The sequence below is a fragment of the Fundulus heteroclitus genome, chromosome 5 (assembly GCF_011125445.2).
Source record: "Fundulus heteroclitus isolate FHET01 chromosome 5, MU-UCD_Fhet_4.1, whole genome shotgun sequence".
Classification (NCBI taxonomy): Eukaryota; Metazoa; Chordata; class Actinopteri; order Cyprinodontiformes; family Fundulidae; genus Fundulus; species Fundulus heteroclitus.
Window position 1 is genome coordinate 27,385,491 of NC_046365.1, and position 144,179 is coordinate 27,529,669.

Here is a 144,179-nt window from a genome sequence, read left to right on the forward strand (position 1 = left end):
AACCACAAACATCTTGCAGCTCTTACTCAGAAGGTCTCTTTGGTCACCATCCATTGATTCATACAGGAAGCCCTGTAGAAGAAAGAGGGACCCACCATGTACCATTGTTCCTGATTTTCTAATCTTAAATGTAGCCCACAAAATATATCAATCGACACTTCTAATTAGGAAAATGTATGACTGCCTTTTAATAACAGTCATGACTGACAAATATTTACTGATCCCTCTTCTAAAAAAGTCTGAACTGTTTTTTTTTTTTTTTTTTTCAATAAAAACTTGATCTTAATGGTTAGAAAGTTAGTTTTCAACTTGAAAAAATATACACCACTGTTGTATATGACAATAATCCAAGGGTGTCCAAAGTGCGCCCCCCCCCCCCCCCCCCCCCCCCCCCCCCCCCCAACTGCAGTTAAACAATGATTTTATCCCTCAGCAGAGGTGGTTGATGCAGATGGAGACTTTATTCAGGCCAACATGTTATTGGCTACAACAACCACAAAAGAGTGGAGAAGTATTTACAGCAAAGCAGGGAGCAGATTGGTATTATTTTGGGTTTCAAAAATAAATCATGTCCTTTTATGATGGCTAATTGTGCATGACATCCTGGTCTTTGCAGCCCTGACTGCGTTCGCAACGGGAAATTAATACTTAATAACAGTCAAATACGCAACTAATGTGCTTTCAGTGAGTTAAAAGCCAGGAAAACGATACATAAATGCTGAATTAAATGATTTTTATTTTTTTTAACCTTCAGGGGAGTTGACTAGGCAGATTAAAATGCTGGTATATGTTGTCAGAATCCTTTTCTTCAGGTTCATCCCCTCAGTTTTTGCTAGGTGAAAAGAAGTGATATGGTGAAAAAGCTGATGTTTCCACATGTTATTGTCACTCTAGTTAGTCAGGCCCAACACGGTTTATTTTGCACTTTTCAAAAGAGTAGGTCGTTGGTACAGATAGCGACCTAGGAACTTCATTGCCAAGCATTTTATGCATTGTCTAGACAGAAAATGTTGAACACAAACTGGCCTTCTCAAACTCTGTGTTTTAAAGTTTCCACTAATATCTAAGGTCCAGAACATGTTCTTCTTTCAGCTTTTCTTTCTCAGGGGTCGTCTCCATTCAACCCTATTCTCTGCATCATCTTCTCTCGCACCAACTACCTTTATGTCTTCTTTAACAACATCTATTAACCACCACTTTGGTTTTCATCAGTCAACTTTTATTAATATTGCCCTTTACAACACACAAGGTGACCAAAGTACCTTACACAAAATCAACATTATAGAAACAGAATTAAAAGCATAAAACTAAAATAAAATGCAAAATATGACACCATGCTACTTTTTAAAAGCAAATCAGAATAAATAAGTTTTAACCCAGACCATAAAAAGGGCCAAAGTCAGTAGTGGTACAAATGTCCTGAGGCAATTTGTTCCAGAGCCCGACTCTAACCCTGTAACTTCGCTGGTCTCACCACCGTCTTTTACACCTTTCCTTTCATTCCCTGTGATAATCTTTTTATCCCACTTTTTATCCTATTTGCTCTGAACTATTGACCCTAACCCTCCACCTTCTTTCAGTCCAGAATGACTAGAGATTAGAAATCTTCCCAAGCTCTAAAATTGTTTGTGACTCTAAGCTGCTCTGTTTAACAGTAAAGTGTAACAAATACTCTAATTTCATAAAACAAAGAGTAAATGGAAAAAAAAACAACTAAATTTCTAGGAATTTAACCTAAACACTTCATATGTATCATTTTTGTTAGCCTATTTCTGAAATCTATACATCATAAATAAAACGTAGCATTCTCTTCAAATCCCTGCAGTATTGAATCCTATCTCTGTCTTCTACCCTCTACTGGAGAATCAAAGAATTACATGTGTACAGGATTAGTTAGGATCAGATAAGAAATTCCTTTATTCATCATGATTTTTTAATTTTAACGTTATAACAGTGAGCCGTGCTGCGTTCAGGTCCCCGTCTGTTTGTCTGAAGCAGAGATGAGCCCCATCTGATTGGCTCACATCACACACACCGGTAGTAGCAGCCACTCTGCTCGTTTACCGTAAACAACGTAAAGAGAACGCCAGCACTTTTGATCACTTTGAATTTTACAAGTTACCGAATCCTCAAGTATTCTGGCATTTAGGTTCAAAATGATTCACACTCCTGGCATGAAAATGGCAGCCTAGTGTGGATGATAAAGATTTATTGAAAAAGAAAATTGAAACAGAAGAGGGTGAATAACTTACTGGAAACACTGAAGCGACTGGCGCACAGAGCAACCAGCGAGCTGGGAAATGGGAAAGAGAAAACAGAGGAATCTGGCAAAGAGGCGAGCAAACTGACAGGCTTTTAAACTTCTGGGAGGGTGGATGAGTGACATACCAACCAGGTGTGATTATTCAGGAGAACGCAGTGCATAGGACATATGCACTGCAGAGCTTATTAGCTTGGCTAAAACACACATAAGATCAGAAATGTTCACTGAGTGAAATGAAAATGAGAGAATTGAGGAAGCTCAAACAAATTTAGGTTGATTTAAAGGGGACACAGCATGCAAAAATCCACTTTTATAGCCCTTAAATTAATTTGGTCGTGTTCTTGGAATCTGTAGGAGTGCAGAAAATGTGTATCTAGTTTGTTCAGGAGCTACATAGATTTTTAAAATATTTTTGGGTAATACTTTTCAAGCTGTTTAGTTTTTTTCTGTTTTCTATGACATTTAAATTACATCAAAGTATTTGCTACGGAGCTGCTAAAGTCATGGTTTGCATCTGAAAGGATCTGATTGGTTAGGACTCTTGCGTCAGCGTTCGCCACGATAAGTGTGAAAAGTGCAGTCAGTAGAGAAGGAGGCAGGTAAAGGAGCCTGTATGCTTCCTATCATAGTGCCTTTACCATTGGGAGCTTGCGATGTCCCTTACCGACGCTAAGGAGGTATAAGGAATCCCACAATCCTGTGTGTGACATGATGCATAAGAACAGCCCACCTCGCGGTAATTAAAATAAATGTCCACAAAGAAGAGAGCGCGCACTTTGTAGTTCTTTCTTGGAAGGCTGTAGGCCTGGATTTGACTAGGACGTTTCTGTCGTGTAATGACTTCGGGGTTAAAGGCTGTCCAAAACTATGACGCTCCATTCGGTTGTCATCGGCTGTTCATTACACCGTCCCCCAGCATACTGCAAAAATGGCCGAACGAGGTGGAATGGAACCCTCTGCGACCTGGAGGGGCCGGAGTGTGAAATGGCTCCTTTAGATCTGAAGAGACGGCACCAAAACAAGATGCTTTCAGACGCCCCTCGTAACAGCGGTGAAAGGGGAATGTGGGGGTAAATTAACGAGGAACCAAAGCATTGCAGTTCCACTTTACAAAAACCACAACTGAATCATTTCAATATGAACAGTAAGAACAGAAAAGTGTGACATGTCCTCTTTAATTGCAGGAATTCATTTTAAAAAAAACATCTGGAGCATCAGTGACAGCTGTGCAGGTTAGTAACAAATCCAGAACCAGTTTCCATGTATGCAGTGAGGGCGAGGGCATTTACAAGGTGAAGAACATTTCCAGGATTAAAGGACTGATGTCTCAGCAAGATTTGGAAAAACTAATCCATGCGTTTATATTTAGTAGAATTGATTACTGCAAAGGTGTTTTCACAGGTCTGCCTAAAAAGCTAAAAAGTAGATCAGACAACTGCAGCTAATCCAGAACGCTGCTGCCCGCGTCCTCACTAAGACTAAGAAAGTAGAGAACATGAACCCAGTTCTAAAGTCCTTACACTGGCTCCCTGTATCTCAGAGAATAGACTTTAAAATACTTCTGTTAGTCTATAAATCCCTGAATGGCTTAGCACCTAAATACATAACAGACTTGTTATCAGTGTATCAACCCTCCAGACCACTAAGGTATTCTGGCTCCAGCCTGCTCTGCATACCTAGAACCAGAACCAGACATAGAGAAGCAGCATTTAGTTTATATGCTCCACTTATCTGGATATAAATTCCAGAAAACTGTAAAAGTGCGGAAAGCCTGAGTTCCTTTAAATCAAGATTAAACACACATTTGTTTAGGATTGCCTTCGACTGTTCTAGTTAAACTTTAACTGAAACATCATTATTTCAACTTCGCAGTCAAACTGTTTTTAATGTTTGCTTTTAGTTTCTATTCTCCCATGTTCTATTTTGTTTCTACATTTTATTCCTACTTGCTCTTATTCTGTTTTTTCCCCTATATTTTAATCATGTAAAGCACTTTGCATTGTCTCTGTACTGAAATGTGCTATACAAATGAATTTGCCTTGCCTTGAGGGAGGTTGGAGGAACTAAAGGCTGTAATGTCAACATCGCTCACACGCTCTACATCTTGTGTCATTAATAACGGGAACGTTTTTATTTTGATATCAGCACGTTGGGCTGAGTAATGAACAGATAATGCCAAACCATAATCAAGCTGCTTGTCTGGAACAAGTCATAAAACTGTCCTGATTTATGGAGCAACACATTAATTTGTTGTCTAACAGGTGCTGATTAACGGCTGTGGGAGGAGGGGGGAGGAGGAGGAGGAGGAGGAGGAGGAGGAGGGGGAGGCTTGTGAAAAGCTCTTTTCATGCTCTTCATAGTGCTCCATCTGCCTCGCAGGCCGGAAACACTCACTGCTTATACCGTATTTTTTTTTATTCCCCGTCAGAATCCCCCCAAAACCTTCCATCTGTCTCTGTCAGCCGATCAGTCAGCCTGTCTGTTTCTCCTCAACGCCGACATGGGACCGTTGGACCCACACAGAAATGCAGCCGATCCAAAAGCTGAGAGTAGCGTCACAATTTTCTATTGTAGTCGGTATATGTGAACAATCTTAGCAACAAGAAACTCAGACTTCTGTCATTTAAAATGTCTTCATTAAGCGAGCTTATAAAATCGCCCACCACCCAGAGAGTAGTTTAAATTCCTTAATTGGATTTGAAGTACACGTTGTTGTATTGCAATGCTCCCTTTTGAGTAAGTGATCATATTCTGAATTTTTTTATTTCTCTTTCTTTGTTGAGAATTTTAAAACCACGTTGCCCTATTAAATGGGGCAGTATTCAAATGACGTCACATTTCCCCCCGAGACAGCGGGTTTCCTGGCTGGTCGGACAGGAAGAGTGCAAATTACGTTTCCAACAACTGCAATATTCATTATTTTGGAAGATAGCGACATCCAAGAGCTTCATTTCAATCTGCTTCAATGGAGAAACCCAGCATAGAACAGCTGAAACGTTGGTTAAAATGTAAAGGACTGAAAGCGAGCAGGAAAGAAAGCAGTATAAGTAGAACGGTAGGAGAAGATGTCCTCTCCTCTCTCACAGCGGACAAACTTGAGGAAGAAACCCGCTGAATACGTGCATACTAATACTAAGAAAATATGTTATGGCAGGCCTATGTTTTACTTCATTACAGAGTTCATTGCAGAAAATAGACTTAAAAACAGTCAATCATCCCGCTGTAATCAGACACTCAGATCCCGTCTCCTCTTCACACACAAACACACATACAAGATCGCTGTGAGAGAAACATCGTCTTGATCCATGAAAATAAGCAGAAGACCAGTGAGAAAACCACCAAAAACTGCTTCTGAGCATCACAAATACACATATTTAGCTGGTATTTATACACACCAGGACCGTTACTGCTCATAAAGTAGTTGTCGCTGTGGGGGGGGGGGGGGGGGGGGTTAGCCCTGCTCTGTTGCTGCGTGGCGCATTGACCAGAAAAATAAGTTATGTCTGAAAAAAACGAAGCCCAAAAAAGTGAGTGCACGTTCAGAGACACCCCCAAGAAACCACAACCTCTGATTCACCAAGTTACAAGTGACTGTAGAGAGAAACAAGCACAAAGTTGCTGATAATAAGCGGACTAAATGCAACACTGAAGCTCACATGAACAGCCCCCATGGATCGTATGAAGTTTTAAAGTCACTGAGAAAAAGCCAAAAAAACGTCGCCTACCTGCACAGATGCTGCAGTCTCTGGTTTCAGGTCGGGGCGTTCAAGTGTTGACTCCAGGAACTACATTTAGGTGTCTTTTGGTCAGATTGCACAGTAAAGTCCTCCTCTCGGTCACAAGCTCCTATCCAACATTGACATTTCTCTGCAATCCTTCGGGGTTGTGGAAAATCAATGGGGAAAAAAAACTCCCTTCATATGATCGTGATCACATACATACTGCATAACACAGCAGCGGTGTTTTGTTGTTGCCATATTATAGCCTCAGCCTATTCCTTTTATGGTAAATTGTGGGTTTGTTTACTGTTGTTCTTTTGTTGTTTCCTGTGGTTAATGTGGACAATTTACCAAGATAAAGTGATTGATTGATTGATTGATTGATTGATTGATTGTCTGTTGAGGAGATATTCAGGATAGATCTGTTCACTCTTTGCCTCAAACAAGTAAACCATTCAAGAGTTACTGCGCTGCTTGTACTATCACAAGATGGCCGAGACATACGCGTCTAAATTTAGTAATTTGACTTCATTTGAGGAATTCTCTATTCATGATGTGGGTAAGATGTAATTATCCTGCATGGCACATGTTGAAGCATTGTAAACAATAACAAGCCTGCACCCCCTTACATGTAACATGTCTGTTTTTTTTTTTTTAACAGGGCTGCATGATTTTAGAAAAGCATGCAACGAGAACATTGTTGGTAAATATCATGAGAGATAATAAATAATAGATAATAAATAAATAATAATAATAATAATAAATCCTCATTTCCCAGCTTCCAGCACCCTCTGTGACCTCTAGCATCTTATATTCACAGCGAGACTCCATCCAGCAGACCAAATATTTCAGTAGCAGGCAAAGTTTACGATTAGAAAACTTGGAGTGCGACAGCTGCATCACAAGCAGCCCTTTGGGATTTTAATTTTGTGCACACTGATGCTGCGACGCCGATACGTTCCCAATAGATTGTGCAGCCCTAAAGTTAACAGGCTTATAAAGCCACATTTAGGTGGCTCAGATTAGATGATTAAATCAAAAAGAGCACCAGAAGATGCAGCGAATGTATTGCGTTTATTCCAACACAGGTTGGAAGACGGCTTTTATTATTCAGGACATGAAACACGTTGATGTTGGTCATTAAAGATTTCAGACCTATAGCTGTGAAAAATGTATGTGACGTCCTGCAAATGGTTGAAAGAAGCTTCAACACTAAAGCTTTAGTGGTTCGTAGAGCTGCCAAGGGCTCTGAAAGCCAATAAAAGGAACAAATTGGAACAACTTTCTGTTTGCATCATTTGTCGTTGATGTGAACAGACATGCAAAAAAAATGGAATTTCTATAAAATATTTGGAAACATGGATATTTAAAACATATTTTAACAAGATTGGAAAATTGAATTCCCTCTTGAAATGGTTAAAATTATTCACAAGTACACGGATATTGCATCAAATCCACAAGATCATTACGCAGCATTTAGGTTTGTCCAGTTTAAGTCGTTTAGTTTTATGTGCTCCTGACCGTTGGAGTGACCATCATAGTGTGATGCAAAGATCTGTCTGAGGAGATCAGGCAGAAGTTTGTAGCGTCTGATGATCAAGAAGAACAGTCTAAAAGCTAAGGATATTCGAATGAGCTGACAACATGACCAGATCTGGCTCACCAGGCAGGTTTACCCTGAAAGCAGACTGCAAGATGCTAAAAGAAGACTTTAAATGTCACAACAGGACCTACAGCAGGCTCTTGCAGCTGTTGATGTGAAGGTGCATGCCTCTACAAATACAAAGGGACTGCAAAAATTTCATGGAAGGCACATAAGCTGCAAACCTTCATTCTCTTAGATGATGCATGGAGGCCTGGCTAAAGATCATCAGAGAGAACGTAGAGAAAAAAAACAGCCCTACTGGAATAATGGCCTTTGTAAAGATGCATCTAAAACTTAATTATTTGGACACCAGAACAGAAGAGAATGCAAAAATCTCCAAACCGCTGTGATCCAGAGAGCTGAGTTGTCACAGCAGGACCCGGCCAGAGAACCATCACAGAAAGCATCATAAATTTGTGTATTATCAGAAGAATGAATGATGAATGTTCAGGAAAACTGAGCAAACGTCCGGTTGCCTCTGGTTTAAACCTGTTTGCTGTTACATTGACCCGGACAACTGATAATTTGCAGAGGTATCATCAGAAGGTGCTTCAGGAAAACGCGAGACCGTCAGCATAAAAGCTAAAGCTGAAGCACAGCTGGAATCCACCGAGTTGCTGCTGAGATTTGGTGAGGGAAGAGGAAATCTTTCCTGCACTGCAAAAAGGGAACTAAAAGTAAGCAAAATCTTCTTGAAACGAGTGTATTTGTCCTTGATTTGAGCGGACAAGTTTAAATTATCTGCCAATGGAATACGATTTTTGCTCTTAAAATAGGAACAACTCATCTCAGTCATCTTATTTGAAGCACCGTATATACAATTATTTTTTTGTAAGGGTCAAAATACTCATTTTGTTGAGAGATAATCTTATTTATCTGCTCAAATCAAAAGAGAAATGCACTAACTTACTTTTAGTTCCCTTTTTGTAACGTGGGACCAGCGTCTGACTCAAGGAGATTGCCATCTACCGGTACCTCTTTCTTTTTCAGAGATGAATTAGAAAAAGATTAAATCATCATTATATGGAAATTTAATGTAATGTTTTGTGTGTGTGTGTGTTTTTTTATGAAGTGTTTAATCCACTTATCTGGGATATTTTATCAATAAGTGATTATTTAAATTCAGTCCATGTGCCTCTGTTAAAATTTTTTTTTTTTCCATCCATTCACCCTTCCATCTATCCAGATATAAACATGCAGTACACTAAATTATAAGTCATAAAGAGCATTTTTTTCTCCAGAAAAGCATAAAAATACTAACTAGACCAACGTCACAGACATTATCTCAGCTCCTCTGCTCTGCTTCACATGCTTCAGTAAAGGTTTTTAGATCTCAGGTTTACTCTGGGATTATTTCCAGGCTCCTCCATCAGCTGAGCGGCTTTCAAACCTAAACCATTGTCAGGTATGGTGGTGGCAGCATAATGCTGTGGGCTGTTTTGCTGGTGGGTGCCAGTCGCACTGATCCCAAACACTAAAATATTAAGAAGGAAATTTGAGGAGTAAGCTGTTTAATTTAGTTCACTTTAATTGAATGTTTTTCAAAGCTCGTGGATTAATAGGAATATAAACAAACATTTCCTGCCAAAAGGAAATGTTTATTTCATTTTATTAAGCTACTTTAAACAGTTTAATTCTGTTTGGCAACCATAACTTTCAGAAATGTTCTACCCCTCCCAGCCGGTAGAGCAGTTTTTTTTTTGTGTGTGTTTTTACAGTAAAGTATTTATTATTGCAAGTAAAAGACAACTGTGCGATTTTATATACGTTCCTTCGCTTGCATTTACCTTTTAGACAATTTAACAACAACAAGCTGTTTTGATTTTACGAGATCCCCCCCTGCGGAGTTATTGCTTTCTGATGTTTGGACTGTTTGCGTGTGTAAAATGTGAGCGCGTTAACAAACTCCCCTAATCTCAGCTGTTTAGAGCTTCTCAGGATTCACAGAGGATCTGTTGCTGGTGTCGGTGTCGTTCAGCTCTATAAAACGTCTCGGTGATCATAAACTCCCTTCTACTTTGGGCTGCTGGAAATGGACCCTCTGGTCTGCATAAGGGCAGCTATATGATTGGACGGAGGCGACCCGGTGCGGCGTTAATTTTAGTCCATCATCAAAACAATAACGCAACACCAGTCCAGCTGTGAAGGGTGAAATTTACAGGCTGTGGTTGTCTATGTCTTTTTTTTTTTTTTTATCAGTCCATGGTTGGTGAGGTCAGATCTTCATTTAAAGCCAAAGGGAGACTTGTGCATGTAAACTGTGAGGTTTCAAAGTCCGCTCCTGGATGCACACAGACGTGTTTGGGTCTGGGGGTCTTTTGCTTACAGTTGTGTTGAGAACTTGAAGTTTAGATGCAAAACGTTATTGGGATGAGTTTCCCTAATGTTGAACTTTTAATACTTCCATCACACTGCGAAAAACGGAACTAGAAATGGGTAAAATATTCTTTAAAATGAGTGTATTTGTCCTTGATTTTAGCAGGTAAATAAGATGATTTGCCAATGGAATAAGATGTTTGCACTTAAACAATTCATCTCCATCATCTTATTTTAAGTGCAGGATGTCTAATTATCCTATTTTAGGGCTCAAAATACTCATTCCGTTGGCAGATAATCTTATTTACCTGCTCAAATCAAGGATTAAAACACTAACTTTAAGAACATTTCACTTATTTTTAGATCCGTTTTTGCAGCGCAGGGTTAAAATGCCCACATGGGCAGCTTGGATATGTGCTCCACTATTATTTTTTGGCTGATTATTCTGTAGCAAAACTCCCGTTTTCTAGCCATCGACAAACTTCCTGCACATTTCTGGCAGGATGTTTGATCACTGTGTTGTTGTTTTTTTTTTCAGAAATGGTTGAGTTTAACCAGTTTTGTGGTTTGCTTGAGATTATTCTCCTGCTAGAACGGTGTTAGCAGGTTAACACTGCGATGCAGTTTATGTGCTCTAGTGTTAAGAGGAAGTTCTAAAATGCTACTAATGAATGAAAGTATTTTTTCAAAACAACGCAGGTAGTGTTTCCACACATTTGAGTGGGTTGTGCGTCATTTAGCGTTTGGTGTTGTTGTTCTGTGTGCACCAAGAAGCCGCCGCAGTATTTATTTATTTTCTTTATACTTGTTCACAGTGTGCCACTGTTTCTGTGCAAGTCCGTATTCCTGCTGTTTGAACAAAAGCGAAAGGAAAAGTCATTTTTTTTTTGTTAATTATACCCTCATGGACTGAGATCCTCAGTAATCGTGTCCTGCAGAGCGAACACTGCTAAAATGGATCTAAAAATAAGAACAATTTTCTTAAAATTAGTGTTTTTGTCCTAGATTTGAGCAGGTAAATAAGATTATCTGCCAATGGAATGAGTGTTTTCACCCCTAAAATAAGATAATTAGATATACTGCACTTGAAATAAGATGATGGAGATAAATTGTTCTTATTTCAAGTGTAAAAATCCAATCCTTATTCCATTGGCAGATCATCTTATTTACCTGCTCAAATCAAGGACAGATACACTTATTTCAAGACAATATTACTTATTTTTAGTTCCGTTTTTGCAGTGAACCAGGATGTGTTGTGAACCAGGCTGCATATGTTAGCGGAGTAATGGGAGAGTTGCTTTCCTGTCGCCGACCCAGTTTCACTGCAAGAGTTAGACAAACAGACTGGCTTTAACAATCGGCCTGCTGACCGGTTTTTACATTTCGACTTTAATCCTTTTTGCAAATCAAGCATCCCCCCCCTCATGAGAAGGCTCAGCTCCACGCAGGGAGGCATTCTCAGCTGCAGCGGGAGAATTAGCTGCAAGCTGATCGCTTGGAAAGAGAGCTGCTTCTCACTGAGCACGGCTTAACTTCAGCACTTTCACAAACAGCGTGCAGTTTCTGTGTAATATTTGTTCTCTATTTGGGACCAAACAGGAAAATAGTCATATTCAGTTAATTAGAAAATAATTTTCTAAGGCTTGTTTCTCAGATTAAAAGTTTTTGAATAAGAAAAACCTTGAAGATGATATTAAACATAATTTTTTTTGTTAAGCCCAAGTTTCTGCCTGAAAACTTTTGCCTTTTCTCATCTTGAATGCTGTGTTTTTTATTAGCTGGAGGTGGAAATATAGCACTGTCAAAAGAAATAAAGGCTTTAAAACATCATCAGTCTGACTCAATATATAATGTGCTAACCTTAAAGTGGAGTTACAGAAATAAATGACCTTTTCAATAATAATCTCATTAAGTGAATGTGACTTTGTGCTAGCGATTTTCATAGAAGAAGCCAAGAGCCTTTTTAAAGTTAATGCTCCTCTCACAGACGGCAGCGTGTTGTAATGAACTTTAGAGATATTATTCTGCCTCTCACCGTTCTCTTCTTTTTCTGCAGTGGAAAATGAAACTTGGCTTCCTTTTTTAGCCTCATTCCTCGCGTTTCCAGTTCTTTCCCCATTGCTGCGTTTACTGCTGATATGGGCAAGTTTACCTAAGTTTACCTAAGCTGTTTTCTTGTGTCCATTTCCTGAGATATGAAGATCCACACACAAGTCTTACCTGAATGACATGCTCTCTTCTGTTTTCCATTTTGAAGAACGGCAAAATAGGCCTCTTTCTAATCTCATTTATACCAACATCAACCTTTTGGAAAATACTGTGGACTTGATAAAAAGACAATTAAAGTTCCAAGTGACTGAAATTATTTCTTGAAATTAGATAATTTTTCCTTAATTTGTGCAAGTAAATAAGATTATTTGCCAGTGGAACAAGATTTTTGCACTTAAAATAGGCACAATTCATCTCCATCATCTTATTTTAAGTGAAGTATATCTAATTATCTTATTTTAGGGGTAAACATACTAATTCCATTGGCAAATAATCTTATTTACCTGCTCAAATCAAGGACAAATACGTTCGTTCTTTTTGCAGTGTCCACCATTTCTGCCCAGAAGAGTAATCAGATATCCACAGAAAACTACGATGGCTACAGAGTCTTTAGACTAAATATTAGTTTGGGTGATTCTATATATTTAAGACCATATGCGTATTTCTGATCCATTATTATATGAAGCTGACCGAGGACTCGGTCGCAGCAACATCGTTAATTTCTAAGGGTTTGGGACTCAGCCTCGCACACTTTATCACCGCTCGGCTCTTTACGAGGCCTCTTGTTGCCACTCTCAGTCCTCAGATTTGACTTCTCATCGCTCTGCTTTTTAACCGCAGCTGTCCGCACTAAATTTGACAAACTACGCCGCAGTCCGCTCTCAGTTCACACAACCGTGCCAATCGCGGACGCCTCCGTGACTCATGGGAAATGTGGTTTTATTTTGACACTTTTAGAGCGGCGAGAATACATTTACTCCGCTAATCACGATAAGAACTACAGGGAAGAAGACCAAGCAGACAGACTCTGATGTTTGGGTATATATATATATATATATATATATATATATATATATATATATATATATATATATGTGCATATATATATATATATACATATATATATATATATATATATATATATATATATATATATATATATATATAGATAGATATAGATATATATATATATGCAGAGAAGCAGCAGAGGAGGCGCTTTCAGTAGGGTTTACTGTTCAGGCTGTACTTAAACTGAAGCAAAGATGCAATTTGTGATTCTGTAATTAGATTTTTTTTTAATTACATTTTTTATTTCTCTAAATTAGATTGTAAATTCATGACTTAAACATCCACCTGAGGCTTATCTTGTGATATCCATTGCTTAACTGGTGTCGTTTGAGGAGATTCGCTACACAAACACTTTAAATGCAACTTGTGCGCTTAGCGTTGAGTTATCCAGACGGGCACCATTATAGAAACCACTTCATGCTACAGTGGTATCTGCTTTCTCGCGCTGCCAAAAATAAGCGGATGTGTGTGTGTGTGTGTGTGCGTGTGTGTGTGTGTGGGGGGGATTGTTATGTAGAGTTGTCACATGAATGTAGACACGTGCTCACGGACAGGCAGTGCGCAGCGATGGCAGGTTGTCAGCAGGGATTGTTAGAGGTTGAGTTGCTCCAACGTTGTCGTTCATTGTTTAAGGCGTCGGGGGGCGGGGGGTGGCTGAGGGCTTCCTTTAGATATCTGCTCCACATTCACCTCATCTGCAATGTCCAAGTATAGAGGAGGTCTGTGTAGTTTTTTTGCTCTGCTACTTCTTGCCTCAATGTGACGAACTACAAACTAATCAGTGCCTAAGCCCATTTAAAGTTACCAAACTTAATGTGACGGATCACTCTCTGGTGCTGTGGTTTGGCTTTTTTTCTGCTCACAGGAGCACATATATATGAAGTAGACTCCCAGAGCGGCTCCACGGTGCTGAGCAGTGAGCACAGGGTCTATCGGAGCACGCCACGTCCTCAGACCACCCTCATGACGTCTGTTTCTAATTGTCCGATCAGAGACATTCACACCAGCGGCCCGCTGACGGTCACGTTGTAGGGCCCTGGCAGCAATCCTGTTCCTCCTCGCACCGAGGAGCAGATGGCGGTCCTGCTGATGGGCTGAGGACCTCCGATGGGCCTGTCCAGCTCTCCCAGAGTGACTGCCTACCTCCTGTAATCTCCTCTGTGCTCTTGAGGCTCCGCTGGGAGACAAAATTGATTCTCTGTCGTCCTGAAAAGCCAAACTCAGATATATGAAATTAAGTAGCAGGAAGATATTCTCCAGCCAATATGTGTATCTGGCATAAATCATTTTACTCAGAGCTGACCAGTACTAAGATGATCTGAGCTCTGAGTGGTCTTTTTAACTGGTACCTACACTTAGGTTGACTGAACACAACCTATATCAAGATCAGTTGGGCATCATGTGTCATATTATATCCTATTAGAGAAATCTAGACCCATTGGGTCTCCATGGGTGTCCCTGCATTAAACCTATATATCCTGTTAACACGAGGCAGTTATGTAACCCATGAATAAACCATTTCGTGGCCCGTTCTCAGCTAATCTCGCTCCCCTGTGGGCCCTGCATAGATGTTGGCTGGGTCAAGATCTTTTTGATTTGGTTGCTCATGGATCCTAATCTCTAATAATCGGTGGAAGTAACGTGTAAAATTAAATCTTCGGCACGAACAAAACAAATCCTACATTAGCTTAGCGCCTCTAATGATTGCTTATCTCCATAGTTTGTTTAGGTTATTGACTACCAGAGCATCAAACCGATACCGTCTATGGTGGGTAGGAAATAGAAGTAAGTGGAGTTCAAAAGGCAGCCGGCAGTCGCAGCGCTGGTGCCAAATTGAATTTCCTGTCCAGTACAAATAAACATTTACCCCCTCCCTGTGTTGTGTATTAGGAGGTGCTTATGCGTTCCTGCTCTCTGTGTATTCCTTCAGTAATACTGATCTATTATCGGTCCTGCCCCACAATGCTGTGTGGGTCATGGCTGTGATCCCTCAGACTGTCAGACCATTACAAAATGTGAATAATCTGACACCGGGTTCCAGGGCGGGGAAACTGGAAACCTCCAATGATTCAGCAACCAAATTGATCCCGACACGGCTGAGTGACTGATGGCATTCCCAGAAGCCCGGCGCATCCCTCCGCTGGGCCGCTCTCTCTCTGCCAGGCTGCGTGTGGGGCGGGAGAGGTGATAATCAGAGGTGCCTGCGGGGGCTTTCTTGTCCCTGTTGTTGTGCCGCTTGGAGCAGGGACTCCCATTTGGTCTCTGATAACTCAACCCCCTTCTGCCATCCCCCCCCCCCCATGAGTCCACCTCCCTGCTATTCCCTCTTCCCTCAGTCAACCATTAGTTTCCCTCCTGACGAGGAACTGCTCTCGTTTCCCCAACTTCTTCAGAGTTATGAAAGTGTGGCGTGTTCTTCGCGGGGGCAGGAAGCTACTGAGGCAAGTCTGAAGGTGACTCTGCTGCCTTTCAGGAGCGGCCGAGGTCTCCGTGTCCGTCTCACCCCGGCTTCTGGTCTCGGTGTCATCTGTCCGTCATCAGAGGGAAAAGCTAAACAGAGCGGGCCAGAGAAAGTGGCCTTTAAAAGGATTTGCTGTGTTCGGGGTTGTGGCAGGTCTTCTGCAGGTGGTGCTACCGAGTCCACTGTGTCATGCAGCAGGCTTGGGATCGGACAAGGAGCATCGACGGCGTTAAAAGAAGCCAGACAAAAATGCTGGGGAAAGGACAGGGCGGCGGATACGTCCCCGAGATGAGCGAAGCGCTGCAGAGGTAAGAGGAAAGTCTAGGAACCAGAACAACCTGAAAACGTCTGAATGTCTGCATGAAAAAAAAGCCGAGTGACCTTGATTTACTTGAATCTGTGTCACGGCAGTCAAGGCGTTCCCTGTTATAACACAAAAAGCTGACAAGGATTTTTACAGCCGGATTAAATATATAATGTTTGGTCTTAAACTGAATATTTCATAACAAACTGACATTAAAACCTGCCTTTAAGCGTGCACCACGTCAAACATTTAAATATTTACACGTTTCAGTCATCCCACACCAGACTTTCTCTTTAAGTAAAATTCAACATTTTAGCAAAAATTAACACATAAATACATTTTAAAAGTTCCCTAATATTTATCTATTTGCAAAATGAAAACCAAACTAGCAGTTGCAAAATAAGAAGGTGTTACACCACACTATAATACAGTCTCCTTCAAAGAAAAGTAGTTTTACTGTAAAGTGCACAAAAATCATTTAGTTAGGATTAAGCATCACTGCTGGAATCCACCAGATTTTTGTGTAAATCATCTCAAACCTGCTTTGCATTTTTTCGTACTTAGTTTTATTTATTCGGAGATGTGCTGCACTTTAATCAAACATCAGAACAAGAGCAAACATACGAACCACAAAAATCTATTTCACAGCATTTTACAGAATTCGGTCTCATTTGGCCTCATTGTTCACGAAACACGAGGCGTTCAGGCGACGTCCGCTCCAGCTCCAAGCAAGGCAAGGCAAATTTATTTATATAGCACAATTCAGTACAGAGACAATGCAAAGTGCTTTACATGATTAAAATATAGGAAAATAAAACAGAATAAAGCGTTACCACATAGGACAAATTTCCTGGTTTCATGTGTGAATTTTCCTCTTTTTGGTTTCATCCAGCAGCCCAAACAAAGCTTTGCTGCCTGCATCGTCATTTAGATCAAAAGAAAATTAAGAATGTGCAGTTATCCAATATTCAATATGATTAAAAAAAACAGATTTTAGTTAGTTCCATTAAACTAAGCAAAACATTTCATTTCCTTTTTTGTAGATTCATGCTGCTATTAGACCTTTAGTTCTCCCTTCCTCCTACCCAGTTTATTATTCTGTGCTGTATCATGCTGACAGTGCAGTAAAATCCTTTTAAATGTTTTTTTTTTTTAGATTTATTTTGTTTCTCTGTTTGATTTGACGGTTTATCCGTTGCTTAAATTTGCCTCAAGAGCTGTAAAAATACCTGACTAAATATAATTATTAAATCCTTTCAGAATGACACTATGTAACAAAATGAGTAACTTTCGAAAGCTGGGGGTGAATACAATTTTTAAACGCAGTCCATATGAAACAAAACAGCTAAAACAGCTTTATCAAAAATAATGGTGATTATGTGAATAAAATGACAAAAATAAAGAGATGATCGCAAATCAGTTTTAGACATTAAATGGCCACAGTGTATTAAAATTAAATACATAATACTAATATGCAATAAATAGTAGCTAATTTAGATGCTTTTTAAAATATAATTCAATGCTGCTCCTCTAAGAGACTTGTACGTACATTTTATTATAGACTTTTACACTTAACTAACAGATTTATTGATTTTCTGAGCAAAATACAAAAGGAAAACTAGAAAATGACTCTTTAACTCTGTAAAAGAAAGATTCTTTATAAAATATGTTACTTTTTTCCCCCTTGCTCAAGCGTTTATTTACTTTCTGTACAGCTGTGAGTCTATCCAGTTAATGTTAAATGATGCAACATTTGCTCCAAAGCTTCGGTTTTCTCATCAATTCTCCTAAAATCCCTGTCACTGACTTTTTGCACACAAATTCACATTTATGTTCATTCAAGTATGATCACAAAGCCAGCAAGGAGCCAATTTTCTCCACATCTGTGAATTTAAAAAGCAAATGTAACTGATGCACGAGTCTAAAGAGAGGCATTTGTTAATTCAGACTGGTGGCTGCAGCTTCAGCAGCTCTGTAAGACGGTTCAGTCACTTTCTCTGAGAGTCATTGTCTTGGATGTAAAAGCTGCGAGGCTTAAGCTGGGTCTAGTTAGTTTGTCTTTAATTTGGTGCTGATAGATCTCTGTGGTTTGTAGTTAAAGGATTAGTAAAGCATGATAAACATGTTTTGGCACATCTTTTTGCCACTAGCGTTCATACCTCCACTCGTTTTGCTCGTTCCCTTTGCTCATCTTACCGCTGCGTCCCAGCTGCTGACTGTATATCACTGAGGCATTGGGGGGGGGGGGGGGGGGGGGGGGGGGGGGGGGGGTTTGGCCAAATTATGCGTGCACTGACGCTGCAGGTCTTTATCGGCACACTGGCATGTGACAGTGCCACCGAAACGCTATGACAACGTGTGTGTGCCTCTGTCTGATTTACTTTCAAATGTTCTGTTTTTTTATTGGTTTTAAATATCTTTGGTGCTGTGTTGGGACGCGAAGCCAGGGTTATACTTCAAGACAAAGCTGTTCATATGTCAACGATGACGATGCTTCTTGAAGCTGTATTTTTGTTTTGGGGTTAATTCGTGTTAAATAATTGTGTTGCATTCTGGATGAATAACAGAGTTCTTGTTTCTAGATTAGGAGGATTTACTGTTGCACATTTTAGGATTCAAAACATGAGCTGTCAAACCTTGCACCAGATTCACATTCTCTGCTCAGGCCAAGTTCAACAGCACCAGGATCACTATGCAAATACTGATTTTACAACTTAATTATTTTCATACAGTAATTTAGACTTTTATTAAACTAGAAATATGTGACAATAGTTTGAATATTATGAACCGCCATTCGTTTGACCTAAAAGTAGTCTGTCAGCTAAAACGTCAGTATCATGTTCTGATATGGACTGAAAGGCCACTCAGTGAGGATGAAGCCATTGAACCAAAAGCAACATAAGAACCAGATTATAGTTTGCAAACACATTCATGGACAAATACCTTCATTTTGGGAGTCATGTCCTGTGGTCTGATGAAAGTAAAATTGGGCTCCTTTGCTCTGGGGGCCCTTTCGGGCATCTGGGGTTCCTCACAACCACTATTGAGAATTTTTGTTATGGATAAAACTTACATACACAAGTACACTCTCTCAAACATCTACAGATGCTTGGATCCAGGTGCTTGCAGATTAATCTATATACAGAAAACGCATATTATTAGCTTCAGTCGTCACTATATGCATCTTGTATTAAACAATACTGTGCGTTTTTGTGATGTTTTCAAAGCGTCGGTAGTTTGTACCTGTAATACTTTATCGGTTGGTTTTGCTGTTCTTTTTATATCTTTTCTATGCGGCAGGCGAGAAGCAGACTCTGAGGACGTTACCTTTCTGTGTCTTTTATCTTTCCTCCTTTGTGTCCACATAAACCACGTAAAAAAAAAATTAAAAAAAAGTAAAATTGTAATGTTTGGCCATTATGACCATCGTTACATCTTGAGGACAGAGTGGGAAGCTCGAAAAGCCTGAGAACATCATCACAACTATGAAATACGGTGGTGGCACGCACGTACACACACACACACACACACACACACACACACACACACACACACACACACACACACACATACGCACGCACACACTGTAAATAACTGTGCTATTTTCTTCCCTTTTTTCTTGTTATGATGTGATCTTTATATTGTCAGCTCCCATAGTTCAACAACTTCAAAACAACACAGAAACACCGGTATCCCCCTGCTGTGTGACTTCTTCTGTTTTAAGTGAATGCTTTGGGGTCTTGAACCGTTTTAGTCATGTGACCAAGCTTTCTGGGTTTGTTACCTGGACCACATGAGGTGGAAGGAGACTGGACTCAGAGCTGAGCTTTTGGGTCGGCGGGACTCTTTTACCGTTTACAAGCAGCCTCCGTATTAGTGTGGCGGGTTTCATCTTGGGCTTGTTTTGGGCTTGTCTGATTGCTGGTTTCTTGTTACTCTCACAAGAAGCGGCAGGACTGGCTTCCATCACACACTCACACCGTTTTGTTGTTGTTGTTTTTTTTAAGATGCCACTCTCTGGGCACAGTGGAATAGAATATTCTTCTCAAATGCTTCCACTTCCACGTAAAAGTTGATATTTAAAAGTCATTTATGCTGATCTAAAACAGCTATCCCCTGAAACATGGAGCGCTGCACATGGTCGTCATGTGCCATGTTTGTGCATGCAGCACATTTTGTCTGAAGACATGCGACAGACTGAGTGGCAGACTTTGGTTAGCAGTTAGCGGCTAGCGTTAGCTTCCTCTAATTTCCTTATTCATCATCGGTTTAATGGTAGTGAAGCTAATATTTTTGTTTGCGGAATAAAAAGTCACCACTGGTGCTGCAGGGGGGACTAATGTACTTTGGAAAATATATGGTCTTTTGAAGAAATGTGAAATATGAAGACATTTGCCAGGAAGTTAAAGGAGGGGCAGAAATTAGTCTTTCAAAGAGACAAAAAAACCAAACAAAAAAAAAACAGGCATGCAGTCAAATTAGTTGTTAAAAGTTCTTCAAAGACAAAAAGTCATAAACCATTGAGCTTACTACCACAAAAAATCTGTTGGACATGGAACGTTTAGTTTAATTTCCTTTCAGATTGGTAAAGGAAATTTATCTTTATTTTTTGCATAATTTTAATCAGGGGTCCACATCCAGCCACCACAACACCACTAACACCTCTTTAAATGCTTGTTTGTGCCTCATTTATCACAACTGCTTTTTAATTCCTGCTGCCTTGGCAAAGAGTTTCAGACAGAACATGTTTTGCTTTAGTTACACATGGAGTGTTTTAGAGGTTGACAGGTGTAAATGTGATGTGAAGATTTGGTAATTTCTAAGACTTATTTTATTAGACTGTGGCAGTGGGATCTGGTGTAATTACCGTGTTTCCGTAAACCCTCAGCAAAGTCAGGATGGAGGGGCCGAGCCTAATTGGTTGTGTTTATGTACAACCATGGAAAATTGTTCATTATTTTTATTAGGATGTATGTGCAAATATTTACAATGTGCCAAAAACAATTTAACACCCAAGACAGAATCATTTGGTATATCTGATAAAACCAGTGGCATCAAATCTGGAGTTTTAACGTGAACTTAGTAACGGTAAAGATTTTTTATTATTTCAGGCATGAAATTTAGAAACTGTCAGAGCAAGTTCTAAAACTGACTAAATTACTACAGGCAGCCAGATCCAGGTAAAACGCGGATTAAATCTGATTAAATTAACTAATAGTGGCTAACATGCATTCTCCATTATGGCATTTAATAAACAGATATTAAGAGGAAATGACAGAAAGGTAAGATCTGAATTAAAACGAAACACAACTTCAATGTAGTTGTAATCTGTTGCTGCAACCTTTGTTTTCTTTTTCTTTTTTTTTAATATACAAAACAGTTTTCTATGATTTATTTTAGAGTAAATTCTTTTCCCCAAAGCAGCAATGGCATAAAGATCATTCAAACACATTAAGTCCCTGCAGATAAAGGATGAATTTAAATGACTTATTATTAAAACCGCCCATTTTCCAGCAGCAACTTAGTTCAATTAATTCATAAACAACAGTGTTAGGCATTTATTTATTTATGTTGCTGCTGGAAAAGGGGTGGGTTTAATAATAATTTTATACTTGTACCCACGCCTTTGTGTGTGTATTCTTATACTTTACTATTATTCTTCTGTTTGTTTTTATTATTTTTATATTTTTTTCTTGTCTTTATTTATACATTTGTTTTCTTTTACTATGCGACATTCAATAAACCACACTCAATTATACAATAGAAATATCCTTTGTTTGAAATTTTTGTGTAGCAACTGCAAACTGAAATGCAAATAGGAGCAAAATAATAAAAAAAAATCTAAGTAAAAAATGTAAAAACAAAAAATGACAATAATAATTAATGACACAAAAGCCAATTATACTACATAAGACCAAAATGAATGTGCAGTTATTCAAAATGACCCACTTAGATTAAAAGAAATGTGGGGTAATTATAAAATAATTTAAAACACGTGCATGTGTATTTGTGTATAAAAGTCAACAAACAATACAAGAAATAAAAAATATGTGTAAAATAAGAGCGGGACAGTTTCAGTGAACAAGAAGGGATAATAGATTGGTCTAAACCTGTACATACCATCATTTATCCCTATGGTTGCTCAAATGAATCACAATTTTACCGCACAGTCATCTGTTATCTTAAAGTCATCCCTTTCCCCTTGCCACCACCTTAAGCATGTGTTCATTGCTGTGTTGACATATGGCAACAACTGTGGGTAATCCCAAAGTTAAACGGCTGACAGTTGCATGGCGCGGGCCGGGGCCCTCTGTGGCCTGGCACTAAGTGTGGCCCGGTCGGGGTCCACTTTCCGTCGGGTGGAGGTGAAATGCTGGAGGCCGGAAGGGAATCTGCAGCAGCAGCCAGAGACAACAGCTCGATGGGCTGATGAAATTCTTCAATCTGGACTGAAACAAAGAAAACACTGACCACAGCCTTATGGGGCGTCTGTGACCAAAGGCTTAAAATTTTAATACATATTACAAAACTTTGAAATATGTATTTTTTCCTCTTATTGGATGTAATAATCATCTCATAGATTCTTTGATTTGGGATTGGTTGCATGATTTGTTGTAAAATATCTTATTTTGTGTTTTTTACTTAAGGTTCAACACCATAAGCTCATTAATTAAACAATTATTAGCTTGTTTAATAATGGTGAACATATTATCCGTCACTGCACAGCTTTAAATTAAGTATGAATATTAGGACCACCAGGAGGAAAAACCACCGTGGACTTTTTTATTTTAGATGTGTTTTTTTTTGCCTTTCCACAATAGAATAAGGTAGAAAAATGAAAGTTAAAGTTGAAACTTCATTTTAAATATGAAGCTAAAATAGTGAAGAAGAAAAAGTATTACTTCGGTTTTGTGAATGATGTTAAACAGATTGTTAATAAATAACTGAATTTTTTCATAAGCTGCTTTGGTCTGCATTGGGACAGACTACATGCTGACTAAAAGTGTGCGCTAACAGGATGCTTTTACTCTAAAAGAGACAGAATTTACTCTGTTGTTAAAATCTACTCCAAAATATAAAACTGCCATTTCATTCACACAAGGCACACAAGGCATGGCTGTGTCAGCTCCATTAAACCAAAGCAACCCGTCTTGCTTTGGTTTAATTGCTGCAATTCAACCACAATATTGTAATATTTGTTTTAAATTGCTTTTATTGTTTCTTTTAAGTGTTCGTATGCATTATGTTTTTATTTTAATTTTGTAATGGATGTGTTTTAGTTTGTAACTATGTACAGCACTTTGTTTCTGCCACTGGCTGTTTTTAAACGCTTTATAAATAATGTTATGGTATAGTACGGTATGGTAAATCTGTTGATTTGCTTTTTAACAAAGTAGACGTATAGGTAGCAACTGATAGCTCTTTATTCTCATTTAGACTTTATTCCTAAAACGGAATAATAATAATAAAAATATACTTATCTCCCAGTTTTTTTTCTCCATCATCACATTGTACCAATAAAATAGTACAAGCACACATTTTATGATATTTATAAACACATTTAAACTCCTTGGCTGAGCTACCTTTTAATGTTTCATATTCTGGGAGCTGATCCAAGAGTTTGTCTGAGTGAAGCATCTCTTCCAGGGATTTACTGTCCTTGGTGGAAACTGGGCAGAGATTAGCAAGGTTAAACTCCTTTACGCTCCCACATCGACACAAAGACACAGTAATGACAGAAGGGGGGGCCTTCAGAAGTCTTCATCTGTGTATATTTACCAACGAGATTTTCGCCTAACTTTGACAGGCTCTACAGGGATACAGCGTTTAATCCTGAAATTGTCACAGTTTCAGGGATCGCTTACAGGGCCTCTATTAATGACGCTGTGATGTGACTCGGCTGGCATGAAGGTCCTCTCATATGAAGCTGGCTCGATGTACTTATGTAACGAGTGAACATGTTTGGTGTAAATTAATCAGAGTTTGCTGAAGTTGTCAGATCTGAAGCATCGACGAGTGTATTTTAGTTGCAATTCTAGTGTCTGCAGTTTCAGCACCACAGAACCAGACCGTTTGCAGTATTATTAAAAGCAATACTTACATTATTAACACTATCAGAGTAGAAGATAATCAGCTATTTTGTAGTGAGCTACAGTTAATTAGTAGAAACGGCATGTCCTGATCTCATACCACAATAAAGTTAAAGTCAATGCTATAAAAGCCCTAGAAAAATGCAGAACATTAAAAGGCTATATTTCAGCGTTTAGTTTGTTCATCATTCACATTCATGATGTTGCACCAACCACTACTTGCCTCAACAGAGGTTTAGCTACCATCACGTTCTGTTCATGTATTGCAATGGTTTCTGTCTTGAGACTTTTACTTGACACAAGCTGCTGGTCTTCAAATACTTTATATCTTACACCTGCTTACTTTTTATTTATAAAACAGGTTATTTGCCATGTTTTTTCATTGTCATTTTGTCTCATTAGGTCAGTTTTAAAGCTGTAGATGGTAATCCTGTTCAGAAACACCTTTTATTATACTGGGTAAAATCGTCCTTCCATCCTGAAAGTAGTAAATCCAGTATGTATCCAGAAAAAGGAGGTTAAAAAAATCAGTTTCTTTGAAAGCTGCAGCCCTGTAAAAACTTTAACCAATCCTTGCCTTTTGGTCCAAATGGCAGGGATTGGTCAGTTTTGTTTCTGCTCTCAACCCCCCCCCCCCCCCCCCCCTCTGTGCCTCAAATTCCAGGAGGATCACCCTATCTATTGGTTGTCCCACATGCCAATCATTCTGACATGCTCATGTAACGCCAGTGAGCCGCTCTTTCCTTGTTAGTTTCTGCTTGCTGGCTGCGCATGCGCACTTCTAGTGTTTATGTATGCGGTTAGCTTAGCAGTTAGCTTACTGGTTAGCTTTGGAGTTAGCCGTTGACTGTAGCTCCGCTGCTCTCACCGTGTACTTTGAACATGGCTGAGAGTCGCAAGAAGCAAACCACTTACAAGTTTAAGTAAAGAAGAGGAAGGTCTCAGTAGAATGAAGTAAGTCCAGAGTGGATTTGGCAGATTTTTTTCATGCGATCCCCCCCGAAGAGCGGAAGAGCAAGGTAAGACGGTCTTGCACATGCGCAGTTATTCAAAAAGGGTAAGGTGACCAGACTTCCCCGATTTCTGGGGACAGTCCTCGTCTTGGAGGCCCTGTCCCCAATTTCACGTGGAAAAAAATTGTACGCAGCAAGAGGTATTTACCCGGTCCTGCCGCTGTCCCGACGCAGTTGAAAAGCTGGGCCGAGCGCGCCTCCATCACCCCTTCAGCGTTGCGGATCGGCCAAAACTAAGAGCGCCCAAGACAACGACACTGCTCTGTCGTCATCGCAGTCGGCACCCTCTGCTCCCATATGCTCCTGACGCTCAAAACGCATTTGGTCTGAACGCAGCATTGCATGAAACAATAGCAAAATAATTGGGCTGCAGCATCCAGATGCACTTTGGGCTCCATGCATCCTCTCGCTCTCCTGCTTGCTTTGTCTACTGATGTTACGTCATTTCATAAAACCTTCAGGGCTGTCTGCGTGACCTTGAACATATTTTGTTCAAGGTTCGGGTAAGTCAACCTTGCCTACAAGAATTCCCGCAGTATTTATGCGCTCACAAACACACGAGAATCCATTTTGTAGCGATGCGGCTTCAGCAGTTTGTGTCCGAACCAAAAACGGTTCGGGCCAAACACGTTGCAGTATTGAGGTTTAAGGCGGGGCATACCGCTGCGACAAAAGCAAGAGCGGTTGAGCCGACAGCTGAACCAGCACAAACATGACATAAGGGCTCATGCATAGCTGCTGCTATCACACCTGTTTGGTCAGAATCCATGATTTCTTCTTTGTGCCTCGACTAGCTTACCTTCTTGTGGTTTCATATGACGGCGTTGCTTCCGTTTTAATTTGATACCGTGATTGGCTGAAACCAACCTTTGGTAGGCGGTCCTCCTTCCCCCAAATGCATTCAAAAGGAGCAGTCCCACATTGATAATGTGCAGAACTAGAACGCTACACATTATCAGTCTGGCTGGCCAGGTTACAGGTAAGTGATAAAAGGGAGAAAGGTTTTGAAACTGTCCATATACCTTTTTTTTGTCTCTTATATTACATGTGGGCTCTTTGCGTGAATGCAGCACAATTAATCTCCACGCTTGACGTCATGAGCCATAAGTGAGTCAGGTACTGTTTTGGGATGGTGTCAGCGTTGCTGCTGCTGCTGCTGAGCTCTGTTCCTTTATTAATGTAAGCATGAGTAGGAGGTCTCCACGTTGAGATCGGCCGTTTCACTGTCATGTGTTTGAGATAAAGACACTAAAGTGGGAGGATTGCAAGTTGACGCCACTCCACATGTAGCAAATAGATATTTTTCCCCCACGTCATGGACTCATAGCTAAAATAATGTTGCTTTCTTTCCAGATTATTGGAATAACCTTTTCATCAATCCCTGTTAATTCTTGCTTTATAAGCCTTGTTATAGCTCTTACAGTTAGCGTTTAAATGTCACTGTTGGTCTTTAATTTGAATAGAAAGGTTAAAGCTCCTTTGAAAACCGCGTGATGCGGAAACTGTATTACTGATTTATTAAGAGACACGTTCACCATTGTGTGTCAGCTTGCGTGTGCATTTTAACAAGGACATGCGTCACACATACAGATCGATATGTGACGTATGTGAGCGATGAATTTGCAGTATGTACTGAATGCATGTCGCCCCAAAGGTGTGACAGTAGGAGCGTATGGGTTTCCAGATAACACATTCCCCCCCCCCCCCCCCCCCCCCCCCCGTTTTAAGTCCCACTCGGCTTCCCTTGGTGAAGCAGGCTCCAACAGCTGAGCCTCGGGGGGGAGAATGGAGCACGTGTCCTAACACCAAAGGCATCTTCCTTTCACCCATATGTTGGAAAAATGAAAAGTGAATGGAGGACCACAGGAAGTCAAACTTGCAGTGCTTCCATCAGAAGAACGTTAAACTCACTGGTAAAAGAGCCGCACTTTCAGGCACCTCCCTTTGTAGAATAACAATGATGATGGTTCCTTTTTTTCTCTGCATGTATTTTTAGAAATAACTTATCATCTTTCTCCTGATAAAGGGATGCTCGGCTGTATGTGAAGCGGTCACAAGGCTTGTCATTAACTTAGATAATTTCTTGACCCACATAGAGAAGAACCAACCAGGACAAGGAAAACAGTTTTAAAAGGTTTATTGAGGAAACCACGATCGTTCTCTGTAGGGAGGATAGCGAATCAGCTCCAGAATGACTTACTGAATGCAACGTTTGGACAAAAGGATGATCTTTAACTTACTGTGTCAGAAGGATGGAGGTGTGGTTTGGAGGTGAGATTCTGCGAGCTATCCGGAGGGATTTGTGCTCTTGAGTGGCTGGTGAGTGGGAGGGCAGGCAGGCAGACGACTGTGGAACCGGGGAGTTTTCCAGAAGGTTTTTGTAGAAAAGGAATAGTTGCTGAAGGAACGACCAAGATCTTTGGTTCTGAAGAACAGTGAACATAAAAACATTAGAAAGCTCGAAAGGATTTAAAAAAGGTTAGTTCTTGGCTTGACCTCTAACCAGCATAGTTGATGATCAACTATGCTGAGTGACTGTCTGTCAGCATTTTGTTTCCTGAAATACTCTCAGAGATTAGATTAGATTAGATGAATCCAGGTGTGACGGCAACGCTCTGCCCAGACCACGACCCCTGTTGGAAGATCTGCACATCAGGCCCTGTCCACACGACGGCGTACACGGTACATTTTAATAAACAGTTAAGGAAAAATGTGCATCCACACAAAAGGACGCCGTCACTGAAGAGGCAGCAGTAGGCATGCCGCGACCACTGGTGGCACCGTGACGCTGCCACAGAAAACAGGCAAAAAACATTAAACATGTGCAGACGTCTCACGTAAGCAGTTTATATTTTCAAACATCCAAAACAGAAAAATAAAAAGCTGCGGTTGTTCAGCAATAGAACTATGACAGGTGATTCTGTCACAGCTATTAGGCATTATAACTTCAGTAAAGTCACTTCCTGCTTTATGGAGCTAGAAACTTTAGCAAATATGTTGCTGAATATTTGACATATGATGTAACTGTACCACAGTGAGATGAAGGCTATTAGTCCTTTTCAATTTGGCCCTTTCCCCTGAAAAAAACAAAACAAAACACCCGTTACAAACAAACAAAAAAAGCCAATAGAACTACTTTATATTAAAAAGAAGCATTTAACAGATTTTGCAGACAGAGACTCCGGTGTTTACTGGATTAATGGTAGAGTAGGGGAGAGAAAAGAAGAGAATCCCCTGGTAATAATTACAATCTGATGTTCTGCAGCCAAAAGTCTGGATTATTTCACAGCAGTTGATCTCCAAAGCAGAATTAAAGTCCTGTTTGCAAAAAATTCCTGTTCTATAGATTAAAAGTAACAGAAATATAAGGTGTCAAGGGGTTTAAACTTGGAGATGAAACAAAATTTTGGAAATTTCCCACCAGTTAGGAAGGTTTCACATCCCACTTTGATTTAGCCATGGTTCATGCTGTGGACTGCTAGGGGTAAAAGAAATGGCCCAGAAAACCGCTTTGGCTGCTGGGAAAAGTGTCTACATTCTCTTTGCTTTACAGAGCATGATCGTCCTTTTGAAAAACAGACCATTTGTTGTTTCTAACCTGTCAGCCACCTTTTTATGGTCCTCTCTTATTTCAATCTAAAAAACTCACAAAGAGAGGAAAGGCAATTAGAAGAATTTATTGATACAATAATTTAAACTTTGGCGCTCAGACCTCGGCAGGAAACATAAACGCTGATTTATACTTTAATGTAGACAAGCAGATGTTTGAGAATAGGAATGTTTCCCCCCAGGCCTGAAACTGGTGGTGGAGTTTAGTTAGATGAATTTGGTTAATCCATAGAGGCTGGTTTGCAAGGTAATTGCTTGAGTTAAATGTCAACCTTGGTTAAACAAAGTTTCCATAAACTGACCATGATGAGCAAGCATGAAGCGACTGTGGAGAGGAAAAACTCCCCTTTGGGAAGAAACCTCTGGCAGAACCAGGCTCAACATGGCGGTCTTCTGCCGGACCGTTTTAAGAGTGACAGGGAACTTCATGAGAGTCCAGGAGGAACTACACTCTGGAAAGGGCAAGGTTGAAGGAGCATCGAGGAAAAGTCAGATGGAGCTCGCTACGATGGTGGAGAAGGGGATGGAGGTGGGTTGAAATGGCCGTCTGAGTCGAAATCCGACACTGGTGCGACGGTTCTTGCGCTTGCTGAAAAGCAGGCAGAGAGATGATCTGAAGTTGCTTTTAAGGTGAATACTGGATGATGATTGGGCTAAGAGGAGGTGTGGCACGAAGCGGATTGGCTGCATCGGAGGCGGACCGGCCTCCGATTGGATGGAAGTAAGCAAGAGTTTCTTCAGTTGAATTTCCGCCTTTAGCTCCATTTTCTAAATGATTTCCACTGCAACACCTGTGGATATATTCAAAAGTGAATTAAAGAGTAACTCACCCCCAAATAAACTTTTTTTTTGCTAACAAACTGCTAACATAGTTGTCTTATAATGCTATGCTATAATACTATTTTTAACAAATTGCTGCATATTTGTTGAAATCCTGCTTTTGTGTCTAAAACCGTTAGCATGGCACCCCCCCTAAGGTTCAACTGGTGTCTTGGATTTAACTTTGAATCAGAATCATTCATAACTGAATGTACTTTTAAACTATTGGTTCAAAGGTTTTTGTGAGGTCACCAGGAAAAAGTGACGTCAGTAGCGCTGTTACGTAAAACTTTTCTGTTACGTAAAACAGCAAATATTAGAAAACGAAGTGAATATTACAACGTGTGAGATATTGTCAGCTCTTAACCGAACTGTAATTCTCTTGACCACTTTACTCCACATTTATTTTTTCTACCAAGATTTTCAAAGATCGTCCAAAATTTGCTCTGAAAATCAAGACGTTTTCAAGTGGGGCTCCACCTATTGTGCCATTTTAAACCTCCAATAAGTCATGAAAGTCTTATTTTAAACAAACTTAATTGTTCTTGAGGTGCTAAAGTGAAAAGTACTATTTTTAACTATTTTTACATGGATAAGCAGGGTTGTATGTGCTGCAGCATTCAGACACAGCTGGATGTAAAGTTTTCTTCAATCTCCATCTGAGAGGAGGGGAAACACAAGGTGGAGCGTCAGGTGGATGATGTATAAATTATCAGAGCTGCCACATCTCCAGCGCACCCCCCCCCCCCCCCCATCCCCCTGGGCGCCCCGTGCAGCCCACACCTAATATGGGTCTCCAAACCCGGGGGAGGGGTAGGGGGAGTGGAGGGAAGTTGGGAGCTAGAGCTGATATATAACTTAACAACTCAGCAATTGTAATAGAGTCTGCAGCGGCGGTAATGGATAGCAATGCGTGATATTCAGAGTGCTGCAGCGGGCCTCGATTGTGCGACCAGCCTCTGCCAGCAGCGCAAGCGGCAGCACAGCTGACAGTTTGAGGGCTTATTGACAGCTGAGAGCTGGCGGCTTCACGGCCCGTGTCAAGATAAATGAAGGCTGTGGCTACTGTGAGGAAAGGTGGGCGCATGGTGCCACATTTTCCACTGCTTAAAAGGTGTCCTTTTTTTTACAAACACACTTTATTTTTACTGTAAACATTTACAGTAACAAATATTTTCTATTGACAAATGACTTTATCATTTAGACTGGAAATAAATCAGTGGTATTTAGAGTTACTCAAAACATTTAGAGCTGTAGAAGTATTTTCTCCCTCACAGATTTACACCTTTGATTGTTCAGGTTGAACCCATTTCATTATCATACCAAGATAACCAGAGAAGGTTCAACATGCTGGTTTCACATAATTTGTTTATCTTATCTGGGGAAAAAGTTTTCCCAAAAAAATTTAAATAAAATAATAATACCGCCCCCTAAAGCTTTTTTTAATATATTTAACCATGCAGAGGTTAACTTGATGGTGTGCTTGACTCATGACGCTGCTCCAAAACTCAAAATCTCTTGAGCTGAAGCTCACGAACCGATGCTCATATACTTTCCTTCAGGATTTTTTGAAGGACAGAAGAAGTCACGTTCCCATCAGTGGCAGCGAGTGGTCCAGGACCTGAAGAAGAACCTTCACAATCTCACCACCATGTTTGACTGCAGGTTTTTATTTTCTGATCTACTGTGTTAGTTTTGCGCCAGACTTAACGGGACGCATGGGATCCAAAGACGTTTCACTTTGGTCTCTTCTGGGAAAATATTCTGTGGACAGAAGTATAGGGGTCATCAAAATGTTTTCTTTTTTTTCTTTTTGGCTAATATGAGATGGATCCTTGTGTTCTATATGGTCAACTATCTTTCCCTTGGATCTTATTGTTTCCCAGTCTCTCTTTCTCATTGATAAATTATGTACAGCAACCTTAACCGAGGCCAAGGAGGCCGGCAGTGCTTTAGATGCTGTTCTGGGGTCTGAGGTCCTGTTATGGATGAGTTGTTAAAGCACTCTTGGAGTAAATTTGTTAGGTCGGCCACTCCTTTAAAGGTTACCACTGTCCTGTCATTTCTTCAATGTGGATATTTACCCTCTCTGTGTTACAAATGGCTCTGAGACCTGTTTCTTTTTCAACCTGACATCTACACGCCTATTTTCTCTCTGCTCTTGACTTCCTTTCAGAGCGTCATTTTTATTTAATTTAATTTTTTTATTGATTTTAGTCTACTTTGTGTTGTCGGAGGTTCTACAGGTCTGACAGTGATCAAGTCTTTTGATACCTTCCTTGACTCTTAGGGAAGGGATTTGTAGGCTGCATATTCAATATCCTACAAACACTATGAAGTTGGTGAACATGAAATAAATCAAGAGTCTCTTATTGTCTTATTGAAATCTTTTTTAGCAAGACGCCGGCTCAGGATGCACACAAATAATATAAACAGCTAGACACAACAGACAAAGTGGTTTCACCTCCCCCCATTTTTTTAATATATATATATATAGAGAGAGAGAGATAAAGTCAGCCAGTTGGCACCACAGGCCAAACACATTTCATGAGAAGCTTAAGCGTGCAAAAATAGTTTTTAGGGTCTGCTAAGACTCGCACCGAGTTCCAAAAGTCTGATATCATTCCTTTTTGAACGGTATGAATTACTGTGTTGTAATAAATAATCCCTCAAAGCTTCTTTGATGTTCCATTCATGCCCGCGGTAAATTCTGTGCAGTAATATTAACCCTTCATATACAGAACTGTGCAATCAAGCATTCCTGAGAAATTAGAGCGTGCAAATAGGCATTAACAGCAGTGTTACTGTAACGTGTAACAGACTCAGTCTTCACAGCTTTTTGTGAAGATGCTGTTTTTGTGTCTGTTAGCTTTGGATTTAATGTTCCTGATGGAAGAGGGGCACACAGTGCATTGCCCGGGTGGGTGGGATCACCGGCAATGCGTCTGGCCCTTCTCTGCACTTGTGCTGCATAAACTGAGCCCAAATCCTGCGGACGGCATCCCACAATCCCCTGTGATGTCCTCACCACCCGTGCTAAGTCCTTCCTCTTCTTCACTGTGCAGCTCCCATACCACACAGAGGTGCTAAAATTTATAAGATACTTTCTATGGTAGTTCTGTAAAAACATTTCAGCAGCTTGGTGGAAAGTCCAGTTCGTTCCAGTTTCCTGAGGAAGAAGAGCCGTTGCTGGGCCTTCTGCACCAGTAGGAGGTGTTTACGGACCAGGAGAGGTCAGAGGAGATAACGAAGAAGGGTGAAACACCTGTAACATGGTTGAAACTACAACTGCGCATTAGCCTAAAACTATTTATGAAATTTTGCCTACTTACAGTGAGAGAAGGGAAACCAGGGAAACCATTTCATCCGTCTTTAAGGAAATTTGTGAAGTTAAGATAAGATAAGATAGGCTTTATTGATCTCACAATGGAGAAATTCACTTGCCACATCGGTTCATACAAGAAGGTGCAGAGTAGAAAGGGTGCATTCAGTTATATACAGTGAATCTTCATATATACAATGGATCAAAAAGTATACAAAAAAAATACAAAAAGAAATAGGAATGGGCATATGATGTCTTATTTACATACATAGTGATCTATATGTATATAAACATATATACATACTTATATATATATATATATATATACCTATACGCCTACATACACACGTACCTACACGTATATATGTGTATATACATTTGTGTATACATTTGTACATACATGTATATAGATTAAGTTTTATAGATGAATAAAAACTATGATTCTTTGCTCGACTGCACTGTTGTAACAAGTTGTTGCTGCTTGTAACAAGCGAAATTAAATTGTAATTTATATTATATTATATTATGCATCAAAAACAGTTGAGATTATAGATTTTATTATAGGCAACAGAAATTAAGGGATGTAAAATAACATGACATCATTGGAACGACTGGAGATGAGGGTTTTAACTCAAGTCTCTTGGCTGCAAACCACAACATCTTGGCCTTTCAAACTTGAACTTTGACTGTCAGTAAAGTCTCCCCCCCCCCCCCCCCGGCTGGCGCTAAGTGAGACAAACAGCGATACTCGGCGGCTCACATCTGACGGCTGGATGCACTTTAAGTGCAGCCAGTTTGAATCGATCCATTTGCAGTTTGATGAAATGATTTTTCCTTTTTTTTAATGGAGCATTCAGTATCTCAAAACAACGGACAAAGTCTTTATGGGCACCTGAAAATGTATTTTGAAATATTTATTTTGATCTTGAGTTTTAGTATTCACACAGCCACCTTTGTGGAAAAAGGCTGTTTTCTCTGAATAAAGGTTGTTGGTTTTTTTGTGACTTTTCTTATTTTGCCATCTTAGTAAATCAGCCTTAGTAACAAGTTCAGATCACTTTCAACGCACCACAACTATGACCGGCCCGCTGGCATCAAACTTGCATTCAGGAATAGCGGTCAGTGGGTCTTTTGACATCTAATCTTAACGTGAGAGGACTCCAGCAGATTACGTTGCGAATTGTTGATGTCGGCGCAGATTCTCCTTTCACCAAAATCAAGTAAAAGAAAATGTTGCATTAATTGTGATTAAACCAAAGGAAAAGCAATATTTTCTGCTGACCTCATCCATATTCAAATGCAGGTCTGAGAAAATACATGTACATATGATGAACTTTTAAAGTTTATTTATTCTTTACCTATAAAATAAGATAAAAATAAGTGTTTCATATCACATGATTCTGAAGTGTTTTATTGTGTTAAAGTAGGAATATTTCAGGTGAAAATTAAGCCACCTGGACGTGTTTGTACATGGATGTGTACAAACACTCTAAATGTATTTAATGCATTTAAATAAATGTAGGACGATACAAATTTCCTTGTAGGGAATGCTAATAATAATAATCATTTCTATTCTTTGAATCGTTAAAGTTTCATTCTTTTTCTGTTTGAAGTGCCCTGGGTGTAACTTGTATAGATGAAGCTGAGCTCAAACCTCAATGTTGCTTCGTAGCTGAAGTGCAGCACCAGTAAAATGTCAGCTGTCTGCTGAAAGAGTTTGCTCTGTAAAGATTTCCACTTCACTGTCCTGAAGTGTGGGATGTCCAGCATGAGACGCAGGGTTTCATGGATACTTTGGGTTCAGCAGTGAGTCATGGTGAAGGTGTGTGGGTCTGCGTGGAAACACTGTCTGTCTGCGTGAAGCTCATGCAACAGCCGCTTTATAAAACTGGGTCAGGTTATGCATCATAACTGCGCTGATGTAACAAGTCTACCTGTAATTTTATTCTTTTATAACAACGTGGTGGGCCTCTTGTCTAAACAGATTCACGGTTTGTTTGTTTGTAGGTGGATGTATGATTTTGGTTGCAACCAAATGAGTGACTAACAGCAAAAATCCTCTGTATTCATCACACTTTCTATGGTAGTGTGAATTTAATGCATTACATTTCTGCCAAAATACTCTGTAGTTTTTAAAAAATAAAGGCAACAGAAAAGGCTAGTTTTAGCAGTTTTTACACAATTGCTGCCTTTAATTTCCCCAACAGAAAGCATCGTCGCTGTGGACAGGATTTTCCTGTCCACATTTTCGTTTATTTTTATTTTGCAGAAATGGGAGTTTCTTTAAGTCTATTTTTTTTCCAATAAACTTTGAAAGTCCTTGATTGGTTAAATTCTTCAGAAGTATAGTGTGTGTTTTTTTTCTGTTTGTAAGTTGGATGCTTTCCGTTGCTCCAAAAGGATAAAAATGAAATTTAAACTCAATCTTTCATTTGAGCAATTATTATAATAAATATTCATGAAGCTAAGCACACAGAATGTTAACACTGGCACAGTTTGTGATGCTGCATAGATAACAGGCAGAAAACATCCCGTTAATACTTCTGATGTGACTTTCTCAGGATCACAGATCAATAAAGGTACTTCAATTAAGACAATACATTGATTTATTTGCAAGATTTCATGTTTTCATCTCTAGAAAGCTATCAAAGGTCACAAGATGACCATTTGGAGATAAAAATGTCTCTTGAATCACACCTAGTCATACACATAAGGACAGTAACATAATGATCAGTGGAGAACGATCTAATGATTTGAATGACTCTCTTTCCTAAATAGAAAAAAAAATCTAGATTTCTAGCTCTATAACTATATATTAGCTCATTATACTGAGAGACGAAACTTTAACATGAGATATTATCAATAAAATATAGAAGTCATCACACTGTTGTGCATGGCAATGGTACAGTGTAGATGACACTCCAGCATCCCCTTTCTATGAATCTGGTTCTGTAGCAATTACTTATAATCAGGCTACTGTGGATTTTTTTTAAATGATTTTTTTTGGATAGATTTTTTATTCCTAAAAAAAATCCTGCGCCATTAGCTTTACAGCTTGCATGCACCATGTATACGGCAAACGCGTGCCACTTCTGCAAGCATTTATTTAAAATGCAACTCAGTGGGAGCAACAAAAGGATCGCTATGCAGACACTCTGTCTAAACAGATGAAGGTAAACTCATCTCAGTTTGTAGTATGCTTTAAATGGATCAAGGTGGATGGGACTCAGACGTATGGTTCTTACTAAATTATTTTACTCATAATGATTTGGCCTTTAGGGGGCAACCACAGACTGTGTTTAGAGGGGCCAAATTGTCAGCACAAGACGGTCAGCCAATCGTTATGTAAAGAAAATGACAAAAAAATTAACAAAACGAGACGGTGGCATTGCAACAACGTAATCCGTGAAATGTACAGAGCGTAGATTTCACACCCTTCATCCCAATATACGGGCACTATACAGAACGCGCAGTGCATTGTAAGCTCAACATATACTTCATGGTCCTGACAGGACTTGCAAGACATTTCTTTATGTTTCTTCATGTTTAAATCAATGCAATAAACAATTGCAGATATTCCAGCAAGTCCGGAAACAGCGCGACAACAGCGTAAACCCGTCCCCAGTGAACTTCCACAGCACATAAGATAACTTTAAGTTGTAATTTCCTGTGCTACCTCATGGCAGAAATAATAATGCGGTGACCCGCTATTCCTGGCTTCTGCTATCAGACACTCTAGCAACGCTATCATCAGGCGTCAGGCATGGATGATGAAGAGATGTCCATGTGGGCGGAAGAGCAAAACAAGGCAATGGTTGGTGAATCATGCAAAGTGACAGTATTATGCAGCTACAGATGCACAAAGAGGAGCGATTTCCAGAGCCAGGCAGACATGTCTGATAGGTTAAGGAAGAGATTAGGAATCAGGCACGCTAATGGCACACCTAAAATATCCGGTGTGTTGACGGAGGAGGACCTGGAGGGTTTCTGTTAGTCATCACCAGGTTCAAATCCATTCCAAAGGGTTTCCTGTCAAATCAACTCCCAGCTAATTGATTGCGCCGCAGGGAGACGAGGCGAGACGTGACAAGTCACTTCCCTATTCTGGTAATGCACACCAAATTTTAATTGCGTGCTTTGGGTCTCTGGATTTCATAAACGGCTTCAGATCTGACTTCCGGCATGACAAACACAAAGTTTAACACGCTGCGAATAATAAAATTCCAGGCGTGTTTTAATATGCGGGTCTGTTAGGGCTCATGGACAGCTGTCAGTGACTCCCCGGTGTGAAGGAACCTTCCCGGCTCTCTGCAGAAAGGAGAAACCAGCTTCACCTCTGAGGGCAGCAAGCTGTGGAGAAAACTTTACTGTTTCTAACAGCCTCTGTTTTCCTGAGCATAAAAGTTGATATTCAATCAATAAGCCATCAATCGACATGTCCGAGTTTGAATTGTATCACATCGGCTTGAAGGAAACCCACTAAAAAGGATTTAAGGATATAACTTGTAAAATCCCACTTTTGTAAGTAAAAAAACACAAGAGAGTATGTTAATCCGTGTTTTATAGCGTACATTTTCGGCATGTGTATCATTTCAGCGGCTATGCGCCAAGAGATTCCCCTGACAGTCGTCACACAGGGCATATCCAACCCATTCTGTTCACTGGCTTTCAAGGAGATTTCTCCTTCTCCCTCTGCCGTTTCCTTTTTCATCCACTGAGCATTTGAGAGCAGCCACAGAGCAGCTGTTGGAAATGTTGTGAAGTTCCCTCGCCCTTGGTGTTTGGGCTCATTTAAAATAATTGTTATTTGAGCGGCCCCTTCGATGCCAGCCGCTCTCTGGGACGAGACATGTTGAGCCATATGGCCCCGCCGCACCTCTGCTTTTCACTTTTGTTCCCGGTCCAACGTGTGCGGATGAGCGCGCGGCTCACTGTGTCGTCCTTAATGTGTTTCCCAGGTGCGGCCTCATCCCCGAACAGGCCTGAAACCTGTAGCTCTGTGTGCCCAGCGGCGTGTCTGGTCACCAACATCTGAGACAATCATGCGAAGCAACTTTAATCATGGAGAAAATATAATTTTGGAGGAAATTCAATTTATCCGACATTTTGCCTTTACTGAATTTCTGTGCAAAAGGGAAAAGAATATTGCATGTGTGTATAGAACCATTGCAGAACGAAGCCCCATTGTCTCAAGCCCCAAGCTGCGAATGGTTATAAATGCTTTTGTTTCATAAGGATTGGATTATTACTGTGTTCCACACACATTTCTTAGCAAAACCTCCCTAAAACGGTTTAAAATTCTGCTGCCAAGTTTCTGAGAAAATCCTCCAAGTTTACATCTGACTCCGCTCTTGATGCACGTACACTGGCAACCGGTTTATTGTGGAGTGAAATTAAAGATTATTTTACTCACTTAAAGAGCTCTCCATGGACAGACAGCATATCAGAGGGCTTGTGCACCCACATGTCAGGTCCCTGAGGTCCTGTTAACAGGACCTGATGGTTCCCCACAGTAGGCTGAAAATAAAAAGGAAACAGAGCGTTCTGTTCAGTGGACCCAGGAGTCTAAAATGCTCAGTGGCCTCTGGTCTTATGTATATATATATATATATATATATATATATATATATATATATATATATATATATATATATATATATATATATATATATCCTTTTAAATCTGCTTTTTAAAGTCAATTTATCTGTTTTGTTTTGTGCATTATTGGCTTTAATAAAGCACTTTGTGATGTTTTATCTTGAAAGGTGCTATACATATATCTAAATATAAATTATTACTTACTTGCTCACTCACTTGTTGAAAAATAAATGAATCTTTTAATGCAGCAACATGATCTTACACTAGATAGAATATTGAAAATATCTGATTTCATTTGAGTATATTTATGTAGTGAGGGGGAATAGAAACATAAAAATGACAAAAGGCAATATTGTATTTATAAAAACAAAAACAAAAAAGAATTGTCACAACTGTATAAATTACACACTTTTTCTTTTATTTGAATTTAATTTCTTTGCTGCTTTTCAAAATGGGAAAGAGAGTTAATGTGTTTTCCTAAGCAAAGCAGAAAACAGTCTTTAAATGTATACGTTAGACAAAAGCTAACCATATTTTACTTTATAATAATAATAATAATAGTAATAATAATAATAATAATTGTAATAAATTATACCTTTCTGTATGTTTCCGCAGGCCTTTTGATGGTCCTAAGCCACTATGTTCACTATAATGATCCTCCAACAGTGAAACAAACTGTCTGTGATTCGGTGCTCTTGCTCTGATGAAATTAATCATTTTAGTTACGTCAACAACATAGCAATTTTTTTAGCACTTACTTGCACATCACCTGATAAATGATACGATGCAAAGATATCAATTACCATTCAGGGATTATTCCAGAGACTTTATCTTGCACAGTTCAGATCTGGACAGCCGTCGGTTGTAACTCCAACCATTTTGTGCCATTTTTGTCCCAGGCAGCGTCTCCATGGACGTAGTTACCTGTGTGAACACGTCCCTCCCCATTAGTGGTGCCTTTCATTGACCTCATAGCTGCCAGCTCCTCCATCATTTCAAAGTGTTTCTTTAAAGCCAGTAAATCTTCTGATGTCCGCTCCACATCCGTCAAATTATTTTACTTCTCTCTGTGTTTTATGATGCCGATTCAAATTGTAGTCCTTAAAGACCGCTTTTTGTTCTCCGTGCACTTAGCACGCAACTTTACGCCTGCTTTTAAAAGCTGTATCATTGCATTTCATGGACCCACCACAAAGTGATAAGATTCACACTTTGACTACAAGCCGCTCAAAGGTAATCAGCGGGCCGGATGTGTCCAGATGTGGCCAGATGTGGCCAGCGGGCCGTGAAATGCGCGGGTCCGAGCAACAGGTGAGTCTAATCCACATCTGTCCCAGACAGACGCACTGAGGTCATTTTAGTAACATCTGTCCACAACATCTGAAAGTCAGTTTTTACTGTGCCAACAAAGTCGCTCAAACTTCAAAGTTTCTGAAACCTCCGCAGAGACAGAAAGCAAACTGAACTGTAACATTCCAATTTTCTTTTGACACAGCTTTGCCGCTTATTTGACATTTTCAAAGAGACTCCTTTGTAGAAAACCAACCGAGTCTGTGATTAAAAACTATCTTCAAACAACCTTCAATTATCATACTTAAAATTATTTTAAAAAATGGTTTGACTCCAGACATCAATATTTATTTAACTTTTTGACATTTGTGATAAAATCCCACGTTTAAACGATTACACCGTTTATTTTTACTCCGATATAGTTATCGTCATGTCAGTGCTGACGTTGGTTCGACTGAGAACGACTTAATATGTGCCTCCTAATCTTCTTTTAGTCACAGTAAACATTATTTGGCCATTTGTGGGGGACTCAAAGTGTGTAACACAAACACACTTTCATTTTTGTTAGCGCTTTCACAGTGATATCCCTTTTTTTCCTGCATACATAGGGTGACGCTGTTGATTGTGTCCTAGAGCAGGTTTATGAAAACAGCATTTTTTAGTAAAAGAATTAAACAGCATCACATATTATTATCTTTTTATTCTTTTTACCAGTTTTATCAAGGTTTATGGTTTATACATAAGGTTTCATCAAGCCAATTGTTTCAATCTCTTCACTGCAAAAACGGAACTAGAAATAGGTGAAATATTCTTTAAAATTATTGTATTTGTCCTTGATTTAAGCAGGTAAATAAGATGATTTGCCAATGGAATAAGATGTTTGCACTTAAAATAGGAACAATTCATCTCCATCATCTTATTTTAAGTGCAGGATGTCTAATTATCTTATTTTAGGGCTCAAAATACTCATTCCGTTGGCAGATAATCTTATTTACCTGCTCAAATCAAGGATTAAAACACTAACTTAAAGAACATTTCACTTATTTTTAGATCAGTTTTAGCAGTGTTTTTGGTAGATGCTGTCAAAAGTTGCATTTTTATTTCTTTCTTCTTCTTTTTTCACTGCAAACTACTGTATTTTAAACAACAAAGCGCGAGTCTGCATGAGTTAAGGTTAAATATGTTGCCAGCTAATAACAGCAAACCAAACGAGTTGGATTGATCATTTTCTTCATCATAAGGCAAAAACAGCATACAGATCCAAATCCCACTGCTTTGCTTATTATATTTCACAAAAAAACTCGATTTTCTCAAACAAGATGTCACCCTTGAACTGTTTCGTTCTATGCATTTCCAATATCGAGAAAAGTGTGAGTTCTGCTAAAAGGGCGACTGGGTGAGAATGATGGGAGGCAGGAGCAGAGCTGCGCTGCGATTGGGTGGTAAGTCACTAAGCGAGGCCGCTCTTTAGGGTGTGATCGGTATTTGTGAGCTTGACAGTAGTGACAGATGGTGAAAAGCAACGCCTGCTTTAACCGGAGATGAGAGTGAGGTAAGAGCGGAGAGAGAGAGAGAGAGAGAGAGAGAGAGAGAGAGAGAGAGAGAGAGAGAGAGAGAGAGGTCGAGTTCAAGTGAAGGGAGGAGGAGAAGCTGAGATGAAGGGGGGGGGGGGGGGGTGTTGTGGGAATCATTGCTACGTCACCTTATGCACCAATATAGCTCAGATGTTGCTGACCACGACGCAGGAAGACTTCACCAAGATGCTCCTTGCCGTGCAAACGCTCTAGAGCGAAATGATCGCGCGTGCCTCTGTAAATCTGGATTCTGATTGTGTCGTACTGAAAATTCATAGAGAAACATTCCCACTTTCGTTGTGTCATTGCACAGCAGCCAGTAGTGAAAAGAGAGGAGAGAGAGAGAGAAATTTGCCATCTACACCCGTGCAGCAGCTATAAATAACTGTTTTGGGGCAGCAGGCAAAATGGTTGGTCAGCCAACACAAGCCGCCCCCGCTTCTCATCTTACTCCCCCTCTGATTTACTGTAGAAAACATTTTTACGAGTAAACTTCGGTCCCGCTTAAGCTGGAGGTTTTAGTTTTTATTGTTATCATTATGCCGATTATTTGAGGTCACCATCTTTTTTTTTTTTCCCCCCCTTCCCCAGTAGCAACTTTGATGAGTCAAATACATCTGTGATGTCACTTTCTGAAGCCGGGCGGAGTCACGGGGGGGCCCCAGCTCTCGGCACCCGGTTTGACACCCAGGGTCAGCAGATCCAACGCAACCCAGGGGCTTTTCTTAGCAACTGCAAAACACATGATAGACCCGAAAAGAGGGCCGCGCGTCGATAAACTGTTAAACTGTCGGCTGTGAAATGGAGTTCGCCGGCTTTTGTTGGGAAGAACTTCCTTTTTAGACTCTGTCATATTCCGCCATGCTTTCCAAAGCACCCAAGCCCCATAAACTCTTTCACTTTTTCTCACTTTATTCCAAAAAACAACCGGCATTTTGAAGACCGAGGAGCACAGTAGACGGGTCAGGGAAAGGTTTTGGAGAAGGTTGAAGCACAGTTAGGTCACAAATTAGCGTCCTAAGCGGTGAAGATCTCACAGAGCTTCAACTACGCTGACAACGTAGAACAAGAAGAACGTTCCAAAAAAAAAAAGCAAAAAACAAAGCATCTGGACTTGTTTTTCGTAGTTGAAGACGTTTCGCTTCCTCTCCAGGAAGTTTTGTCAATTCAAAAAGTCTTGAGTAATGATGAGTACCAAGCTTTATACTACTGCCAAACAAAGGCCTTGTTATGGCTTAGATAACATGCAAATTCAACAGAAACAGGTCCACCCCCTAGTAATGGGCGGTCATTTACTTTTTTTTAAATGACCATGACCTGGATGACTGAGAATCTTCACCAGCAAGAAGAGCGTTAATCACAGAAGCAGATGAGAGGCTAACTCTGGAAGAGATCCACAGCTTTGTTGACATAAACCCTTTTTTTGTTGTGCTCTCCACAAATCTCAAAGAATTCAGGGTTTTATGGAAAAGTGGCGACAAGAAAGCCATGAGTTAGCCGGTTGGAGCTGATGGAGACAAATACCAGGCAATCCTCAAAGAATACCTTTTTAAAACGTACATAGAGGTTCTCCTTCCAGCAGGACAATGAGCCTAAAACACTGAGCCACCGCTGTAACAGAAGGGTTTAGATCAAAACGTGTGCTAGAATAGTTTAGACCTAACCTTATTGAATATTTTTTTAATCTCCAGATGTGTAACGCTGGTGAAGACATTACCCCCCAAAAGACTCGTAGCTGTAACTGCAGCAAAAGACGTTCCTGCAACGAGTCAGGGGCGGCTGGAAGCAAATTTAGTTTTATATTTAGTTTTTATTTCGTCGAAACAACAGAAAAGCGTCTTTTAGAAATCCCTAATAAACTAGATTTACCTTTGAGGTTTTATCGTGCCAAAATGTGAACAGGTTTAAGAGGAATGTGCAGTTTTACATTTGAAAGGATCCTTAATGTAAAAGTCTTTCCTGGAAAATGAAAAACGTCAACGTCCCAAAGCCGTTAAAAAAACAAAAAATTTAAACATTGTTTAGTTTTTATTTACAACTATTTTATTTCCCTGCTGCTCGCGGTGAGAAATATATATTCCTTCACAGCTGAGGTTTTAAACAGGTGTCGCTGACGAACCCTCCAGTGGGCGCCGTGTCAGCGGGACGTACACGACTAATCGCTGTTTTCCTGCTCAGGGATATATTTGTTGGAACGCCTTGAAATATTCCTGGTTAGGAGGCAGCTGTCCCGTCAGGACTTTCCTCCTCTGACCTTAACGTTCGGCTGTGACCCCCCCCCGTATCTCATGGCGCACCTTCCCCTAAAAGCTGGGACGAGTTCACCTGGAGAGTGTGCCGTTTAAAGGCACGCTGTCCACGCCGGCTTTAGAGAAAGATCAGCGGTCTCAATGTGTTAAGTCATCGGCCTTATATTCCATATTGTCTAACGAGCTTGAATTTATCATCCGGCGTTGCTCACGAAGCCCTCGGGCTCGTCGTGAGAATAAATCTGACAGTTTTTAACGTCCGGCAAGACGTGGCGTGAATCAAAGTTACGGCTTTGACCTGGTGGGCATTGTGAAGGGCCCAGATCCCGTGTCTCTGGGGCCAAGATAACTCGCCCGCTGCTACGGTGCCATAAATTGTAAGCTGCCCTCTTTTGCGACTGTGCCAAATGTGGAGCGAGGGAAGCTGAGCCTGCTTCGCCGCCCGTACCCCCCCCCCCCCCCCCCCACCCCCACCCTGGCCTGCAGGTCTCGTGGCTTGATGGGGGAATATGTGTTAGCTTTGCAGTCAGTGTCTCGTTTCTTAAGAAGTTAAATCAAGGCTCAGGGATGTCAGGACCTGTTTAGACTTTATTATGGCGTCTTTGATTTTTGATGAATGTAATTTCTTATCCGTATTGGTCTGTACAGATTCAGTACGTGCGCAGAATCCACACGAGCAATGAGAAAAGACAAGCCCCCCTTCTTTTTTTTTTTTTCTTCTTTTTTTTATGCTTTTATGAATGTTTGGACGTCACCAGAGCATATTTTCTTTATGAGTCACTGGATGCAAATCACTGCCTGCAAATGTAAACACTGCAACTTTCAGTCTGAGACTCAATGAGCCTCAGAACCATTACAAAAAAAGAGCAGAGTGCCCTCATATGGCAGCCTGATGCATCCCTGCAGATCTCTTGGGGCCTGTGATGTGACGCCATCTAGTGGGCGCCAAAAAGATCAGAAGGACTTGCTAGAAATTAGCTTGGTTTGGGAGTCTGGAGCTCCTTTCTGTAGGCTGTGGCTCTCAAATCCGAGACTGCTTTAGAGAAGAAAAATGGTCATAGTTTATTTTGGCTAAAAGCAAATTAACTTGAGCAATGTTTCCTTAAATTTTTTCTTCTTTTCTTTTCTGTTAAGATAAAAGTTAATTAGCATTTTGTCAGTTTGTGTGTGTGTGTGTGTGTGTGTGTGTTTTAAATTAAGCAAGAAAGTATTAACTGTACTTTTATAAAATAATGAAAGATAACCCTTAACATTTTGCAAATGAAAAGTGAAAACGTAAAAGTTTTGAGCGGTGAATTGGGCAAAAAAACTAATGAATCAGACTAAATTTTGACTCAATTTTGTACAATTATTCAAAATATTAGCATTAACATCATAGTTGTAGTGCTATTTCTACATTGTGTTTCACTTTATTCATCGTCACACAAGTCTGACCAACACAGTCCGCATGTCTTCTGTTCATTTGAAACATTTTGTACTCAAGAATTGACACTTTTCAGAAAATATGGAAGAAGTTTTATTTTAAGGAAGAAAATCAAATTTTGTTTTTTACTGTCCTAGATGTTTTTTTTTTTTGTTATGTTTTCCTTTGTTAGTTAGACCAAAATTGGTCTAACTAAGTGTTTTGTGTTGTTTCGTGTTCAGGCTGTCCCTGCATAACGACACCGTATTCTAACTTTAAAACCAATTCAGTCATCTTGGTGGTCATCCACTTGATCTTTTAATGCCCTTTTCTCCTCGTACCTTAACACGTTCTCCACCTTTAAAAGATTTAAAACAGCTATTTACCCTCTTTATTACACAGACACACCCTGTACCCAATTGAAGACAACTTTTCATGCCAGGAAACATGTTTTGGCTTTGGCCTCATCGAGGAATATCTCAAACTACTTGTCACGTGGCAGCAAGATTATAGGGTGGCAGAAGTTACCGTTTCTGCAGCCAGATGCCCTTGGACCTTCTCGTGGGTTTTCCGGTCATCAAGGAAGCAAAGATTCATTGAATGTGCAACGAGGACACAGGTCCAGGTCATTACTTTGGAAGACCGATTAGTCTGGGAAACCAAACACACCCCACAGTTTGGGAGTCGCCAATTTAAAGTCATTGTTCAGGTTTTTTTGCTTTATCTGGATTTATTGGTGGTCCAATTAATAAATCTTTGCGGATTAAATTTCGGGACATGGATTAGACGTTTGGTTAAAGCCGATTGACCGCAACACAGACGATAGAGCCAGACAGACGAGAAGGAAACAGACAGATAAGCCGGTCCAAGAAAGCATGAAATGAAAGAAAACCTGCCGGGTTCCTGCAGACTGAGAGGCAACATGTGCACACATTTCTGCCGTTCAGTCGACATCCAGCTGTAGTTTTGAAACAGGAACTCCTGCACCCACCCACCCACCCACCCACCCACCCAACCAACCAACCACCCACCACCTAAAAGCATTCGCAGCTGCTCAGCAGGGCTGAACAGTGCCACAGTTAAACTGAAATGCAGGGTTAAACAGAAAAACATGGCCTCATATTAACAAATTATAATCATTGTAAGTAGTGTCAGGGTTTTTTTTGCACTATAGTGGTTTGTAATGATTTATATGTCAGTAAGACCGTGAAGATGTGGTCAGGCATGTTGTTTTATGAGGTTCATTGGTTGGTCTTTAACTAGACCTGATGCTTAGTGTGAGCTGAGGCGTCATCAAACCAAAGAGACGTTTGCCGTGTCATCTTTTCTGTTTAGAGTTCGCTTTTTCTTCACAGGCTTCAGTTTGTTTATGTTTGTTTGGTTGGTTGGTGACCGAAATTTTATTTTGAGGCTCTTTTCCCGCGATGAGCTTGCAGCATGTGCAGAGTGTACCACCCTCGGCTTATTCGATGAAAGCTGGATTAGACTCCATCACGCCTACTCTAGTCGGTTTTAGTTACGTTTTTTAAAAAACACATTTCATATAAAACCTAAATGACACAAAACTGATTTTTTTTTTTTCTGATTTCCAGATTGGAAAATTAATAAAACACTTTGTTTCACTTTAGTAGTGGCACAAGGTAAAAAAGACCATATATGTGCTAACGGGGTATAAGGATGACAAACTGCAAATCTCAGCATGCCAGAAAGGCAAAGAATAAGGACATAAATAAATTAATATTTACTATAGAAGTTTTAGATAATAACTGTCTTCAGAAGATTGTTTTGTTGTCGTTTTGTTTTTATTCATATGATCCAAAATTAAAAAGGAATTAAAGCGGAAACCTTTCTAATTTTAGTCATCTATGGAGGTTTAGAATATATTTACACACACATTTTAAATCAAAAATAGAACACAAAAACATCCACATTTAATTTAAGAATTATTATTATTATAAAACTGTGTTTTCCCTCTCATACCAAAGGTAGATAAATTAATTTCAGACTGGAAATCCGGAGGTGCCACACTCCTTCAGGTCTTTTGAGTGTGTGTGTATTCATATATATATATATATATATATATATATATATATATATATATATATATATATATACATACAGTATAAATGTACACACACACACACACACACACACACACATACAACATTTTATAATAACAAGGTACCCGAATGTGTTAGGAGACTTAAAGATGACTGAATTTAGAGGGATTCATCTTTGTGCCTCAGTAAATTACAATAATGTTTATATTAATTTCTATACCTGAAATGAGAATTATTTAATGCATTAGCCTATCAGGTGCGCTCTTGCATACATGTATCAGGCACAGGTTTACTTTAAGAGACATCTGGAACTCACATTTACTTATAGGCAGAACCAAGGAGCGGTAATTTACTTCCATAAGAATAATTTTCTTCTTTTCTCGAGTTCAATGCTGCTGTAGACCCAGAGATCGAAGGTCACACGTAATCCAGTGGCGTTTACTGCTTCCTGCCACCTTGAGCCTGACAGGTGAGCTGCACTGCCTCTGTGGAAGCAGCATTACCCAAAGGCCAAATAGTTTAGTCCTCTGCGCTGGTCTAACACCCCCACGCTAACTCCCCCCCCCCCAATCACACACACACACGCTCAACACTTGTGACTTTTCATCACAAGCGTCTCTGGCTGTCCGTTTAACGCAGGGAAGCTCCGCCACTCGCCTCAGGGTAAAGGGCCACAGGCTGGGATGTTATTCTAGTGTACATGTGTGAGCATTAGTGGTCGTGTCAAAGGGTAGAGGGGGTCCATCCGTCTCAGATGCTGGGCGGATGTCAGAACATGACGGAGCGCAGGACAACTTAAGTGTCAGAGGTGAGCCCCGGATCTCCATCGGCTGACTTCTCAAAGGTTTGTGACTGATGTCTGTGGCGGCGTGTGGGAGATTTGGACAGACCTGAGTAGTTAGTGCTCAGCTGAATCTGTCAGCGAGAGTCGGTGCTTTGGCCTGAACTGCACCGAATCCTTCCTCTAATTTGTTACGTCCCCCCCTGACGAAGCTGAGCTGGGCGATGAGGTCCGTGCGTCGTGTCGGTTTGCTCTGATTTTTACCAAACTGTGAACGTCTGGGGCTGTGATTACAGCTTTTCCTGATAAGTTCTAGTGACACCTAAAAGAAAAGCTTTCTGCAGATTTATAAAATTATACAGGTTTGTCGTTTTTACAGTGTTACAGCAAAACCGTTATTGAGAAATGTTGCTTCTTTGTTGTTTTGTGTTTGTTTTCCGACTGCACCGTGCAGAAACGTGTTGCATCTGTCTTATATAGAACAGCTGCTGCTTGTGGCTGCCCTTAAAGACTCAAAAAAAATATAAACTCGATACGTTATGATACGGTGTCCTGCTTGTTTAATGCATAATTGGTTATTTAAAAAAAAAAAAACTATCTTCTTAAAATAATTTTGAAACTACTCTTTAAGCTGTAACATTTAAATTACCTGATCTCAGCCAAGCAGAGACAGAAACCAATCACAGTTAAAGCGTTTGTTTTACTGACTGAAACTGTTCTTGATTATCTGAATATTTCCATAGCTGTTCAACACTAAATTGCTCACATAGTTCAATTAAAATGGTGCTTTAATGGAATTTAGACACAATTTATGAAGTTTTTTTTTTAACTGTGTTTCTAGATTTTTGTTTTCTCTAACAAAGGGAGTATTTTTTTTCTACTATTGGGAGAGAAAAAGCAAAACATCAGTTATTATCAAAAGAAGCCTATTCTATAAAAATCTCTATTTGAGCCAGACTGTGTGGAAAAAAACAACCAAAAAAAAAAAAAGCTTTTACAGTCCTTTGAATCAAAGTTTGAATCAAACTTTCTCTATTACATCGTCTTTCCACTTTTCTCTCCACAAAATATGATATTAAGCAACAAAGCTCCACTCTAAACGTTTTGGATATCATCCATTGAAGGAAAGTGTGAATCTGTCAGCGTTTTTGAAATAACCGCTGGGATGTTTTTCTGACAACTGGTGTTCTCTGAAGGACGTTTCTCACTTTGTGCTTCCCATTTCTTTAAGAATATAACAAAAAAAAGAGACAAAATTCAAAAGCGATAGACACTCAGAGACTTTAAAGATACCCTGCAGTGATGTGATTTTTACTAACAACATTGCACTGAGAATAACACAGCTGGGTCTCTACAACATCCCAATCAACTAAAGTTGTTGTTGCTTTTTTTTAAAGGAGCAAATAAAACATCATTTCTGCTTTTTGTGTTCGTTTGGGTCGGCGACATCTGGTAAAGCTGGAGCCCAAAGGGGTCTGCAACTTTTGCAATCAAAAGACCCATTGTGGCCTCGAGTCCAGCTAAATAAAACTTGTTTTTAGCTGCAAATGTTATATGACCTTGTGAAAAATGACAATTTCTACCTTTTGATATCTACTTGAAGAAACTTTTTGTCATTTAAAAGAAAAACACTACTATATATGTTATTATTTTAGAGTTTAAAATAAAATAAAATAAAAGCGTTTGCATTTTCTGTTATGGGATGTTGATGTTTAAACAACAACAACAAAAAAAAGTTATTTGTCTCCAACTTAACCATGTGAAAAAAACATCCAAAAAATTGATTGCAGGCACCTTTAGAGTCATTCTGATGATTAAATTTAAAGCAATTATTCCACAAAAAACAAATAAATAAAATTCTAAAGCCTGCATTTGTTGTTATATATATTTTTCAAGGTTATAGCTGGTTCATTATAACTTTTAGCATAAGCTATAAGGAGTCCTTATCAAAGGTCCAAAGAGCCACTTATAGCTCCGTAGCCGCAGGTTGCAGACTCTTGGTGCACACGGTGCTGCTGGTGGGACCTTTACAACTGCCTCAGCGGTTCTGTAGGGCCGTGATAATGATCTTAACTGAAGAAGAAAAAAATCAACCAGACCATATGGTTTGTATAACAGCTCGACTTAAAACGATCACTGAAGATCTTTGAAGATGAATATAACTAAACAGCTTAGGCAGCTGTTCAGAGTTCGTTTGGTCATATTTAATAAAACAATTGATCCAAAATTGTGTTTAGGACGACTTGCAATAGAAATGGTGTTAAGTCGTATGACGTCTTCAAAAAACAATATACAGTTGAATTAAATTACAAGCGTGATTTGAGCATTATTATCGTTACCAACGTCTATGTTTCGTCAAAACTAATTACCTTCCAAAGGGAAATAACTGGTGGATAAACACATGGCCATAGTTTGGAGGACTTGGAAGTAGAAATGGATGAAACAATAATGCGTGCTGAAATAACTTGTGATCAAAGTTTTGTCTGCATCATATGCTTTGCTACGTTTGTCAGAATTAGTGTAGCATTCCTGCAAAGTCTTTGTTTTGGTTTTCCTTCTCATCGCCCGATTCCAAATCCACTGGTTTGTACCACCGAGGCATTCAGAGTATTTCAACCAGCAGCCTTCCAGCCTCGTAGGGAACCTTATGCCGAGATTCTCCTGTCAGCTGGGCTCAGAAATGGGACGGCAGGAGGGGCATTAGCAGAAGTCCAAGTCAGTCCTGCTATGGAAGCTGAAACTCTGAATTCCTCCTTTCTTCTCTTCTCTCTCTGAAGCTTTCCCCTAAAATTAACATTAGATATTATAACTCAGGAATTGGGCATAAATCCAGTTTCTTCAAACGACTTTAAGTTTAAACACTTGATAAAAGTGAGATTTTTTTAATTAACTTATATAATATTCTGCACATATAATTTTTCAATCAGAAAACTTCCCCTTTTAGCTTTAATGGCTAGAGTTGGAGTAGTTAACTTAGAGTCCTTGTTTTCATCGGTCTTAGTTTGTCTCTTTTTGCTTGATTAAACCATCAGGAGTAAACTGTTTCATAATAATAAGTATTGTTCTTGTTTTTTATTTCTATTCAAGTATTTATTTAGTTTCTCACTGTCTTTAGAGTTAGGGTCAGGAGTAAACAGATTCATTAATAATACGCATTGTTCTTGATTAAGTTAAATACCAGTTCCTGTTTTTTTTTGTGTTTTGTTTTTGTTTCTTGCAATCCTTAATTAAAGTGTACTTGCTTTTTATTCACACTAAATAAATCTGAGAAATGTCTCAAGAATCTCTCAGTGTGAGAAATATACAGAATCTGCTTAACTATGTGAATGAATTTATCAATTTATATGTCAGTGTGAAAGCAGATAATTCATTCTTCATGACCTGAATAGATTATACGATAGATTGTGATACATATGGGCTAAATACATTAAAATAGTTTAAAATTATAGGTTACTTATCTGCCATACGTTATCAGTGCAGCATGGAGTTGAAAAACGGGCTGAAGGGGTGGACTGACCCAGAGACGGTCTGACCGTCTTGATCCTCGGCTGTCATGATACTGAACTCCTGCCGGATTACAGGCTTGACATGCTGCCTTAAATCAAAGCTTAATCTAAAACAACAAATGTTGAAATGCAACTAAAGTGCAAGAATACTTCACGTGTTGACCTGCAGATTTCTGCTGCACCATCTGGCCGAAGCTTAAACATGACACTGCGTGTTCCCTGGTTGGGCTAATGTGCTTACCGTTTATTTGCATCTAAAAAGTTTCTTCAGCGAGCAAAGACGATTATTTGCTTTTGTAAATGATCAAATTATCTTTTCAACAGTTTGTCTCTAAAGATGGATCAATATCTTGTGTTTTTTTGTTGTTTTTTGTTGTTCATGACTATTTAGTGGATTTACCAAGTAGGCTCTGCTGCAATTTACCTCCATTTCTCATTTATTTGGCTAAAATGGGGTTATAGAGTAACAAATGTGTAAGATAAAATAAATAAAATTTGCCGTGTTGCCGATGTAAACATGTTTTAAAGCGTGTAACGCCTCTTGATGTTCTCAAGTGATTAAATCACTATGCGGTATCATAAAATGTTCTCTCCAGACATCCACACCCACAGCACCGCCTGTGTTTTTTAAACTCATCCCTTCCACACCTGGTTGATGTGTATTTGACACCTATAACGTTGCTCGTCACTAGCCTGAAGCGTCTCGCACGCTCTGCCAGCTGCTCAAGAGACCATATTAGTCCTTTAAGGACACAGTGTATGGGGACGGCTGTGTGGGCGACTCCTGTATTTATAGCTTTGAGTCATTGGCTGGAATGGTGTAAGTGTATCTCTCCATCAGCATGCTTGTTCACTTAAGAGGGCGAACCATTAGAAAAACTTTTCACCACTAATAAGTACAATAAACACACAATTAACTTTTTACATGGAAGATATTTACATATACGTAATATATATATGTAAAAAAGACACATAAGCTTCTATTTTTTGCTCGCTGTCTGCCTCAGCGTCTTGCTTCTCACTGGAAACCCGACCAGTCGTTACGCTTTCAGGTCTCTTCAGACCACAAAAATTATTTATTTGCTAAAAGTCCGGAAAAATATATATGTTTAGATTTCTTCCTTTCTTCAAAGTCAGAAGTTTACACACCTTTTTTTCCTATTTGATATAACTGCCTTTGAAGATATATGACTTGGGTCTATCATATTAAATATTACAAGCTTCTCACATTGGGTCAGACCACAAATTTTCTCTAGGACTGAGATCAGAGCTTTGTGACGGTCACTACGAAACATTGACTTTATTATTCTTAGGTGTTTTGCAACTCATTTGGTAGAATAATTAAGTTTAATTTGGAAGACCCATTTGAGCCCATGTGTCTTGAGATGTTCCTCCGATATTATTATTGTCACATTTTTTAGTAAAATCATTTTTTGAAGCCGTGCTGAACTGTTAAACTGAACATGAAACGTTAACGTTAACTACTGTTTATACAATGACAATAACACTGTTCTATGTGGTGTTTTGTGCATATAAACTGAGCTGAAACATCCAGACTTATGAACTCTGAACACTGGAGCCAGGTATGGTCCTGTTGCTTCAACTTTCTGACTTTTAATTCCAGCTTTTAGGGGACCGTCCAGTTGAGATTTCCTCCTCAGACGTCAGAAATTCTGATTTCCGAATCCAAATGCAACACAGCATTATTGCTGCCATCTGTGTTGTGAAGCAGTCAGAAAATTATGCTTCACTTTTTTTCCTCCAAATGTAACGGTGGTCATTATGTCGAAAGACTTCAGACCTGACCACATGAGATGTTTTAAGAAAGATGTTGTTTGTCCCTGAGTACATTTGCAAACTCTAATGTGGCATTTTCTGTTGCTTTCGGAAAAATTGCTTCTTCCTCGCTGAGTGGCCCTTCAGCCCATCTTGGTACCAACTCATTTCACTGCTGATAATGACGCTCTCATGCTGTCTATGCTTAAATGTAAAGATATTCATGGTCCTTTCAGGCATCATTAAATTGTACCCAAGGATGAACCAGACTTGTTGAGGTCCATAGGGTTTTTCCTGAAATCTTTGTTAATTTATTAACATTTTGTTTTCTACGATGGCACACAAGGAAGCAGCGTGTTTCACATTTGCAGATGTGTCTCCATCTCAATCGTCTTTTTTTTGTTCCTGAATCTGATCTGGTTTCAAATGTATATAATCTTTTTTGTTGTCTCATGACGACATTAAGGGGAAAATGGCAGTGGCTTATCTACATCATCATTCAAAATGATTCCAACAATTTGAACATTTTCACATGTAGTCATGTTACTACAGCCACAGAACTGCCACCAAGGAAAAAGAAAAATAGATCTTTATCAAGTTATAACATGAACACTTTACTGTTCTAAACACTATACATTTCATGTTTGTACAATATACCGTTGTATCACAATACACTCGTCACTTTTCAACAATAAAATATAACATTACATTATACAGAGATTTATTATGCTATAAAAATAACTGTCTTACAATATAATATATGTATTGTACGGACATCATCATTTATTGCACAAACAATAACCAAAAATAGTTTGAATAATACACTTACTTGTTACGCCATAATAATACTATCCAAAACACTGAACAACAGCCGAATCTCTCCAATCCACGAATGAAGTAGAGCATGATCAGCCAAGAAAGACGAGACATTTTCTAAGTCGCTGATCCGAACCCTCATCAACTTCAATATGTTACAAGGTAACCATTAAATGTGTCATAATCTGGGCCTTTTTGTTTGTGTTTTTGGGGCTGATTGACTTTCTTCCCTGGTCCGTGCTCCACTCCACATTAGTTCCACCTGCTGCGGCTAATTAGGCTAAAGCCAGTTCACCTGAGACCCTGCCTATTTAAACCTGCCTCCCACAACCATTCCCTGTCAGATCATCGCTTCCCGCTGCCTGACTGAGTTCTCCCCGCTGTCGTGGCGCTCAGACAGTTTTTGTTTTTCCCCGGTGGACATGTGCTAGCCCTGCTCTCGCTAGTTTAGCTGCTAGTGTTTCTGTGCACCGCTTGGATCAGTGGGTGTCTGTTGAATCCGGCTTTGGCTCAGCCCGCTCAGCTGATTTATCTGGTCACGACTTGGACAGCCTTTTGACTACGGTTTCTGCCAAGACCCTTGGATTGCTCTCCAGTTAACTCATCTGGTTTCTACCATTATCAGATGGTCTGCCTGCTTCAAGCCATCCTCCATCTGGTCATCTGCCTGTCTCTGTCACCATCATCTAGTTAGTCCGCCTCTGCCATCTTCGCCTGATCAACCCCTGACATCTCCCTTCATCAGCCGTTACCACCATTACGTGTCTGGTCTGCAGCCACCTTCTCTTCTGCCAATAAACCTTTTTATTTTTTTATTTTTTAAATATACGTCTCTGTGTCAGCTTGAATATTGGGTTCCCTCCGTACGATTATTACAAAATGATGTCGCAGCAATGAAATGTCTCATGTTTTAACATGAAATCTTTGTTGTTCAAAGATTATAGTTTTTATCTTTGTGCAATGTATTTTCACATTTGTGTGAACTGATGCGTTGCAGCAAGAACTTCCTGGGTTCAAATCCTGGCCTGGGGTCTTTATGCATTTTTTTGTTTTTTTTTTGAGTCGTGATCCTGCTTGGATAAGCGTATATAGAAAATAGATGGATGGATTTTCGTGTTGCTACAATATATTTACAAGGCAAGAACATGAAAAGCTGATGAAACATGATAGTGTATTGTACAAACATGAAGAGTATATTGTTCGAACAATAAAGGGTTTGATATGATACAGCTCAATTTGTATTCTTTTGCCTGGGTTGCAGCTCTGCTCTTCCATATAATATAGTCACAGAGTTTATTGTACGTTATTGGAATCTTGTGTGATAAACAAAGTAGTACATAATTGTATAGTGGAAGGAAAATTGTATATAGTCTGTTGTTACAAGGTAATATCTAAAAAAACTCCCACATAAAATCCTGAGAAAGCATTTGCTTTCAGAAATCACATATTTTTAGATAACCCTGGTTTTAACAGAGCGCTAGTGTACATGGTTCGGCTGAAATTGCAAATGTTTGCTCGGCGTTCAGCTCTGTTCGGCGAGGGTGTTAAGGATTTTGTAATCGCAAATGCAAAGCAAGCTTACAAGGTTTCACTGCGTGTCAATTTTCCACCTCAGAGGTGTGATTTCAAGGCCTGGGCCTGGTGTGAGAGTTAATGTTTCAGTGCGAGGAGAAGTGATAGTCACGATATGATGGGTTTATGAAGTGGCAATGTATTCACAAGGTCAAATCCTAACTAGAGAAGGCATCTCGAAAATATGCTGGGCTGATAATCCTCTGCAAGACTCAGATCACTTAATTAATATCTAACAAAATCTTCGCCATATTTAATCACAGCCTCCATCCACTTTATTTATTGCATCTTTTTGTTCACTTTTCGCTTAAATTGCTTTAAAACGTAGTGTGGCCCTTTCAGTGTCCTGTGATTTTTTTATTTATTTTTTTACGGCTCCCAAAGCTTTGTCTCAAACCAACCGCACGGGCGAGACAGGAGCGCTGGCCAGACGGGGCAGTGTCAGGTGCTTCACATTTCTGACGTGATGTGTGGCTGAGGAGACTAAGTTTAGACAGTGAGTGCATTCATCAGAAACTGAAGAGGCAGATCAGTCAGTCAGGGTCAAAGCAACCAGTGGGCGCCCTCCACACTGCTGAACAGCAGATGTGTGAATTAGCCTTAAAGTAAATTCATCTTTTATTACAGCTGCATAAGCTCGCAATGAAAGTTTTATAAAGATTCAAAACCCTGAGTGCTGCAATTAATGACAGCCTTCACAATCCCTAATAAATAAATCTAACAGTTTTTTTTTTTGTTTCGTTTTTAAACCTTACTTTTAAGTGTAAATGAACTTTTGTGTTCCTGAGAGAGATCTTTGTCTATTCGGCTTTTCAAAACGAGGAAGACATGTGATTATGCCGTTAAAACGAGGCAGACATTTGTTAATCTTCACAAGCTTAAGCGCAAATGGTACAAAAATAGGTTGCGCAGTGAGAAGGATGGTAAGGAATGTAAAATAATTAAGACTTAGACTTAGACAACTTTATTTGTCATTTTTTATGCACAGAGTGCATACAGAACGAAATTTTGTTTGCATAGAGCTTGAAAGATCACGGTAAATTGCAGTAAGTTACAGTAAATTGCAGTAAGTTTCAGGATAAGGTGCAGCAATAATTTATGTAAACAATTGAAATGTTAACAATGTAAACAGTGCAGGGGAAATAGACAGTGTGCGTATTATTAGAACCGTGCAATATACGAATGTGGCACAGAGTCCATTATGTGGCTTCAGCAGTTCAACAATCTGATAAATAAATAAATAAAATAAATAAAAATTATCTCAAAATCTCCCTGTTTGAGAGACCGCATCAAGGAACGTTTGAGTTACCAAGTCTCCAAAATAAAAAAAAAATGTGTTTTGTTTTGTTACTTTACCCAGGGTTACAATAATTGTGGGGAGTGCGGTAGATTTAGCTCACTCAACCTGTTGTGGGGACTGAAAATCACTAATCTTTAGCCAGAGTTGTTGGCTTAATAAATAATTCAAACCACATTCATACAGAGACTTGCACGGGGGTTTGTGGTTACACAAGGTCGCCAGTCTGTCACAGCAAAAAATATCCCGGTGGCCCATATTTCATTTTTAGTCATAAGAAGGTTAAATGCCATGATGTTCTATTAAATGAAATCCTGACTGGATTTAAGGACATTGGCAGAAAAAGAAAATCTTCAGTTGTAGCTATATGGTAAACAAATTGTTACTCTTTTAACCCACCTGTTTGACAGTCTAAAGCAGGGGTGTCAAACTCATTTTGGTTTAGGGTCCGCATAGAGCTTAATCTGATCTCAAGAGGGCCACACTAGTAAACTCATTGCAAGATTAAATAGAACTAATAAATGTGGAGTTGTTGTTGATTTTTATATTAAGTTAATTTCACTTTTACACAATATATTATGAATAACCTCAGCGTTTTTAAGAAAAGTATGTGCAATTTCAGTTAAACATTTACTTGTTCTATGCATAAGAACCGATCACAGTGATTATACAAAGTTGAAAAACATTTATTCACATTTTTTGGAACTTAAAAACACTGTCCTGCATGACAAAATACATCAAACAGATAAAAATTAAGAAATGATTTGAATTTTCCCACACCTGAAGCTTAATCTGCTAATTAAAACACAGCGCCCCTCGTGGACAATATAGGAACTGCATATTTTCAATTAAATGAAGTTTGTTGATGTTTTTTTCAATAATTGTTTTATCATTCTCTTCCTTTTATCTTGTCCACTTGTGAAAGTCAAATCTGATGAGCTCTTTGTGGCATCTTATTGCCACATTGCCAGACAGGACACTGGGGGAAAAAAAAAAGAAAAAAAAATTATTATTTTTTTTTTTTATATAATGATAATGCATTTAGCCACAGGGCCGGACTAAATTGTTCGGTGGGCCACGTTGTCCGTGGACGTGCCAATTTCCTACATTTCTTGTGACAAATTCCCACATTTCCCACATTTTCTGCCAGTGGAAAAGAGGAACCCTTGACAGAAGCAGGTTTTAAGAGCTAGTCCAGCACCTATTTGTTTGTACTCCACCAGACACCCACTGCACACCTGTCAGTGCGGTGCAGACAGTGGTTTTGATGTATTATAAGCCAAAAGAGACACTAAACCGCCTCTTTTTCTGTAGCAATTTTGGCTTGGCATATGTATCAGCTCGGTGTCACGTATAAAACAGCTCCATGCGAAGACTTCTTCCCGCCAAGCAGTTTACAGTGTGACACTGTGCATGCATACACAGTCGTAAAAATGTAGCTTTGTGTCATACGTGTCTGGCAGACGTTCGCCTCGAGACGTCCATGGATTAGGTCTAACTAAGCTGTGTTACAGAAAGCAGCTACGGCTTATTAGCTCATTTTTGCTGTATCTCCCTTCTATAGACAATAAGGCTGAGTGCAAAACAAAAATCTTAGTTTAATCTAATAGCTTTATAGCCTAAGGTAATATGTTATATGTATCCACCTTATTTTCAACGGAAATACGGAGACAGCGAGTTGATGTTTTTTTGTGAGAGACTTCCGGTCGGTCACTCCCTGTCACTGTTTAGCTGGCTAAAAAGCGATTAATGCAGCCACTTCGTACCAAATTACTCGTCATTATGATTTCGAGGAAGACCGGGAGCGTTTGTACAGTTTGATGCTGTCATAATAAAAGAGAGGTTAACGTGGAGCAGGAGTGTTTTAATCATCAACCGTGTACAAGAGCTGTGGATACGAGGCGCCCTACTTCCTTTATAACACTGATACTCTTAAAACTAAACTAGAAATAAAGTTACAGCTTCATTCTAAAGCTAACTTACATTTTAATGTGACAAGCGTGCTTCAAGAGTTTTGAGACCACACATCAGATTGGTACAATTTCCAACTTCAAGCCTAAACATGAAGTAGGCAGAACGTTTTGATATCCTTTTTACAACATCAGTTCAATCCCAAACATTTAGCACTGCTGTCGATGTAAAATTAACTGAATGAAGCCGAAGGCAGCGAAGTCACGTTTAAAACTAGGGGAGATGTGAAGGCCAAAAAACTGCCTGCATAGAGATAATTACACATGCACACATACACACAGACTCAGCAGTCACCCGGCACTCACCTGGAGGGAAAAGGCTTTCTCTTTCTGTAATAAATATCCAAAATATCCAAAGTTTCCCAAACTGCACTCTGTTAAATGACATCGGGATGATTAAAGTTTCCTTGACAGTCCTTAAGTAAATACTGCAAAATTCAGTTCATAGTTCTTAAAATTTTTATTTAACCTTTGAACAAATTCACGAGCAGCTATTACTTGTGCGCTATTTCTCTTGTTTTATTTCCCCTGCTCTTAAATTTGCATTTGGAGGTCCCAATTAATTAATGAATTTATTTATTTAGAAGTGTCGGACTTTTGGGCATTTTCAAGCTTCCAGAGATGGAAATTTTACATTTAAAATGAATTTTTTTTAAGTGAATTTGTCCTCTGCAATCCATAACCTTGGTGTTGTTTTGTCATCCCACAGCATTGTAGCACCACCCTTGGACAACACAGATAAGAAGGGCCTTCAGGTGGGTGTCCAGCTGCCAGGCAATGTGCAGACTGGACCTCAGCAGCAGAACCAGCTCCTGCTGACTCCAGCAAGCCTCCAGCTCGCGCAGCTCCAGGCGCAGCTCACCCTCCATCGGCTCAAACTGGCTCAGGGAGGAAACACAGTCAATGCCGCCAGCGTTCTCAATCAGTTAATCTCCAATGTCAACATGTCCCAGCCCCTGCTGAATCAATTAAGGAGCTCATCTCTGGTTGGGAATCCACAGGGGGCCTTCCCCACTGGGGTGATAGGTTTCCCCTCCTCAAACTCAGCTGTTGGGTCCTTGGTGAGTGCGGGATTCAACCAAAACTCAGGGAATGTGAGACTGGATCATCCCAGCGGAGGGGGTGGGACGGGTCAACAAGGCGGGGAATATGGGAAAAAGCCTGGTTCGAGTTATTCCTCTGACACTGACAGACGTCTCCAGTACAGCTTACCTGGAGGATCGTGTGCTGACGGGCAGTACACAGGGATTAAACCTCAGGCCAAAAACATGACCGGCGTAGGCTTTCACAGAGACTTCTACGGGCATGAAGTGCAGGGACCCCCAGCTGGGTTTAGTTCCAACGAGCAAATGAACTCCACTGCACCTAAGGAGCAATGGAAAGGCCATAATAACTTAAACCAAAGTGGAAAAGTGAGCATGGCTTCGAACGCTCCCACAGTCTGGCCTTCAGTAGGGCAGCCCATTTGGTCCAGAACAGAACTGTACAACCCAGAGGAGCCGACCCCCGAACCCAAATTAAACTGCGGCGTCGGGGCTTCCTCTTTCGCTTCCAGCGGCGCACAAAACTTCGGGAGCTACCAGGCCCTGCATGGAGGTCAGGAAAGCTTGCCGCCAGGTACCAGGACCCTCCAGGCCCATCAAGTCAGCGATTACTATGGCGTCACACCCTCTCAGCTGCCACATCAGTGCAGCATCTGTGAAAAGAAGGTCTACAACCTCAAGGTGAGCATCTCAGTGAGATGAAGTGTGAAGATTTTATTAACTGCACCTTTAAAATAATGCAGGGTTGCTCCACAGGAAGCATGCAGTTTATAAAATCCCTACAGAAAAAGATTAGAACATAAAGCTATGTCTCCAAATCAAATGTTGGTATAGGACCACCCTCCAAAAAAGAGCCTTTTTTTTCTCTTTACACCTTAATGGGTTGGCAGGAAGAACAGCCAGCCTCGTGTGGGGAAAATTAGGTATCGAGACGGTTTGAAACACATTGAATCCTTTCTTTACTCAGAAATCTATTCCCCTAAATGACTTCAAGATATTATGACTCAAGATTGGGCTGCAATCTTTTACTATAAATCCCAAAAAAAATGCCAGTAAAACATTTGTAAAAACGAACCCTTTAATTATCTTAGATATTTTGAATGTTGAATTTCATATTCAGAAAACTCTCCTCTCTTACTTTTCGAATGGTACAATTGGTTTTGGTATGTTCATTATTTTATTTAGGTGTTTTGTTTTTATTTAATCAAATTAGTAGGTAGTAAACCTTAGTGCGATTAGCAATAAATATAACCCTTGACTGCATGTAAGTATTTTTTACTGGTAAAAACAACCCTGATTTTTGATAAACATCCAAAATCCTGGTTTCTTGGAGTTTTTTTAAACAAGATCTCTTGCAGAAGAGGACATTATTCCTCCTTCACAGGCGATATTCTATAGCTTAGACAGATTTTTATTTAGTCTAATATGATTTGAAGTAGCAATGAAATCTGCTACATAATCCAGAACTTCAAAGAGATACTTTAAATTACTGCTTGCTCCCAATTTTTTAAATGAGGAAAGAATGAGATCAAACCCTCTCCCAAAGCAACTCAGCCAAAAAAATCCAAGAGAATCTGGTGATGAATAAAGCTTTTTCCAGCCCCGTGGAGCACCAGGTCGCAGCACCAAAGTGATAATTACTGTAAAGCTCTAAATTATTCATACCCCTGGCAGATATACATTTAAAGTAAGTTTATTGAGATACGAAGAACGATTCTGACTGGAAGTGAGACAGTAAAACATGAAACGTGAAAGGAGTGTCAGCTTTGAACACAATAATTCATCTGTTTACATTGTATTAAAAAGTGTCATTTCAAAAAGAATTTATTTTCTCAATAATCAATGGACAAAGTTTTACATGCATACGAACAATTAAACGCTCCGCTATGCTGACCAACAGCTAATATTGTGTATAAAATGATAAACGGCAGACGTTGACCCTATCCACAAACCTCAATAAAAAGGCCTCTGACAATGAAACACCGCAGCAGTAAAGGTAGTAAAAACAAAGAACTACAAACAGCTTTACCCCCGGCCACGAAGGGCAAGCCGCACACGTGCAGTGAGCCCAAGCTGTTGAGGCCTATGTTTGGACACAGCATGAGTGTTTATGTGTTTTCAGGACTGGGACCAGCACGTGAAGGGAAAACTACACCTGCAGAACCGAGCTTCCTACGTCGCTGAAGGGTGAGTTTTTACCTGCTCCCAATTCGCCTGTTCCCTCCTCAACGCACGACTCACTTTTTACACGCACTGGCATTGTTCTGCTTTTATTTAGTGTGAGACAAAAACACAGTAAAGTGTAAATGGGAATTTTATCACGCTATTCGTCTTTGCCTCCTAAAAGGCAATCGCGACAGTACTCTGATCGTTTTGGGGGCATTTCTTCTTCCTGCTCCATGCAACGTTAACAGCTGTCTTAATCTCTCTACGGTTATGAGCTCTGTCACAAGATATGAGTGAGCAAGGCAGGGGAGAGGCAGCTAAAATCAGCCTTCTGCGATTGTTGCAGCTCAGCGGTGGCATCGGCCGGAGCCCCTCAGTACGCCGTCGGCAGGTCCTCTGATGGAGGTCTGAAGCCAGGAGGGACGAATCCCCCAGTCTGCGCCGCCGCTAGTCAAGGTAGGGCATAACTCCTTTATCATCTCCCCCCCGGCTAAGTGTTATTTACTGCTTATATATGGGAGTAATGCCTCTCTGTCTGCTGAAGAGTATGTAGGACAGCAGAATTTATAGCTCGTCTTGGTGAATTTTGATCCGTTACGTCTGCCGTGTAGAAATAATGTTTTCAAGTCCAAGAACGCTTTAAAAAATAAGTACAGATCAAAGTCTTGAGCGTTGCTAATTTTACAGCAAAACTACATCATTACAGGGAGGGAGCACGGATATCTGCGGTCCCACGCCTTTCGCCAGACAGCATGAGAGACAGCGTGTGCCAAACTAATGCTGTTGACAATATCCAAGGGACACGACTTTGAGACGTCTCCCGTCTCAGTTTCACCCAGAGGACACACAATACCCGAGCCTGCTGGCTTGTAGGCTACAAATAAGTAATGAAAAAGTATTGTGAACTGCTTTTCAAGTCATTCGGACATACAGCACTTTGCAAAAATGGCTCACTTCTTTATTATTATTATTATTATTATTATTATTATAGATTTCATCGCTGTTCTGTGTGGGCCTCAGATGCTTGTTAGGGAACATTACAGAAGACCAAGGAACACGGCAGACACAACTAGCCTTCCAGCAGGGCAAAGACAATAAACATACAGCCAGAGCGGCAATAGAATGGTTTAGATCAAAGCATGGTCATGTATTAAAATGACTCGATCAAAGAACAGACCTAAACTCAAGAAAGCATCGATGGTGATGCCAAGTTGCAAAAAACGAGGAGGAAGAAGCATTTTTCTTGCTTATTCATTTTAAGATTAGAGTCAAAATGACGTGGTAAAAAATCAAAATGATGATAATAAAATCTGAAAAAAAGCTTATTAACAATGAAGCTGTAAGCACAAACAACAAAAACGATGAGGATAAAAGTCAACGTGACAAGAAACAGGTTTAATGAAGAGAAATTATTCAAAAATAAAGCCACTGGCGCAAAGGTCTTCAACAGCAAGGCCTTCACTGGACTTGAAAATAAAATAGTATAAATATCTTGTGGATGCATACTTTTAGTCAGCACAGAGGCTAACCCAGCTCAGATGAAAACTGCTCTGGAAGAAAAAAGCCATGAAGTAATCTCTTAAGCCTTTTCCTTAAGAGATTATTTCCACTTTCTTCTCAATATTTTGACTTCAACTCACAAAACAGAATTTTCCATTTTGTTTCTCACAATCTCAACTTTTTATCCATCATCTCTGATTTATTCCTGATATTGGAATTTTATTCTGTAAGAGAAAGAAAAAGAAAACTCCACCATGTTTTCCTTCCAAGTGACCCTAATATCCCGTCTTACTGATGACATCGTACAGCTAACGACTTAAAAAATGGGAAAAACTCACATTTCTGTTAGGGAATGAAGACTATCACAGGGTTAGTTTGACATAATCAAAAGCTGCTTTTTGAAGGATTTAATTATATCGTGATCAAATGCAACTTTGTATTCCCTGCTTCCCAGATATACTTGATGTTTTTTGCAGATGTATCTTCAGGAACCAATGCATCATACTTACCAGCAGGAGCCATGAAGACTTATCCCACATCAGACGCAGTATTTGCCTCCCATCAACCTGACTCAAAGGTCAGACAATTCTTTATTATTGTTATTATTTATTTATTTATTTTAATATTATTGTTTGACATGACCCATTTAAGTGAGACATAATAGAACAATGGTCATCAACCAAGATAAAACCTTTATTCTATCCTCTTTGGCTGGCTTTTGTAGTAAAAAAAATATATAGATTTCGTTTTTACTAATATCTGAAATTCTTAGAACACAATGGGAATTATTGGGTTTTTTTACTGCATGTTTACATTAATGAATGTTTTATTGTAACATATCCTCGTGGGTCTTAAATGACTCTCTGTCCTTGTGTGAAATTAAAACTCTACATAAGTTGTAAAGTAACCAGACTATGGTCCACATGATTAATGGGCCATATTTCCTCGTTGACATCCTCTGGGAAAGTGAAATGTAAACTCAACAAATGCTTCACTTAGACTTATTTTGAGAGAATGTTTCCATTGTGAATAACTCTGGTCTCCGTGGTTTCACTAAAAGTGTTTAACGTGAGCTTCACCCCCCCACCCCCACCCCCTGCAAAAATTAAACTGAGTTATATATATTTTTTTACATTGTGAGTGTAAAATTATATTACAGCTGAACAATGAGTTTATTTCAAGGCTTCTCTAGCAAGAGGGTGATTAATGTGGAAGATATTTCAATATATTAATTAGATCAATTTGTTAAATTGCACATTATTAAGTATTATTTTCATTGACTGTTGCGTTAAATAAACGCATTAGATAAATACTTTGACAAAAGAAGTATTGCATTTAAAGCAAGGAAAAAGTCTTACTTTTTTTCTGTTTTTACACTCTAAAACCTACATCAGTCTTTTATTATGTTATTAGTTCAATTCAAAATTAGCGTCAGTCCAAAAATAAATATTGTTTATTACCTATTGAACCTCTGTTTGGTTCGTCTAGCTTCTGCTCGGCGTTTTGTGGGGACACCAGATTAAAAAAACTGAACCACAAATCCATCAGCCAGCCCAAATGTAAACCCTGACGTTTCCCTCCGTATTACTCCCCCGGAGCAGAGCTGCAGTCACGTTCTGCTTCTGACCACGGTCTCGATCAGTCCGTTGGCCTCTTCTCTAAAACAGTTTTGTTTGGACCGGGACTGGAACACAGCAGCTGCTGATGGATGTTCATCATGCAGGCAGATGTCTTGAAAAGCACGCAGCAGATGATAAGTGAGGTGAAAGGAGCCCAAAATTATCCCCGGCTAACTTGCGGACAGACTGAATGGGAGCGCAGCATGGAGCTGTCCGCAGTCTGTGGACTGAAGCATGCGTGTTAAATCGATTAATCAATATAATGTCTTTCACTCTGTGAAAGAGTTACTGAAATAGATGATAATCTAACATATTGACAATGACTCTTTACTCTCACAGGTAGCAACGCTCTGTGGACCTACATGGCCTCCACTGTTAAAAGTTAAAAAATAAATAAAAAAAGAGTTGTTTTTTTTCATGTCTTTTCCTTTGTTTTGAAAACTGAGATGACTGTGAGCGCTTCCCACTGCAGGCAAGACACTGACCACTGACAACAGCTTTACTGAATCAGAAAGTTTAAACTATATAGCCCCTCAAAGTCTCTTTTACAACTTTGGCTCATCATCAAGCACAAAGTTTAATTTGTACACAGAAGGTCGTCCGTTTCACGTGGTAATATGCATATGAAAGATTGGACTGCCCTTTGAGTCTTTTTGTTATTTACAGAAACTTATTTTAACAAGTGCAGAAATGCACTGCACCAGATTCATTACATGACTCATTTCCATCTGTAGTGCTTGAGGCCACTAAAACAAAAATGTATCCAATATTATAACAACGTAATATATTGCATCTATAAAATTTGATGTGAGCAAAAATAATAATTATAATAAAATATACAAAAAAATCAACAGAGGCATTTCATAAGCCTGCTTAAAGTTGTTGAAATTGTTAAGCGAATGACCGCAAAGCTGATCTACAATCAGATTCCATCCTCTCTTTAAATTCAAACAGTTCAAATGTCAAACCACGGATTCCTTTTTTTTCAATATTATCCCTTTGCTTCTTGACACACTTTTTTTTTTTTTTTTAACTTGTTTTTTCTGCTATCGGACAAAAGTTCTTATTGCATCAGTGTGAAAATATTTACAAGCTGCACTGCAAGAGCTAATGTTAGTTCCAATAAAACGACACCTGTCTGAGCCAGACATGTGGGGCTTTTACTACCTTGTAAGCTTTGCTTTGAACAAAGACCTTACACACACACACACACACACACACACACACACACACACACACACACACACACACACACACACACACACACAATGTGAGGACCTTGCCTTCGCTTCCACTAACTTCCATTCATTTTCAACCCTTTCTATGCCACAACCCTAACTTTAACCCTAATTGACACCGTAGTCCTAAATCTAACCCCCATAAAAAATATGTTCTCAGCTACCAGTACACACAAACACACCACTACACACAATCTGGAAAATAGATATTTTACGCTTTCTTAAATATGCATATTAAATTTTAAAGTAAAAACTTATTTTTTTGTTAAAACAAAAATTTTTTTTGCCATCTCAGCCCTCACATTCCAGTGTAAGCCATGTTTATTTGCACTGCAGCGTCCATTGGTCCGTGCTGAAGTAACACAGTAGCTTTGTAGCCTCTTGCGACAGAAGAGCGATAAACACCGGATTACAGCTAACCACTGTTCTGGAAGACCAACCTGGAGACCTCTGGGTCGCACCCTCGTACAGCGGTATAAAGTTTCAGACCAGGGAGGGACTGGTAAACCAATCTGAGGAGCTGGCGTGTGAGCCCCGTGTGTAGGAACGCAAGGGAGAAACTGTAAAACCGAAGAAACATGCTCCTTGGATCGACCAAACATGCAGGCTGCTTCGTGCAAACACTCAGAAACATCCCGAGGAGACACAAGGAGGCAGGAATGCTATGTGTGAAGATGCTGCTTTCTTCTAAACAAGGACTGTCCAAAGTGACTCCCTGGATGGATTTTTCACCCCCCCCCCCTCCCCCCCATCTGCAATTCAAAAATTATTAAAATTTTGCCAACAAATTCAAATATTTGTAAAGTTTTTTTACTTTTCTTTCATTTCAAATAGGACTTTTACTCAAAAGCAGAGTTTGGTGGCCCAAATTTGCTTTAAATTTACTTATTAAACATGGCCAAATACAGCAAGCATGTTTAAAGTAAGAGGGACTCAAATCCTTTTCTCATTGCTGAGAATAGGCTCTTTTTTTCCTCAGTTGAGCTAAAAGGAATTTGCGAACTGGATGTTTTTCTTTTAATGCAAACATGCAAGATGCTTTTCAAATACTGGATCTACGACGTTTTACACATCCCTTTTCTCGACATGTTTTTGTTTGCCACCAGTTGGTTGTGGCCGTTCACACTGAGCCTGGTTCTGCTGGAGGTTTCTAACTTTGAAAGGGGAGTTTTCCTCTCCACTGTCGCTACATGCATGCTCGGTGTGAGGGATTGCTGCAAAGTCAACGACTCAATGCAGGCGACTGCAAGTCAGAGATTTGATGCAACCTGGGTTTGCTTTGATGCAACAACTTTTTACCATTTGGATAAATAAACTGAACCTGACTGCACTGTTTGATAATTAGTATCAAATTGAAATGTATGTAATTGATTTTGAATATCTCAATATGATTTGACTATACTGAGTTATGTTGTTTTTTTTTTTTTTTTGGTGAAGTAGAGCTATATCAATTCAATTCAATTCAATTTTATTTATATAGCGCCAATTCATGAAACATGTCATCTCAAGGCACTTTACAAAGTCAAGTTCAATCATATTATACAGATTGGGTCAGATTATACAGATTGGTCAAAAAGTTTCCTATATAAGGGAACCAGTTGATTGCATCAAAGTCCTGACAAGCAGCATTCACTCCTGTAGAAGCGTAGAGCCACAGGGAGAGTCGTCTGCATTGTACATGGCTTTGCAGCAATCCCTCATACTGAGCAAGCATGAAGCGACAGTGGGAAGAAAAACTCCCCATTAACGGGAAGGAAAACCTCGTATCAATATCAATAAACCAAATTGAATTACATTTAATGAAAATATTGCACCCATAGTTTATTGTTGAGCATGTGGTAAATTTACAAGTTAACCTTTTAAGGGGATTTTTAGTTATGAAAAAATATACATTGTATATTTTATATACGTCGTATATTTTTTGCCCGTTATTACTTTTTATATTGTTTTTGTGGTACTAGTGGCGTTTATTTGACAGTAAGCTGACAGGAAAAAGGGTTGTGAGAGACGAGAAGAAATGCGGGACTGAGGCCTCCAAACATTGGTCATGTGCTTTACCCTGTGCCACCGCCGTCCCCCAAGCCATGCGACGACTTTTAACATTTTGATTCCGACCCACGTGACAAAAAAACTTTGGTCCCCACTGATGAAGCTGTTCACAGCTCAACACATCGCAGCAGGTAAACCTTTAATAACTTGTGACCATATCGTAGGTTTCAGTTTATTGACAGAGCGTGGAGCAAGAAAAACACAGCTTAACTGTAATGGTTGATGGTTTATGGGATCAGCTACTGTTTAAACTCTAAGCCAATGGTGGCTGTAGTCGCACCCATGGCTCTGATCAAACCCTGTAAGCTTATAAAGACTTTTATTCTCTCTCATATATTTACCCAACCTATTCCTGGATGTGTTTATTGAGCCCAGCCTGCACTGACCTTCATGTTTTCTGCTGTGGACGCAGAGCTGGCGAACGCTGCTAACAGCATTATCACTCCTGCATCCGAAGCCGTTGTTATCATAACAGTTTCAGCCGTGCAGAAACTGCTGGGTCACTCCTCAGACTTCCGATAATCACAGATCATCCATTCAACCTTTTGGCTGAAGCTGTAACAATAATAATATGGCTTCCTTTGAAACTTTCGAACAGCAAGGAGATGTAAAAGCGTTGTCTGGTGAGCAAAAAAACCATTTCCTGAGGTTAACGTGTCAAGCTTTAACAGCAGGAGGAAAATACTGAAGTCTAAATCAATCTGATGCTCAGTAAATACGTTAATCCAACATCATAGGTGACTTTGAAAGGACAAATATGTTCTTATACTCCCTTTGGACCTTCTACACTGGAGAGGAGTAAAGTCTGTGTTATTGTTTGGTATTCCTTGAACAAATTCCCTGTAAAACCCGAGACCCTGGCGTCTGATCCAAAGTGGGATTAAGACCCCCGCCTGTCCAGCACATGGAGCTGTCTGTCAGGGTGTGCCACTATAGGAGGGCAGGAGGGGAGCTGAGGAAACTGCAGCTGCAGCACAATGGTTACAGAAACAGGACCCGTTTATATGACAAGCACAATTTCCGCCTGGCATTAGTCAGTTAGTAGATGAATATTGCATTACTTATCATTTAAACAATGCAGAACTTATTAGGTAGAAGAGGAGGCATTTAATGATGTATATGAAGGCCTTGAACTTGTGTTTTTTGTTACAAAAACAGTTAACAAGGTTGTACTTTTATTAAATTCAATTCATTTCAAAGGGACATGTGGTATTTGGTTAGAGATCCAGATGTGATTTTGCTGGAGTTAGCAAGACAGGCCATTTGTATGTGTAGCAGGTAACGTAACAATTAATGCAAAAATATTCTTGCAAACAAACGGTTTCTGTTTTCACATCCTGTCTTTGGGATCTTCTTAGCATGTAGCTCTTGATGAAGGTAGAAAACAGTACGAATTTGAACCTGAAACCAATAGACCTCACATGGCTGAGTATATCTCTGAATAAAGAAACATTAATTTCTCTTTCAATTCTTTTCTGTCCATTCAGATTTGAGGTGTTGTGGAAACACAGTACTCAGCAAAATATTCATACCTCACGAATTTCTTTTTTTTTTTTTTTTTTTTTGATAGCCACAAATTTTGTTGGGACTTTGCGTGGTATTCTAAAAAAAAAAAAAAAAAAACAGTCCACAGCTTTGATGTGGAAGCAAAATTGTCCAATTTTTCTACAAATGAAAATCTGAAAAATCTGTCCATTTGCATTCAGTAGAGTTAATATGCACAAAATAAAGTCTAAAAATCTTTCTCCTGTTTTCTAGATACTGATAATTTGATCCTATTTTGTTGCGAACCCAAATTAACTAAACAAAATTAAAAAAATCTAAAACCTTTTTTGATATTACCATAAACATTCAACAAATGATCTATAGTGTACGGGTCACCGTTTACAGTGGTTTTCTTTTTCTCAGTAAAAAGATTTAGGTTTGTCACTGCAGAGCAATCTATTTTCACTGTTAATAACAGCAAAGATCAAACATTGTCTTGAATCAAAGACACATTGCTTACATTTATTTACCATTAAACTTGATATTTCAATTCTAAAATGATGATAAAAAAAAATCTTTAAAGGTTGATGAAATCAGAATGTGCTCTTGTGCTTGGCTAATTATTTTTCACAACTTTTACATTTTTTTAAAGCATTACCCAAAAAATAATTTGTTTTTGAAAATAACAACATTTTGTAAACTGCCCAAGGGTTCAATTATTGTCTCATCCCCCCACCTTCTTTCACATTTTTTTGCTGTTTCCTGTACACGGCTGGTGGCAAACTACAAGTAGGACTTATAACTTTATCTCAACAATGGCTTTCTCCTTGCCTCTCTAATTTGATGAGAGCACGATCAATAGTTGAGCTGTCAAAGGGATTTTGCCACCTGAGCTGTGGTTCTCTGCAGCTCCTCCAGAGTTACGCTTGGGTGCATCTCTGATCAGCTTTCTCCTTTCCCCACCGGTCAGTTGAGGGGAACCTCCATACCTTGGTAGGTTTGCAGTTGAGAGTCAAACGTGTTAAATGTCTCTAAACCCAAACAAGAAACTTTCATTATCACTGCGGCACTAATGCCAGAGGGCTAAAAATAAACGGGACCATGCGGTGTAATGTTGCTCATAGTTAGACAGCCAGGATTTCCACACTTTAAATGCATGACTTTTAAATCCTGCATTTAAAGTAGACATTAGGCGAGACTGCTTTCACCTGATCAAACTCTTCTTAAGTAAGACGGCTTCAAATAGTCCTGAAGAACCAGGAACCAAAAGTGAAAATATGCAGAGATGGGACCAAAACTGGTCATGCAAGATTTAATTTTCTCATGGCTACCTAACTGTTTCAGTAGCTTCGGTGATATTTCATTATGATATTCCATCATTATGAGGCTGACATGCACACTAAAGCTAACATTTCCTAATGTGTAATGCTCAGCCCCTTGTAAACACTCTCTTCTGTATGATCTAAATTTAATTACCTATGTGTAGAAGGCTGGGACTGCAACTGTATTTAATGAGCAGGATTTTGTTTCAGATATTTGTCAGTGATCTTGGTGTTTAAAACATGTCTTGTTGTTTTATGATAGGCTTTTCCACCCAGAAAGGCCTCTGCAGGCCGAGTTGTTCACATCTGCAACCTGCCTGAGGGTAGCTGCACGGAGAATGACGTCATCAACCTGGGAATACCTTTTGGGAAGGTCACAAACTACATCCTGATGCGCTCCACTCATCAGGTACCAGATCTTTGTATTTATCAGAAATTCATAACAAATCATGTTTATTATTATCAGTATTTTTATTTCCCAGATATTTATACATATGGCACCAATCCAAAGCACCAGTCATTTCCTTTCAGCTACTTGGCATAAACATTTAATATGTCCCAAAATCAGGCAATCCTTGTTAACACATACCTGCTCTAGTCTGTTCAAATTAAACTGGCTCTATGAAGAATGACATTTTCTCTTCCTAATATTAATCCCAGATTAAAAAAAAAAAAAAAAACTCTAGGTTAAACCAACATTTTTATCTAAGCAAGACATACTGAATCTTGATAATGGATATGTAACACAGTGTTTATGCGACTGTAAATAAACCTCAAGTTATCAAATAACTGACAGATAATTCATAATACCAGTGTGACTCTGAAAATCAGCCAGTGATCAAAGTGTATTATAGTAGGCAAATTGATGACATTTTTTTTTTATCAAAATATGCTTATTCAGGACATCTTTTCTGGGAGCAGCCAGTGGGACAGGTGGTCAGACTTTGAGATTTAACAAAACTTTTCCTTTGACAAGAAAATACCAAGCTTGATATCTAAATGTGCTCAGAAATACACAGAGCCAATAAAGCAAAAGAAGCGTAAAACAGGAGAAAAATACTGAGGTTCATGACATTATGTTAAAAGCTGTGTTTTTAGATTTGTTACAATTTAGATATATAATCTCAGAGGGTTAGACAATTGTTGGTCTGTAAAGTAGATCAAACTAGATCAAACACTGGTTGATCCAATCATCTTTTTTTTTTTTTACTTTGAGCCAGTCACTTACTTGCATAATTTGCACTTTGAGGAACTGTGTGCCATTATAGCACTTCTTAAGTGTTAAAGTTTAGCCTCTTTCTGTGCAGCTGTCACACCAGAAGCAGCAGGCGTTTGTGAACTGAGGAAGTTGTAAGCATAGCTTTACTTGCAGCATGCGTCCCAGTTGTAGCAGCAGCTGCATCTAAGGTAACTAAGATAACCATTCAACTAAGGAAGACCCCCGCCCCGCTCAAAAGGAAAATTACGCCAAGATTCATGATATTTTCATCATAACATTGAGAAAAAATGCCACAAATACCACATTTTAAACCAACACGTATGACATGATCTAGTTGCTTTTATTTAAAATAGAAAAGCAGCAATTATTCCTAATGCTGCTAAAATGATATGGCATATTAAGCATCAATGATGCTGCAGCATCATAATGATGTTGAAATTTGATTTCGCGACAAAGACTTACACAAACATTTGGAATAAAATCTTTTAAAATTAGTTGTAGTTTTCCAGTTCTTTTTACGCAGAATATGGTCCCTTTTTGTCAATCTTCAGAGTAAAGCTGGGAGTGTAACAAGCTAGCATGCTATACTCCCATCATGCTAGCAAATATAGCTAGCACTTGGCCAGGCAACAGAACATACATTCTGCTTCACTACAGCAGTTTTAAAACAGGGTTACCTTAGAAAATGTGAGGGTTGTGCTGCTTTAATTTCTATACCATCACTGTGTTTTTCATAACCAGAAATATTTCTAGACAGCCAAATTTGACTTTGTAGGAAGGTGAAAACAGCCCTCTGTCAGCCATCTAAGTGGCATGTTCCTCATATTTTGCTTAGCGACATATGAGGAAGGGGAAGAACTGAATTACTTTATGCTCCATCCAGCCATAGAAAAATTTTATTAAAATGACTTCAAACTCTATTTTGAAACCATAACCGTTTAAAACTTTGCTATCCCTTCATAAACTGTCCGATTGACACTTTTGTTGTTTTTTTTTTTAACGGAATGGCTCTCTACTCATTAAATAGGCCTTCCTGGAGATGGCATATGTTGAGGCAGCTCAAGCCATGGTTCAGTACTATCAACTGACTCCCGCCTCCATTAACAATCAGAAACTCCTCATTCGGATGTCCAAGAGGTACAAGGAGCTGCAGCTCAAGGTGAATTGTGTAACATAGAAACAGACGGTATTTGGGGTGTGTGAAAAAATGACTAAGCCTGAATATTTCTTCTTTCCAGAAACCAGGTAAAGATGTTCAATCAATCATCCAGGATATCACCTCGCAGCGGGAGAGGGATAAGATGCAAGAACTTGAACAGTAAGGAGACTTGTCCCTTTTGTTTTTGTTTTTTCAACTACACCATTCCCTTAAATTGCATTATTGCCCTAATCTAAAGTTAAAAAAAAAACATTTAAAGTTTTTCAAAATACAGAAATGTGCTTTTCCGCACAATTTCTCCCTAGCTACCTTCCAGACAGGGCACGCTCTCGCAGCCCCATCAGCCGCTCTCTGAGTCCTCATTCCCACAGTCCCAGTTTTACATCATGCAGCTCCGCCCACAGTCCCCCAGTGGCACCATGCAGGGGTCCGGATAGGGGCAGCAATGGCCTAAGCACTCACCTGGGTTCAAAGGACTGGCCATCCCATCTGAGAAGAGGGGAGGAAGAAAGGGAGCGGGACGATCCTTGGAGGAACGGTGGCAGTATGGATGACAACCGACCTAACGGAAGAACGGCTGACTGTCGGAAGAACTACTACAAACACTTGGGTCACCTCGGGATGAGGTCTGCAGATGAACGTGGAAGCGGCGAAGCAACGAGGAGCAGCAGAGACTGGCACCCACGGGACAGCCCCCTGGGCCCGTCCTTCAACTCTTACAGGAACATGGAGGACGACTTTTACATGGAATTAGCGTACAAGTCGGGGAAGCCACCCAGGACATCTCACCATCGACATGACTCAAAGTCCAGGAGGAAGGATGGTGACCACCCCGGTCGGTCAAGACATTCTGAGCTCGAGTCGACGGTCGAGCCTCGGTGTCGAACCCCGGAGGACAAGAGGCGGAGTTCATCTGGAAGAGATAGGAGCAAAAACTCAAGCAGAAGGCATACTGAAAGACAGGAGAGAGAAAATGCTTCTGAAGACACTGTGAGTGCTTTTTTTGCTTCTGCATTGCTAGATAATTACATTCATCTCATCTTTTGGCCAATAAAGGGTTTTCCTTCCTTTTAGGGTGGCAAAGGAAAATCTGATTCGCCTCAACAAAGAGACAAATCAAAAGAGACTACTGAAGGTGACAAAGACAAAGACACTGTGAGTAAACGTTGAAATACGTCCAATTTTCAAACAAGCAATGGACAATACTATTTTGATATTGTATGGGGAAAAAAAATCGTCCTTTTAAGGGGGAGAAACTACATATTTGTTCAACACATTTAGTTCTTGGCTGAATTTTATATAAACGCATCATTGGCATAAATGTCATATCTATTTTGAGCTTTTAATTATGGTTTAACCCATTCTTTTTCCAGGATGAAATAATTATACGACATGCAACTTCACTGATAAAAAAGAAGAAGAATTTGGGAACAAATGTTGAAATTTAATTTACATCTTCTCTACAACTTCCAGATTCAAGATTACCCACAAGTGCTAATTTGGTTAGCGGGTGTGGTTGCACCTCAACCACACACTTTTTTAAGCCATCAGCCAGCTTCCGGCTTAATTCTGGCAGGGTGTTTCACAACTTTTCTTTGTATAATTGTTAGAGTTCATTGAAATTTGTACGTTTTTCTGGCACAAACCATACTATAAAGCACAGAGCATAGAGTTATAATGGAGTTGAGGTTGAAAGGCTATTCCGGAAGCCAAAGTAGTCTGCTTTATACATTTCAAAACCAGTTCTATTGATCGTTGTCCTCTTGGAAGACCCAATTAACTAAAACATGCGGGCATAACTGTATCACTGTCCACAGTAAAGCCAGTTTTACACTGTCATGAACCTCAAGGATGCAGACAAGAAAGACCATCGCTCCTTGTTCATAGCTTAACTTCAAACATACATCATTCAGTATTTTAACTTATTTGTTTGACTAGTAAAACATTTTCTTCATGTATGTCCTTAGGAGAATGTGCTGGAAAATGCTGAAGACACGGATGAAGAATGTTGGTATCCTAAAAACATGGAGGAGCTGGTCACTGTGGATGAAGTAGGAGGAGAAGATGATAACATTATTGAGCCCGATCTTTCTGAGCTTGAGGAGTTTACTTCCTGTGAGAAAGAGCCTGTCGAGCAATCAGAGCAGAAGCCCGTTTTACCATCAACGTCACTAGTGGAAGTGCAGGAGGCATCCGACAAGAAACATAAGCAGGAGGAGTCTTTGGAGGATACTGTAGGTGTGGCATCAAAATCTGAAACTGACAAAGCAGAGGGTCAAAGCACTGCACCCAGTCCTGAAACCGAGAAAACGAATTCAGAAACTACCGAGCAAAAAGCTGCTGACCTCAGCGGCTTCCCCAGTGAGGAGTTTAAGGCAGCGCTCGAGGAGACATGCATGGAAAACACCAAGGTTCCCAACAATGAGCCACCAGGAGAGCCAATGGAAAATCATGTTTGTTTATTAGAGGACAATAAAAGCCAAGAAGAAAGAAAGACCCCTGAAAAAATCCATCTGGAAGTCCAACTGCAGGATGGCGGTCTAAAAAGAGGTATTTTCCTACAAGGGAATACATGCTTTTTTTTTTTCAATGTCTTCTGCAATGGTCACTTTGTATAGATGTCTTCACAAAAACATGTCATATTTTTATTTGTGCATGATCATTGGCAAATTTTCAACATTGTTAAAATCAGGCCTTGGGTAGGCCTTTCCAGAAGCCTCATATCAGACAGCTTTGTCTATTCTAAAACCAGTTTTAGTGTGTATTTGGGTCATTGCCCTGTAGGAAAACCCAGTCTAAATTTTAGCCATTAGACATAAACCATCGGCCTTAAAATTAGTAATGATTGTTAAGGAACAACACAAGAACCCTGAAAGTTTAAGCCTGCAACTCCTGTCTCTGTTCACAGTGAAGCAAGTTTTACATCAACATTTACTGTGAAAGATGCTGAACAAGAAAGGGTAGCACGCTAATGCATCCTATACTGGCCTCAAATGTAGAGGTTAGGTTCCTGGAACTGTATCAGAACTCAGCAGGTACTTTCTGGAACACTGATGAAACTTTCACAGAACTTACCTGGAGCTCACCAGCTATGTTCAGGTAACATTCATCAGAGTACTTTAGGGAACCAGACTGTCTGATGTAAAAATCTTTATAAAACTTTATTTGAACTTTAATTCTTGTGAAGGTTCTACGACCCAAAAAGTACCTGGTAAATTTCATGGAAGTACCTGGTAAGGTTTATTAAAGTTCTTTTACAAGTGCCATGAAAGTTAATGAAATGAGCCGGTAAGTTCAAGGAACAGCAGGTAATTTCTGCAAAGGTTCCATGAAAGTTACTTTGTTGTACATCCGGATACTGAATTTATCCAATAGACATTATACACTACCTGAGCCATCCTGAGGCCTAAAGAAGTAGATGTAATGAAATATCACTTGTGCTGAGCAGGAGGATTCAGTCAAACTTTCTCCATGCCCCCAATATTTTGATCAGGAATGTTTAGACTTGAGACTGTATGTATAATTTTGAACCTGCATGGAGTAGACAAAATCCACCCAAAGAAATCTAATTTCTGCACTCAATCCTTCTTTTAAAAATTCTTGAATCACAGAGAAGCAAATGTTCTAAAATATTACTGACATTCACGTCAATAATAAGTGTAGACTATGTGGAACCAGAAAACACAACAGCATTTTCATTTCTTTATATCTCTTGGAAAATATTTCCAGAGGGAACAAAAGAATGTGAATAATATATATAAATTTTTCCTCTTCTATAAGTTTTTTATTATTTAAATGTCTTTCACAGAAATCGAAGCCCCTTCCCCATCTCTGGAGCAAGACAAAGCTGTCAGTGAACACAGTATTCCTTTGGGTAAGCACATTGCAGTTTAACATGGTAAATAAAACAACATTAACATGACAAAACGTGGCAAACTGTTGCCATGTGGTCAGTTATATGATCCAGTGTCAGCAGCTAAATCGCTGCTTAGGTTCATGTTTCAGAAACTGGATTATACAGATTTATGCCAGAAATTTTCTACCCATTTGGAATGAAACCCAAAGCTCTTCTCAGGTGTTTGTGTGACTTAATCTGCAAAAAAATGTTACTTAGAAAAGGTCTAAGCTGGTACATAAAAGTGTTATTACTCAGATTTGGTCTAAAATTGAATTAAATCCCATTTAAAGGCAGCAGTGAAGGCCTGTCTCAGGCAAAGTTCCTCTGTAGATTTAATGTTTTTTTTTTTTTTTTTAAACGTTGCCGGGCCTGTGATAGTTATGAGATACAAATAGTTGATAAACTGAGATAAGTAGGAAAATGCCCAAGTCAGTCGTCAAAACCTCTTAAGATTCTTCCCAGGTGTAACAGAAGCTAAATGTGCAACTGTCACTGTTTGCCTCTGTTCTGTTGTTCTTCCACTGCAGTGAACGTAGCAGCAGTAAACCATATTTATCATTTCACCCCAGTGATAATACACATCTATACTGTGTGCATCTTGTTCACATTAATTAGTCTGCAAGAGGCCAAGCAATTCACATACACCAAAGGAAAAGGAAGTCTTGCCGAACATTAATAGTACATAAAGTGCTTCATTCTTAGTGTGATTAACTTAGACTCAGCACTGCTTTTGTGTTTGAACGTAGCAGTTTTAACGCCAAACCAAAGAGTCACATTTGTTGGAGGAGGTTTGGACTCCAGAACCAGGCTTTAGAGGTTTAGCAAGAGCTTTGCTTTTTACAAAACAGCTGCTAGGTTTTCTATAGCTTTATATGCCTGGATAGCACATTCTTACAGTTTATCTACCTCGATGGTTTGAACATTTTCTCCAGTGGCTTCTGAACATCTCCATGTGAGAAAATGATCATTAACTGTTCAGTATACAAAAATGTAAACTTTAAAAGCAGTGCATACACCACATTGGCAGGTGATGTGTTAGGAGTCCCAAAATAAACAGTCACAGTAGTAACTTAATTAAAAACAGAACATTTTACACAGCCCCTATTCTTCATGTATGCCATTTTCCCGAGGGGTGGAGCTAAAAGCGAGAGGGATCTTTGACCAATCCTCCTTAGACAATCCAGAGAGCTGGGTTGTCTCCTAAGTGTCTTATCTTGTATTCCTCATCACAAAAGTAGTTGTACTCCTCCACCACCTTCACTTCTTCTCCCATAATGGAAATAGGGTTGGATCTATTCCTGTTTCTCCTGAAATCTAAAATCATCTCCTTTGTTTTAGTCACATTCAAGGAAGTCTGAGATGTACAGTTAGAGTGAAAGGGAATGGTGAGGGTACAGTCCCCTGTGATACTCCTGGACTGCTGACTACCTGGTTAGACACACAACCCTTCAGTCTCAAACTGTGGTCTTTTTGTCAGGTAGTCTTTCTATCCAGACAATTGTAGAGGCCTCCGCCAGAGTCAAGAAACATCAAAACACAATTCTTTAACTATAAAATGCCCTGTTAGTCACATAGCCTGGAACAATGCTGAGCAGCCAGAGATTTTAAAAATAGTATTTGCAAATTGCATGTTTGGTTCCATGCTTGTTCTTGCAAGACCTCTTGTGTCAAGCAAGTTCTGATGAGACTGGTATCAGACTGTTGCGTTTTCTCTCCTGCAGGAGTGGAGTTCATCGAGCCGAGGACAGGCTTCTTCTGTAAACTCTGTGGACTGTTCTACACCAGCGAGGACATGGCAAAAACGTCTCACTGCCGCAGCACCATACACTACAGGAACCTGCAGGTACGTCTCTCACAGAGCTCATTTTTAATACTGCACTGTGACGTAAAAATATTTTTATATTATAAACCGCAACTATATTTCTTTATGTATATTATACATCAGACCTTTTTTCTTATGATTAGCTTGACTGTATTTTAAAAAAATGTGTATAAAATTAAATAGAAGCGGATAAGTTATTGTTTAACCTTTGCCCTTGTTCAACTATCATTAAATTGGGATTACTTTAACTCGTGTGGTAAATATTTGTTCTTTAGGCGGAAAAAGAAAGTTTTGGGTCATGTCTTTCTTTGTTTTTATTAAAAATGTATTGTCGTTTTTTGATAGTTTTGGTGAACATAAAAATGGAATACAACCTATAAAAAAATACATTACTATATCATGAAAATTACATGTAAATACAAAAATATATATACTCACATTACCACAAACATATCTGTGAAAATAAACTGTAGGTCTATCTCATTCTTGAGCACTGACAGTTATTTAGTGAGAACAAAAAATGAAGAGTGGCTAAAGGAAATGGACTTCTATCGCATAATATTTGTACCCAGGGGGAAACAGCAAGTGATGAATAAGTACTTAAAAGTTCCTGGGGTGGCACATGGCATGGTAGTATCCCATGTTACTGTGTTTGGGGTTGCCCCTGTATTTGGCACCCCAAAATTGTATTTGGCTGTTCATCTTTAGTGGAGATGTCCAGGGTTTGCTTTCGACCTTGGGACTTTTGATGTATAACTTCCCCCCGTCTTTCTGCCCATTTCCTGTTTGTCCTCTGGCGCAATAACAATGGTTTTAAAATAAAGCTCCTTGACACCAAATAGTTAAGTAGTTAGTATACATTTTTAAAACTGCATCCGTGACAGGAATGGTAAGGGGTGCAAATAATTTTAATATCAGTGAGTTCCTAATTAAAAATGTTTTTCACCTCTGGATTTTTTTATTTTTTTTTACTCTCACTGAATAACTGAAGTGCAATACCGAGTTTTGATTTATCTAAATTCTCTAATGGAACATTACTTTACTTCAATGCAGGATCTGTGCTTTTTAATCAGTTTTTTCTTTACTCAAACTGTGGCACTCGTTTTCATCTCGATGTCGGACAGAAAAGCCAGTCAGAGGCTCCATCCGAAGGCGAGGCATCTGATCAGAAAAGGGACAGGGTGTTGGATGACATGCTAGAGCACGTCTGGTGCACAACGACTCTTAAAGCACCTTAACGTTCTTGTTAGTTCTGATAAACATGTTTGGTGTCAGTCACCACTTCAGAGGTGAGAGATAAAAAAATAGATAAACCATCCGGGGCAGTGTGATGTTGTGTCATGGTGTCATTCAACACTATTGTGGTTAAATATACAAATGCTGGAACCTGAAGTTTAATCCTGTTGTTTTCTTCTGACAGAAATATCTGTTCCAGCTGGCAGAGAACGGCCTGTCGAGTGCGCTGAGTGAACCCTCTGCAGCACACTGACACCAGCTTAACCCTTCACCTCTGGAACAGCACACAGCAGGGGGGAGGGGGGGGGGGGTGAATACACCTAGAGAAAACATGGATAATGTGACTAAGAGAAGCTTGAATTTATTTTTGGACTGTTGTGGTCGTTTTGATTATTTTTAAATTATACTAAGAAGTCTTGATTTTTTTTTCTCTTTTATACATACTTGAAGTGAAATGTAACGGAGGTTTACACTATTCACTGCATTTAATGAATCGTCTATCTTCCCGGCAAATTTCTTATCTATGATTTTCTGAGGACAAAGATTATGTATTTTAAGTGCATCTGAAATTGTTGATTTCTCTTCTAAATAGAACTGACTGAATTTAGATGGACAAAAAGTTAGCTGTAATGCTAGGCTAACACAGCTGAAGTGCTAGCATAACATTAGCATGTCAGTTAACTGTTGCGCTAGGCCAACAAGTTAGTGTATTCATGGTTTGATATGATTCATTGGTAATTTGGCTCGCACCATATATTTGTAGGGCTCTAGTTAATTCTGCAGACAGAACCTACAGAAAAAAAAGTTGTTCTCTTGTTTCATACATGTAGTGCTTTTATAGAAGGTGGTAAAAATCTTTGTGTCTCTTCTGGAGCAGCGGGGGATATCTTATGGTGCGTTCCATTTGCCTCAGAACTAGCAAGTTGCAGATTATGTCATCACTGCCTTCTTGCGTTCAAGTTTCCCTCTTTTCAGACAGTAGGAAAGAATATGGACTCTCACGCAAAAGCCATCATTAAACGTACAAATTCAGCCAACCCCAGTCTTAGATTGTTTTAAAGTTATATTTTATTGCAAAATCTTTTTCTTGTTTTAAGCCGTGCTGAACTGTTCGACTGAGCATGACAATATGGCCACTGTTTTTAAAACAATAGCAATGAAAAGATGCTTTGGGCATATAAACAGCGCTGAAACATCTCAGCTTATGAACACTGAAAAATAGTACGTGGACGACTGACTAAATGTTACATAAATAATAGAGAACTGTTAAAAATAGTCAAAGTACAAAGTTTTACTCAATGTTGCCGTGAGTAGCAGCCATCATTAATGCAGAAGTCGGGTTCGATCCTGTTGCACCGACTTTCCGACTCATGATTCCAACTGTAGGGGCCGTTCCAGTTGATGTTTCCAATTCGGAGGTCAGAAATTAAGACTACCGAGCACACATGGACCGCACTACTAGCACAGAGCCGGTCACGATACATGCAGACCAGTGGCTCTCTCTTACTGTGAACTAGTTTTTTAAGTGTAAAAAAAAGACCTCGGCACATCGACTAAATAATGTGCAGATAATGCATGAGGCCATATAAATTTAAATAGGCCAAGCATTAATAACAATCAGTGACAGAACAACAATAGGTATTTGGGATCGGGTTTTGGCATGAACTCACATACTGATCATTCAAAACTATCTTGTTCCAGAGCTGATGCCTGGGTTTGGATCAGGACGTCCAAAGAAAGAAGCAGGTTTGCAGTGAATATCTGTATCTGGTTTGGTGGCTTTATTACTTTGCTCTAAATGCTATGCAACTTTTAGAAGGTAAATGTCATACTGACCACTCATAGTGCCTTACACTACAGTCACATACATCCAATAACACTCATATTCATTTACCATGCATTCAACTTTTGTCCAACTTGATTTGTTTCTTAAGTTTGCTTGCATTTTGCTTACATTTACGTTACAGCCTGAGCTCTCAGGGTCAAAATGTGTTTGTTTTTTTTGTTTTTTTTGGTTAAAATAACACTAAAACACGTTCTCAGGCTTGTTATACTCATCAAAACTATATTCTTATACAAGCAACATGTATATGTTATTTATATTGTTGGCTTGTATTCTTGTTCTGTTGTTGTTGTTGTTTTTTTTCCCGGTAGCTGATTGTAAATCTATCAAGTAAAGTCAAACTACATTACTATCATTATTAATGATAATACTGTGAAAATGTTTTCAATAAATTATGATAAACCTGTTTCCTTCTGAGACAATCCCAGTCTTGTGTGTCACAGCATGTAACGTCTAAAGCAACACAAATGTTAAACTTCACCACACATTTTTTAGCTTCATGTTACAGTGCTCTGCAATAAGAGTATCAAGCAAAAATCTGTTTACATGTGTAATATACTGTGTATATAGATCGGTGATATGAAATCGGCAATGGTGTTTATAGTGCTAGTAGTTTGCAAGGGTTGTTTCCACACACCTGTGATGCAAAAAAGTAAACATTGCAGATGTCTATACGTACTGTAAGCCATTTTGCAAACCCAACCCTGAATAAAATAGCAAATTGACTTCAGAAGACACTGATTAATGAATAAAAATCCACTTCTGTAAACAGCATTATGAGGATCAAGGAACATGGCAGAGCTTTCAGGAATACATTTGTGGAGAACTAACCCTTTGGAGCACAGTTAGGTTATAAAAGAATACCCCAACATCCTTTAATGCTCAATTAATCATTTAAAAATGGAAAGAGTATCAAAATGTACAAATCTAGGAAGACATGGCTGTCCACTTAAACTGACAGGCCAGGCATGGAGAACATTAATCAGAGAAGCAGCCAAGAGCTTTACAGTTCAGGTGAAAGAAGGTATTGAAAGGAAAACTGTTAGTTGTGCCTTCTACAATCTGGCCTTTTTTGAAGAGTAGCAAGAAAAATGCCACCGGTGAAAGAAAATCATAGGAAGTCACATTTGCAGTTTGCCATAAGCCATGTAGGGATCACTAAACATGGGTTGAAGGTGCACTAATCAGATGAAACTAAATTTGAACCTTTTAGACTACGTGCAAAACGCTTACGTCCGGGAGAAAGGTAACAGTCATCATCATTCTAAATACACCATGGTGGTGTAAACATCACGCTGTGGGGACGATTTGCTTCATCGGTGCTGGGGAACTAATTTCAGTCTATAAATCTGCAAAGTTGGTATGAAGATACAATAAAAGCTGTAACTGCAGCAAAGTGGATATTTCACCTTGGTGCATTAAAGTAAAGGATACTGAATACATACTGTACATATGCCAGACTTTCCACATTTTTATTACATAACAGCAATGCATGATTTTCTGTTTTCTTCAAAATAATGCATTACTTTTTTTCTGCTCCATCACATAAAATGACGATAATGCATATACAATTTGGGGCTTTAACATCAAACATAGTAAAACTACTCATATAAATATAAAGGCTTTTGTTATGCGCTGCATCTGACTTAAGAATATCCTCAAATAATATTCAATGTAGATTTTACTGTTTTTCAGAGAAGCTCATGCAATACAAACTTACTCTTTTACCCATCTGTATTTCATAGTTTTAATTTGAGAGTAAGCTATTGTAGCGGGTCATCCATTACAATGTCTAATTTAAAGCATAATCTGTCCCTATTGATGCCCTGTTTCTGCATATATATTATTGGTTACAGGGCTTTGTGCATTAGCTTAGGTTTTCTAGAAATGTCCAGATATTTCCAGAAATTTCCGAACGCTCCGGAGATTTCTCATATACATTCATGTGCAGGGATGGCGTTAACAATTCAGACATGCAGGAACATAACCTACACTGAAAGCATCGGTGATTCCAGCCTATAAAATAAAATCTATACCATCTGGAAGAAATTACAAATATAATCGATTTTGTTTGAATGTAAATTGCTTTTCTTGCTCGTATACCTAATTCCTATTTTTCTTTAGCTTTCCTTAAATGTAATGTGTCTTTCTCATTTGTAAATCCTAGCAAAGAGGTTTTATCTATCATTAATGTAAGTTAAAACACAAAACATGAGTAGTTTTGAAACACTGCAGTCACTGAGAGGTGATGTAATGTGACATCATGTTAACATATTTGTGCTGTTGGACAGAAGGGTTTTGCTTGGTTAATGTTTTTAAGTCTGCATGTTTACAAAGAGGTTGCTTTGAAATATTTTGGCAAATATTTTCTAATAATGATAAAAAAAATTCAGTTTGGTCTGTCTGATTTATTTGTGTCCAGTCCTCTGCTTGGTTTTATCCGATGAGGTCACGTTGTTTAGGTTGGCAACCTTTTTTCTCTCCCCCCCCCATGCAAAATATACTTTTTTTTAATACAATCACAATACTACCTTCTTCACTTTCATAAATGTATTTGACTTGAAACATCATCCACATCTCAGCTGCGACGTACGTGCCTGCTGTACAACCGATAGGGGGCAGCACTTTATAAACAACACCACCTCGTGGATCTACATAGAACTTTCTAGAAGGAAATGCTGTGCTGCGTTTTGATTGGCTGACGTGAAACAGCCCCCTCCGTTAGCCCAATCAGATGCGAAAAACATTAGGCTGTGTGACTGCGTTGCTGGGTAAGTAAAACAAAAACAACAGCTTGTGCGTCCGAGTCAAAAGCGCTGAGGTGCGAAACGGTAAGTGTTGTTGTTGTTGTTGTTTTTTTTTTTTATCTCATTAGGTAAAACATTTGAGTGTGTAGATTAGCACTTTTAAAACGCCAGGATAGTTGGAAAGGCGATAGCTTCGTTAATTTAAGCTGCTGACCGTTTGATGTTATCTTTTTTACCGTTTGGGCTTCGAGGAAAGATACGTTGCGAGTTAACGAACCGAGAAAACGGTCTTTTTTTTATATGTACACTGCATTTTTTTTTGTTATGCGAAAGAAGCTATCGTCTTTACATAAAATAGCATTCAGGTAATTGTATTAGAGTTTAAATTGTCGTTTAAAACTGTTAGCCATTGTTTGACAATAGTACGTCTTTGAATGAAGGGGGCGTTGTGTGGCGACATGTCTGGACAAATCATCGCTGCACGGCTGCAGCGACATGTATAATATTTATATTTCATCCCCCTTTTCTCCGTTTTTGCAGTTATCTGCGGGAATTCTTGTTTTTGCACGGTTCCGCTGCAAAAAGCCCTTTTTCTACCGTAAACCATGGCAGCTGACTGCGAGGCTTGGCTCAACGCAAACCCTGTTGGTAAGTGTGAAACCTCAAATGCATCATCCGCCGTGAGGAGCGATGTCGGGCAGTGGTGCTTTTTTTTTTTTCAGGTGGAAGTGGGTGATTTCCGTGTTTCCTTTCACTACAATCCGTTGTTTGGTCCACATTTAGTAGGAAAGGGAACACTAAGTGATTTAATGTAAACCAAATGCGATATAGGTTTCATTTCAGATGACTGCAGATAGGTATGCCCAAAAGAAATGTGTCAAAGCAAATTATTTAATTTGAAGGAGCAATAATACGAAGATCATCTGTGTAGGTTAAAAATTGTAAATTCACGGTTGTGAGGAGAAATAACAACAAATGCATATTTAGTTATTTTTAGATATAGCAAGTAAACGTTCAATAGCGACCTTTGAAGAATGCTCCGATTTTTTTAAACAGATTAAAACAGATTTAAATTGATCAGTCAGCAAAGAGGTCACATTTGTTACCGTAGAAAATAATATTTTCACAATTAAAAACTGCAACAAAGAATATTCTGCATTGGGTTGCTTGGCTTAATCTGTTGAAGTGAACTTATATATGTATGCTTGTACAATTTCAGTTTTTGTTTTTAACCGTTTGTTGAAGTATTATATATTTGATAAATTCATAATGTCTTTTGTTTTTTATATATATATATTTCAGTCATTCCTCAAATCTTTTTCTCAATTACTCATTCTTTATTTATCTATCACACACTGTTTTTGATAAACTTTGCAAAAGCTAATGGGGCATTTATCAAACGACGTCACATTTGCCAGGAGATAGTGCTCATGCAGTCAGTTGATTTTTGATAAATCGTTAGTTTAAACCAATAACTACTTGACTAAAAGAAACAAAACATTCACTGTCAGGATAATTAAGCATAGTTTTGTTGGCCCAAACTTCACTTATAATCTGTGGCTGTGTCTCTAAAGGTGCGTTCACACCAAACATGATTTTGGCAACAAAGTAAGCATTTTTGCATGGGTTGCTTGCCTGACATATCTTCGCACAGAGGGCAAGTAGCCAGAAAAACAGAAGTACAATGGCGCCATCTAGTGACGCTTTCACTTCCCTGCCACTTCAGCCTCCTCTCTCACTCTTCTCCAGGCTTGCTCCTTTCTGGACTTGGCTCGCTAGTGATAATTGGCAGAGTCATACAACTGAGGCCGACTGCCTGTATCAGCTTGTCTTCTATGTTGAATGAAAATAACTTAATCTCACCCCTTGTCACAGCCACATCCAGTTCCCGATTGGTTGTCTCATTTCAGATTTTTCAACTCCAGTGACTGTTGCTTCGCATTCCATCGCAGGTATCGCTCTGGCTTCGCTCTAATCGCCAACATCGCGCCTGTTGCATAGCTAGAAACGCGTCTCCTGCCTTCGCGTCACATTGCTACTGTATGGCACCTGTACATAAGGATGTCATGTAAATCAGTCGCTTGGGTCGCAACATTCGCATCTGGTGTGAACGCACCTTTACAGGAATGATTCAAAGGGATAGCAAATGGCATAATGGGCATGTTTTCATGGAGATGTGTCTAAAGTGTAACTCAGAATAGCAGATAAAAAGCTGTTTGTGTTTTTAGAAGGGGAGGGTGCAACCAACAGTCACCAATCAAGTGAATGAAGCGACTGACAGTAGCACTTATTTTGCTTACGTGTCCAACAGGGGTCGAGGACCTCAGCGACTCCTTCATTTCAGGAGAGGAAGACAACGGAGGAAGTGGCGTCTCCAATAAGAACATCAACAACGAGATCAACGGCAACTGGATCTCTTCCCCCAGCAGCAACATCCACGAGGCTTGTCTGAAGGCAAAGGCCAAGCGGAGGCTGCGCAAACACTCCTCCAGGGACTCGGGCCGGGGGGACTCCCTCAGCGACAACGGGGATGTTGGGAGGGGAACCTCTATGGCGCCAACAAGTCCCAAGAGCAAGCTGCTCGACCGCAAGTCCCGCATGGGGAAAGGTAGAGGCCTGCCAAAAAAAGGTAAGATGGCTTTTTTTTTTTTGTTTCTTTTCCTGATTGGAACGGAAGGACTTCATTAGTTTTTTTTATTACTACCTGAGGATGGTTGTTGTTTTCATAAAGGATTAAAAAAAATGCCATTTTAGAGCCTCTGAAAGTGTTTGTTTTTGTGTTGCTAAAGGGAGATGGACTTATGTGCAGGGCAAAAAGTTATATTTTAGTCTCTTATTATTTTTCTTTTTTTTTTATTTTTTTTTTTATTTTTTTTTTAGTTTTTGTTTTTTTTCTGTCTATCAGCAGCTTGTTTGTGACGTAACTATCATCGCTCATTTAGACCCTCCTCCAGGCGCCGGTTGGGTTTGTCCACTCGCCTTCTTCCCATGGGGCGGCAGACTAAAGGGCATGTCCAGTTTTTCTTGGCACAAAGTCCGTCCTCTTTTGGTTACACAACAGCGCTGTCGCATCGTCAAAGTCGTGTAATTTGAGCGCAGGACTCTTCTGCTTTAAAGCTGCATGCATTTTAAGTTCACGAGAGAGATGCTCAGTGTGGGTGTGCTCATTTTTGTTTTAGCCGGGGACAGAGCAGACAAGGAAACGAGCTGTTTTAACACAGAAGTGGGGCGGATTCTCAACTAATGTAGGATGAGCTAAATATAGTGCTCTGCCCGCATACTGGGTGGAACTTATGGGGGGTTTAAAGGATGTTTTCAAGCTGCTTTGGTCTTGGCCTTCTTAAACTGTCTGCAATCTGCTGTGGCTCACCCTACAGTTGTTTTGCTTGCCCACACTGAATGTGCAGCCTGGTCTCCACATCAGCAGCCGCTGTTTATGTCTTTTAGGTCCAGCACTGAATTCAAGGCGAGTGGAAGAACTGTGAAACGAATGCAGAGGGGATTTAATGTTAGCTCAATGTGAAAATGGATTGTAAGGGCTCAGGAAGAACTGGCTTAAAGTGATCAGTTATGTAGCAGGAACAAAGAAAAAAAAAAAGGCCTCACCTCGCGTTTTCGTTGTCAGCGACCTGCACTAAAAACGGCTCCTGTCTCCGGTTGCTAAGATACGTGAGACACTAACGCTGCAGTTCTCCTCTTTTATTTGTCCTCCCTGTTAAGTTAACACGAGCAGATGTCACGGTGGGGCGACGTGCCGCCTAACATTGCCTCTGACTGTTGCCTGCAGGTGGGGCGGGAGGAAAGGGCGTGTGGGGAAGGTCGGGCGAAGTTTACGAGCCGGTGGAGGTGGACAAGAAAGACCCCAACTTTGATGAAGACCAGGTAACATTTGTAACGTCTCTTGCATTCATTTGCATTAATTCAGCGTTCAGTTACTGTGGGGTTCTTAATAAATAATTACCTGTTTTAAAAATGGGTGATTGTATTAAAAAAAAAACGTTTTAAGTAACTCAAGTTCAGTCGGCTACTGTTAGCTGCTAGCTGGTTAGTCTGGTCGCTTACTTTGAGCTTCTTAACAGACATGCTGGCCTTAGCTCACCAAGTTTAGTTTTACCACATTAAGAAGAATGATGATGATGGCTTGGGGATGCTGTGAGTCTTTAAAATAAATATATTTCTAAAAAGCCCAAATTATTATTATTTTTATTTTATTTTTTTAAGAAAAGGGAAAAATGTTGGAGCCATCTTTAAACCTGCAGATCGGCAGTGCAAAGCAGGCGGTGGGGGAGGGAGCGCTCTTTTTATTCTTTAACATTTCATTAAAATGACCTCAAATTGTGTGAAATTGTGATAATGTTCAAACCAACATTTTATTTTTATTTTTTAAGTTGAGGTTTACCTTTTAATACTGATAACCAGCAAAACATCAGTGCAGAGCTCTGTTCTGCTTCACTAGTGTTTTTAGTTTTGGATCATGGTTTTAAAGGTAAACTAGATTATTATTATTATTATTATTATTTTTTTTTGGTGTTAAGTTTTTAATGTGTTTTGGTCTGGACTGGACATGTGTCCTCCTAACACAAGATCGTGCAACACAACTGTGCTTTGGCAGGAGAACTGTGTGTACGAGACCGTGGTGCCTCCGCTGGATGAGAGGGACTTCGAGAAGACTGTCGCCCCCATAGTGCAAGAGTACTTCGAACACGGAGACACCAATGAAGTAGCTGTGAGTGCCCCCTGTGTGGCGTAGTGCCGTGCAGGAAGCAGCCTGCCGCTATGTCCTTCTCTGGAACCCTGAATACCGCCGCAAAGCTAAAGTCCTTCTCCTTTTTTACAGGAGCTGCTCGCAGACCTGAACCTGGGGCCCATGCGGAGCGAGGTTCCGTCGCTCGCCGTGTCTCTGGCCCTGGAGGCCAAGGCGAGCCACCGGGAGCTCACCTCCAGGCTGCTGGTGGACCTGTGTGGAAGCGTCCTCTCCCGCAGCGACATGGAGGCTTCTTTTGACAAGCTGCTGAGAGAACTGCCCGACCTGGCGCTGGACACACCTGGAGCACCTCAGGTGAGTTTCCAAAACCTTGGACTGAAATGTGCGTTAAATCTCAGTATAGGTACAGCTGGTGTATGAAGGCTTGTTGGGGAACATTGGTCAACAAACGGCATCATGAACCTAAGAGCCCAGCTGACAGGTCAGGGATGAAGGGGTGCCATGTAGGGCCACCATGAACACTTGGAGGAGGGTGTTCTGCTCGGACGACACTAGAACCGGACCCTTTGGCCTTTGAGCCAAACACGATGTGTGGCGTGAGAACCGTCTACCCATCAGCCTGAGCTCACCAATGTCCTGGTGAAAGAAGCACGGTCAGGGAAGCTGATGGATGGCTGTAAAAACAGCGATAAGGCAGCTGGAGATAAAACCCCAAAAGTCATTGCAGCTTTTCACCATTTTTTAATTTTACTTATAAAAACATGTAAGCCCATGTATCTCCTTTCTTTACAATTGTTACAACTCTACGTTGATCTGTCACATGTTGCACAATAAATTAAAGTTTGGGGTTGTAATGTGACAAAGTGGGGGGAGGAAGACAGGATCTTTTTAGATTTTTCTGTAAAAAAAAACATACAGGACTGTCTCAGAAAATTAGAATATTGTGATAAAGTTCTTTATTTTCTGTAATGCAATTTAAAAAAACAAGAAATGTCATACATTCTGGATTCATTACAAATCAACTGAAATATCACAAGCCTTTTATTGTTTTAATATCGCTGATTATGGCGTACAGCTGAAGAAAACTCAAAAATCCTATCTCAAAATATTAGAATATTTCCTCAGACCAAGTAAAAAAGAAAAATTATAACAGCAAAACAAAATCAAACATTTGAAAATGTCCATTAATGCACTCAGTACTTGGTTGGGAATCCTTGTGCACAGATTACTGCATCAATGCGGCGTGGCATGGAGGCAATCAGCCTGTGGCATTGCTGAGGTGTTATGGATGCCCAGGATGCTTCAATAGCGGCCTTTAGCTCATTTGCATTGTTGGCTCTGGTGTCTTTCAGCTTCTTCTTCACAATACCCCACAAATTCTCTCTGGGGTTCAGGTCAGGGGAATTGGCAGGCCAATCAAGGACAGTAATGCCATGGTCAGTACACCAGTTACTGTGAGAATCTTATGTCGTCTCTTAACCACTACCATACTTGTGATTTAGTTTACTGAACCAAGCTGAGTGTTTTTCAAGGCTCAGGAAACCCTGCAGTGTTTCGAGTTAATTAGACGATTCAAGTGATTAGTTGAATAGCCTACTGGTATACTTTTTCACGATATTCTAATATTCTGAGATAGGATATTTGGGTTTTTTAAGCTGTAAGCCATAATCAGCGATATTAAAACAATAAAAGGCTTGCGATATTTCAGTTGATTTGTAATGAATCCAGAATGTATGACATTTCATGTTTTTTAATTGCATTACAGGAAATAAAGAACTTTATCACAATATTCTAATTTTCTGAGACAGTCCTGTAAATAACCATGAAAAAGAGATTCATGGAAGTTTTCTTTTTTTAAAAACAAACCTGACAGCCTGGCTTTCACTCTGCTACCTGTTTCGTTTCTCTCGGCATTTAAACTCAGCTTGTGGTTTAGCGGAGGGGAATAACGTCGTGGTTTCGTCTGTCGGTCTGCTAGAAGAGCCCGTGTGTGTGTTTGTGTTTCCTCTCAGTCTGAGCCGACATGAAATCTCTCGCCATTGTCTACCGTTTCTGGTGAAAAGCAAGCTCAGCAAAGAGGGGTTAGCTGTGGGCCCCCTCCTCCTTATGCCGTCTGATTTATCTGACCAGTCATCTACTCCCTGCGCTCTCTCGCTCGCCTCTTTGTGGGTTTGTTGGGGGGGGGGGGGCATTATGACTCTGCCCTTCCCCCCACTCCGCACTGCACTTTCACTCGGGGGTTCTCTCGGTTTCGCACGCACTCGGCCGGGCCGCTGCGCCGCACCGTGTTGTGATGGAGCTGCCTCTGGTCTGTGTGAAGAACAATGAGCGCTTGCTTTGTGGAGGCCAAAAGAGCAAAGCCGGCCCTTTGGTTTCCTAAACATCGTCCGCTCCGCGCTGCTGTAAACAAAGACGCCTGTGCCCCAGGGGCCAGCGTGTGTTTGGGATGCTCATACCTGTGGCACAGCACTTCTGCTTCAGTTGGGTTTTCACGGCAAACATTAAAACGTCTCACCTGCCCAGCGTATTTCTAATAAAACGTACAGAAAACCAGTTTAACGAAGGAAAGTTTTGATTTATTCCACAGGTCTGGTGCTGTTTTAAAGGTTTTAAAATGTCCCTCCTTCTCATTTATGTTCTCCTTCCAGTTGGTCGGCCAGTTCATCGCTCGGGCCGTTAGCGACCAAATATTGTCCAAAAGCTACATTGAGGGCTACAAAGGCAAAGTCGACTGTGATCATGCAAGGTAAGCAACTTTTACTGAGGCACTTGTTTCATGTTGTTTGTTTACTGCAACCATGCTGGGAGTACGACGCAACACAGCAGCTCACTACCTGGTAGAGAGGGCCTTATTAAAGCCTCTAAAACCAAATCAACAATGTGATAACATTAAAGCAAACAGAGCTCTGGTGTCGGCAGGTATCCAAATTGCAATATTAAGAATTAATCAGACGTAAATAATTGTGGATCAGGGAATTGTGGGAAGAACTCGTACTGGATGCTTGAATCGCTGCTGTTGAGCGAAGAGCTGTTTGGTGAAATCTATTGAAATTAAACGTTTAAAAAGCAAATAAGCATTATTTCTTTGTTTGTATTCAAACTTTGTTGTTTTAAATTAGTGGTGAGGAGGAACATTTCTGTCCCATTTATCTGCAGTAATGGGACTGGAATGGAGATTAGATTACAGCACAGTTCTGAATCGGAACGGCTCCTTCAAACTGCACTATGGATTTAGGGGAAAAAAGTAAAACCAGTTGTTAAAATACCTGTTTTGCAGTTGAAACACTTCAGTGGATTAGTTATGTCTTTATGAACCAATATCCAACATGCCTGAGGAGGACTCTTAAAAAAATATGTCTTTTTTTTTTTCTCCATTTAGTCCAAACAAAACAACAACCCAACTTCGTTATTCAGGACCATTAATCTCACAAAACGTCAGATTTTGCCAGTTGCCATCTGTAGTTGTTGACAAATGAGGTAAAATACAAATAAATCCATAAAGTAAAAAGAGGTGTAAGATGGTGTCATTGCATTCAGATACACTACAGAAGGCTAAATATGTAGTAAATGTCTGTCTAAAGTTACATTTTAGGACAGAAGTGATTTTCTTGACCTGCGTTTAAACCGAGAGTTGGCTCCAAGCAGATATTTAGTTTCCTTTTACAGTATTAATTCTTTACCATTTAACATAAAAATCCCTTGGTTTTGCTTCCTTGTTTAAAATACGTTGTGAAAGTGTCAGTTTTCAGTGTGATACAGGGATTCATGCCAAACAGAATCTTCAAGTATTATCCCTGTGTCCAAATACAGTCACTTCTGAGCAGGGATGGGTACCTTTCATATTGAACCGGTACCTGGTTACCGATACTTAATGGTATGTAGTAATAATTGTTAGTTTATTAATAAAATCTCAAATTCTTTTCAATTTAGCATATTTATTTCACAGTATATAAACTTGTCTGAATCTACAAATGAACCGTGTGAAATAATTTATGAATTTTAACAGGCACAGAGTGAATTAGGTGAATACGGGATTGAAGCAGCAGTGACCAGGTGCTTCCTCAGATTAGAAGTATTCCCACCGCTGGTCTGCGTCTCACAAACATTGCAGGGAGCTAAATCTGCAGCACATTTTGGAAAGTGGAGCCATTTTCTACCAGCCATGCTCTGTTGGACCAGCTGCTACTGACGTCATCACGCTTGGTTGCGTGCAATGCTGTGTTCATGTTCGGCATGGAAAATCACCCACTCTTCCACTCCCTCGTTATCATGGTGATGTGTTTAGGTACCAAAACATTGTACCGTTTCATTTCACGTGACTCGGTACCCGGTAGTACCAACGGCATTCGGTTGGTACCCATAAAGGTACCGAATTCGGTACCCATCCCTCCTTCTGAGTCCAAAACGCTAGGATGGCAGTGGCCGGTTGTTGTACTCCAAGATACGGGACATTTCACTTCAAAACGTACCCAAATTGTTGTTTCAGTAAATAAAACTAAATATTAAAATAAACACTGTACCAAAATTCAATGAAACCTGACCTAAATTTACTAGGAATCCCCCGCCCATCAACCCAGTGATTTATTTGCTTTTATTAAATCTGCAGAGCGGCACTAGATCGAGCAGTGGTGCTGCTGAAGATGAGCATGGGGGGTCTTCGCGTTGACAACCACTGGGGGACGGGAGGAGGCCAGAGGCCGGTCATACAACTCATCAAAGAGGTACAGTACTACCGCCTTCTGCATTTATGAAGACAAGCAAGCTTTTGACAGTATTTCGGATTTGGGTATTTCCGCGCAAACAAAGTACCACCATTATAATCTTACTGTAGTCGGGGAATGGAGGCTTATTATTATTATTACTATTATTATTATTATTATTATTATTATTGTTATTATTATGAGGTAACTGAAAAAGATGGCTCCTCTGCCTGACTGGCATGACAAACCTTTGAACTAAAGCTTTCATTACGGCTTGTGTTTTTTAGATGAACCTGCTGCTAAAGGAGTACATCCTGTCTGGAGACGGCAAGGAGGCGGAGAGATGCCTTCGAGATCTGGAGGTCCCACATTTCCACCATGAATTTGTCTATGAGGTACATGCAGGCCTTCGTCTGTTTCCCCGTTGTTAGAGCCGCTGCTCTGCGACGCTAAGAAAAGCTGTGGCGCTCTCCTCAGGCAATCGTGATGGTGTTGGAGTCCCGAGGGGAGAAAACATTCAAAATGGTGCTGCAGCTACTCAAGTCACTCTCTCTGTCTTCCATCATCACTGTGGACCAAATGCGAAGGGTAGGGAGCCACCTGCTGTTCGAGTGGAGCACTGCAAATTGAGCTCGTCTGTCGGCGAGGAGGATTTGTTTTAAATGACAGGCGCATCGTCTCTCTTGCAGGGATATGAAAGAGTTTACATGGACATCGAGGAGATAAACATTGATGTTCCTCTCGCCTATTTCATTCTGGAACAATTTGTGGATAAGAGCTTTCGCCTGGGAATCATTGGTTTAAAGTTAAGAGATCAGTGTCCCCACCGGTGAGTGCTTCGAGTTTTCTCAGACAATTTAATAAACATCTGCTACGACCTGAAGGTGTTTAACTGATCGCGCTCTTTTTGATGTTTGTTAGGAACCGAAAGAGGTTCGTCAGCGAGGGAGACGGCGGAGTTGTGAAATTTGAACGGTACTGAGGAGGCCTTTTTTACGAGCCAGAATTCCTGAAAAGAAGTGGACAAACGTACCGTTTTACTTGCATTTTTTTTTTTTTTTTTTTTTTAGAAAAAACAGTGAAGTAAAATGTTCTCCCTTCTAACGGTATAATTCTGGGTAAACAAAAGCAGCACTTTTGGTTTAAACTGATGTGGACCACTTTTCTCCAAAGTGTAACTCTACATTTACATAAGCTATCCCTTAAAGTGCCATTCCGTGTTTTGTACAGTTGTTTTTTTTGTTGTTTTTTGTTTTGTTTTCCGATTTTACTGCCACTCCTTTTGTGTTTTCCAAAAGCAGTGTTTGTACCAAGATAACTAACTTGTGATAAGAGCTTTATGAGTCTGTGGAGATCATAAAAAAAATAAATAAAGGGAGGATGATCATTCAATGCATCATGGGGTGTAAACTGATCGCTGTTTTGTATGCTGTGCTTTGCCTTTTCCTTTTATCTCCTAGAACACCTGAAACAGTCCATCAGAAAGTAAAGTTTGAATACAGAAAAACAAAAAAACACCCATCAGATTAACTCCACATAATGGTTGAAAGAGGTTATTTTTGGAGTGAGTGAGAGAGTGACTTACACAAGAATTTCTTTGTTTAACGATTCAATCGTAAAATATTACATTTTATTGTCGTTAACACATCATTCACTACAGGTTGCACAATTGTTCCAACTGTATGCTACAAAAAACTGTTAAACCGTTATATAAAATAATCTTAAACAAGACGATAAAACAATCTGACGGGCAGCAGATTATACCAACTAATTTGGAATGATTCTCGTTATGGCCACCAGAGGGCTTAAACTCGGTCCGCTGCTTCTGCTCACTGAAAAAAAGTCTGTAATCTAAATTTCTTTCACTGATTACAAAATAGTAAAAAAAAAAAAAGTGTTTGACTCATTGGACAAAAATCATGTATTTATTTTTTTTTTTTGGCTTCTCCTCAACTGGGCATGTGCTGTACTTGCTCCTTCATTGCCAGTTCCTGCTGTTTGACGGCCTCTTGAGCCTCCATCTGCATCTTCTCTAATTTCTCGAGGGTGACCGATTTGAGTGGGAGCAACTTTGGCTTACACAGAACCATGGTTGGGACGTCTTCCATGTACAGCTGTCCTGTAGATGAAGCAGCCAGGGTTATTTTTCAACAAAATGGGCTTCTGTGACAAGCTGTATATATGTGAAAGTTTAACATATCAGCATCTTTGCTATTATTAAACTCATTCCACATATTTGATCTATGCTTAATGCTAGTGCCTTACTGCCAAAATAAAAGCTAGGGAAATTACAGGACATTCTAGCTAAAGCATCTTGCAAAACCTTTCATAACCCTCGAACATTTTCACATAACAGCATAGTTAGACACATTTTATTAGGATTTAGTGAGACCAACACAGAATAGTGTGAAAATAATTATATTTATTTTTGCAACTGCTATTTTTGAAAATTGTATCCAGTTCACACACCCTTTAGCTCTAAATAAAATTCAGTGCCATAATCAGAGGAAGCCACGGGTTCCAGAGAAGAGAAAAACTGTAGGAGCAGCAGACATCCACACCTCGGGGAGGAGAATCTGACAATTAATGGAAGAAGATTCACTAAGATCCAGACTAAAGTAACTTTTTAACCCACAAGCAAGCGTGGAGGAAAACTAACACTGCACATCACCCAGAGCAAACCATTCCCAGTGTGAAGCATGGAGGTGGCAGCTTTATGCAGTGGGGATGCTCTTCTCCAGGAGGACCAGGGAGGTGTGAGTTCATGGGAAAGTGGATTGAGTTAATAAAGCTTAGTCCTGAAAGAAAACCTGGTAGATACCGGAAAATGCGTATATCTGGGGTATATATTTCATTCATATATATATAACATTCAGCAGGGCGATGACCTTAAACAGGAAATAATTTTGTCACTAAATATTCAAAGCTGGTCCACGGAATACCGTTAAACGCTTTCAAATGCTGCAAAAAACATTGCTTTTGCTAAAACAGTTTCTTAATAATATGGACACAGAGGGACTAAATGTATAGACATTCCACACATTTTAACTGTAAACAATTTGGAAAATCCTATATCACTTCCCTTTAACTTCATCAATATGCACTAAGTGTATCACAGAAAATCCCAATAAAATACAGTGAATTTGTATCATAATCTGACAGTGAAAAGGTTCAGAGGGTACGGATATTTTTTTATTTTATTTTTTTTTTTTTGCAAATGACTCTACTACTGGTCCATATAGCATAACTGCAGAGCACAAAAGGCGACATTAAGAAGGGAGCACAGAGAAATCTTTGGCCATTTCTGCAAGGGTTGGCATGTGTCTCAACAAGCAGCCTTTTGTAAGCACTGCTGTTCAGATAGCAGACGGCTGCGATGCAAACCTTGCTTAGGCAGAACTTCTCTCAATATTGACTTGACCTCAGGCATTGTGTCTTCTGGGTGCGCACTGAAAGGTAAGCAAAAAGGTTGTTTTTTGTTACATCTATTGTTTTTTAAGAGGGCTCATAAAAATGACATTTAAAACAATAATCGACTCCTCTACCTGGCTTATGTTCAATAAAAAAATGCTGCTTTGCTGACTCGTCAGTGGCTTTATCATTACAATACCGGAAAGTAACCAGAACTTTATTTTTATCTAACAATATTTATTTGCATTTCACATTAAAAAACAAACAAAAAAAAAAAACAACAAAAAAAAACACTGCGTGTACTTCTGCAACATATGTTGCTGCGAATTAGCACAACGCTAATCCCGTGTAGCATTTTAGCGACGATGTGTTCCCTTACGCCTAGGAACATTAACCGTAATTTCACTTTAAGGAAGACCCTCACAAGATTTAGCAGACTGCCTAATGTACTTTAACAACACACATTCCAATGTGCTACTGTATGTTTTCATCAATCCTACCGTGAAGCGCCAGATAAGGGTTGCTGCAGTTGCCAGGCCAACGCGTCCACAGGATCACGTGACGTTCTTCGGCGTTTACTTCAGCAACGCAGCGCTCTCGCACCACCCAGAGGCGGCTTAGAAAACTGAAGACAAGCTGAAGTGTGTCGCATGTTTAGATAAAGATATATATATATATATATATATATATATATATATATATATATATATATATATATATATATATATATATATATATATACTCAAAATAATACACTACAATAATCCCAGATTACCAGTATTCAGAGAAAAAGAGAATGTGTCTTGGGTGAGTGGAGTCTGATGCAACGTCTCTGGCCTTCTTTTTGAGTCTACAGGTGAGGGCAGTTGTGATCTAATAAGGTGTTCCACTGCCCTCACCACCTGCTGCAGGTTCTTTCCGTTCCCTTGAGAACACACAATGCAACAGTATGCCAGGGGGGAGCTCTTACACTGGCTTTTCAAAGTTTGTGAGGGGCTGGGGAGGAAGGTGAATGCAATTTAGCTTCCTGAGGAAGTAAAGTCTTTGTTGGGCTTTCCCAACCTGGTGCGAGATGTGTGTCTACTCCAGGCGAGGTAAGCAGAGATGTGGACACCCTCGAATTTGTAGTTCTCAACCTCCTCACTATTTCTGCCGTACTACTACTACTATTAATAATAATAATAATAATAATAATAATAATAATAATAATAATAATAATAACAATACTGTTACTACTATTACTACTACTACTACTATTAATAATGACAACAATAATAATAATACAACAAACCTTCCTTCTGTAAGCTTTAATCTCAACATGTTGTGTCTAAGGGTGAGCAAGGGCGTGTTATCTAGGACTTAATGAGGTCAGTGTTGCAACATACCTCAGAAACTGGTTTTCACTGATAAGTCTCATTCCCTTGCTTCTCTTGTTTGTCAGCGCAAGATTGTGCAAGAAGCCTTCAGTCCACGACACAGATTCTGTAGGGCAATCACTACGGCTCCTATCATTGATAGATACTAAGACTTGTCCCACAGCTACTGATCATTGCTACAGATTTGAAGATCCAACTCAACAGACTGTGTAGTTGGTCGTGTCGTTGCCTTGCAGGACTAAGGTCCTGGGTTTTACCTGGTGTCTTTCTGCATGGAGTTTGCATGTTCTTCCTGTGCATGTGGGTTGTCCCTGTGTACTCTGACTTCCTACCACAGTCTGAAAACATGCCAGGCTAATTGATTACTCTACAACCTAGAAGAACCATGCACACAGACTCTAGCTTGCCCTTAGGTGTGTGTGTCTGATAGATCTAAACTCTAGACTGCCCTTAAATATGAGCTGACCCGGTGACCCTCCAAGGATAATCGGGTATAGAGCATTGATGACCCAAATCATACAAACCAAGTCAAAGTGCTAGGGAGGAGTATTAATTGTGGACATTTCATAAAAAAAATTAATCATTGTAGGACAGACATGACATTTGAGGAATTAATTCCAGAAATTTGAACATACCTTGAAGAATAATACAATGTATAATAATTTCTTACTACATTTAAAACGCTTATGAACATTCTATATATTTTAATAGAACAGAATAGCATTTCCCACAATGGGGAAATTTGGGCATGGCAGTGACAAAAACATGTGAACATGATGCACCGCAATAGATTAAGTAATAAGGCAATAGCACGCACATTTAAGCTGCTTTATACGGCATTAAAAGGTGGGAGCATACATAGGATTTATTGTGATCACACCACAATATCTTCGTGGCTTCTTTAACATCATCCATGCATACAAATTAGCTTGTATGTACAACGTGGTACAAAGTCGACAAACACCGTCATCATCAGATAAATGATATGGCTCATGTTTTTCGCTGTTCTCAGAATATATCACAGAATGTCTTACTGAACACCTTAACTAGCACTAGGATAGAATCACAGAGTAATTAGCATAAATGATGAGTGAGATGATCATCCACTGTGCATCGACTTATAGAAAGATCATCCGAAAACGAGCAGAGACGCCACATTAGGTACTCAAAAAGGTACTGCCCACTCACCTTGCTTGCATAGTTTGTTATGGGGAAAAGTAATGTAAGATCCTTTTTAGATAAAGGGACAAATAATATCCCTATGAAAGGGTTTAGATGTCTTCAAAAAGCATGTACAATTTATAGATCAATCCTGTGTTTTGCTTTTAAAACTAACCTGAAACCATTATTGTTTTGAGGTCTTTCAAGAAGAATGTGTTCCAACTCTTTAGAGAATAAACGTGCCAATTGCAATTGCAATTTCCATGTTGTGTATCTTGCCAGTTTTGTATTTTACCATTTGCAATAAAAGAACGACAACATGGAATCAGGTAATGTCCCATGAAAAAAAGAGCTTGCATACTTCAGATGTGTCCACATCCGTTATTTAAAATCTGTTTCTCAAAAGCAAGACTTTGCCATCAGTTCAGTCCAAAAGTCACCATTTCACTGTTGACATTATTAAGATATCATTATAATGTTTTTCTATCATTTTATATTATTATCTATAATTATGTTATTGTAAATAATACATTTATTTCCAAAATTACATTAGTCCATCCCTTGTCATCAGCTTATACAGGAGGTATCTGGAATATGCAGTTTCTGGGTCTGAAGGAATAGTTAGTCCCCTAAGTGGGTTTTGGGTCTATTCCTGGTTCTGGTTTCAGTAAAAGACGCCCCTTAAAACCACCAAAGGGAAGTGTCCAGGATGCTGGAACTACCTCAGTTGAGGTGCTGCTCTACTTTGAGTGCCCTGTGGATGAAGGAGTTCTTCGCCTCGTCTGTAGGGCTTAGTCCTGAGAGCTCATTTCATTTCTTGAGCCTCAACAGATAGGAGCTGTGGACATATTACTGCAGATGAGGCCCCAATCTGTCCAGCCATCCCTCTCTCCATCCTTGCAACGCTTCCAAAAAAGACACAGAGATCCTTAAACTCCTCCGCTTGAGGCAGAGACTGAGCCTTCAGGCCACAGAATTAGCTCTCAGTGTCTGCTGGTTTGGATTTATGTTTCATTGAAAAACAAGTAATTCTTCACATTTAGTCAAAAACAAGCAAGTAGAATTTTTTATTTTTTTTTGGTTTGATATTTGTTTTTTTGGTGTGTGTCTAAGATAAAAGGAAAACAACATAACCAAAAGAGGAAACATTCAAAATTGGTCCGTTTTCTCATATTTAGACACCTTCAACACCTCAATTGGCCTTAGCAAAGACTATGCTTTCTCCCTATACATCACAGCAGTTGTTGGAGTTTCAGGAAATCAGAATAACTTGCAATAAAAAAAAATAAAAATCAACTACGTGATTTTTTTTTCACTCATCATTCAAACCTATCAAAAATGTTATGTTTTTTTTGTAGCTCTACGTTAAATGCTGGAAACACCTTTGGAGAAAACAGCACCTCCTACAGTTCGAGTTTACCATGATATTAGGATTGGGTGCCAGTGTAGTCATAAAAAAACGGCACAGAATTTAGTTTCCCTTTGCTGGGGATTATATATATATATATATATATATATATATATATATATATATATATATATATATATATATATATGTATATGTGTGAATAAAATGTATTATCTCATTTTTTTTTCAAGACGAAAAGGAAAGTCGAATTCAGTATTAATCCCTGTCATCTGTTGATGACCACTAAAAAGACAGTTCATGTTTGAATGTATTCCTTTCTTCATTTTAAAACACAAATAAAATTTGCACTTGCATTATTTTTATTAATGGTTTCAAAAGAGAAAATCCAGGCACCAAAACACAGACCCTCCTTTTCGAATGCACTTTCTCTTCTGTAGGCCACTTTTCAAAGGTGTTTTTCCTGCATAACAAAATATAGTTGAACAAAAATAAATGAAATAAACCTTCTATTTAAAATTTTAAATGGTATGGGCGAGGATAAGCATTTTTAATATAATTGATAGCATTTTTTATCACACTAAGCTCGATGTCATGGTTACTGATGTCACAGGATGAAGCACATATTATGATAGGCAAGTTGTGGACTGAATAACAACCTTTTTTTCTATTACTCAGTTAATTTTTAGCCCATATGTTCTGATTGGGTGGTTATAAGAGGACAAATTTACATATACAGTTACTAAATAATCACAGAGTTTTAAAGGGTTTGATGTTGGAGATTTAAAGAACAATGTGTGAACAATTATAAGGCATATTAATATTTTAACCATATCATGTTTCAATACATATTTTCTAATTCCAAGTTGTATAGATCTGAATTCTTATTGGATTTAAGCAGATCAGATTATGTGTTTTTGTGGGAGGATTTGGTTTAAGGACATTGACTCCCTGTAACATTGTGTGCATATTATTAGGCAACTTGTATTCCTCAGCCAAAATTGGACAAAAAAAAGTTTGGTTTGCTTCAAAAAGTCAAAAACGTGGAAGTCTTTAAGCAGGATGGAGCACATTTTTAAATTGTCAAGACATTGGAGCATTATTACAGAACTATCTAACATGTTGTTGCAAATAATCAACAAGGTTTCAAGAAATGCATTGATTAAAAAAATATACAAATTAACTGAGAAAATAAAATCAACATTGAAGCTACCAGGAATTAATTCTCCTGCAGTGCTGTCATATTTTCTGAGCTGCAACCAACCTAAAGGGCCTATAAGTACAAGATGATCAGTCCTCTGAGACAGGGCCCAGGGAAGGATGACTGAAGTTAAACCTTTACTGAACAAAACACATGAGCTGGAACTATACTACAAGACTGGGTCAAGAAATACCTGAAGACAGTTCTTCAAATGTTGTATGGACTCTTGAGACGCGAGGGATTCTGGTTGGACAAGATGTGCCCGTTTAGCTGGCTCAATAACAGGTACAGAACTCAAATGTGTCATGCTGTACTAAGGTGGAGGTGGGGTACTGGTGTGTGCTCTATACTATTAAAGATGAGGTGGCTGGACATTTTCAGGTTAAATGTGGACTTAGAATGAACTCCCAAACCTACTGTCAGGTTTTAGGTGACATTTTCTTATAGCAGTAGTTTAGAAAAATGCCTCATCTTTAATGTGCAGGACAATACTACATTGCACGACTGGAGTAGTTCAGTGCATGGCTAACCAGTAAAGGTCTAAAAGATTAGATAATGGCACCTTTAAGGAACCTTTGGGTGCTTCTTAAGTAATTTCCCTCTGGGATTATTAAAGTATGCCTGATTGTGATACTGATTCTGACATACAGGAGACCTGTGGTGGAGGAAAGCAGTCCACCTCTCTGATCAGTGTCTGTGAGGCTGTGTTGCTGATACACAAAAAGCTGTTAATCAACTGATCAAGAAAAAAATAGACCTCATGAACGCTTATGGCGTATGACTGTTATTCAAAATAAGGGTGGCTATATTGGCCGCTGAAATGATTTCATTTTTGTCAAATTTTAATCTCACTTTGAAAGAAAAACAAAACAAAAAAGCGAGATAAGAATTCTTTTTTATTCGGTTGTGAAATGATTTGTAATGCCTAATAATTATGCAGATAAATATATTCTCCCGATAAAGCCAAAACTTATTACATATTCAGTTCTGATGTGTAGTAATGTTTTGAGCTGACAGTGCACTGTGGTTGTTCAATAATACAATTAATCTTATAAAGTATAACTTGCAAAATAACTGTACACACAGTGTGTACACCATATTTTTCATTGTACTATATAGTTTCAGATTTCATTTCAATTCAATTTTATTTATATAACGCTAATACGCAACACGTCATCTCAAGGCACTTTACAAAGTCAAATTCAACCTAATCATCCAGACAGATTGGTCAAAAAGGTTTCCCATCTAAGGAACCCAGCAGATTGCATCAAGTCTTGACAAGCAGCGTTCATTCCTCATGGAAGAGCGTAGAGCCACAGGGAGAGTCGTCTGCATTGGCGATGGCTTTGCAGCAATCCCCCCATACTGAGCAAGCACGAAGCGACAGAGAAAAGGAAAACTCCCCTTTAACAGGGAGGAAAACCTCCAGCAGAACCAGGATCAACGTAAACGGCCATCTGCCACGACCGACTGGGGGTTAGAGAAGGCTGAGCAGAGAGACAAAAAAAGCAGAAGCATGCGTTTCAAAATATTTTTTCTCAACATTAAACTTGGAAGAAATACTTACAGCAGTTAATGTATATACAGTATGTTAGAACAGTGCAAAGTATTTCCAGTGACGATTTCTGTTTACTGTACGTTCATTTAACCTCCAAATGGCTCAATGAGCTCAGCAGATAGAAAATAACATTAAAATAACAAAGCTTGTGCATAAACAAGAAGTCTCACTTTAACTTAAACTCTAAGTTTGTGTCTCTCCGGTGCATTTTTGGTTAAAACAAGTATATTCTTGATTTGTGAAATCACTCACAGTAGGTAGAGTAGTCAAAAATGTTACTCAAGAGTAGTGATATTTGAGTAAGAATATTACTCAGGTAAAAGCAAAAAGTACAGTGCAGTAAAACTACTCCTAAAAGTACATTTTGCTCAAAAAGTTACTCAAGTAAATGTAACTGAATAAATGTAACTAGTTACTACACACCTCTGTTTAGCTGGGACAAATAGATCATTCAATTTTTTATTTTTTTACTGGTACGTCTGACTAGTCAAAACATCCATCCATCAATTCTTTGTCTAAATGCGGTTATCCATGTAGGGTTGAGAGGGGGGTGTTGCCCATAGATATCCATAATAAAGGCTAGATGTCTCGTCCGCGCTGCTGGCCAATGGGGGTCGACGTCCGCACGTGGCGGCCATCTTGCCACAGGCAGCTCGCTCATTCGTAACATTGTGTTTCAATGGCGCATGTACTTAAATAACCATAACTTCCTCAATTGTCTAACGATTCTCAAACTGTTTGGTTTGTTAAACAAAAGTCAGACATGTAGTTATGACACTGCACACTTATGAATAATTATAACCATGGAATTTTATATGAAAAGAACATTGAATAGAACATACAGGTGCAATAAATATACACATGCACAAGGTATTTATGTTAAATCAATATATGCTATTAAAACTCAGTGTACAGAAGGGCAACATGATATAGATATATACACACACACACACACACACATAGAGAGATAGATAGAGATAGAGAGAGAGAGATATAGATAGAGAGAGAGAGAGAGAGAGAGAGAGAGATATAGATACACATAGAGAGATACACAGAGAGAGATAGACAGAGAGAGAGACAGAGAGAGAGAGAGAGAGAGATATAGAGAGAGAGACACAGAGAGAGAGAGAGATAGATAGAGAGAGAGAGATAGAGAGAGACACACACACACACATAGAGAGAGAGATATAGAGAGACAGATATAGAGATAGATATAGATATAGATATAGAGATATAGATATATAGATATAGAGATATATAGATATGGGTGTGGGAGAGATAGATATATAGATAGAGAAGAGATAGAGAGAGAGAGAGATGTGGATAGAGAGAGAGAGGTGTAGAGAGAGAGGTGGGGGGGGAGAGAGAGAGAGAGAGAGAGAGAGAGAGAGGGGAGAGAGAGAGAGAGGGAGAGAGAGGGAGAGAGAGAGAGAGACACACAGAGAGAGAGACACAGAGAGAGAGACACAGAGAGAGAGAGACACAGAGAGAGAGACACAGAGAGAGAGAGACACAGAGAGAGAGAGACACAGAGAGAGAGAGACAGAGAGAGAGAGACAGAGAGAGAGACAGAGAGAGAGATAGACATAGAGAGAGAGAGATATAGAGATATAGATAGATATATATAGACACACACACACAGATATATAGATATATAGATATATATATATATATATATATATACATTTATATATATATATTATATATATATATATATATATATATATATATATATATATATATATATATATATATATATATATACACTTTTATTTGGGTGTGATTAATTATTTCACAGTCCTAATTTATTTATATTTACATACATACTTTTATAATATGAATATTACTGTTATAATAAAATATGAAATACTGACAAAAAAGGCTTATTGTGTGGCAACCTCTTGGTGTAGAAGCATAATCCAGGTTTCAAATTAAAGGTAACACTTTGAAGTTTCATGTAGACTATTCAGATTATATATCAGGAGTAATTACACAAAAGTTCCTATTTTTAAACCATTATAAAAGTGACATTTATTTGCTATAAAAATTGGTACAATAGTCCCCTTCACAAGTATATATAGATGTAGCATGTTGAAATCCCCACCTACACTACTGTGATGGTATACACATGGAAGACAGAGATTTAAAAAATGACCCAAAAAACATAGCTTGGCTAATGCCCTTTGAAAAGGACGGTTTTATTGAGCTTCTGTTGCATGTTGTTGCTCTGTAAGCTAAGGTTAGTTATTTTGGCAATGTGGTGCAGCCTTAACTTAAAAAAAACAAGGACACAACCAACGTTAACAGCGTATGGTGGTGGCTGTTTTGCCATAGACAGGTCTGACGAATGACCCACTCTGCTGTCCTGACCACATCACTGTGCCTTCTGATGGAATCACCAGATTTCCATTGTTTTTTAACTTCAGCAGGTGATAGCGCTGGTCCGTGATGGCAGATGCAGCATCTGTTACCAAGCTGGCACGGCAGACATCACAGGACAGCTTCTTCAGAGCCTGTCGCTCAACAAATCCTGAAATAAGAGTTGGTATATTAAAATAATTTATAATAACCATGGGGAAATTAGGGGAACATTTATCTTTTTGGACCATTGTGAGATTAATTTCCCTCAAATTTACACCAAAGATTAATTGTCATACAATCGTTATTGGTGTCAGTATAACCTATATAATTGACCAGTGGTCTCAGCCTTGATAACTTGCGCAAGTAGCCGTGATGCACAACTATGCTGCATGATTAAGTCATTTTTCAACAAGAAAATCTGCAATTTTGACATGTTCAAGCATCAAGAATTATAGCCACGTTAATAACGTTTGTAAGAAACCAAACTGTTTGTAAATCCGTCAAGAATTCAATGAGATAAGAGTATTTGTGTTCGTGCTGATCACTCACCTTACATTAGGTACCACAGAGCACGCCAGAAAGCTTGCCTGAGGCAAGATGGCCGCCGGTGATGACGTTTGAGACTCCGCCGTAAGACATCTAGCCTTTATTATGGATATCTATGGTGTTGCCTATCTCCAGTGGACATTGGGTAAGAGGCAGGCCCGTATTAAGACAAAGCCCCCCCCCCCCTTACCTGTGCTGTCCTCCGGTCAGAAACATCAGACATAATCAAGGGGATTTCTGTAATGTAATTTACTATTTACTAACTTACACAACTACGTGTAGGCATACGAGCAGTGAGCAATATTCAAATATCTAATTTTAAAATGTTGAAATCAAAAAAATCTTGATTTATTTATCATTTATTATTATTGTGACATCAGTGTTCACAAAACGAATAATGCATGGTCTTTCAACAATTTCAAGTAAATAATATAACAATTTATGAAAAATATATTTTTAAAGCATGTGTCATGTGGTGCCCCTGGGCACTGACCCACTGGCCCTTATCAGGGGCGGTTCTAGACCGAATTTACCAGGGGGGCCAAGGTGGGGCCAGTGTTTTTTCACAGGGGCACAGAACAAAAAAATTTAAAAACAATAAAATGTCAATATTCAACTGTGTAATAGTATTAGGTGAGCCACTTGTGGCTCTGGAACTGCAGGTTTCAGACCCCCGATCTAGCAGTTGAAAACTTTGCCCCCTGCTCAATACGGCTAAAGCTAAACGTGAAACATCTTAAGTTTTAAATTCTTTTTAGAGTAAAGCTGTATAGGTAAAAAATAATATTGGTCAAAGTGACCAATCAGTTATGGTTTCTTTGCTATTGCAAATAATTATGAGAAGTTTATTTAACATCATGCTTTTAGTACAGGGGCCATAACAGGGGCCAGGGCCATTTCTACAGGGACATGGGCCCCTGTTGGCCCCTGTCTAGAACCACCCCTGGCCCTTATGGATAATCCGGCCCTGGTAAGAGGCCGTGGAAAGGTCACCAGTCCATCACGGTAGCCAAAAACACATAGGCTACACATTATTTTTGATATACTGTATTAAAAATTTAATTAAAAAAAAGTATTTTTTACTTTCGTATTTATTCATGGTATTATTTAGTAAAATGTCACACCATTTTTTTTTTTTACATTTCATTACCGATTTTATTGGAGTTTTTAAAAAAAAAAAAGCTCAGTGTTTGAGTGCGTTTGAAAGTCTCGTGATAACATTGGTCAGGCGTAAGGATGACGCAGTTCAGTGTTCGGGGTAGAGGGAGGGAGCAGCAGTGTAGGAAAAGAGGAGGAAGCAGCTAGGATGGCGGAGTCACACCTCTGAAGGTAAACCACTTATTCTACCACAACAACAATAAAACGTTTTCGTCCCTAAAGCTCGTCTTGGCCACGCTCCGCAGGTGTTAATCTCACCGTCGTTTCGCGGAACTCGTTTTAGCGCTAATGTGTCATTTTCCGTTGGCGAATACGAGCGCACTCTTTTGTTCAGCTTCGGAATGGCCGCTGTTTTTTCGGTCTTTTTCTTCTTCTTTTTCAGTTTTTTTTCCCCTCCTCTCTCCCCCTGCTTGTTTTCTTAACGGAGCCGGCGCTCGAATACAGCTGGTTTGCATATAGGCGGGGGCTAGGTGTCTCCGCTTACCGTCCAGCGGATGCTCTACGGCTCGGCTGTCCGCTATCTGCGCGCACAGCTGGCGGTTAGCAGAGATTTCCCCTCTCGGGCGATCTCGCTCTGCGCCCGAAAAGCCGCTCCGCTCCGCTCGGGCCTACGCTAAATAACCGCTTAGCCCCGAGAGCAGGCTAGCCGCTTATGTTGCGCGGACTTATCACCCCAGACATATTCCCACCGGGCACATATGTGCATTCTGGTTCGTGTTGTCACCGTGTGTGATTATACCGCTCGTCTGTTTCGGGAAGGTTTGTCGTTAAATTCCCATTAGCGGGCTGGGCTAAGCTGCTCGCTAGCTAACGCTAGCAGGTTAGCGGTCTGTGGGCACAACTGACGTTTTCGTCGCTGTTGACGCTCAGTTGTTGTTATTTCCTGCCTTGTTGTCAGTGATTCCGACAAGCTTTGCCTGTAGCGGTGCGTTTAATTTTAACATTCTCGTCGGTTTCTGTGCATTATGGTTGCTTTCCACGTCTGTTGTTTGGATGGGTTGTTTGACAACTTGGCTAAAATACTAATAACGTAACATGTGGCGTTATTATAGCTCATACCGCATTATTGCTCTCTGTGGCGGTGAGCCCGCAGCCGTCTCTAATGTCTCCACCTTGCTTGTTCACGTTTGGGCCGAGGATTTAATCTCTAAAGGCGACTTGACTTCTCGACCCGTTAGCCACCGATTTGTCGGTACGGCGTTTCCAAGAATGGCCCTCAGAAAACAGCTGCCACATCACCTCTGTGTTTTTTTTCCCCCTAATTTCTCCTGGGGCCTGATTATTTCTGGGATGAAACTCACCCCCGTGGACGTCGGTGCTGTTAGATCTCGGCGTTTCATTCCTCCGGATCCACTGCCACTTTTGCTGCACTCCAGATTGTTTGCTTTTGACACACGTGGGTTTATGCAAACCCTGATTTTTATTTTTGTTTTGTTTTTTTTATGCTGCTTGGTGCGCATCTCGTCTGGCCACAAAAGACAGTAAAACGAAGCTCAACAACGGAGCTGGGACCCACTGCAGTGTCATAAGCAGATGGGCAAAATATCCTTAATGGAAACTTCATTACTGTGTGTGAGGATGTCAAAGTAGCTCTTTATGGTGGTGCTGTGGTAATGTTGATGGATGCACATTAGCCTTTTTTTTTTTTTCTTTGAAAAGCCGTATTTGACTTCGAGCCTGATATCTACTATGGCCTAAGTGGTTTTCACATCGCATAATGATATAAGTGCTTGCAAGGCTTGATTACTTAGATGTTCCCTATGTATTCAAAATCTTGGGTCAAAGACAACAGTTATCTTTGTGCACCTATATATCATTCCATTGTACAATTGTCACTGGTTGTTTGGTCATTTCCCGATAAAAGGAAAAACTATTGTTTCGAGATGCATCAATCAGCTACAGATTATAATCTGCCTTGTCTTCCTATGAGCAGCTCTGGTCGGTTATCTGCGGTTCAATTACTAAAAATCAGAATCTATTTTCGTGTGCAATCGCATGCACAAAACTAAAGGACGTCACCATTTCCAGCTTATTCGTGTGTAAAACAGCAGCGTGTACTGTTATGTGCTTCTTTTGAATGTAGTAAAAATCAGTTATTGACCTTTTTTATAGATAACTGGGGTCTAAACCTGTAATTCTTTTGATGATTTGATTTTTATTTTTGAGAGAATCAAATCCACAACCATTGTCAAAGAACCTGCAGCCCTTTCTGCTTCATCTGTCATAGTCTTTAGAAAACAAACGAGCCGGAATATCAGATCCTGGAGGACAACGGACATTGGTGCTTGTCAGGAATCGTCTGATCCGTGCGTCTCTGGTAGTGAAGGGATTGTGTCCCTAATTTAGCTTTGCAAAGTTTTACATACATTTTTTTTTTTTTGTCCCTTGCCCTCTTCATGGAGCCTTTCAGGTCTGATAGCTGAATGGCTAAACTCATGCTTAGGGGTGGTGCTGATGCAATGTCAACACTCCATGGGCCATGTTTGCTTAGCAGCAGTAAGCTGATGTGAGGTTATCCTAAGTACATTTAACAGCTTTTCTTGACCCCGTTGTGGAAAAGTACTCCAATGAACAGGTTTGGTCGGTTTACAGACATCCAAAGTCTGTTTATAAAAGGTCCAACTTAAAGGGATGGTTCTGGTAAGAAGTCATCAGCAGTCAGTATCTTACATGCTCTATATAACTCTTATGGTCTCTTCATGCTGTTAAAATCTGGATAGGCCGTACCCAGAAGCTGAAGCTAACACCAAGTCTGACAGTGTACTCTTTGCCATCCTAAGAAACCTTTTTTAGTTGTTTTAGATGCCACAGTTTATGCAGATGCTTTGTTAACCCTTAAACCGTAGTAACTTAATGCTTTGTTATGGATGGTTGCTTCCACAGAAAGCTGAAAATTATTTACACAGGAAATGGGAGGGTAATCTTTCTCTGTGAAACGCGTACTGAGAACAGAACATGTAAAGTGTTTTTGTTCGGAGCATATACCTTTTGGAATGAAATGAGTCCAATAGCATAAAGCTGAAACCAGTATAATATTTTGGCTTTTAACACTTCTTTGCTTTTTATATGATACTGTTGGCCTGACCAGAATCGCTTCTTCCATTCTCAATGCTTGTTTCAAACATGGATTTGATTATTCCTGCACAGAGATACATTACATCCCTTTTCCAGTGTGAACAACCATCAGCTCTGGTGCAGACGACAACCTGACAATGGTGTAGTGACACTAAAAGTGGGTGAAACAGCATTTTTTTTTGCAGAGCTGCCATGTTTGGGATTGTTGTTGTTTAAAGACCATAGTAATCACGTTTGGTCTTGGCCCAATCTTAGTATTGACTTTTGGTTCAGGTCAAATTCTGAATTACTAAGATTCCTACAGAGTTATGTTCTCAAGGCAATTCCGATGTGCCCCTTGGCTTTTATGGAGTGTCGTCTTTTTTGGCCGTTTATTAGCTACTTGTACAAAACATTAGTCTACAAGGGAGGGGGGAAAAAAAAGCACTTTGTTATAATGATGGCAGTGTGTCAGGGGACAGAGAGACCGAGACTACAACCATAAAAGGAAGTGGCTTGCACAGCTACGTCTGCATGGTTGCAGCATTCGGTTTGGCCTGGTTATGCTCACTAAAACATACTAATAACTAAGTACGCAGCAGGCACCATTCCCACCGCCAACTCTCCGTTTCACCGCGTTTATTTATGACAAGCAAAAGGCAGCAACGGATACCTTTCTATTGTTTACAGGACACGCTGTGTGATACGCTGCCATGTAAGGGGTACATCTATTGACTGAACATTTCTTTCACCCCAAAGGTCATATGACTTTGTGTGGTGTGGACTTTGCGCTTTGAAGGCCTCTTCTAAAGATTACTCTCAGCAGTTCCAACCTTTTTCTCTTAGCTCAGATCAGAAGCCAAACCTGTTTCGCTCTCTCTCGCTCTCTCTCTCTCTCTCTCTCTCTCTCTTTTTGCAACAGCTTAGCTGGTGCCGGACAGCTTTACTCAGTCGTCAAGGCGCAGCAGACTACAGCAGACACTAAACAGAGATAAGCAGCCAGGGCGAAACTGGTTTGTTCGAAACGTGGATGACCAGAAGGGTGTGTTCTGTCTCGCTATGGAGAGCGACATACTAAAAAGTTTGATTGTGCCCGACGTCGGCCGGGCGGCGCTTGATTGAAATTAAGCTGGTGTCTTTCTTGGTCTTGCAAAGCACTTTCAGTGTTACATATAGTGAAACTGTTGCGGTCTTGATTTGTTCATCTGCTTGGGTAAAAGACAAATGTGTCTCGTTGAATTTGGATTTAAAAGACAATAAAGTCCGATTTGCTTTCACACTTGAAAACCTCTTGAACCGCAGATGAAACAGTTTGGCAGATAAAATGTTGCTGAAATTGCCACAAAATTGAAGCGCTTGCTAAATGTATGTTTCAGCAATCATCTTCAGTTTTCGATACATTGCCGTATTTTTCGGACCATAAGGCGCACTGTGAATTAACGTGTCAGTGTGTGTCCATGTTCACACACAAGGCGCAATAAATATTCTTCCCAAGTGTGTAATATCACTCTGCCCCTCCGTGTACACAGCTCTCTCCTGAGAGGGAGAGCTATCCGTCTCTGTCGGGGAGGACAGAGTAGTTGGACTACACTGCCCTGTTTCTAACATAAGGCCAAAATAAACTTTACTTTTATTGAATTAACTTACTGGGTGCATTGTTGCTAGCATGTACTCCGGGTGTTTATAGTGTGACACAGCGTACGCGGTTGTAAATATTAAGCTCTGCACGTAGGACTTGTATGCGCACAGTACGCACGGACCTTCGCGGAGTGAACTACACCCCAGCATGTGGCTTCCTTACATGAATTAACTTCTAGTTTCGACATTACAGTCAGGCAGTCTTGTAGACAGCTCAGGGGTCCGATGAGGTAATGACACGGTGTACCCTAATGCTTCAAATATCTATTGAGCTAACCAAAGTCGTACTTACACGTTTTAACAGATTTTTGAGCGCATTGAACCACATAAAATCAGTCAGTAGTTATACATAAGGCGCACCATCAATTTAGGAGAAAAATTAAGGATTTTAAGTGTGCCTTATAGTGCGAAAATACGTTAGTTGATTTTGTATTTGTAAAATATTTTGTGTAAAAGATGTCACAGATAAACTTATTTAGTTGATTTTCACAACTATATCTCCCTCACTTGTTCTTTCTAATTAAGAAAGCTGGAAACTTTCTGACGAATACTCGCCATTTGCCTTTCCAAGCTTACCTAATAGAGATATGATTAGAGTTAGACTGGTTGAGTTTGGAGCTTTGTTATTTAATTTAATTTAATTTGAATTAAATCAATTTATCGCCCAGCCCTATTTATCCTAAAGGAAAACTATATGAAGCAAAGCTTTAAACTTATGATTTTTAGCAGATTCTAAAAACTAATGTATAAAGTTTTTAGAATCCGTAATTGAAAATAATTGAATTTTATTTTCAATAATTGAAAATAATTGATTTTTTTTTTTTTTCTTGGAGGTAGGGGCAGTGTGACACCACTGGTGTAACAGATTAGTTGCTGTGAAAGAGAATTTTACTGATCTTAAAACAAATGCAAAATAATTAGACATCACATCATAAACCCTATAGGACATAGAACATCATCTGAAGTGAAATTTCCAAAAGACCACCAACATTTCAAAATCGAGAGCGATTTCAGTCTGACAAACGTTGATGGTTCAAAAGGATAAACCAGAGCATCTTTGCTGTGTTTTGTTCCTTCTTGTAATCTGCTCAAAAATGTCTCTCGTAGGGCCGGACGATACTTCAATAACGATATATGTCGATCGATAGACGTATATAGTATATCGATGATATAAAAAAAGTTCAATAGTTTTCCTTCCTTATGCATTTTAGCCATGTAGGTTAATATTACATCCTTCCATCCAATCACAAACGCAGACCCAGGAATGCTGTCACCAAGCCCCGCCCCTTCAAAGAGTTCAGAGAGCAGGTGTTTTTTCTTTTTTTGGTAAAGGGGTAGGTTGAATAAATGGTTGGGTTTGAACTCAGTGTTTGTGTGTTCTGTATCTAAAAATAGGTCGCCAAGAAACAGCATGAAATGGTCAGGGCTGCACGTAAAATATATGTTTTGAATTTGTTGATAATTATCGATGTGATTTCTGTTTTATCGATATGCTTTCTTTCTATATCGTCCAGCAAAGTGGGACTTTTTTAACCCAAGCATCGGCCTGTTCCTGTCAGCAGCAGGTCCCTCTGTGCATCTTTGGTTGGAAACTAATATTAGTTGCATATGCGTAGGAAACGGATCAAATTTAGTGTCGTTCTTTTACTTTTTACAAGACACCAGTTTGCTTCTAAGTAATCTGCCAGAAAAGTTAGTTGGCAGAGATCAGACCCAAAGCCATTCATCTGCTGAAACTGAGATATTAGGGATGTCTATGAAGCAGCAATACATTAACAAAATGTTTTTTTTTTTTTTGTTGTTGTTCTCTTTCTCCAACAGTGTATTTTGGATGGACTAAACCATCTTTGGCGCGCCCTGCAACCTGAAGCAACTTCTAACTAACAGACCTGGGATTGTATGCAGTTTTAAAGACTCAAGCATGTGTCCTGTAGATGCCACAGGTCACTTGCTCCGCAGGCGTATTTCCCCCACTCTACTTTAGCAAAGGAACAAAAGTCATGAGTATCTAGAAAGCCTTTGGGTCGGGGAGACCTTCTATTCAAAGTGTAACCCTAAATGTGTCGGCCTGCATGGGGATGTTTATTTTTAAAGCTTCCTTGACTATCGGCGTCCCTTTGTTTCTTAACAAGTAAGCTAACCAGAGAGAATCCCATGCCCGTCTCCGCTGGGGTGCTGATATCGTCAACATGAGTAGTACTTTAGGCAAGGAAAAAGATTCGAAAGAAAAGGACCCCAAAGGCGGTCCGGCGGGTAAAGAAAGGGAAAAAGAGGCCAAGACTTTATCCAGCTTAGTCAAAGACGGCGGCAAAGAAACAAAGACCAAAGGGAAAGATGCCAAAGAAGGAAAGAAGGACACTAGCAGCTCAACACCGGGTGTTGCCTTCTCCGTTGACAACACGATAAAGCGGCCAAACCTAGCGCCGCCGCGCAAGAAATCCAGCAATGCAGAGGTCATCAAAGAGCTCAATAAGTGTCGGGAGGAGAACTCAACGCGGCTGGACCTCTCCAAGCGGTCCATTCACATGCTGCCCACCGCTATTAAGGAGTTGACTCAGTTGACAGAACTCTATTTATACAGCAACAAGCTCCAGAGCCTACCGGCTGAGGTGGGCTGCCTGTCGGACCTGGTCACTTTGGCCCTCAGCGAGAACTCCCTGACCAGTTTGCCCGATTCCCTGGACTCCCTGAAGATGCTCCGGATGCTCGACCTGCGGCACAACAAGCTCAGAGAGATACCGCCCGTCGTCTACCGGCTGACCTCTCTGACCACGCTGTACCTGCGCTTCAATCGCATCACCACAGTGGAGAAGGACATCCGCAACCTGTCCAAGCTCACCATGCTCAGCATCCGCGAGAACAAGATTAAACAACTACCAGCAGAAATAGGTAGGTGTGGCAGACGCTCGCAAAGACGGGTTAAAGGGGCGGAACAAACGGGTAAGAGTCGAGCGGGTCGCATCCGCAGATGAAACTGTGAAACAGGATCTGTGCTTTCTGGATAGTATGGAGTTTGATTGGAATATTTTCCTCTCTATGCTAATTAGGGCTGAACGATTTTTGAAAATAATCTAATTGCGATTTAATGCAATTTTTTTTTCAGTTTAATTTTTCATGTTTTTTTAAACATATACAAACAACAAATCATTTTGTTTCCTCGCTGTGCGGATTAGTTGCTAAAAGACCCGCAGCATCTAAACTCAGAGCAGAAATGATTGCGTTCTGCTTACAATATATTTCAACCAAAATTGCAATTTTGACTTTTCTCTGCAATAATCACAAGCAACAAAAATGGCGTCTAAATAAAGACGTTTGTAAACAAGGACTTTTTAAAACAAGAACTTTTAATGTTTCTATTAATCAGAATATTATTCAAGAGAACAGCTTTTAATTGATTTAGACATCAATCCTTGTTGAACATAAAGTGCAACCAACAAGTAATTCTATGTATTAAACTGATTGACCTGTACTTAATGCTATGTATGATTATATAAACTCTAAAACAAGTAATAAAATTAGATTATCTCACTGCTGCAACTGTCTTTCCTTCCATGTGGAGGCAAACCTACTTTAAACATTTTACCAACACCTAATGGACGCGTCTAATTCCCTAATTGTTACATAGCCAAAAATTGCAGACTCTGCGATTTGGAAATTGCGTTTTTTAAATCGCGATTATATTGAAAATGCGATTATTGTTCAGCCCTAATGCTAATGTTCAGTTCGTCCTCTGGTCTCTAGACTATATGTCTGTCTGTCCGGCCATCTCTTCATGTCGGGTCTCTACAATCTCCACTCATCCAATCTGTCGAGATCTACACTCCGTCTCTCAACCACGCATTGAAGCCGTAGTTTTTACAGGTTCTATATCAAAGCCTGACCTCTGAAGGAACATCTGCTATAAAGTTTCACCTAGTAGACGTATTTTAGGAGTGGGTGATACGGATTTTAATTTTTATCACAATGTATTCTGGTTCTGTTGTGATTAAAAATAAAGCTTTTTTAGGAAACAAATTCATTATAAACACAAATATGGTCCTTCGAAAATCAAAATAGGGTTAATCAGGATACTTGCTACATAAAGAAGTATGATTTTCCTCTTGGATTTAATGATATTTTTGAATTTATTTATATTTATTGACACTCTCAAGGAACCAACAGCGGAGAAAATGGCAAACATAATCTTAATACTGATGATTTTTGGGGTTTTCAGACAACGTAATAATAAATTGGAATTTATAGCCGTCAACAAAAATCCAAATTCTTATGTTATGACATTTTTTTCGCTATAACATTAAAACTATACGAGAAATACCCACCCCTAATCTATTCACTTTTTTTAAAAAAGCACAGAAATTCTTCTGATAATTCTCGTAAATTGAGTTTATAAATTGTTGGATTTTGAAATACAAAGTGTCAGAAACATGTTTTTTCTGACTTCCTTTTATATAATAGCTGTTTTTATATAGATAACAGTGTTTATCATGTGTTTGACCAAACTCATTCTGTGTATAACACTCATCAGCGTTTTGTTCATGTGAATCCAGATACCAGAATTCTAATCTTTGCCATTGTATTGTGTGCATCGTCTGCTTGTATAGCTAAAGTTGCAGCTTTACCGAGTTGCCAGTCGAAGTTAGTTGTGAATTTGTTGTGGATTCTTCTGCAGGGGAGCTATGCAGCCTCATTACCCTGGATGTTGCCCATAATCAGTTGGAACATCTACCAAAGGAGATTGGAAATTGCACACAAATAACCAACCTTGACCTGCAGCACAATGAGCTCTTGGACCTCCCAGAGACTATAGGTAATTTAAGGGTGGCATTTGATTTTGAATGTTAATTTTTTTTAAGTCAGTTGTATTCAGTGTGTGTTTTCAATATAAGATATACATTGGTTCTGTTTTCTTTGTTTTCAATATTATTAGTCTTTAAAATCAAAATACAAACCTAATACATTATTTGTTACATGTTTTTTTTTTTTTTTTTTTTCCAGGCAATTTGGCAAGCATAAATCGTTTAGGACTGCGGTATAATCGATTGTCAGCCATCCCCAAGTCATTAGCCAAATGTCGAGAACTGGAGGAACTTAACCTCGAAAACAACAACATTTCAGTATTGCCAGAGGTAAGACGAGCGCAGGTTTTCGCCCCTAAATTGAACAAGAAAGATTTAACATGTCAACCGATGGCTTCAGATTTAATATCTGTTTGCTCAAAAAGTTTTAATTTGCATCATCCAAATATTTGTATTTATTTTTTTGTACGGCAGGGCCTGCTGTCGAGTTTGCTAAATCTGACCAGCCTTACACTGGCGAGGAACTGCTTCCAGTCGTACCCTGTGGGTGGGCCATCCCAGTTCTCCACTATTTACACCCTCAACATGGAGCACAACCGTATCAACAAGATCCCGTTTGGCATCTTCTCCAGGGCCAAAGTGTTGAGCAAGCTTAACATGAAGGTACTTTGGCTTTTCTAAGATGCTTTAATTATAAGATTCATAGAAATACAACTTCAGGGTTTATGCTTCACCCTTTCCCATAGAAAAGGAAAACATGTCAGAAGCGACACTTGTCTGTGTGCCTTGATCAGTCTCTCATAAGGTTTTAGAGAAATCTTCTTTACAACACTGCTTCAGTTTGTTGAGGTTGGCAGACGTTGATTTCTGCCCAGCCCTCTGAATGTCCGGATCGAGGCGATGCGGCATCTCGGTTTTTGTTTTCCCTTCTGGTTTAGATCTGTTGTTTTGTTTAAGAAGTTTGTGTTGTTGACGACCAAGCTTTATATCTCAAATAGGTGGCCTCGCATTTGATCCTTCAATACTTTGGTGTAAAGTCGAGTTTATGGCTGGCTAGGGCTGGACGATACAGTACAAAAGGATATTGATAAAATAGAAATCATATTGATCGATGTTGATAATTATGCAGCCCTGGCCATTTTCTGCTGTAGCTTAATTACCTATTTTTAGACAAAGAACACACAAACACTGAATTCAAACTCAACCCTTTATTCAACCAACTTTTTACCAAAACTGCAAGTTTAAAAAACAAACAACATATGCTCTCGGCACTCTTTAAAGGGGGCGGGGCCTGGTAATGGGCGCGTTCCTGTGTCTGCGGTTGTGATTGGTTGGGAGGCTGTAATGACTAGTATAAACCTACATGATGGGCTAGAATGCATGGTGCTGTGTAGTATAACTACACCTCTCACCTTTACTCTCTTCTGTTTTCCAGGAAATTGTACCAGATTTCCTGTAATTCCTTCAGATTCTTTAACTTTAACATTTAACATGCTGAGACATGTAAAGACCGAGGTGTGGCTCTTAGTCTTTCTTTTTTTGCAACTTTTCAGAGTATTATGGTCATGTGGTAAAACTCCTAGGAAGATGGACAGTTTCAGTTGCTTAGAAAATGATTGGAGTGATAGACTTCAAATATTTGAAAAGAATTGGCCTTTTAACTGCTTCCAGATTGACTGATGGCATTACGTGGCATATTTTCCAGCCAAGGCGTCTGCCGAAACTCCTGCCTTTATGGAGTGGATCAGCCATCAGCACCTAGCTGATACCTTTACTATTAAATTGTATGGAAAGGCTGACTTATTTTTTTATAAACAATTTTTTTTTGCCTTTGATTTTCTTTGTCATGTGACTAGACTTGAAGTGGTTGACATAATTTAAACCTTTAATTGATTTGACTCTTTTTGTGAGATCCAACACTAGAGAAAGCGTAAATTTCAAATTGACATTTACATATTTAGATTAGGTATATTTTAATTTTTTAATAAATGAAAGCTTGATGTAGTGTCCTTTTTTCCTGGAAAGGCAGCAGCTCAATTCATTCTCCAAGACACTGGGGGGCAGTATGGGACCTTAATATTAGTCTGTGAGCTATTGTGATTTACTGATTGCTAAATGCTCATTTTAAAACCAACAGTATTGATCTTCCACATTGAACACCAAGCAGTAAATTTATCCTGTTGGACTAGTTTTATTACTTGGTTTGGTGGGTTCAGTCTTGTTTTTCCTCAAATCTTGTACAACGACAATCCCAACCCTCAAAGAAAGAAAAGATCTGCAGTAATGCTCCCTAACATGAGCTGACGTATCGCTTCCTCACAATCACTGCTGGATAAATGGCCTCCCTTCAACATCTTAAAAATAATGATTAAGCAGTGAACATTTGTGACGTTTTCAGGTGAACATATACAACTTGAATAGATGATGCACTGAAACAGTCAACGTGTGTGTTCCTTACTACTAATATTTTCTATCTAAAATCACTTAAGGTTATCAGTACTTTGTGCATTTGGCTCAGATAAAGGATTATGAGGTTATAATTAAGCAGAACAAAGTTCAGTGGTTGATCTTTGTTCCTTTAGCAGGACAAAGATATACTTAGTTGTTGCTTTTTTTCAGCTAAGTAAAGAATGTCAAAGCTCTATGAAATCCTTGGATAAAATTTAAGTTGGTAGGTTATCTTTGTTTTTTAAAAAAAAAAAAAAGGAAACTGACATTATGTCTCTTCGAGCTGTGATCTGATTTCTCTAAAATGTTTTATGCCTGGTTTCATTTCTTTGAAAATATTTCACTCAAGCATTGTTGTTGTTAACTGCAGGTAGCATGTATGCTAAAATGTTTTGGTCTGCTCAGCTTCTTAAAACCTGCAGTCCTTTTGCATTCACATGGGTGTTTAAATACAATGTTGTTGCCTCCCTCAGGACAACCAGCTAACGGCTTTGCCGTTGGACTTCGGCACATGGACCAGCATGGTTGAACTTAACCTGGCCACTAATCAGCTGAATAAAATCCCAGAAGACATCTGTGGGCTTCTCTCTTTAGAGGTGGGCCTTTAATTCGTCTTGTAGGATTTTTCTTCTGATGTAACTGAACCTTCAAGCTAAAATTAAAATTTTTCTAACTCGGAATCGATTTTGAATGTATGGTTGTATAACTAAACTAAGAAGAAAATGTTATTTATAGAGCCTTGCAAAAGTAGTCACATTCCTTGAACATTTTGATAATTTTCATGTTACATTAAAGCCACAGATTTCAGAGGTTTCTATGAGATCCATTAACAAAAGTGAAAAGAGAAGCACACGTTAAAAAAAAATAAGCCTGAGAAGTGTTGTGTGCATTTGCAATTAACCCTCCGAGTCGAGCCTTTTAGGTTCTGTCTTTACCGCCTTTGCTCATTTAGGGACTGCATCTTTTGCTCATTCTATGAAAAGCTCCTCAAACTCAGTTGGATTGCATGGAGCTCAGCAATCCAACTGAGTTTACTCTGAGGAAGGATTTTCAAGATTTGCCACAGATTCCCAGTTGGATTTAGGTCAGGACTTTGACTGGGCCATTCTGCACATAAATGTGGTTTTATCCAAGCTGTTCCTTTGTAGCCCTGGCTCTATGTTCAGAGCCGAAGATGAACCTCTACCTCAAGCTCAAATCTTTCACTGAATTTTTTTTTTCTCGGGTTTGTCCTAAATTCAGCTCCATCCATTTTCTAATCAAGCTGACCTGCTTAATAAAAGAATGTCGGCCGATAAATCGACTGGCCGATATTTTGGGCCGAAATTTCCATTTTGTCTCGTATCGGCCGATATGTGCTTGTGTTTGCCGATCCATTAGCGCATTAGCAAGAGAATGCGGGATAACTTCAATATTTATAAGTTTCTTACCTCAGAAGACATTACACCTCTAAACAAAAGACCCGTGCAGTGTCAGATGGCAGATAACACTGGTGTAATTTCAGCTTCTCGCCAGAGGGGGCAAACTTTTTTTGTTTGACACTTGTGTAATGTTTATTATCATTGTCATTTTTATTATGTAAATGAAACAAGACAAAACAATATCGCCTTCAACAAAACAGCACTATGTATCGGGTGTGTGTTTACCTGATGTTAAAATTATCGGCCTTTAATAACCTGTATCCGTCGATCTCTAATCTCAACAGCACGATTCTGGCACCACCATGTTTCACTATAGCAATGGATGTAATAGGGATGATGCGTTTAGGATCATGGGCCTTATTCAGTCACAGTGTTTTGCATGTTGGCGCAAAATCATAATTTTGCTCTTATTTTACCAGTTCTACAGAAAAAAACCCCAACAACAATTAAAAACATTAAAGTTTGTGTGTATAAGGTGATAAATGTACATAATTTAAGGAGTATGAATGTTGTTGCAAGGCATCGGAAATATTTACATTTGTGTTAAATTGTTACGTCTAGGCAGCTTAGTTCTTAAGATTTCATTATTCTAGGAGTAGAAATGTATTCCAGACTGTCGCCTGAGGGCAGGCGTTCATTTTGAATTACTTTTCTTGTCTTGCAGGTATTAATACTATCCAATAATCTTCTGAAGAAGCTACCGCACGGTATTGGAAGTTTGAGAAAGTTGCGAGAACTTGACTTGGAGGAAAACAAGTTGGAGTGTCTACCGCACGAAATCGCTTACCTTAAAGATTTACAGGTAACTTTTCCAGATTTGCTTCTTTAACCACAGTTGTGGTTTACTTTGCGGTAAGTCAAGCAGGTTTTGCTACTAATGGATATATTATTTATATTCCTCTCGAGTAAGGACGTCAAACATTACGAATAAGAACTAATTTCATCCAGGATCAGTAGATTGGTTTCACATAACAAAATAAAATATACCAACTTTCACTTCATAAGATTTAATGGTAAAGATTAGCGGACATGTGGTCTTACATGTTTGATCATCATTTCAGTCGGCCACCACAGTTGGAGAAATGGATAAAGCTCTATCGGTTCCTTAGGATGCTCTCACATCTCATTTGCTTGGTTCTTGGGTTTTTGTCGGGTTTTTCTCCACCATCTGCTGCAGAACTCCTTGTTCTCGTCACTGAAGGTAGCATTTCATAGTGTGGTCACCATGATCCAGAGTAAATGTGGGACAATTTGGATTACACTGCACGAAGGGAAAAAAAATTAAACCTGAAGGAGAATTGAAAATGAAAGGACATTTTCATTAAAAGCATCATGCGTACTTACATTATTATAAGAAGGTAAAGATGCACAAAGTTACCTGAGATGCTCATTGCTGTCTTAAGGTGTGTTTCCACTTCAGGAATCGGTTTAGTTCTGTTTTATTTTTAACTGCTCTAATATTCCCAACATGTTTTTCAGTGGTCTCCTGCTTTAAACTCTTCCACAAGTCTCGTTTTAATTGTAAATCAATAGCATTTTGTATTTATCTTTGCAATTCTAACATTAAAACCTCTAACAATTAATGGCATTAACAATTAATGCCGTCGGCTAAATCAAGTGCGGCTGATTATATCCCATCAAAACCATTTTACGGGATATAAACAGGTATTGTTTCAGTGTTTTACAGCATTTGTGTTCATAAATGCAAATTAAAACAACCGTAACCTCCAGGCGATCATTAACCACTTTTGAAGTTTGGATGGAGCAGGCACATTGCAGCTGGCCAGAGCCACCTGTAGCTCCACTTTGCTTTCCCCCTGCTGCAAAAGCAATTAAAAGAAGAAGTTTCTAAAACTAATTTAAAGTTTTTGACAGTTACATCCTTTCATACAGTTTGAGGTGACTAACTAGGCTGTAAAGTGTGATCGCTGTGTCAGAATCGGTTATAGTTTTATTGCAGAAAATCATGGTTTCCTCTCGCTGCTTCTCAAACTCATGGGTCTGAGGAGGTTTTCACACTTTTAGTTGGTTTGCTTAAGCCCAAATCAGTCGGTGAGTTTAACTTGTAACTTCTCCCGGGGGTTTGGTTACTTTTCACACAATGAAAGCTTCAAGCCAACCAAAAACCCGCCACTACAAACCACGCTGGAACGTCAAATCTGTTTATTTATCAGATGTGTCCAGGACGAGCGTACCGAATGGAAATACAGGAAGTAGATATGCGTACAGAGCAGAAAAAACAGATAATTTATTAATATCAGTAGTTTATTTCTCTGTGTTTCATGCAAAATGATCTGAGAAGTAAACCAACTGATTTTTGAGATTTCTTGAAAGTTGTATGGGGCTTTACCAAAAAGACGCACATCCATTGTGTATTAGTTTTACTGTACTGCATCCCACGATGCACTGCATACCTGGCTACAGGAAGGAGTTTGGCTCAAGCTTAGCAGCTTAAATCTGCGTAGGATCAAGGGTGTGATCACAGTCGTCATAAACAATCAGGTCTAGAGTTCGTTTGGAGCCGTACCGAGACATTCTCCAAATGGTTTGTTTTATACGGACTAAACAACTCTGGTGTGAAAACAGCCTGAATCTGAACAGTTCCCTTAAGATCCGCTCTGGTTACTTTCCACTAAGTGTGGAGTGTCAGTCGTTGGCTTTGAAACCGTAACCTCTCTAGGGCAGTCTAAGAATAAGAAGTATTCATCTGATTTTACATTTTCGATTTGCACTTTGATTTGGTGGTTCTAGGCAGAGATCACTGATGCTGAGGCAGCAATACCCCTCCGGTAGGAGGGACCGTCTCAGCATCACTGGATGTAATCAAGTAAACGGGCCAGTTTTGGAGCCTGCATTGTAAACGCACACAAAGGACAGTGGAATAATAGGGTAGTATTGTCGGACCAAGCCTTTGGTGCATTGAGATCCTGATAGTTTGTTGAGGGTGGTGCGTGTGTTTAAGCAGCAATTCATCAGCTTGATTTTATGGCAGTCGGGAGTCTCTGATCGGGGGAGAAATAAATCCTTGGTTTGTGGCCAATGTGACTTTTGTGTATTATGCTCAGAATAAATCAAAGCGTTTTTCATTATTTAGTCAATTCAAAATATTTGAAGAGAGTACATTATACTACGCTGGATCATTGCAATGTGACCCTTCAGTTTACACAATGGCAACAGAAACTAGATCAGGGGTCACCAACGTGGGAACCAGGCCCCAAGGACCACATGTGGGGCCCTCAAGCCTGTCCAAAAATTAGCACAACCCTCCGGTGAGCTGCATCTAAAATGTTATTTTATTTAGTTGCGCTTCCCTTTTGATCATAGTTGTATTTACATAGATTTAAAAACATGTTTCTATTACATAAGTTAAAGTGAACTTATGTAATAAGTTCACAACTATTTGATTCTAATAGTTTAAATGTCAGTACTGGCAGCCCTTTGTATGACACAGTACTGATGAAGCAGCTCTTAGTGTTAAAAAGGTTGGTGAACCCTGAACTAGATGTAGGTAGATACAGTTATGTCCACAGGTGTTTGGACACTGACACAAGTTTTGTGTTTTACCTGTTCATGGTCATGTTCGTTATCTAACCTTTAATTAGAATATGTTCCACTAAAAGTGCCGACTCAGCTTTTGTTTGACAGTATCCTCATTGAAATTGCATGAAGGGTTTAACAGTTTCAGCTCCTTAACAAGTACTATCCTTTTTTTATTTATTTATTTATTTATTTATTTATTTATTTTTTAAAGGGCTTTTATTACTTGAACAATTGACTCAAAGGCTATTTGGTTTACTACAAGGTGCAAGCCTTAAGAAGAAGCTGGATTGGATTCTGCTTAGAAAACTCAAATGGCACAGAGCTGAAAGAAAGTTCTTTGAACAAATGAAACCCTTGTAGCAAAAAAACTAAGCCTCAAAATGACTAAAGTTGCCAAAGTCTATCTGTCTGCTGCAGGCGCCTGAAAAGCCAACATGCCCCAAAGAAAATACATTTTTTTTCGGCTAACTTCTGGTAAACCTGCTTTGCTCCTTCCCAACTTCATTTTTAAACCCTTCACCAATACTGAAAATGGACAACTTTCATTTTGTAAGAAAATCAGATGCTTTTTGATACGACGGCAATTTATTTATTTTTTTTTTTTTGAAGGCACAGGGTTGTTTATGATTAAGTGCAAAAAACTTGACTTTAATTTTCATGATTATTGCATAAAAAGTAAGGACAATTCTATTCAAATTAGTAGTGTAGATAACACTAATAGTATAAGTGTTAAAATCTTTTATGGAAGTTATCTGCCTTTTGATTAAGTCATATCAATAATTTTTATTATAATTGCTTATCTTTAACGTTTCACTGTGTGCTTTAATTTATCTGTCAGAGAGCTGATGACGCAAATAGATTTTACGTCTGACCGGCAGCTATCATTTTATACAAAAACAAAAACATGAATCTGGCGCGTGCCAAATTTATTTTACAGCAAAACTAAGGATGTGGTTGTTCAGCAGCAGCACTGTGCAGTGATTAACCATAGCAGCAGGTTTGATTGTTACGGGTTCTTACTTTTTTCTGTTCTAATTATCAGTTTCAGTCTGACTCCACCGTAACCTGTGCAATCAGCCACAGTTGTTTCATTACTAGACTGTTTATTAGCTGACTGAGCCGTCAGCTATTTTCTTGCGTTGACCCTAACCCAAAAGGAGTGTTGTGTGGCACAGCTCGAAGTGGTCGCTCAGAGACCGACAGAATCCGGTCACTGGCCTTTCCATTAGGGCGACCATTTTCATAACACCAAAAAGGAGGACATGTAGAATATCAATAAATTACTAAAGTGCACATAGGACTCTGGTATACTCTAATTTATTGTACAGTTTTGAGTGGTTTAAAGATGTTTGCGTAGCTGAATGGGAAAAATATTAATGAAAAGTGAAAAATTGTTGGTTTGTGGTATTTGCATTTATTCAATACATTGTGGTGTTTAAAAAAGTGAAAGTTTTTAAGTGCAGAGTGCCACAAAGCATAACGTGTGGAATTAAATGTGGAAAATCAATTAACTGGTAACATACATAATACCAAATTGCTCTAAAAAAGCCTAAATAACCTGTTATTGTAAACAACAGATTGTTTAAAAAAACACATTGAAGTGCTCAAAAGTATAGCATTTCTAAAGTGCTTCAGTCTTTTGGGGACTTGTCTTCAGTGCCTGTGTGCAGCAGACCTGTCTGTGAGGAAACTCCGCATTCATGTAGCAGCTACATCCCTTTACCTGCCGCACGTTTATTACTTTTATGTTTATTCGTACCCGCACGCCGTTCAGTTGCAGCTTTATCCTGACTGCTTACGTCGACATTGCATCGGCACTGTGCAGAAGTCATGGAACGAGTCTTGACTACTTTTCCTTATAAATTCATGCTCTTTAGTCCATTCAGAACTAAACCAGGTTTTGCGTTTTGACATGATGCTAACTTTCCGTCGATGTCGTATGACGTAGCAGCACGTGGAGCCTTGTTTACTTTTTTTTTTTTTAAACCAACAACAAGAAGATATTCATCTGAGACCGGCCACACTTGGCATCCATGTATTAGCGGGCTAGGCTATCATTAGCGTTAGCCGCCTGACAGGAACACAGTGCACTGAATAAATAATGTAATGAAGATTCGAGGCAGATAATTTGGCCTCGAATCATTCAATGAATCGTGACAACCCTAGCCTACCCTAGTAGCTCTTGAACTAGTGGTTTTGTTTGTTGCCCAAATAAATAAAGGACTTCATGGTCAAAAACAAGCCCAATAGACTGCAACCTGCCACTCATGAAATTTACAAGAGCCTTTAAAAAAGATGGTTATTGATGCCAGCGGCTTTTTATTGGGCTGGCGTAAAGATGTTCGTCTTACTGTGAGAACGAGAACAGAGCCGTAAGACCGCCTTCTGGGCGGAAAGCTGCAAGTGTAGTTTCTTGGCCAGAGACACTGGGGGAGATGACAGACTGCTTAATCTTAGTTTACCATCACAGGGACTTGGGGAAAGGATATATTAAGGTACTCAGTCTGGCTTTATCCAGTGCAAAGCTTTATTCCAAACTTGATTTGTAAGGTTTTCTGTGTAGAGCTGTGTTTTTGTGCTCATATTTCGTTATTAAATGAAAAATGTCCTTTCCTTCATATCAGAAATTGGTGTTGACAAATAATCAGCTGACTACATTACCAAGAGGCATCGGTCACCTCACCAACTTGACTCACCTCGGTTTGGGAGAGAATCTGCTGCAACACCTTCCCGAGGAGATCGGTCAGTATTTTTTATTTATTATTTTATATATATATATATATATATATATATATATATATATATATATATATATATATATAGCCTTTTTACGACACAACGAACTTTAACGTTGTGCCGTTTCATAATATGTGGAACATTAAGATAACAAAGCCTAACATGTTTATATTTCTCACGCTAAACGTTTTATACTTGTGGATCCAACATGTTATTAAAGCTTTGAGGACAATCCCAGTGAGAGTTTTAGAGAAGTGTTGATCTTTTAAATGAAAAATGTGTGTGTTTTTTTTATCATTAAAGCTCTTCAATAAGTTTCAGGTTGACTAACTGGTCCAACAGTGATATATTTTCGTATGAGACTTGCTTATTTAGATTCTAGCATGTGGCTAAATCTCTCTGCCCTGTATTTGTCCTTAAGGCACACTGGAGAACCTGGAGGAACTGTACCTCAACGACAACCCCAACCTGCACAGCCTCCCGTTTGAGCTGGCCCTTTGCAGCAAGCTCTCCATCATGAGCATCGAGAACTGTCCGCTCACCCACCTGCCGGCTCAGATCGTGGCGGGAGGCCCCTCTTTCATCATCCAGTTCCTGAAGATGCAGGGACCCTACCGTGCCATGGTCTGAGCCGAGAGCAGCTTAGCGCCGCGTCAAGCGCAACTCCAAAACCCCCTCGGCTTTACGCTGCGCCCCTTTGCCTGCTTGCCCTCCCATTGTGTGTATCATACACTGTAAAGAAAACAGACTCGCTACAATCAGTGTTGGGGGGGACACATGACAACGGGGGGGGGGGGGGGGGGTCGAGGCACAAGGATCACGTTTTGTTCTCAGTCCTCTGGCGGAAATGAAAGCAAACCTTTGGAGACTTCTGATCCCGGTCATTTAATGACCCCGGCCACCAGAACCCGCTCGCGTTTCATTCCGACTCCTAAAACGAGGGGAAAAAAAACCCCTCCAACGTGTTTGCCAAAACTGAAGATATATAAAGTTTTAATATATCGAGTGACTGTGAGCTCAGAGGCGAGTCCCTCGGCTTTTTAAACCATAATCCCATTGCCAATGTATTTACAGTAATTACAACATCTATTATGTGAGCAAGGATACAATTGTATGCAAAAACACAAAAACAAGTCTTTGGAACTTCTCATTTACTGCTGCTGCTGTAATTTTAAACTCTGTCATCTTAGACTTTTGTTTTCTTTTTTCTTTTTTTTTTTCTTTTTTACATAATCTTTCCTGGTCATAACTTATGTTAATTGTTCCTTGACCCTAAAGAACAAAGGTCTAATGTTTTTTTCTTTTTCTCCTTTTTTTTTAATTTTTTTTGCCTTTTTTTTAAATGTTTCTTTTTTCTTTTATAAACTGTGCCTATGTTTAGAGTGATCCGGTGGCTCATTTCTAAACACAATTCTCCATGAAATACAAAGACATAAATTATTTCAATAGTGTTTTTTATTGCTACTGTGTTCACTTTTTGTTTTTTTTTAGGTGTACCCGTGATGACGTCGTGTCATGCTAAAGCGATAACGGTTGTAAAATATGAAGATCCTTTTTAACAAACGGCAGCAGTATGTGTTCAGCTTTGAGCCTAGTCCTCTATACGTATGATAAATGCCAATCACTTGTCTGTGGAGAGGGACCGCTGGGGGGGGGGCAACTTGGACTTCTCGTCTGGAGTGAGGCGGCTCCTGCTAGGTATTGGGAAAGGTCATGAAACGTACATAGGTGATGAGATAAACGATAGATGTTTTATACATTTATACAATTTCTGGTCGTTGCCTTGGGTGCAATTATTTTTTTTTTTTAGTTCTGTTTACTTGTTTGATATCTCCAGTGTTGGACTTCTTGGCCGTCATCCAGTTGATCATTGACCGACATATCGAGCGTTTATTGAAATACGTTTTTTCTGAGTCTCTGGAGCAAGTTGGAGAGTGTCGGAGCTCGGCAAAGATTTGATAATAAAACATTGACGGGTAACTCATCCATTTTTTTTTTTCTTTTTAAATTCTTTTAGTCTCTCTTTTTTTTTTTGTGACAGGGTGTCATGCGCTTAAACACACAACTTAAAGTACTCTCTTGACTCATATCAGTTTGATTATTTAAAGATATCGTTTGTGCCACACTGTCCCAGCAATGCTGCTGCTTTCATGCACTTTTATTAAAAGATATTGGCATCCTCTGTATTGAGGCGGGCACACAAAAGCCCCCCCCCCCCCCCCCCCCCTTCTCTCTAACCTCGGGGGGCATTTTTACTTTCTCCCCCCTTTTTAAATGGTTTATCATGTAAATTTGTATCAATTAAATATAAATGTTGAGTTTTGCGGTCTCCGGATTTACAAGTAACTTTGGTGAAATTGAATCCTGTCGATTTATTAAAGGATCTTTGTTGTCTTGGGCTGTAAAAAAGAAAAAAAAGGAAAAAAAAAAAGTTTTTAAAACTCCCATATCCTGCTTTCTCCACTGCTTGGAAAAATGGCTTATTGCATTTAAAAGGAGCATTGTGTTAATTTTAAATACAATTTCACAAAGTGTTTTTTTTTTCCCCCCACCCTCAATGATTAAATGTATATTAAGTTAGTATTTTTTAATTTTTTTTTCAAGTGACTGTACATTAAAAATCCCTACAAAAGGTCATTATTTGGATACGTGTTTCTCCCCAGTTCATCAGGTCGTATTTGGGTTTTTTTTGTGTTGGAAGGGGTCCTGGGGTCCACCCTCCTCGCAGCGGCTCGCTGTTTTAGCGGGCCGGGCTCGTCGAGAGGTTGCGTCAGATGTGGTGGGAGGGGAAACAAAAAAAAACAATGAGACGCTGCTTCTAACTTTACCAGCAGAACCTGTTGCTGCTTTTCATTGACTCAACCGTACACGGATCAGGCTGACGGAGGAGACGGGACTAAAAGATCCACTCCCCAACGCTGATGCTTCACCTGGCCACCTGCCCAGGGATTGGCCGCTTTTGATTTTTTTTTTCTTTTTTTTTAACGGTGGGCCTCGGTGGGTTAAACAGATCAAATTGTTCGGACACGAAGCAACACAACAAAGGTGCATATTTGAGCTCAAAACGCAGTTCTAGTACAAGACTGTCGAGAAAAAAAAAGAAAAAAAAAGACAGAACAGTTGTAAAAAGGGCTTTCTGTGTTCACGCTCAACAACACCAGAGGCATTGCATTCCTGGGTTTTATATAAAAGCTTTGGGAGTTTCTTCTCTCTTTTTTTTCTTTTTTTTTTTCTTTTTTTTTGTGTGTGTATTTAAGCTGTGTGGAAAAATGCCTTCAAGTACTCAACAGTGAGATGTGCATTAGGTATGCAGCGTGAGTGCTGTGACCCGTTTTTATTTTTTATTCATTCTCTAGCTTTTTTTTTTTTTTCTTTTTGGTTTTTCTCACGTGCCATGCTGCGACACGTTGAAGACCCAGGACGGCTGGCGGGGGGGAAGCGGAACGATCGACCGGAGACCATTTGTCTGATTTTGTCTCACTCAAAGTTTGCTCATTTTAAATGATGTGACGGTGTTTTGCATACCGGTCCGCCCCAAAATAAGTGCGAGTGTTTCTTTTTCTATTACAGAATCAAGTCATTTTAGCCCATTCTGCTTAGTTTATTTTTTTTTATTTGGTTCCTGCATCTTGCAACTTCACATTTCCTCGCCTGGTTCCTTTTGTACAGGCAACAAGCATGTTGGAACACACCTGACATGGTCTGTCCGCCCGGTTCACAGTCGGGCCCTGTTGCTTGGAGAACTTAGTGGCTGTTCGGTGTACCGGCAAATGCTCCCTTTTTGTATATCGCAAAGGGTCTTGAAGCATTGTGCCAATGCTTTTCCTACTTAATCTACATTGACAAGCAGCCTTAATGGTCTTTTTTTTTTTTTTTTTTTTTTTAATGTGTTTGGCTAATTCTCGTGTCTATGGCCACTGACTGTACTTGATGACAAGCAACTGGACGTTACAATGTAAATTTTATTCTAGTTTTCCCCTCTGTCTTATCATTTTTGTTTTTTTCTTTTACTCTGTACAGTAATCTGTAGACTCGGTATTACAAAATCTGTTATGTGAAGAGTTTTATAAGGAAGACAAAGACTGCATTGGAAGATAATGCCAATATGCTACAAGGTGGATGTGCATTAAGCTTATGTTTCACGCGTCTGTGGCATTAAAGGGGAATTCCACCAAAACCGACTTGCATCGTTGTTTTATGAGGCGAGAGGCCTTTTGTCAACGGAGATCTTTAGTTTAGGACTACTGACTACTCAAACTACCAACCTATCTGTTGGTAGTTTGAGTAGTCAAATCGTTAACATGCCCGTTATCTTTTTAGAGCAGGTTCTAGAACTCTTTATTAGCCGTACCAGCTCAACTACTAAGGTTTCCAATCACTCCCATACCCAGAGGCATTTTAAAACCGAAATCACAATATCAGTTCAGATGAGTGCATTTTAATTGTGCATTTAATTTTTATTCAGAAGTTGAACATTTCAAGTACAGTTCTGGAAAAAAAAATGAAAAAAATAATAGTTTCAAGTATGAAAATCAATGATTTCTCGCCAATCCTGATCTAAAAATCCAATATGGCTGCTAATATATTAAAAAAATAGAGCATCTGCAGCAACACCGTTAACATCTTCCAGTTTGTATCTGGTTCAATCTTTCACATAGAAACCACTGTACAATATATGTTGGTCATGATGTTATTTTTACTGTTTGAATACATGCAGCATAAAATACACTGGCATTAACTATAGCTTAGCACAGTAGTTGGCGATAGGTGTTCTGACTTTGCATTGCATGTTTGGTGGAGCGTGCAGTTTTAATTATACTTCTGAGTTTTACAAGTTATGAAAATAAACTGGACGCACCACTTAGGTGTTAAACCCAAGTGGATAGAGTCCAGGGATTCTCCCTAACCAGTACCTTCAAATCCCAACATGGCTGCCATGTTTTAAAATGTAACAAATCATTCAACTGTGAGCGAACACCTTTGTGTTTTAATGCACAAATGTTGGGAAATCAACTGGTCCCAGTTTACTAATTCCTCTAATTTATAAACAACCTGACTAGTTTCTCACCATTCCTGACCATGAAATCCAATATGGCTGCATTGTTTAAAACAGTTTTAGTTGCTGTAATCAACAATTTATTATTTGAATTTCTGAAAATTTGTGAAATATGTAATAAAATATGAAGATACAGTACAACCTCTGTTAGTGAACATGTTTTTACCTGTAGTGCTCGAAATACACAGTAAAAAAAACACACTAGCATTTAATCGTTTAACTAATAGCAATTAGCTTGTTAGCAGCTCAGTAATTAGTAAATCCTACTGGGTTTCTGAGATGTGTGGTTTAGGCTATGCGTTAATCATGCATTTCACTTTACCTCAAACGTTAACATTTTCAACTTTTAAGTTAAAATAAACTAGAAACTCTCTTTGAGTCTGAATTCCTAAATCCAATATGGCTTCTACGTTAAAACACAGTGATAGCAGCGGTCATGAACTGTTTACGTGTGCCTCTGAAACTTTGTTTTTTTATTTAAACCCTTTGCACAGATTATACTGTACATTCTCTGTTATTGCACGTGTCACTTTAGTTGTTGAATAAATCACATAGAAAATACACTAAAGTAGATAATTGATTTGATGAGTGAATGATTAGTAGCTGTCCTGTCGACAGCTTCTCTCACCTGTGGATCTCTGCAGCACCTTCAGCGTAACCCTGGACTTCTTAAATGGATGCCCCACAACACATTGATAATTTAATAGTATTTTATTTTAACAACCATGTTTAGTGTTCCTTACACTTCAAAATTCTGCACTCATTTCAGAAAGAGGAACTCCTACAGCTTCATTACACAGAGAGAAATATTTCAAGCGTTTTATTTCATGTAATCTTTTAAGATCATGTAGATTTTTGTTCAACAGCAATGGTAGTTTTATTATTTCAGCCTTACAACTAGTAGTAAGAGTTTTCAAACAGATAATGAAAACTCAAAATTCAGTGTCTCCGAAAATTGGAATATCTTGAAAAAGCTAAATATTGGAATCAAGGTGTCACACGCTAATCAGCTAATTAACTCAAATCACCTGCAATGGTTTCCTGAGCCCCTAAATGGTCTCGGTCTGGGTCAGTATGTGACACAGTCATGGAGGAGACAGCTGACTGGACAGATGTCCAGAGGACAGGAATTAAACCCCACAAAAGGAGGGTAAGTCACAAAAGGTCATGGATAAAGAAGCTGGTTGTTCAGAGTGCTGTATATACAATCATATTCATAGAAGATTGGGTAGAAGGAAAAAGTGTGGTAGGGAAAAGGCGCACCAGCAACAGGGATAACGGCAAATTTGAGAGGATTTTCAAGCAGAATCCATTCGAGCCCGGATTTGACAAGAATCATCCATATGTGTTTATCGCGTAACGACGTACGAGTTAACGGCTGTCCAGAATCGGCACAGCAGTCCGAATCCCTTTCCCACCCACGGTAGAGTTCTTACTGTTCACCTCGTGAAAGGTCAAGGAATTGGAGCAGGAGCTAGGGGTAATAATTAGAACATTTTGGACGGAGCCAAGTTCTCCAGAGTCCTGCTAATGACCCGATTATTTAACTCAACTGGAGTTTGACACCCCTGCTCTATGGGGGAGGCTGATTTCATCTTCCAGCAGGACTTGACACCTGTCCCCACTGCTTAAGGTACCAAAACCTGGATTAATGATCATGGTGTTAATGTGTTTGATTGGCCATCAAAACTCTCCTGACCTGATCCCCGTGGAGAATCTCGGGTACTGTCAAGAGGAAGATGAGAGACACCAGAACCAAACAATACAGGTGACCTGAGGGTTGCTATCAAAGCAACCTGTGCTTCCTTAACACCTCAGCAGAACCGGTGGATCGCCTCCATGCCACGCCACACTGAAGCAGTAATTCATGCAACAGGAGACCCAACCAACTATCTAGTGCATTCAAACGAACATCCTTTTCAACAGCTTGACTTTTATGTGTAACATATCCTTTTCAATGATCTCATATATGTTTTGATTTGAAATATTTCTTTCTATGTCTAATAAATCTATACAACAGGTAGTGACTTTCACTACCTGAAATCACAATATTCTTATTTTGTTTTGTTCTGGACACTGAGCGCCAGAACTGGAGCTTTATCCTCAGACACTGACATGTCCCAGGTAAACACCGCCCCCTGCTGGCTAATTAAAATTTGGGTGATATTTTGTCCAACATCAGCAGCACATGTTTATTTAATTTGTATTTATTATTTTAATCCCTACAATATTTTAACCACCAATGAACATTTTGAAACGCGTAAAAGGTTAAAAAAAATTGAGGCTGATTTTTTTTATTTTTTTATTTTTCACTGTTTCTGTGGATCGGTTGTTCTTATGACAAAAGAAAAGCACTCAGACGCTCTGACCTTCTCTTCCTCCTCCTGTAGAGTTTATTCATTCCCCCGGAATTGAGCTCCTGCAGCCCAGGCTCTGGTTGGAGACGACAGGTGTCACTGTATCCTTGCGCTTTTTTTTTTGTGTGCGCCCCCATGCATCAACCAGCGCCTCGACACACCAGTGTTTGTCCGCAAACAGCTTGCCACAGCGGCTCCTGAACACAGAGAACTGGGAAAAACATCCTGGGATCTCTCTCTCACTCAGTGTTTAATGGGGGGGTGGGCGATCTGAATATCCAGCGCTCCAGCTAAAAGCCTCCCTGCACATTTTGTGAAACACTACGCGCGTTTCGGCTGCAAGTTCATCAGAGGGGCGGCTGAATTTCTAATAATCCATTAAAGCTGTGTTTTCAGCCGGAGTGCCTTCATGTCAATTATCGCTGCTTGCTGCGTGGAAGGGTGAGCAGGGTCGGTGCGTAACGCCTTTTTGTTTCCGTGGGAACAGGTGTGCGTGACGTCACCACACGCGGCGGCAGCAACAGCGCGCCAAAAAAAGTTGCTGAGACTTGAAAAGAAAACTCGAAGCAGATCTCCAAAACAGTTGTTATTGGAGATGAAGGTCTTACTTCATGAATGTTGTATGGATTTATTAGAGACTGCATTAAATATAAATGATTTAGCAACTGGGCTTTTGACTTTTCATAAACAACATTGCAATTCCCAGAACCATCAAATTTATTCATAACCCTGGCAGATTCCAATTAAAACAATTTTCATTCAAATAATAGTTTTGTTTAGATATTTGATTTCCCCTTTCGGTTTCAAACGTGTTTCTAAATTGATCTGAGTTGAATTGAAAGTGTCAATTTTGAAAAATGAACAGATCTTTTTTTTTTTTTACTTACATTTTTAATAAAAATGGTATGTCACTTTTTATTTTCTTTGCCAAAAACCACAAAGAAAAAGTCTTTCTTGGCATCTAAGCAATGACACCCTTCTACTGCCGATCAGTTTTCACTAATATTGTCATTCCTTATAATGGTGAAGGCCCCTTATAAGTTGGAAGGCCTCTTTGCCATCACCCTAATCTTTTGCTACCACCACAGATTCACTGTCAGATGCAGATTGGGGCTCTAACTGGGCCACTCTTTTCCATTGCAAGTAAAACAGCAATAGCAAATCAGCAACCCCCCCCTAAAAGTGGCTAACAGGCATATAGCAACTTGCCCAACAGAAGCGTTAAATTTAGAAGAAAAAAAAAACCCTACAATAAACAACATATTTATCAGACAAAGACACCAGCCAGCCAAAATTTCATGGGAGACAAGTGGAGAAACTAAAGGTTTATAATCAAGGGCTGCAAGGGGGAGTTAGGTTCAAGATGATAAAAATTAAAATTAGCTCATGAAGAACCACCTCTATCCTCGAAGCAGACGGGTTACAGCAGCAGAAGACCAAACCAGGCACCACTCCTGTCAGATAGGAATTAGGTACTAAGGCTAAGCTTTGCACAGGCTCACAAGAATTTACAAAATACACTTGCAGTCAGTTCTCTAACTACTAGTTAGCTGGCCACTGAGCACAGGAAATAATCGTCACACTGGCAAGTTTAAATTTCAGTTCAGGAGAAAAATTACTTGGTTTGATAAGTCTCTATTTCACCTCTGACATTCAAACGATAGGTTCAGAATTTGGGATAGACAACCTCCATCTTGCATCACTGTCTCAGGCTGCTGGTGGTGTAACTGGCAGAACTTCGTACACTGTTGACCCTATTAGTGCCAACTGAGCATCGTTTGAATGCCACAACCTACCCGAGTGTGTTTATCAACGTGTCCATCCCATTATGACCATGGCGTACTCTTCATCTGACGGCTGCGTCCAGTGGTTATAACTAGTGTTTCGCCGATGCCATTTTTTGACCCCGATACCGATACCCGATACCTGGCTGTGCAGTATTGGCCGATACCGATATCATACTGATACCATCTGTTTGAAACTGATGTGTGTGTATATACACTGCAAAAAACGGAACTTGAAATAAGTAAAATGTTCTTAGAATGAGTGTATTTGTCCTTGATTTGAGCAGGTAAATAAGATGTTTTGCCAATGGAATAAGATTTTTGCGCTTAAAATAGGAACAACTCATCTCCATCATCTTATTTCAAGTGCAGGATGTCTAATTATCTTATTTTAGGGGTCAAAATACTCATTCCATTGGCAAATAATCTTATTTACCTGTTCAAATCAAGGACAAATACACTAACTTTAAGAACATTTTACTTATTTTTAGATGCGTTTTTGCAGTGTATATGAAGAACTACATACTACTTAAGGTAGTAGAACTTTTTATTGCCTACCTGGAATGGGTGACAATAGTTGAATAAACCTTTGGCTCTCAAATGCCAAAATAGTGCATCATGTATAATACTAGTCGGGAGAGAGAAGGCTGCGTTCAAGTGACATACAAACATCAAAATTGTATCGGTGCCCTATTGCCGATACCGATACCACCATTTTAGTGCTGGATCGGGGCCCCGTCCGATACTGGTATCGGTATTGGCCCGACACTAGTAACGCATTCATTCATTGTCTTCATTCACTCATTTTTATTTGTTATTTTCATGGTAATGCATTTGAATTGATATTACACAAAACAAGGTCTCAGTTATATACCAAAAACATGTCATACCCCCTTCTCAGTTCATAATAAACAAATAATGGCACCTCGTGGGTTTGACAAATAGAATTATACATTCTAGATACTTTTACACTCCATTTCATACATTTTCATTTTTTTTTTCTCATACACATCAGGTCACAAAGTTCAAATTGCTCCTTAAACTTGAACACGACAATGAGTCCAGTGTGCTCCAATGGGGTCATCAGATCTCCGTCTGATATAAAGGATCGCTGGGATGTGGTGAGACATAGGATTCGCATCATGAATGTGCAGCCGACGAATCTGCAACCACGATATGAAGCCATGCATGTCAGCATGAACCAAACTCTGAGGAATGTTTCAGACACACTGTTGAAGCCATGCTATGAGGAATTAAAGCAGATCTGAAGGCGGGGGGGGATACAACGTAGTACTACCAAAAAATATCTAATAAAATGGCCCATGCGTGTATATTTATAACAGTGGGTGCAACAGCTGATGTTAGCAGAAAAAAAAACCTAAACCCTAAACTTGAAACTGTTGCTTTGTAATCCGATGACATTTGTATTACTTTTTGGGTCATTTGAACACATGTATCCACACAAAATTGAAATCGTATTTGCCAAGCTCTTGAGGGGCAGCAGTGGAACTGCTGAGAGACTGGCAGCGTGTCCACACCACATCGGGGCTGACGCTCACACACATTCTCCTCCGCGTCTTCCCTACGGGAGTTATTTCCACTCCGGAGGAGAAATGTCACACGGCAGAACTTTCCTGGTAAGAATGGGTTCCGAGTTTCGAGGACGCTCTGACACGGAACGACGAACAAAGTAGATCAGCTTGTCTTCATCCATAGTGAATTTAATAGAAAACGGAGAGAGAGCGAGAGAGAGAGAGAGAGAGAGAGAGAAAATGTGCTGGAAATCAACCTGATTTTTATCCTAAATCTGCGACAGCTCTGATCCATCACCTGTTACGTTTTCATTCTGTACACAAAGCAAACTGGGGGAATATGCTTTCACAGTTCGTATAATCTTGCTGGACAGCAAAGGGCATATTAAGACAGCTGTCTCTTTAAAATTGCATTTTGGACTTCAAACATCAGCTGTTTGGCAGAATCCGCAGAGGCTACGCAACAATGCAGTCAGTTACCTGAAAAAAACTCAGATTGCACATGAGTGTAGGAAGGTGACCTCAGGCTTGTCTGTCTCACGCGGTGGTACGTGAACATCACTCCTGTTGGCTCTCTGGGTGAATAACTCAGCAGGACATCATTCCTAGGTCTGGAGAGCAGGATAAGCAGATAATTTAGCATTTTCAGCAACTTTATGTTGTGTTTATTAAACGGTTTTATACAGGTATGCATGAATGTGAATATCGACATGGACAACGTACAATGACAATAAAGTCTTTCTAATCTTTTTTTAAATTCTATGTTAACCTTCATGAGTTTTTTTCCCCCCCTTGTTGTGGTCTGAAACGATGGCTGAAGTTTTTTGGACCAAGATATAAAAGACTTGTGTTGATGTTCATGTGGTGTGGATCTGGCTGCTGCTTAGTAACAGAGTCTAGCTGCAGCTGCACTACAAAAAATGCCTGCCTTAAATAACAGGTTCAGTTGTTGATACTTACTGATGATCTATCTATCTATCTATCTATCTATCTATCTATCTATCTATCTATCTATCTATCTATCTATCTATCTATCTATCTATCTATCTATCTATCTTATTTATATTTTTGACCCTTTTGTCAAGTGCAAGCTATATATTGCAGCTGGAATAGTTTTTGCTCATGTAAATATGCTTTGTGAGTTTTACACATTCAGCTTTCAGGAGAAATGTAATGATAGCACTATTAATAATTATTCATCTGTCTTATTTCACATTCCTTTGATCTGTAAGTTTGTCACTCATTTGTGTAGGGGGAAATTATCATTATGATACATTTTTATTTATTTATGGTTTAAGACTTTTAATGGCCTTTTTTTGGGTAAATGCGAGGTATATTGTCGTTGGATTTTTTTTTTTTTTTTTTTTTGTTCACGTATATTTGGTTTCTTTTCACGATACGAACACACCAAGTTATCATGTCGAATTAATTAATTTATTACAGGCCATCTTTTAAGAAATTTTGGCGATTAAAGTTTGCATGCTTGTCGAAGGATTTCTTCTCACGTACATTTGATATGAAGTTACCTTTAAGGGGCCACATCGCATGGGGGAACCCGGTAAATTGCGCGCTCCTTTCGTCGTCTCCTCGCCGGTCCCGACACGTCCATGCGTTTTTAATGTTTTCTTTTGATAGTAAGTGGAGGGAATATGTTCCCGATCACCACCTCCTCTTCCTCCTCTTCCTCCTCCTCCTTCTCCTCCTGGCTGCCCTGTCATTTAAAACGCCTCTCCGGCTGATGCGGCTGTTGTCAGACAAACACGGCGGGGCAGCTTGCCAGTGTTGACACTCCCGCGGACGCATGCACGCACGGTGACCCCACGAACGGGACACCTTTTGCAGTGTGCGGGCTATAAGGAGAGGGAGTGGCGCTCTGGTGAACAGTGAGGAGAGAAACTCCACACGCAGACAGTAACACAGCAGCGCCCGGGATAACGTGATTAGCGCTCTATTAGGTCCGGTGCCGAGCGCAACTAGATGCAGCGCAGAGACCACTGCGAGTGGAGAGACAGGAGGCGCAGAGGAAACGCTTCGTCCGCCTCATGGATCTTCTTTGCCTCCTCTTGATTTGTCTAAAGAAGTTGCCCGTTCGCAGTATTTTAGTGCCCTGGCACTGGAGAGGCGCTGCCATCGCTCCTTCTCTCAGGTAAGACTCTTTTATCTTTAAATTTAGCCCACTTCGGTTTTCCCCACACAAGAAGTGCCAAACCTATAGGCTTATTAATTATACTAGAGGTACTATGAAGAGATGACCACGATTTGTTTCAAATATGCTAAATAATATATATATTATATTTTTTCCTTCTTGGTGTATTTTCAGATAAAGTGACATCTTTAAAAAAAAAAAATCCCTCACAATGAGGAGGAAAAATCCGGGAAAGTCTCAGAGGAGCGATTCAGTCTCTTCCTCTCTCAGCCCTGCTGTAAGCCACTAGTTCTCTCCTTCCTGGTGGATGATATTTGTTAACCTCAGGTGAACTCTCACAGGAAGCGGGGCCAATCTGCTACCATGGAGGATAACAATAACACTTTCCAGAACTACTCCAGCTTAGCCCCTTACAGCCTACAGATAGCCCTGCCGCTCAGCGTGCTGGTAGGCCTCATGATCCTGCTCATAGTGTTCGGCAATGTCCTGGTGGTCATTGCTGTGTTTACAAGCCGGGCCTTGAAAGCCCCGCAGAACTTGTTCCTGGTGTCCCTGGCTTCGGCGGACATTCTGGTGGCCACCCTCGTCATGCCTTTTTCCCTGGCCAACGAGCTCATGGGATACTGGTACTTTGGCAAGGTGTGGTGTGAGATTTACCTTGCGCTGGACGTTCTCTTCTGCTCCGCCTCCATCGCCCATCTTTGTGCTATCAGCCTGGACCGCTACTGGTCCATTACACAGGCCATAGAGTACAACCTGAAGAGGACGCCACGGCGCATCAAGTGCATCATCGTCATTGTTTGGGTCATCGCTGCGGTTATCTCGTTTCCGCCCCTGATCCCCATCGGGAAGGGCAACAGTGAGAAATTCCCCGAGTGTGAGATCAACAAAGAAAAATGGTACGTCATCTCCTCCTGCATCGGCTCCTTCTTCCTGCCGTGCATCATCATGGTGCTGGTCTACGTGCGGATCTACCAAATTGCCAAAAAAAGGACACGTGCGCCCCCTGGCGACCGGAGGCCGAATGCTATGTTGAAGCCATCCACTGCTCCTGCTGCGAACCAGAAGGAGAATGGCGCCGGCGACGCCAAGGATCCCCTCTGTCACGAGAAGCTGAACGGTGAACAGGCTATAGAGCTGCAGGAGGGAGTCGGAGGACATGGGAAAGCAGAGGAGGGCAAAGGTGAGGTCAACGGCGTGGACCTCGAGGAGTCATCGTCCTCTGACCATAATGTGAACAACCCATGCTCCATTAGAAAGAAAGCACACAAGGGGAAATCCAGACTGAGGCAAATCAAACCAGGGGACGCCAACGTCCAAAAGCAAGAGGCAAACACCAAAGGCAGCCGCTGGAGAGGCCGTCAAAACCGCGAGAAACGGTTCACCTTCGTCCTGGCGGTGGTCATCGGCGTCTTTGTCGTTTGTTGGTTTCCGTTTTTCTTTACCTACATGCTGATGACTCTTTGTGGCTCCTGCTCCGTGCCTCCGACCCTGTTCAAGTTCTTCTTCTGGTTCGGCTACTGCAACAGCGCCCTGAACCCTCTGATTTACACCGTTTTCAACAACGACTTCAGGAGGTCGTTCAAAAAGATACTGTGCAAGAGGGACACCAGGAGATACGTATGACTCCAGCTTTGTATCGGTTGTATCTTCTTTGGTATATTGTGCATCCGTCGTAAAACAGTGTGGCCATCGTGCATGAACCTACGGTGTGTGGTCGCTCAGGAAGGTGTTTGTGTGCAGAATCTTCCCTTTCAATGCATCCACCAGTCACAGCTTTAACACAAAGATGGAGATCACAGAGAAAAACCCATAAGATCACATTTTTATCGTATTTGCTTTTTTAAAGAGGCAAACATAGTGAAGTTGTTGATATGTATTGGATTTGTATGTTGTACTAAATGATCTGTCTGAGTATTTGTCTATTTTTGGTTTTATGAAAACAGTATTGTGCTATTTTGTATGATATGGTGATACTGATTACAAAGAAGATGATGCTGGTGGACTTGTAGTAAAAATGCAGACTCTGAAGAATAAATAAAGCCCATTTGTCTGAGATGGTTTTGAAAACCTAGAGGAAAGATTGGAGTGATGATTTCAAGTTGTCTCGGGTCTTCTGCGTTTGACGGCGTATGTTCAAAGACTTGAATACACACCCTGTGGGCTAGGGGGTGGGGAAAAGGACGGGGTGCAAAAAAAAAAAGGAAAAGTCAGAATTTATTTTGTGAAATTAAACAACCTGGCTTACCATTCTGGTCTGAGGTTTTCATACATTTATTCTCAGCAGGAATTTCATATTAATTTTGAGCTTTTAATTGATGATTTGAACCACTTGTTTTTTCTGGCTGGACATATTATACCACAAACGACTGCAATGAATTGAACTGGGTGCACAAGACAAGGTTGATTTACTCAACAGTAGAAATATTTGATTAACTGTTCCTTAGCACTTCCGGCAGAAATGGAAGAGTCTATTTAAATCGGTCGGTTTCCTCGTATGTACCTGGATTTTAAAGCACAGTCTATACATTTTCAATAGTGTTGAGATGCTACATCTTTCGCTTGCCTTTTCAGTTCCACAGCAGGACTGGATGATGTGAGCTTCGGCTCAATGCCTGGTTGGAATACACAGCTGTGACCACGTTACAGCCATGCTGTTGATGTGAGGCAGATTTAAGCAATTTGGAGGTGGTCCTTATTCCTTATTACATCAACTTTACGCAATGCACTGCTGGTGTGAAAACAGCTCCTCAGCATGATGCTGCCACCACCATGCTTGGTAGTTGGTGCAGTTTTCTTTGGATTGAAACAATCACTTTGGCCCATCCAAACATAGACTTAGATTTTTTTAAATATATTATTGTATATTCTTTATGTACATTTTAGCACAATTTTGTTGAAAGGCTCTGAGTACAAACACAAGACAACAGACAACCATCATAAATATAAGTATTTGTCATTTTTTTTTAGCAATGTAGCGGCAAAAAAAAAAAAATTTAAAAATATTTTATATGTACAGAAAAGTTATGTGTAAGACCATATGAGTAGCGGGAGTATATGTAGTAGCAGGATGTATTGCAATAATGAACAGATCATATGATTATGCAGATAGAATATAAAAGAAAGAGGAACTAATACAAATGTGACATTTGTCAGTAGTGTGGCAGCGAACCATTAAGACATCGTTGAAGTGAACTACCTTAATCTTTGGCT

The 144,179-nt window shown here is 39.6% G+C and overlaps 4 protein-coding genes and 2 long non-coding RNA genes across 6 annotated transcripts; 4 read left to right on the forward strand and 2 right to left on the reverse strand.

The window, feature by feature from the left end:
• Positions 1–15,228: 15,228 nt before the first annotated feature.
• Positions 15,229–80,645, forward strand: rbm20 (RNA binding motif protein 20). The gene is made up of 14 exons (XM_021318732.2): positions 15,229–15,829; positions 59,279–60,293; positions 61,735–61,799; positions 62,125–62,234; positions 63,755–63,855; positions 71,254–71,400; positions 73,238–73,369; positions 73,449–73,528; positions 73,675–74,359; positions 74,444–74,524; positions 75,337–75,919; positions 77,178–77,243; positions 78,989–79,110; positions 80,510–80,645. The coding sequence occupies exons 1-14, from the start codon at positions 15,711–15,713 to the stop codon at positions 80,576–80,578; spliced, it is 3,375 nt and encodes a 1,124-aa protein (XP_021174407.2). The 5' UTR covers positions 15,229–15,710; the 3' UTR covers positions 80,579–80,645.
• On the reverse strand, positions 27,141–39,493 carry LOC118563191. Its single transcript, XR_004931091.1, has 4 exons — positions 39,080–39,493; positions 38,872–38,976; positions 38,092–38,195; positions 27,141–27,353 (listed from the first exon to the last, which is right to left on the reverse strand). It is a non-coding gene; the product is annotated as an uncharacterized LOC118563191 (long non-coding RNA).
• Positions 80,646–84,893: 4,248 nt separating the features above from the next.
• pdcd4b (programmed cell death 4b) lies at positions 84,894–95,716 on the forward strand. The gene is made up of 12 exons (XM_012866993.3): positions 84,894–84,999; positions 85,456–85,563; positions 87,227–87,544; positions 88,703–88,797; positions 89,528–89,641; positions 89,753–89,974; positions 92,269–92,366; positions 94,227–94,341; positions 94,608–94,715; positions 94,798–94,908; positions 95,010–95,149; positions 95,242–95,716. The coding sequence occupies exons 2-12, from the start codon at positions 85,521–85,523 to the stop codon at positions 95,300–95,302; spliced, it is 1,425 nt and encodes a 474-aa protein (XP_012722447.3). The 5' UTR covers positions 84,894–84,999; positions 85,456–85,520; the 3' UTR covers positions 95,303–95,716.
• A 528-nt stretch (positions 95,717–96,244) lies between these two features.
• LOC105929282 lies at positions 96,245–98,361 on the reverse strand. Its single transcript, XR_001166378.3, has 3 exons — positions 98,232–98,361; positions 97,705–97,769; positions 96,245–96,439 (listed from the first exon to the last, which is right to left on the reverse strand). It is a non-coding gene; the product is annotated as an uncharacterized LOC105929282 (long non-coding RNA).
• A 10,174-nt stretch (positions 98,362–108,535) lies between these two features.
• On the forward strand, positions 108,536–132,268 carry shoc2 (SHOC2 leucine rich repeat scaffold protein). The gene is made up of 9 exons (XM_036137332.1): positions 108,536–108,629; positions 114,972–116,039; positions 117,820–117,957; positions 118,146–118,276; positions 118,421–118,609; positions 120,868–120,990; positions 122,480–122,617; positions 127,980–128,097; positions 128,513–132,268. The coding sequence occupies exons 2-9, from the start codon at positions 115,340–115,342 to the stop codon at positions 128,719–128,721; spliced, it is 1,746 nt and encodes a 581-aa protein (XP_035993225.1). The 5' UTR covers positions 108,536–108,629; positions 114,972–115,339; the 3' UTR covers positions 128,722–132,268.
• Positions 132,269–140,510: 8,242 nt separating this feature from the next.
• Positions 140,511–143,040, forward strand: adra2a (adrenoceptor alpha 2A). Its single transcript, XM_012866968.3, has 2 exons — positions 140,511–140,966; positions 141,141–143,040. Exon 2 carries the CDS (start codon positions 141,330–141,332, stop codon positions 142,590–142,592), a length of 1,263 nt encoding a protein of 420 aa, XP_012722422.2. The 5' UTR covers positions 140,511–140,966; positions 141,141–141,329; the 3' UTR covers positions 142,593–143,040.
• The last annotated feature ends 1,139 nt before the right edge of the window (positions 143,041–144,179 follow it).

Excerpts from the sequence above, each read along its gene's own strand:
- adra2a (XM_012866968.3), top strand. The coding sequence starts at position 141,330 with ATGGAGGATAACAATAACACTTTCCAGAACTACTCCAGCTTAGCCCCT.
- shoc2 (XM_036137332.1), top strand. The coding sequence starts at position 115,340 with ATGAGTAGTACTTTAGGCAAGGAAAAAGATTCGAAAGAAAAGGACCCC. Across the intron at positions 117,958-118,145 it reads GGACCTCCCAGAGACTATAG|GCAATTTGGCAAGCATAAAT; the intron begins GTAATTTAAGGG and ends TTTTTTTTCCAG. Across the intron at positions 122,618-127,979 it reads CTTACCTTAAAGATTTACAG|AAATTGGTGTTGACAAATAA; the intron begins GTAACTTTTCCA and ends CCTTCATATCAG.
- rbm20 (XM_021318732.2), top strand. The coding sequence starts at position 15,711 with ATGCAGCAGGCTTGGGATCGGACAAGGAGCATCGACGGCGTTAAAAGA. Across the intron at positions 62,235-63,754 it reads CTGCGCCGCCGCTAGTCAAG|ATGTATCTTCAGGAACCAAT; the intron begins GTAGGGCATAAC and ends TGTTTTTTGCAG. Across the intron at positions 63,856-71,253 it reads CCCATCAACCTGACTCAAAG|GCTTTTCCACCCAGAAAGGC; the intron begins GTCAGACAATTC and ends GTTTTATGATAG.
- pdcd4b (XM_012866993.3), top strand. The coding sequence starts at position 85,521 with ATGGCAGCTGACTGCGAGGCTTGGCTCAACGCAAACCCTGTTG. Across the intron at positions 87,545-88,702 it reads TAGAGGCCTGCCAAAAAAAG|GTGGGGCGGGAGGAAAGGGC; the intron begins GTAAGATGGCTT and ends TGTTGCCTGCAG. Across the intron at positions 88,798-89,527 it reads CCAACTTTGATGAAGACCAG|GAGAACTGTGTGTACGAGAC; the intron begins GTAACATTTGTA and ends GTGCTTTGGCAG.